Genomic DNA, 144179 nt, shown 5'->3' with positions numbered 1-144179 from the left:
TTATGCTTACTGTGAACTGTGGTGAATGATTCCACTGCTGCTAAGCTGTGATTACTCACATCACAATTTTTCATGAGTGCCTTGTGTCTGCTCGCCCTGCTTTAATGCCTCAAGTAAACATGACAGTCCACAACTGCACAGCCTGCCTAAGATAAAAATAAATGTGTGAGTAGCCTTAAAACAATGATGTCCAGTCGTGTCTCTTGTGCTGAAGACAGCGTGTTCAAATTTTGCCATCAGGAGGAAAGGAGGGCCTGGGTGAGAATTCCTTTTACTAACACCTAGTTCTAATTTATTTGCATTCTATTGTAACAGAAAAAAGTTTCCTGACATTACCTGAAAGGTATGATACAGATTTATGTGAAGTCTGACTTCCCATGACAGTTCAGAAGCCAAAGATGGCTGAAACACTAAATACAATTTTACTTTTTCGCTTATTATTTGGTGTGTAAATTCAAGGGCTGTCCTCTGTGTTGATGCCATGTTTGCTTTTTTCCTTTTCTCTTTCTCTTTTTTTTTTTTTTTTTTTTTTTTTTTTTTTTTTTTTTTTTTTTTTTAATGTGTAAAAAAATGTGGCTTTTGATTTTCTTGAACGTTCAGGAATATATTTGGGTACTGAAGCCGTGGAGATGTTTTTTAATGATGATCACCTCATTCCTAATGTCACTATTCTCAATGAGAAGATAAAAGGATTTGCTTTCAGTTATGTGCCAGTAAATCTAAAGATGTTTAATGATACAGCAGTAAAAATAGGCAAAGAGGTTCACATGGTTTTCATTTTTTAAATATGATTCAAACTCAGCCACAAAAAGCCCTATGAGCTTTTACAGTTGAAAGGCAAAAGTTCTCAGAAAATGCGGGACAGTATTTTTAAGGCTCTGAAGGCCAGAGAACTCCTTTGACATCCAGCTTCAATCCAAGTGAGCTCGTTTCCTTGTTACCATCACAGGCAATCGTGTGCTCTGCAGTGAGTCCGTGTGGTGAACAGAACAGTATTTATTTCTCGTGCCTTGAAAGTAAAACAACTTGAAAGTAAAAACAACCTGAAAGCAAAACAAAGGAGACCTTGGTCTCCGTTGCTTAAGTTGTGGTTACTTGGGAGGGAGAGCACAGTTTGGGTAACAGCAGATTATAAAAGTTCAGAGTCCAATCTGAACAATCAGGAGCTAGAAGAGAAGCCCTGATCTGTATGTCCTTAGCAGAATTCTGTCTGACTGCTGCCAGCAGTGTGCACACAACTCAGCCACACTTTCTAAACATTGACTTAAACTTTTTTTCATCTGCTTTGGAATAATTTGTTGAAGGCAAGAAATTACTTAATTTGAGCTGGTACAATAAAGATAGGTATGGAGATAGGTATTAATATGCTTTTAAATTGCCATTAAAGCGAGGGAAGCACGTTTAGATCTGCAGAAAGATTCAGTTTTGGATTGGATTCTGTTCTCACAGTGATGTAAATAAAAAGCATTTAATGGAAAAAGAAAACCACACCAAACAATTTATGGATATGCCAACATTTCATGCTCCAGTGTGCTGTGGAGTGATACCTTATCTAACTTCAAATAATGGAGCAGGAGTATCAGGAACAGTGTCTGTGCCATACAAAGCCTTGCAAGGCAGGCAGGCCTGTTGTAATGGAATCCAAGAGATGGCCTTGCAGGAAATTGGCTCATAATGAATGTACATGGTTCAAATGAACATGAAAGAAATAAGAATACTGTAAAATTGACCACTTTGGTTCTATGTTTTAGCTGAATTAAAATGATCAAGCCTGTACGTAATCACACATCTAAGCCTTATCATACAAATGATACACAATCATATTACTTAGGAGTAGATTTAATAGTTGCAAGAGAGATAAGATTTGCTTGCAAGTCCTTTTCATGTAATCCAATACAGACCTCTTGTTAGGCTGTGTTATGTGGGGGAGGAATTAGCTCAAATGGCAGAAGAAACCCACCTGTCTTTGATTATTTCTTTTCTATGAATATGAAATAGCAGTGAAATGTTGGCCTGGAGGGAAAGAACAAGCAGAAACAGGGATTATAAACCAGTGGCAGGCAGGCTTGCTGAGCAGATATATGTGTTGTGTTTTGAGATCAGGCAGGAAACAGGACACTGTGGGATAGGTCAGCACAACTGAGTGAGGGTTCAGAGCATCTGAGGCAGATCTCAAAATGGGCTGGTGGGTCACAGTCACAGTCATTCCAGGTGGTGTCATGAGCAGCTGCCTGGACCAAGTTCAGGCAATGCCATCTCAGTCCTGAAGAAACTCCGTGGCCCAAGTGTGACATTTATAATCACCCACTCCATCCCTTTCCTGCTCCTTGCGTGGCAGGGGACGGTGAGTGAGCTGGGTCCTTTTGTCTGACAAGGAATTCTGTGTCCCTGAATCCTCACAGAGGATATTCATTGTCCATGTCCATGTTTGCAAGGAGGTGGCAGCCTTGTCTGTGGGCCCAGCTGTGAGACCCCGTGAGAACTCCAAGCACGACCAGTTGCACTTGCTGAAGTTTGAAACGCTGACCTCTTGCTTGAAAAAGTCCTGTTGGATGGCCTTCTGAGGGGAGTCTTTTTGGGAAAAATTCAACTGCAGCAGTTCAGCTGCCTGTGGAGATGGGGCTGGGGAATGATATGTTATTTGGCTCACAGCCGGTGGGAAAAAAAGCCAAGGGCTGTTTCGTGGTGCACATGGACATGCAGGGTAAAATTTGGCTGCACAGGCTGCCTAAATTATTAGGAATTTTCTAACTTCTGAGTGCTTCATTTTAAAACCTTCCTGTGTATATAAAATACATCAATATAAAAGTCACCCTGGTACTTTTATTGCTGCAGAGGGAAGAACAAAGCATTTCTGTCCTCTGTAAAAAGGGTTCTCATTTGCATCATTTTAGCCTGACATGTTATTATCCTCATCTGAAATACTTTTATTACTTATGTTGTAAGTTCATCTTGGAAGGTTGTTTTGACTCTGCGATGGTTTCAATTTACCTAATAAATCATTTAATTGTGTGCAAGATTGACCATCTTTCTACTCATTTATAACTGGGAAATGACTTGGAAAAATGTGATACTTTACAGTTATAAAGTAACACACTAAATTGATTGCCTATAGTGGTGCAAGGCAGTACCATGTTCTAAGTCAGCTTAAAACAGAGGAAAAAATGATAATATATTTCTTCTTTCCTGCAATCTGATCTCTATTATTTTTTTTTATTGTTGTTTCTAAATAAAGTTGTTTGTTTTCAGTTTCAGTCAGAAAAAAAACGAAGAACACTGAAATGCTGCAGCTGAAAACCCCAAACCTTTGCCTTATTGGAATTTTGGTTCATTTTGATTTGTTGTGTGTAATTCTCTAATTCCTTCAGGTAAATGTTGGTTTACAGGTAAGCCCATGTGCAAATAACTTTCACTGAGGAGCAGCAAGTTTGAATGTATGTTGCCTCTTCTTGAGACAAAAGCAATCATGATTTCAGCTGCTTTTTTTTTCCCCCCTGAAAAATATTTTATTAAAATTATTGGCTTTTTTTCTTCTTTCTGAATCAGCATTTTCTGATGTGATAAATTTCCCTGCACCTCTAACCAGGGAAAAAACTAGTTTGCCTTTTAAATTTGTGAGAGGTGGCCTCAGACATTAGGACCAGCTAACAGGGTACTGGTGTGTCCAGCTCTCCATTGTGGTGTCCCAAAGGACCTTGATGGGACTGCACTTGCCACGGTCAGAGCTTGTACTCAGACCATTCCTCCATTAAGGACAGGTGCTTTCCACAGAAAAGGGATTTTTTTTCTTCTGCCAGGCCACTCTTTAGAAAATCAATGCTCCCATCTTTATCCAGACTTCTGAGCAGAATTACTGTTCTAAAATACAGCAGGAGAAAAGATGGAGCTGCCTTCAAGCTAGGCAGTGTTTAGTATTTTAGGTTGTAATTGTTAAATTTTTGAGAGCTTTCTTTCAGAAAAAGGACTTTGAATTCATTCTGTGCCTTTTTTTTGAGAGGCTTCTAACTTCATTCCTCCGCCTTCCCAAAGAGCTCCCATTTATTTCACCAGGAGAAATGTTTGGGTCTGCTGAGGCAGGAGGGAGTGAAGATGGGTTTCCCTCACCTGAGGTGGAAGCTGCACTGGGGGTGTGTTTGGGGGATGGAGTGTGGGCTAGTGAAGAACCAGCTTATGTTTATATGGTGGCATATATAAGTTTTAATAGTGTTGCACAGCAAAATGTGTTACCAAGTATATTCCCGTGCTTCATGTTCTGACTGAAATGGCTTTGTGCTCATAAGGGTGTAGAATTATTAATGATTTTCAGTAGTACTTTTTTTAGAGTTTCTAAAATTATAAGAGTTGGTCAGTTATTTAAGGGATTTAGTCAAATTTATTAACGTATTTTAAAGTTCTTCTCGCTGAGTGAGGAAGTGGAATTCCTGTGAGTTATACATTAACTGAACTGTCTTAGTAATGGACTTGTCCAACTAGTAATTTCTTTTTTTTTATCAATGTCAAAACTTTGTTTGTGAAATCTAAAGGATTTTGTCTAAAGACACGAGGTAGCACAGAAAAAAGCTATTAGTGCATAGGTTTATGAGAGATGATATCTTTTGGTTGATCCATTTTACTTACTATATATTTGTTATAGCTTTCATCTACTAATGGCCCACACTATTTTCTCTTTCAGATTCTACATCACAAGGCTATTATAAGTGGATTATCTGCTTAGATTTGTTTTGACCCCCATGGCAATAATTTTACTATGTCTGTTTGCTTCAGATTTTGTTTGTTTGTTTGTTTCATTTGTTCTTGGCTTGTGTATCAGCTTTCAGGAGATTGTACAGATAAAAAAACCCATCCCAAACCCAAAACAATGAAGTGTGATTTTCTTTCCCATCTGCATTTACAATCCCAGCAGGATGAAGTTCATAGCTGAACAGATGGAGTCACTACAAATTATCACTATATCTGTTAGCTTTTGAAATGATGACAGGGTGCTTAAAGCCCAGACAAGACACAAGCACTTATGAAGCCAGAGCCCGATGGGTGACTGTAGAGAGGCAGTGAAAACTTGTTACCCGTGAAGGAAGATGGAATCACAAATTGCTGCTCTTGTGGGGCCATCAGTTCATCTTGTTTGTTTTGCTTCAGTGAGAAAATTCCTCTGGTGGAGAGGAGCAGCCGAAGTGATGCCACGAGCAGCTGGAGATGTGCTCTGTGCCTCACATACTGGAAAAGAGAAAATCAGCTTCTTTTTCCAAAGTCCTGAAAAGGTCTAGGAGAGAACAAGAAAACAAACTGTTGGTCATACTTTCCATCTGACCCACAGGTTTAATGCGTAAAACAGGAAAATCCCCTTTTTCATGAAATTATTCTCAAGTATGCCTTGAGCATATTATATCACTTTTAGGATGACTGAGAAATTCTGCATTAAGTGAAACCAACCAACCAACCAACCAACCAACCACATGTTTATGTAAAACAAAACAGAAAAAAAAATATTTAGGCCTGGTTAGTGATCCAAAATATTTTACTGGACGCTGTGTCAACAAATGAAATAAAGGAAGGTTTGGAAATTTGACATGATATGTAAACAGAGCTGTACCAGGGCAGCTGTAAGGAAATACTTTCTTCATCCTCTTCGAAAGAGAACGGGAAAATCCAGTATGAAATTGCTGATTTTATTTTGGGATTCTTTTGCGTTGTCTGGAAACTATGGATGCGATATAATGCTGTCTTTGTGTAGTGTCTGTATGATTATGTTCCTGGCAAATACTAACCAGGTAGGGTGTGGGTAGGCATGTAAGACCTAAAGCTTTACTGAGTGCATACCTCTTCAATTTTCACATTTTAGAGGATAATTCCGGTTACAAAAGGTTATTGAGTAAATCTGACTGGGAGATGTCACACGTCTTTTCTTATTTTTGCCTCTCTAATTTCTTGAATGTGCATGTCCTCTGTGGTAGGTGAAGTACAGGGGCATTGGTAGGCATTTGGAAATGCTCTGCAGCTGAACTTCAATGTAGTATCTATAATGATTTGTGAAATCATTTTTTTTTTAAATCATTTTTTTGAAGCATATGCAGGTATCCCCCAGTCGTTGACATGCAACAGCACATGGAACTGTTATCATCTGGGAGATACCTACTTGATTTTCCTGACAAACAGGATAGCTTAAACTTTTAAGGGTGAATTTAAAGATCAAGGAGTATATTAGTAGGTATATTAGAAAATATTGGGCCAACACAGTCCATTACATTGATCTATCAGTGTACCTGTAGTGCTGTGCAAATAGCTTTTGTTTTCCTAATTTGTTATGTGTCTATAAATGTGTAACTTTAATTGTTGGTGTTCTTAAAAGAAACAGTTTTATCATGGGTTTTTGACATAAGATTGTATGTGAGGAGTAGAGGGAGAAAAAGTTTGAATTTTTTACTAGCAAAGAAAACACAGCAAAAACTGTGATTAAAATTAATTTCTACTTAAACCCGATACATTTTAATGATGAAGTTTCACTTATAGTAGCTTTAATTTCCTAAAGGACTATAAAGAACAAGAATGAAAAGTAAATATGAAACAGAGCAAAGAATTATGATCACCATGGCTCCCTGTATAATTCATGTGGTTCAGGATATGACATTTCTGGATACTGGCAGTAAGAGTTTGGAAAGACCATGTGGTGTTACTGGCTTTCAATACCTTTTCATCTTTTAAGAATAACAAGGTCCATAAGTAGGTAAGATGTGTGATATGCTTGTAAAGCAAATAGTTTACCACAACCAAAGACATCATTTTTTCAAGTTTGAAGAATATGAAACATAAGCTGGAATATTTCACTTGGAACTCCTGCGTGTACTTTTACCCTCCTAAAACATTGTGAATTTAACGAAGATCCGTGGCATTCTAAGGAATAGTTTCAGACTTTTGTTTCTGTTTTCAAGTGGTACTTCTTTCCTTTGCAGATGTTACATGTAAAAAATGTTCTTGGGAGTGTTTTAAAAATGCAGCTTGTTCTTCTCTCTTGCACCTTTTCTAGTGAGTAATTCTGGTGGATGGGGTTCAGTAAATAACTCAGAAACAATATGGACTTGAACTCTGCTTTTTTGCAGGTTCTCCCACCATAGCCAGCCCCACAGCTTTCCACCAGCAGTCCTTTAAAGGACTTATTCCCACCTCTTTGTTTTCTAAGTACACATAATGCTAGCAATTAAAGGCACAATTTCAAATTTTTACAAGAACTTCATTACCTAAATTCCCAGTTAATGCACTCTTACTGTTGCCTTGCCTCAAAGGAGGAGCTGTGATGTTCCTAAAAGAGCCTCAGAGCTGTTAGGAGAAGGCAAAATCTTCTGCTCGGTGTTTAAAGACGCCTGTTCTCACTTTGAAATCACCACCTCTCAGTCTGCATCCATTCCCTCCTTTCATCTCAGTTCTGTCTGCCTTGGCAGAGCTTGGTGTTGTAGATTCACTCCAGTAGTATTAGCTTTAAGTATTAGCTTTAAGTGCAGACCCCCATTATGTGGATTTTATTTTTGCATTCCTTTTCCTCTGTATTTGCATTTTCTCACTAATGTGACTGCACATCTCAAACAGTGTATTTCTGTTTTAAGTTTTCAGTTAAATAAGACTTTAGTTACAGACATTGTTTGCTTTGGCACAGAGCTTTGCAGCTTTTGCAGTTTGTAAAACGTTAATAAAGATGGTTCCACTAATTCTGTCAGAGAGCTGGAGTAACACATCTCAAATGACACTGTGCTGAGAATGCCTTAAATTCATGCCACTCCATGACAGGGTGCTATCAGATCTGATCTGGCAAACACTTCTTTGTAGCTTCTCCCAGGTTTGAATCTGTTTTTAACTGAGGCTGTAAAGTGTTTTAAAAACCACCTGCTAAAATGCATTGGTGGACAACTTAATTGTTTATTTATTTTTTGTGCAGGAACAAACTAAAAATTCCAGATCATGAGAGGTTGTAGAAATCTGCAAAGATCAGTCATGATGTGGAAGCTTTTTGGAGCTTTGGAGTATTCCTTTGGATTGGGCATTTGAGTCTGCTTAATGTGAAGCCAAGAATGTAAGCCTTTAAATTTAAATGTTGTGCTGCCTTTCAGATATAGGTCATTTGTCTTCTGCTGTAATATTATTCATTAGTTACTGTAAAAAAATTCCTTGGAGTTACTGTTACTCTTGTTATCCTTTCTGTTTATGCTGTGAAAACTCTGTTGATATTCCCAAATACTTGCAAAGTGATAGAATCCTTTGAAGTTTTTGCATCTTTCCCCAAATACAGCGATTTGTTTAGAGATTTTTTTACCCTTCTGTTTTGTTTTGCAGTCTTGAAGATTGAAGTTCAAATTTCTCTCTTTATCTCCCACATTATTTTGAATTCTTTCTCATCCTTGGTGTCAAGATACCATTCAGCCTTCAAACTTGGCTAACCTTTGCTTGCCAACAAGTAATTCGTAAGATTTCTCGTCCTTCTGGATGTCCTATGGTAGACCCAAACTGTCTGAGTTTTTGCTTTTAAAATAGTCACAGTTTACTTCCATTTGACACTTTTTAAAAGATCTCTTGTAATTCTGAGTGTGGAAGATGCCATATGTCAGAGCACAGTATCATAGTGACTTGTCTAGCCCGACCAAGGCCTGTGGAAAACAGTTTCAGAACTAGCAATATTCAGAAATAAAACCACCTTCTGCTTGTCTTTTGTGCTCACTTCTATTGCTTGCTGATACAATCTCTGCTTCTGTGTTCCCCTATTTCATGGTACTTTAATGCTATTGGGACTTTTTTTTTAAAAAAAGAACTTATCTTGCTTTTGCCTACTGTTTTTCTGTAGTTTCACTCAGGTCTGATGGAGACTTACTTCTTTTAGTTTTGATATCACTTGAGCAACAAAGTCTTCTTCATAATCAGTCCCAGCTGCCTCATGACACTGGCTTTCATCAATCTTAAGTAAGTTCTCTGAACAGAAAAGATGAACATCTGGCTCATCACTTTAGCAGGATGAAATATGTCATTCTCACGTCTATGGTGTGATGCCTGATGTAGAGACAGTCTTTTGTTACTGCTAATTTGTCCATATTTATCTAAATAAGTGATAATGATCATTCTGCAGGAAAAGCTAGCTCTCAATTTCCCTTCTCACAGAAGCTTTATGTGGAAGGAATAAGTAAAATATTGGATTCTAGTTGCATCCTCTTATAACCAATGAATGGTAATTTGATCAGATGGACCATAGGCCGTCCTTTATTTTCAAGAATAAATAAGCAGAATAAACTACAAGGAACTGGGTAATGCTCTTTTGCCAGGTTTCATCAGCTCATGACAAAATGAGATGCAGTTGCCTGGTGGTGTAGCAGGGACAGGAGCTGGAGTTTAGCCCTATCTTAGTTTCCACATCACGGTGCCATCTCAGAAGTAAACTTAGAGCTTCCCTTTCACTTCCCTGAACTTCTGCTGCTCCACGAACAATGACCCTTTGTTATTCCTGTTTCACTCTTCCTCTGCTTTCTTCTGCTTTGTTTTCTGCCTGTGATTTTCTTTTTGCATGTCCAGGAGATGGGGTGGTGTGGGTTGGCAGATGGGGAGAGATCTTGGCCTTTAGGATACAAATTTACTCCAGCCTCAACATCCGAGAGTGCCCTGTGCAAAAAGGAGCAAACGTTCACCCCAGGCAAGGCATCCTCAGCACAAGGAATCCTCTGCTGAGAAGAGGCACGGAACAGAACTAGAGGAGGTCGTCAGACACATCTGTGAAAGTATTTACATGACAGAATAAATTAGAGAAAACATAACAAGGCAAACCCAGCAGGAAAACACTGAGTTTGTATTTCATTCTTGTCTCCGTCTCAGGTTAGAGGAGAAAGGTGGCCTCTGACAGCAAAGGCACGATACTCAAATTACAAATTTGTGCTGTTATGTTTTCTAATGCACGAATACAACACTTCACCACGTTTGGGTGTGGAGGTTTTACTGCTTAATCAAAGGCTGTCATGGAGATCATCAGGTTTCTAACCAACTGAAGAGGGTGTGATCAGTGAACTGATGAGCTGAACGCAGGTGTTTGGAACAATTGCCCTTTGCTTGCTTTGTTATGGTGACAGGATTTGTATTTTGTGCAAGAACTTTCATAGATCTCTCTTGAGAGCTTCTCTGTGCCAGTAGTTGCACTGTGTGCCTTTTCTCAATAGCACATGTTTGGTGTGGCTGGTTCAAGAAGCATATTTGCTCCTTTTTGTAAACTCAAACTGGCTCTTTCCAATCAGCTGTGAACATGCTGTCCTCAGCTGGCAGCTCTCTCATTTGTGCTAAGGAGCAGGATGAAATGAAATTGCAGTGATAAAAACATCAAGACAAACTATTTTTCCCTTCCATTTAACTTTCTCTCTTCTTTGTCTTTTCTCCTCTTCCATGATGTTCTCTCTCTCACCTCCTCCCTATTTCATTTTCGTTTCCTCTTAGGTGTTACAGTAGAAGATATGAAGGTGTTGTCCTTCAGAACCAAAGAACAGACACAGAAGAAGGAGGAAAAAGGTGCTATAACTCTTTTTGTTTACACACATAAATATACATATAAATTTTTAATTTTTTGCTTTTTCCATTTCCTCGGAGATCTGAGCAGAATAAAAAAAAGTTATATATATATATATATATATATATATATATAGCATAGATACATAAGGTATAGTGGGTTTTCAGTAGCTTGATACCATGTTTGTGTTTAATACCTACATTCACTGCTCAGATACCATCTTCCTCATGATAAAGGTGGGAGCTTGATGGCCAGTTCTCACTCTGCTCTGATTCAAATCCATGTTTCCCTGGGTGTTAGTGCACACTCTGGGTCTTGGCATTCATTTCTTCATGTTATTTGGGCATAATTTTTATGTATTACACGTTAGAATTAATAATATATTGACTATGATTAATTAGCTACTGATGTATTTGTTATTTCTAAGAGACATGATGGATAGTTACAGAGTTTAGGGTACTACTGTAATAGAAAATATGAAACAATATGGTGCTGTGCTGAAATAATGTCCTGAAACAATGCAAACACCTGGTTCCTTCTAATTGTGAAAAACCCATAAATTATTTTGGTTTTTTTTATCTTTGATCTCAATGCTCTGACCTGGCAGTGGTTAAATATGTTAGAGTAGATACTTCTGAAATGATTGAAAATTGCTTCAGAACGTCTCCAAGTAACCCCTTCTCTTTGCTTGAGACTGAAGAAGCAGTTTCTATTTCTCACACAAAAATCCCTGTACATATAATCTCAGTCTGAGGAGAAATTAATGATCCCTCTTGTTCCTCCAAGTCTCAGACAAACAGTATATCATAATACTGGGAGTCATATCTGATGTCCACTTAAAGATAGGGAATCATTTCAGAAAGGAAGTTCAGCTGGAGGATGCAATTTTTCATGTTTTATATTCCCTTTCTTAGGATCAGAGCAGTAGTTCTAAATAAGTAGTTTTTTTTGGAAGAAGTGCTATTAATTTATTAGTAAAATAACAGTCTGTGCACCTGACAGGTATTTCCTATTACACGTTGTGAAGGGAATCTTTGGATAACGTTGATTTAGGATCATTTACGCGGAAGGACAATTTTAAAACGGTAGAATTTCAAGAAAGATTCAAAGGACTCACAGTAAAAAACTGGGCTCATTTACTGAATTCTGTGCCTTATTACTGGCCTGAGAAGTGGAGCATAGGATTTGTCATGGCTGGAGAAACCTCCACTCTGTCAATGAATTGAGATAACAAGGTTCACACATCTCGTCTCTGAAAGAAGTAACTGGATGCAGATGGAATTAATCTTTCTGGTACTTCAGACTGCATTCACAGAGCCTGAGCTGTACAGCCTGACCCACCTGCTGTAAATGGCTGTGAGAAAACTGTTTGTGGATTATTCATTGCCTGGAAATTCATCTCATGGAAGTGGTCTATTCAATAAACCAATTAACACCTCAAAGCCTAACGAGCAACAAGACCAAACCAATTATTATGTCATTAATTAGTAAGGATTAGACTAAGAGGTGATAAAGTGCTTTTCACCTGCTTATCACGACGCCCTCTGTAAACTGGCATCGCTGTTCCTGAGGGAGACACTGCTGTGCTGAAGGTCGGTAGCATTAAATGGGAAATAAAACACGATTCTGCTGGGGCTCAGTCCTGTGCCCTGGGCAGAAATAGCCCAATTACACTGTGACCTTTTCTAGGAACATTACTGAAACTAATCTTATGGATTGCTGCTGCAAAAAACGTTTTGACTTAATAAAACTATTCCATTTTGAATTCTTTTTTTTTTTTTTTTTTCAATCAATAACGTTTTGTTTCCAATGACTGTAAAATTACTGTTCGGCCTTGGTCAGAATATTCAGCAGTGGAAAAATGATCTTTCATTTATTTCAGAATAGTTTCAAGATGTCACGAGTTGACATGGGAAACCCAGATGTTTTTAATTCTGAAAATTGAGAAATAGATTTTGAACAGGAAAGTTATCTTGTTTGATGTGCATCCTCTGGAAGGAGGATAACAGAACATTCCCCAGTTCTCTTCCAGGCTGTAATTTATATAAAAAGATGAGCAGTTTTTAGGCATCTGTGCAGAGCCTTAGGAAGATCTTGAAGAAACCAACTATTAAATCCCCTATCAAACCTCTCAGAGTAAATCAGATAATTTGCCTTCTTCGTATCCTCTCTTAAATACATATAAGGGGAACTGCAAAAACAGCTTAGCAAAATATGGTCTCAAAAATTAAGACAATAGTCAGGAAATGCTGACTTTAATTTCTGCAAAGATGTCTTTTTTTAGAATTTATTTATTTATTTATTTATTTATTTTTTTTTTTTTTACCCAACTCTGTGTGACACCCTTGCATGCCATGCTCAGCAAACAACAAGCTGGAATTTCCACACAGGTGTGGTGGAGGAGAGCACTAAACCTGCAGTTGTGGTGGTAGTTTTTGATGATCCACACAAGACCCAAAGCAGGAAACTTTGCAACCTCTCTCAGCTCTTGTGAAGTCAATGGGAGTCACTGTGGGACCTGGGACAGAGGGAGAGCTCTGCCCTCCTTGGATGGGAGTGTTCCTCTGGAAAAACCCTGTTTGCAAATGAAGTGCACGGGGATTTTTTTCCTGACTGCTTCATTCAAACAAGGTACGTGATATTTCTCTCATAAATTTGGGTGGGAACCTGCTGTTTATGAATATGTGCGATTTTAAAGCAAAGACTGTTAAAATAATCTCACTTATGAGTCACATGGTGTGGACAGACACAGATCACTTCTTTCCTGCTCTCTTGGTGACTTCCTTATGTCTGTGCAGAAGCTGGGCCAGTGGCTAACACAGGATTTTTCAATGAGTTGACTCTTTATTGTGCTTCCCAGGAAGCAGCAGTCTATAAATACAGATTCAGCTACAGGTCAGAGACTGTGCCTGTGGAGTCTCTCTCTCTCTCTCTCTGTGTAAAATCCCTCGGGTGTAAGGTGGAAAAAATAACCAGTGTGCTGCTAGGATTTCCTGCTGTCCTGCTGAAGGCTTTGGAATGCTCCCTGCAATGGAACCAGGGAATGCTGTAGTCCATATGTTGTGTTCAGGAGCAGATAGAGCAAGATGTGGCAACAGTTGTGAGGGACCAAGGGTAAACAAACATATTGCCATGAACTCTGCCTTTTAGGATCTTGATGGAATAGGTTTAATCTGAATTTTCTGTGAATTTTCTCCTTTGGGGTGATATTGCCAAGCTTGATCTTTAGAAACAGCATCCGTGATGTACCCTTTAGATGTTACCTTTTAGATGTTTGCTGTTTGATTCAAACAGAAGAAAAAAAGAAGTTAACCCAGTCAGCTAACCTGAGAGTTTTTTCTCCCATATGTGTGGAAAAGGGAAAAAGTAGAACATTCAAACATCTGTTTTAACATGCTGGAGAAGGAGAGGGATTTATGTATATAAAGCTTCTGCTATCATGTGCCTTGAAAGGCTCACTTGACCATTTTAAGTAACACTTGAGTAACATTTCAACAAAATATTTTCCAGCTGTTATTTCTGTCTCTTCACTTCAAAATGTTATTTCTAGCAATATTATTCTACAGTTCTGTTGTAGTCGCTGTGAATACCTCTCACATTCTGCTTCTGCAACTTTTCATTTTACCTACTGGTTTTTTTTTCCCTTGGGAATCACAGAATAATGTAGGTAGGAAGAGACCTCAGGAAGTTGCTTGATCCAAACTACGAGTCTAAGTAGGTCTAACTTTATATCAGGTTGCTTAGGGCCTTGCACAGTCCAATTCTGATCATCCTCAAGGATGGAAATTGTAAATAGTGTAAAATGCTCTTTGATTTCTGTGGTGTTGGGCTGAAGGTATTTTAGCCTGAACTCAGCATTCAGATGGTTACCAAAGTTGGGTTTTCTGTGGCAAATCTGTGGCTTGGAGTAGACCTCAAAAAGAAGTTGGATTTTCGTAGCTGTGTAGCCTCAAACAGCACTCAGGACTCAAACAAGGGATGTTTTCCTGTAAAGGAACAATCAGGATTGAATCAGTTCATCACTAATAAATAGTTCACCAGTATTGCTGTGTAATCCACTGATACCAGATTATTGTGACCAGCCAGTTTTGATGCAAATCTCAGTACAACAGTTCTATTTCGTGTTTGAACTTTGGTGACTTCAGTTTCAATGGGATATTGTTGTAACTTTGAAGAGCATCCTTGTGTCTCTGTCCTTTTACTGGCAGAAATTAACTTCAAAAATAAGGTGTATTGAATAGCAGGACTCTGCCATATAATACTGTAAAAGTAAAACCCTTTAGGATGTGCCCTTTTTATTTCTTTTTTACTTTTGGTAGAATGTATGCTTGTTGTGCATGTCTGTAAGGATTTCAGTGCAGTTATTTTACTTCCTGAAAAGAATATTTTAGCCCAGATGAATAGTTTATTAAGAGTTTATTTCTACTGGCTGAATTTACACATCTGAAATTGTTTTAACACACATTTTAGCTATATAAGTACTAATATATATGGAAGATGCATATAGGATATTTAGATTTAATAAGTCTTTTTCTACTAAGTTACCATAAATTTTCATTAATGCATACAGTTCCCCTAAACTAAGCTATGATAATATATCTTTTATAGAAGAACTAAGGTAAATGATAACACATTGGAAATGTTGCTATGCCAATTCTGTTACCATAAAAGAAGAGATGGCAGAATAACTTCAGACACAGAATCTAATTTTTAAAAAAGTTAATAATATATATATTTTTGTGAGATCTTTGTTCTTTCAAAATCACAGGACAGATAAAAGGTAAAACACAAAGGTAAAACACAAATTTTACTTTCTCATGTCTGTTTTGGAGTTCTTTGTTTTCAGTGCTCTTTTTAGCAGTGGACAGGGTTGTGTGGAAACAATCTTATTTCTCAACATTTTCCCTCCTGGGAGAGTTTTACATCATCAGGGTGCAGTGAGGAGTGGGGCTGAGCGTCCAACATCAGGAAACCCATTCAATTTTACTGTGACCTGTATTGTGGGAAATGTGTAGTCATCTTGCTTTCCTAATTTCTCTTTCCTGCTGGCTTCCTCCCAAACCTGATTTAGGAAGAGCAGATTCATCTGGAAATGTACTTTTTTTTTTGTCATTCTTGTTTTTGCCAAATTTTCAATTAAAAGTGTTCAGCAAGCCAAGAAACCTGCTTCCCCTCTCCGCTCCCCCTTCTTTTTTTTAATTTAATATTTATAACATTTTTGCTGTTTGCAATATTTTTGTACTTGTATAGCCTCACTTTATGCATACACACATAAATATTTGAGAATTTTTTCCGTGTAAAGGCTTGATAGGAATAGTTCCTAGTTCATATTTTTTAGAGAGCAGAGGGAGATGCCAAAGTTCCTCTAATGGGACAGCTATGGAGTTTATGCAAGAACAAGATTCCAGTCCTAAAGAGCAGAGCAGGGCCTTAAATGTGGATCTCTTCCACTCCAGATGAACAAATTACTACGTGGAATATATAAATCTGCCTTATCAGGAATCTCTCTCTTTTAGGAGAAGGGATTTGACGTAAATAAAGACCAAAACCTTAAAATCCATAGTGAATGATGCTCTTGTCCCTCACCAGCTGTACTTATTTTTCCCTCCTTCTCCCCCATAATTTGTTTGGCCCTTCCTAGGAAAACAGAAAAGCTTTTTTGAGGTAGTTCAGCTTCACAGTGTTGTTAAGAGCACTGCTTTAAACCCAAAGCATGTAATAAGTGCCTCAGGAACAGCCTGGAACTGGTGACTTTCACCGTTAAATGAGCAAAGGAAAATGGGATTTTTCACACACAAAAGAAAGCTGCATAAGTTAGACCCTGTCTGGTCTTGATTTGATCACTGAAAAGCTATTCAGGTATTCTCTGATCATTACTTGTTAGTTTTTAAGGTAGAATTAAGTCATATGAGCCACTGTGCTTCCTGTAGGAACCGAAGCATTTCCAGAGAAAAAAGCCCTTAATGCGAATCTGACCTATCGCCCTTCTTAAAATGTTTAAATGAGAAAAAAGGAACCATGTACTCCTGTCATCTTGAAAATGTTTAGGGCTGAGATGTGCTCATGAAGCACTTTCTCTCTGCACCTCGAGGAGAAAGGGTGAATGGGCTCTTTGTGTCACCTCTGGGTGAGAACCCAGTGGTATTTATTGTAGTGGAAAAATGTCCACTGAGCAGGGAGGAGGGACGAATTTCCCCCTCACGTGTGATGTGAGACACATTGGTTGACATCAAGGAACTTGCCACAAAAAAAGTACAACTAGGAAAAGGAAGGTAAAGAGGGGAAAAAAAGGAGCTTGCTGGGACTGGAATTGTAACGCTCACTGGTCAGGGCACAAAGGAAAAGGATTGCCTAAAACACCTGAGGCAAGTGAGGAGTTGCTGCTCTGCTTGAACACTCTTCCAAAAGATAGCTCATGTGAGGAGTTCGGGCAAAGTAAGTGACACTGTAAAAATTTCAACTTGTTGTTTTATGCAGAAATAATTAAAAAGGACTAAAGCTAAAAGTGTACACCCAGAATTAGACAGAGTTTCATTTGAAACCCCGAGATTTTATGCCATAGATGAAACCATTGAATTGCCCATGTAGCCAGATGGAAGATGCATACAGAATATTTGGATTTAATAAGTCTATGTCTACTAAGTTACTGTAAATTTCCATTAATGTATACAATGCTATGAGAACATATCTTTTATAGAAGAACTAAGGCAAATGATAACACGTTAGAAATGTTGCTGTGCCACTTCTGTGTTGCCATAAAGGAAGAGACAGTGTCTGCAGAGCATTTTCACCTCTTGCACAGTTCCAGGGCCAGGTGGTAAAAGCAGTGTTGACACTGAAAGCAGGATGCCAACTGGATTGCTCTGGTATCCAGCACTGCCTTGGGCAAAGCTGCAGGTCACACAATTTAGTGTAAAGGCTTAAGAGCTCTGTGTTTAAATCGGGATATACAGTTGTCTGCTGTTCTAGGTAATGGATAATTGGATGAGTCTCTTGTCCAAAGTTCCTGGGAGCCCTCAGTAGGGAAATGCCCTAAAAATTCTACTTCTGTTCTGGAGACCTCTGTTTTCTTCCACTAGAAAATCCACGAATCCTTGAGGAGGTGAGGAGGAACTGGGTCCAAGGCTGCAGTCTGCCTAGGCTAGCCTTTATAAAAAAGGTTTGCTCTTGGGTAGTTTGGGGAGCTAAGGAAGGAATCTGTGGAATTAGCATTTAGTGATATAAATGGAAGGACTGAGAAGAGACTTTGAAAACTTAGCAATGTTCTGAAATTCCTCATTCCATAAGATATCTGGAAAGTGCATGTTTTTGAAAGCAATTATTAAATTGATGTAATGATGATCCTTCTTGGGCAGCTGTTTAGCTCTGAGGAATGGTACAGAACACACTTGAAAAATGAGCCAGGAGCAGAGGCATGTGCTTCTCCAAATATTGACCCCAAAATATTTCTCTTTAAAACTCTGGTCTCTGGCTATAAGGAAGCTAGAACTGGAAACAGCAACTGTGTGTTTCAAGCTACTGGATTTTCAAAGTGCTTTTTGTTTTTCTGGCACAATTAAGTCACATTTCTAAACAGGTGAGAAGCTTCCTTTCTAAAGAGGAATCACACAGTGAAGTGCTGTACATTTTACTGTGAATACTGGATCCCAGAAAAGGAAATCACGGCAGTACTGGGGTTTCCACTAAGCTTTGCTAACACAACTCATAGAATCAGATCCTTTCTTATTAGTGGCATTAGTATGCTGGGATTCTCTGATGTCTTTTTGAAGTTCAGTTTCTTTCAGTCTTCCTGACTATGGATTTATTGGACAGAACAAAAAGCAGTCTGAGGCTGAACCTCATGTTTGGCAAGGGAAATAATTTTTCTATTAATCTTTCCCTCCTTCCTGTCAATTAATCTTCACCTCCAGTCTCCAGAGATGAGCAAATAGTGCTGTTTTATACAGATAGATCCAGGCACTTCACACAGCCACATCAAACAGATCTGGCACTAGAAATGAATTTCAAGCATCGTGGCTCAGCCACACCAGTTGAGAGTCTCCAAGAAGACACCATGAGCCCACTTTTGACGTGTTTTCTTTATTTCTGAAACTGGGCTGGTTCATCTTCTTACTTCTCAGCTCTGGCACTCAAAATTGCATAGTGATCTACAGTGATACTTTGGTTCCCTCAGCTGCAGTGAAGAAATGCTTAGCACCCCCTAGGAGGACCTGCTGTGAGGAGCAGTGTGTTGTCCTTGCACCCGGAGCTCTGCAGGGTTTTACTCTCACCTTTCTTAAAGTGCTTGTCAAAGGAGATGGCAAGATGTCTGTTGAATCAAACATTCACCAAAAATGATGCCTTTTATCTAATCACGGTCAGACAGGCAGCTAAATAGGTTAATGTGAGAACACTGAGAAAAGAGAGTCTGGGAAGAGGGTAAGGACATTTATTGCAATTTAGGAAGGACATCTTTGAAATATTGAAGCCAGAGGGTTCCCTGCCTCCCATATTCTATCAACATGAAAGGCCTATTTTAATCTCAGATGTGTTTCAGGGGTCTATTAAAATTGTGTGCCAGGAACTTAAGACAAAAATCTTCAGTACATAAAAGGAAAGACTTTTTTTTTCCTGTAACTGCCAGCCTAGCAAATTAATTTTTGGCCCTGAAAGTCAAATCATGCTCTTTATTTCTTTTTCATTACCAATAATAAGTGGTCAGCCGGTCATATTATGCTCCCACAAAAGTGCATAATCTGTTCTGATGGTCTGGTAGCATCAAAGCAGGAGCAAAACTGGGCTATCACCAGGCACCATCTCTGGTAGCACTGCAGGGTAAGAGATTCCCTGGAGGAGCAAAAGGCTGATACTCAGTGAAATGGGAAATGGTCTCAGGGCTACAGTGAACTTGTATGGCTATGTTTTTTAAGGCAAAGGTTAGGGAAATAACTGATGAGTATGGATGCTGCAGGAATATTGAAAAATAAGCTATTTTTCATACAGAGATGCGTATATCTCCAAGGTTTTATTTTTGACTCTTCACATGCCATAAGCTAACAGCTTGTGCAAGGGCTCCTGGCTGGCAGCTCCAAGGGATGAGTGCCTCAAAGGGACATTTCTGTTTAGTTCAAAACCCTCAAATCTAAGTAGCCCAGCAGTTGCTAAACTCTGCTTGCTTGCACTGCAGGTTCTGAGGAGGCTTTCATGGCCCCTGTCCAGAGTGTGTAAATCACATAAATGCTACTGTCAGCTGCTTCCCACAGCTGTGCCAGGTGCAGGGGCAGAGGAACCGGGAGCTGCTCCTGGTTTATTTGTTCCCAGCATCAAGAAGGATTTCTATGATGGATGTTGCTGGAATGAATGCAACTGTTCATTTCTGTGGACACAAGCCACAAAAGACCATCATACAAAGCCAGAGCATGAGGATGTTTATATAAATATATATGTACATGCATATGAGTGTATATATATATATATATACACACACATATATATACTCATATATATGTATATATGTAACATTTATTCAGAGAAGTGAATGTGGGAATAACAGTGCAAATAATTTTCAAGGAGAATCCCCTTGTCATTTTACAAGACCTGACCTTACAGGTGTTCACAAAGACATATTGTTTTAAGCTGGCTGATTGAACAAGTAAAACTTTGAAGATGTGGCTTTTTAGATGGCAGACTGTAGTTTTAACATGTTTCAGTGTTTCTGAAAAGCTGTGATATTTTTCTCAGTGTCATGGTTTGAGATAGTCCCCAAATCCAATTCCCTAGCTCCATTCCCCCTCCCACATCTCAACTTAATGTGAGATGGGTTTTTCCAGACAAAACACACCAGACTCAAAGTGGGGGAAAAGGGAATATATTACAATGACTGTACAAATTAATACCATATCACATTATACACATGATCACAAACTATCTCTACCATGACATATGTATTTACAGTGGATCAGATCTCTTCTCCCCTCCAAATAAAAGTCCAGGAGGGAAAGAAGGGCAGATCCCTTTCAGTCTTTGAACAGCAGTATCTTCTGAGGCAGCAGTCTGTCTGTCTTCTCCACATGCAGCAGCTGATAGCTGGCTTTCTGCCAGCACTCACGAGGGAGGTATTCAAGCCTCTCTCGGCCCCATCGCCTCCAACCGAGGGGTCTTCCGTGGGCTTCGTAACCCCAGACAAGGTCGTTTCACCACGTGATATCACGAAGACACAGGGGGGTCTTCGTGACAGTCTGGTATCTCCAGGAGACTCAGCTCCTTGCAGGGCCTCTGTGCCCTGTCTCTCAGGCTGCCACCGTGGCAGCAGTGCAAGGGGGGGGAGCCAAGGTCAACTCTCCCCGCATTCCATCTGGCCGTCCCGGTCCAGCTCCAGGACACTCTGAGCTTCTCAGCTCCTCTCTCACTCCGGTGCTGCATGTCCAAAACTGCTCTCCAAAATAGGAGTCCATGTCCCTCTTCTCCAAGAGGGGTCTCAAGGGAGTTTTAGGGGATCTGGTACAGTCTTACCCCCAGAACTCTGTCTCTCAGGCTGCTGGCTCTCTTTCTCCTCAGCTCTCTTTCCAGGAGTCTTCTCTGCGGTGCTGCATGTTGTTTCTGTTGCTCCTTCAGTTCAGGTGTTATCTATCCTGGCTCTCTGCCACCGTTTCTCTGGTCAGTGCCTGCTGCTGCTCTGCGCCCATGGAGAAAACATCTCCCGGCATAACTACAGGCACCTAGCCCAGCTTTATGCTGTTCCAGGTCCCTGCAGCCCCCCCCAGCCAGGGGCTGGGAGGGCCCAGAGGGCCCAAGGGGCTCAGAGCCCCTTCCTCGTGGCTCTACAACATGGCCACCTCTCCTCCAACCAAAACTACAACTCTTCTTTTCCGGTGAGCTTGTGGGATGTTGACATTTTTGCAAGAGCGCCCATTGGACAGAACTCCAAAACTTCCAGGGGTTTCCACCCCTTGGGGTCTACCACTTTTCTAGCCTCTGGGGGAAAACAAGATTCAAACCATGACAACACTCCACCCCTCGCTCCTGCGACAATGTCAACATATCACAACAACAAAAAAAAACCTCTAATCAACATGCAATCTTCAATAAACTAAAATATTACCAAAATCTCTCTACTACACATCAATATAGCATCATCACAAGTTTAACTCTACGCTTAATACTTAACTTACATTACTATAACCTTACTTTTTCTACAATGGTACAGTCTATGTTTTGTCTGGAAAACTCTTTCTGCTACCACAAACATCATGGCTCTTATCTCTTTCCCCTCGATGGTTCGCAACCATCCTCTGGATTTTGGGACTATCTCAAACCATGACACTCAGGAAAGCACAATAATCACAGCACACCAAAGCAATAGTAATAGATTTTATATAATATTTTGACAGGCTGAACTTCACTGAAGATTCAATCAAGCCACTTAATTTTCACTCTGATTTTCACTAACTTATGCTAATTTCTTGGTTATGTGCTTATGTTAATTTTAGTGGCATTACTCTTGATTTGTACTATCATAAGGAGAGATAGTGTGTTAAAAATAATGGTTCAGTGAAAAAGTGTCTTCATTTAATGCTGATCAAGGATGAGAGTGTCCTACACTATGCCATGGTAGTCTCGTGCAAGGTGTGCATCCAGAGCACATTCCAACCTCCTTTCTCCCAGATTCTCCCTTGTGCTTTTGTTCTCTGTCAGTGTGGACAGAGATTGTGTGTTGAGAGACTCTTCTCTGACTGGAAGACCCGTGACAAAAACATCATCATTAAAAGAAATAATCTGCAAAATATTGATGTGTGGAATATGATACAGTGTCTTGTATCATTCAAGACATCATGAAAAGCAATTAGTTTCAGTAGGTTCAATGAAATGTTAGCTCTGGTTGCCAGTATTAGACAATCATTTTGGATTATGGTCTTATTTCAGCAGTAGAAGAAAACTGCAGGAGCTGGGATGCTGAAAGCTGCTAGGAGTGGTAGAGGCTGTCTTAGAGATTTCTGGGTTTTATTTTTAAAATCAAAATTCCTGAGAATGGAATTTAATTTATGATTGAAACTCATCTCTTAAAACAGGTCGAAAATAATGTCATAGGTTCTCTGAACAAGTTCTTTCAGGTCAACCCACTTTTCCGTTGAAAATTAAAACTCAGAATCAACTGAAATTTGAAACTATTTGTTTCTTTCAAAGAACAAATAATGGATTTTAAAGAACAGAGGTATATTTCCTATTACTGGGACTTTTATGGATACTATTATCAAAAAAAAGCTTGAATTAATTTAATTGCATCTTTACTTTCTTAAGTAATGTAAAAATGACATGGCACCATTTCAATTTTTATTTTACGCTTTTCTGTAGCTACCTTTGGTTTATTGTCCACTTTGACCACCACAGCTCACAGAGACAGCCAGACTCATGCATACTTTAAACTTGGTCAAATACTTGTATATAAAATTATCCTTCCCATCCCTATTGCTTAATTTTGCATGCAGAGACCAGGCCCATTTATTTTGCCTCTTAACAGATGGCTGGGAACTACTGAAGAGCACATAAAGCCAAAGTTCTGTCTGTGCCACACCTGCCTCTGCAGCCAAGCAGCAGAGTGACATAAATTGGTCAGGATATATTTCAGTGACTTGTTGGGCATGAGAGCACCAGGGAAGTGAGCAGCAGGCAGATGGTTTTGCAGGGGCATCTAAGCTTCTGCTGTATGGACACTGCAATGTTGGTCCCTTGACATCAAAATTAAAAAAACACCTTGATTTCTGCATCCAACCTGTGAGTGGTTTGAAGAGTGGAAATCTTTTCCTGTGAAGATTTTCCCGATTTTCAGTCTCATTTCTTTGGTCCCATTCTGGGCAGAAGATACACAGTCCCATGTAAGGTTCTTTTTTTCTCCCGTTGAAGAGCTGTCAACCAGTTTTTTTCAGTGTGATGAATGGTTTCCAGGAAAAGCTTCTACATATTCATTTCTCTCAGGAAAAATAAAAAAAAATAATGATTCTTAAAGCTGCTGGACAGCCTTTCCCTCCTTTCTCCTCCTGTCCCACCTGGGTTACCAGAAGCAGTATGGCCCTGTCTGCCCTGCTGCTTCACAGCCTGTTGGCTCCTTGAAATGTCACTGTGCAAGGGCTCTTCTTGCTGTTTATATCTAAACCTTTTTTCCTCTGTAACACCTGCTTTCAAGGTTGCATGAAGTCTATCACCAAAGAGTTTGCTTAGCAGTTAGTTCTAAAGAAATCAGATGGAGAGCAATGCTGGAAGTATATTTTAAGGAAATCAGATGGAGAGCAATGCTAAAAGTATTATTTTTAAGAAATCACATGGAGATCAATGCTAAAAGCATTATTTTACATATCTATATCTGCAAATTAAAACCTGGAGAACTTGCAGGATAGAAAACTTCAACCTGCTCAAGGGCACTACTGTTGAGAGGGTGAAGGAAGAATAAGTGGGGAGACTATTTTAGAGAAAAAGTAATTTAGAGAGGAGAAGCAGAGTGGTGCATGGGGTATAGAAAAAGGAGGATTTCAGGAGGCAGTGAGGAAGTGTCACCAGTAAATTTTCTTTGCTGCAGTGAATAAGCCCAGTTCAGATCTAGAGCCAGACATGTTGTGCTGACATATGAAGGAACCATTGCTTCATTGAAGCACAGCTTCTGTGGGGAATTGCTGATTTGTTTTTTGCTTTGAATTTTCCCCCCCTCTGTGGTTTGCATTCAGAGTGATCCAAAAGCTCCAACTCAGACTCTGACAAACCAGAGGAGCCAGGGAGCCAGGTTATTGATTGTAAGCATATGGGGGTGCTGAGTGTACTCTGAGTTCATGCAAACACACAGCTTGACTCATTGTGACTTACAAATCCATGGAAGAGCTTCAAGAACCCTTTTTTAAAAAAAAAAAAAAAGAAAAAAAAGGAGAAAGAAAAACAATGAAAAAACCCGAGGCTAATTTTCAGATTTGCCGTGAAATCCAGGAAAATGTCTTTTAGACAGAGACTTGGGAATGAGATGCTGGAGAGCAGTGCTGGGAAAGGGCCCTGGGGGTGTCCTGGTGGGTGCCAGTTGTCCCTGAGTCAGCAGTGCCCTGGCAGCCAGGGGGGACAACCCTGTCCTGGGGCATCAGGGAGGGGATTGTCCCGCTCTGCTCTGCCCTGGGGCGGCCTCACCTCAACACTGGGGCAGTTTGGGGGGTCACAATGGAAGGAAGATCTGAAGCCATCAGAGAGAGTGTCCAAAGGAGGCAATGAGGATGGGGAAGGGCCTTGATTTGAAGCCGTGTGAGGACACTGAGGGCACTTGGTGTGTTCAGCTGGAGCAGAGGAGACTGAGGGGAGACCTCACTGCAGTTCCAGCTGCCTGGGCAGGGGCAGAGGAGGGGCAGGGACTGAGCTCTGCTCTGGGGGGACCAGGGACAGCACCCAGGGAATGGCTGGAGCTGTGTCAGGGCAGGCTCAGGTTGGATCTCAGCAAAAGGTTCTTCCCCCAGAGGGTGGTTGGGCACTGCCCAGGCTCCCCAGGGCAGTGGGCACAGCCCCAAGGCTGCCAGAGCTCCAGGAGGGTTTGGATGATCCTCTGGGGCACAGGGGGTGACTCTTGGGGATGGGCCTGTGCAGGGCTGAGGGTTGGACTGGATGATCCTTGTGGGTCCCCTCCAACTCAGCATGTTCTGGGATTTCCTAGGAGACTTGCACTTTATCAATCAAAGGCCATCCTCTGCTGAGGGCTGGAGAAGCATGCTGCTGGTGTGTGTGTGAACTAAAATGCTAAGGAAAATGTGCAGCCTTTGGGTTTGAATTCAGTACTGGCAGAGCTCAGTAGGTCCAGTAGCTGCAGTAACAGTGCCAGGAGAGAACTGCAGGAGAGGATGCTTCCTCCATTCTACCCTTTGCTGGATAGTCACTAAGTCAAGGAAGAATACAGAGCTAAATCGACTTTGGTCTGATATATGGACATTGTTTAATGCTTGTGCTTCTTTTGGTATTCCAAACTCTTTTATAGGTCAGAAATTTAAGAGCTGTTGTGCCATGACAATATCATGTTTTGGTTCCTAGGAGTTGTACAATTTTTTTTTTCTTAGAGAAGGAGGGAATTAGATTTCATTCCTCATAGAAAACTCTTAATTTGCATTATTGGCATCAGTCAACATCTCCAGCAGTTTAAAGGGGATGAAAAACTACACTGATTGCATTAAATGATAACTGCTGTTTAGCTATAACTGGTTTTGGCAGTCTACAAAGAATTATTTCTGGTTTTACAGATCTAAAATTCATTGCTCTTTAATGTGATACAGTGCTTTCCTTTTGCATTCAAATTATGTGTTGGAGTGATAATCAAGATATAATTGTTTCAGTGTGTCTTCAATACTTCTGCTGAGTTCTCTGGAGCTGCTCAAGGATGCATCTTTCATCCTTTAAAGAACTGCTGTATTATTGGGCCTTTTCTCATACCTCACATAAGCTTTTCATTGTACTGAATGATTTATGATCAGTAATCAGCCACACAGATGTTGCTAACAAATATATTGCTAAAGATTAGCATTGCTGGTTGAATTATCTGCATTTTAGCTGCAGGCTAAAATGATCAGAGATGAGTTACAGACTGGAGTTGGAGAGGGTGGAACTAGCAGGTTTGGCATCCCCAAAACTTCAGCGCTCAGGTCCATTTCCCCTGTTAAGCTCTACATGTCTAAAAAGGATGAAAAGACCTGCACTTTCTTTTCTTGCCATGGAAAACAGAGAAGACCTGAAGTTTGCCCCCCACAGTGTGGAATTAGAAACAACCAAACATTCTCAACTGAAATTTGTAATGATTTCTCTTTTTTTCTTTTTCTTTCTCCCCCAACTGTGCTTGTTGTCACCATTTTGGAGCACTGGAAGCCCTCAGGAAATAGGCATAACTGACTAATACGTGGACCACAAATTGTTGCTGCTCTTTTATTTAAGAGACACATTTGAAGTGTGATTGGTACCCTGTCCTGTTCTAGGGTAGTTCTGTGTTGCAGCAAATCAGCATCACATTGCCATGAAATGATTCCATCTCAGCTGGGCTGAGACAGGACTGTCCTTCCTCCTGCTGGTACTCCTTGTTGTGGCCTTTTAAAACTTTGAACATGTTTGGTCAGGAAACTAGGAGGTTTCTAGGCAGAAGACTATGTAGATCTTTAATTCTTTGGCGTGCTTTGAATAATCTTGAGCTAACCTTTCAGGAAGGGCTCTTACAGAAAGTCCCCAATTCTAGAACAGCAGAAGCCCTAAAAAGAGAGACACCCGAGCCCTGTCATTAGAGCTGAAGGCTGCAGAGGGTCCTGTGGAAGCCAGAGGCTGAAAGAAACAATTCAGTTTCCTTGCTTGACATCCCTGTGCCCGATCATGCAGCTTTTGGGGAGAAAACACAGGAAATGAAACACTGCCAGGTCAAATATGCCTGCAGAAGCAATACCAAGAATCCTTGAGAAAACAAAGACAAGAAGAGATGCAAAACATCCTGATGGGAGAGCGAGGAGCTCTGCTCTCCTGGCATCTGACCTGGTGGCAGCCAGCCCTTGTGATGGGGAAAAGACTTTTCTCCTGATACAACTGACTTTTTTACAGTGCCACAGGTGTGCTGGGTCCTGTGCCACAGACTGAGCCTGAAGCAATGAGGCCCCCCCAGAGCCTGTGAATTAATTTGACAGATTCAGGATTTTTACTTTATCTTTTGCTAACAGAGGACAAATAGGCTATTTATATATATGTATATAAAAATATATAAAATAAAGTGAAACCAGAATATTGCAAGCTGTGCATCATAAATAAGTCAGGGATATTGTGTACCATAGCACAGACAATATACCATGAGGGCCATCTTGTGGTCAGAGAAAGTTTATACTCTGTGAGCACAGGAAAAAAAATCTCAGAAATTTATCCTATACCTGAAGATACTGTCAGCTACATCATAGTTCTTAGAACCACAGAATGGTTTGGGTAGGAAGGGACCTTAAAGGTCACCTGGCTTTGACTCCCCTGCCATGGTCAGGGACACCTCCCACTAGACCAGGTTGCTCCAAGCCCCATCCAGCCTGGCCTTGGACACTTCCAGGGATCCAGGGGCAACCACAGCTTCTCTGGACAACCTGTGCCAGGGCCTCCCTACCCTCACAGCCAAGAATTTCTTTCTAATCTCTAAACCTACTCTTTCAGTTTAAAGCCATTCCCCCTTATTCTATCACTCCATGCCCTTGTGAGAAGTCCCTCTCCAGCTCTCTTGGAGCCTCATTTATCTACTGGAAACTGATGTTAAGGTCTCCTTGGAGCCTTCTCTTCTCCAGGCTGAACGATCCCAGCTCTCTCAGCCTGTCCTCCTGGGAGAGGAGCTCCAGCCCTCTGAGCATCTTGGTGGCCTCCTCAGGACTCTCCAGCAGGTCCGTGTTGCCCTTGTGCTGGGAGCCCCAGAGCTGGATGCAACGCTCCAGGTGGGGTTTCCTGAGAACAGGAGTAGAGGGGCAGAACCTTCCCTGACCTGCTGGTCACATGCTTTTGTGCAGTCCAGGAGACAATTGGCTTTCTGGGCTGCAAGAGCACAGTGCTGGGTCATGTTGAGCTTCTCATCCACCAAGAATCCCAAGTCCTTCTCCCCAGGGCTGCACTCGATCCATTGTCTGCCCCATCTGTATTTTGGTTTGGGATCACCCTGTCCCAGATCTAGCACCTTACTCTTGGCCTTGTTGAACTTGAGTTTTGCACAGGCCCACCTCTCAAGCATGCCAAGCTCCCCCTGGATGGCATCCCTTCCCTCCAGCGTGTCGAAATTAGAAATTGGTGCTGATGGGTTTTAATGAATGGAGCTGCTCTGCTGCTTGTCATTAATCAGGTCATTAATCCTCAAGTGGCTGACAGCAGGGTTAGCTGTGATCCTGTGCCAATAAACAAAATACTGTGTTCCAGGGGTTGGAAGGCTGCTGTAGACTAATAACTGGAGTCAGAGTTTTCCCTTGATGAATTTTTTATGCCTGTTTGCTTTGGAAATTTCTTTCATCCTCTACATTGTATGAAAGCTTTTTGAAATCCATAGATTAAATACCACCACAGCGCTAGAGTTAAGAATGCTATTAGTTATTGTCAAGTAACAGTTCAAACCAAGAATCAACATCCTTTTCATGGTTATCATACAACACTCTGTGTGAGACAGATTCCTCAGCTGTGCAGCTCTTTAGTTCTACATCCCTGTGTTCTATGTGAAAGACTAAAAATACTGAATTAAAATGAAGCCTGTCCATTCAAATTAAATGTGTTATCCAACACAGACATGGAAAGTTGAATGTGACCTTTCCTGTGTCACCTGATCCACAGTCAGAATTACTCCATGTCCCTTTTACTTTTTTTTTGTGTTTCCCAGTGAATCCAGATGCCTCCCAAAGAACCTAGGAACTTTCTTTTACTGCTTCTCTAATGGGAACTGTCTGCCAGCAGTGCTGGGCAGGCATAGCTTTGCTTAGTTTATGGGACCATGATCCATGGTCTATTAACCAGGCTTTTTTGGTTCTAAAAGAGGTGTGTTTATGAAAAACCAGTCCCACCATCTGGTACCATTGGCTGTAGGTCTGCTGTAGATCACTCACAGTGAAGAAATATTTTTCTCATTTGTCAGCCAGCCTTTGTCCACACACAACTGACTTTCCTAATAACATTAAGTGTTCCTTATTGTACCGTTTTACTACTACTTATGGATTATTTAATTCTTTTAATGGCTCTGCAATGGTTCATTTGCTGTCTAAAATTATTCTTTAAAGTACTTGTGCAGATGGGGAAATGCAGGGTTGATTCCTCCTGCAAGGAGCTGTTGATAGATTCAGAGATGCTGGCTGCTGAGCACTGCTGTAAATATTCACTATCTCAGCTCTGCAGCCTTTTCCTCTTTGTGGGGTGTTTGGGAATATCTGATAGTGCAGGATGTAAAAGCAGAACTGGGCAGAGCTGCCTTCAGCTTCCAAATGAAAATGACTGATCATAAACCCCGTATTTTAATGGCATTGTCTCTCCCAGGAATATTTGACAGTTAACCCAGCAAAGTCCCAGGCAGATTTGATGGCCCAGGCATACCCACAGGTCGTACAGGTTGTCATTCCCTGGCAGTGTGTGTGCTGGTTCCCAGAGTCCCGGTTTTACAGCTTCCCGTCCATCTCCTCAGCAGCGCTCCCAGTGCCTGCTCTGGAGACACGGGCTGTCCAACTCGGCTGGGAGCCAGCCCAGGAGACACCTCACTGGGAAAGAGGTGTCAGCAGCAGCAGCAGCTCCTCAGTGATGCCTAAAGAAAACGCAGGGGGAAAAAAAACCTCCGAGGCAAGTTAGTTTTGGAGGTGAGATAAGGAAAGGATTTAGTTTGTGTCTAGGCATAAAGATCACAAGATGCGCGCACCTTCTGTGCCTGAGATGTTACAATTTATGATACTGCCCGACCAATCCAAGTTTTGTCCATCCTGTAGCTTTTGCCCTGGTCCACCCCCTGGCCCACCCCCTGGGAGTTGGGTCTGGGGGCTTTTCTTCATCATCTTCATCTTCTTCAGAGCACAAAGGGTACACGGTCACCTGGTTTCTGACAGTGTTCTGTGGTTCAGGCCAAGATATGAGTGTTCTCTAGACAGCATAGGCCTTGCCTTGACAAGAGATTAAACATTTTCTCCTGGAATTCAGGGGTGGAATTGATATGGGGAACATAGAAAGGGGTGATGGGGTAGGGAATGTGTAAACTACTGTGCTAAAGGGTGAGGAATAAGGGCTGCTGCTTCTAAAATCTACTTCTACTTATACAACTACTTATAAAGCTTATAAAATTAGAAAAATAAGAAAAAAACAGATGGACCTTATGGCGTCATCAGTAACAACTCAGCTGGCTGCGTTGTTGGGAGCGTGGTGGGATAAACCAGCCTGGCTCCTGGATGTCTGCTCCCAGGGGGAAGCACCGTCACCTTTCCAGGAGAGGAAATGAGAGAGCAGCATCAGTGAGGGTGGCACACGTGTCTCCTGGGCGTGTGTGTGTACGTGTGTGACACTTTCTAGCTCTTTCTGTGCAGGGCTGCAGCCGTGGTGCTTTCACAGTGCCCTCTGCTGCGTGCTCGTGGTTTGAATCACGGTAGAGCCCTTTGGCTGCTCTGCATCAGTTGGGAAAGTAGGTGCTGCTCAGTGGGCCAGACCTCAGCACTGAAGTGTGTCCCTGACACAGTAGAAGGATTGTGAGCTGAGTTGTGGCGTTTAAATGTATTTAAGAATTTGTAATTTTTAAAAAACGAAAGGCTTTCTTGCGTCTATCTGGCAGATCACGCAAATATTTGAACGTAATTAGAGATATTGGTGAGCTTTCTTGTGGTGCTGAGTCACTGAGGCTCTCTGTTAGAGGTGGAGTACACAGCCATGTAGAAAGCACACTGGATATAGGTATATTATTAGTGTACACAGCACATTTTCTTATGTTCTTGAATTGCCTGGTAAGGAATAAAAGTAATAAAAAGAAACCCTTAAGAAACTGAGATTAGAATTAGTTCAAATAAATATTTTTCTCTAGATGAAAGCACACATATCAAGATAGATAGATAGATATGCATATGTGCAAAGTTAATTGACTTCTTCCCCCTGCAACAATCAACATTCTTCAACTGCAGAACACCTGGGTCCAAACTTGCTCGGGACTCTGTCAGCATAGGTGTATGTGAGACCTTGAGGGGGCATTTTGTCGTACTTCTGCAGCTTTTGGAGGGGTAAAGATCCTTGAGTGTGAGTTCAATTTGCAGGACTTGGCTTCATGGTGACTTCTGTCTGTCTAGTTGGACTTTTCCCCTGCAGATGGAGGAACCTGGTTGCAGTTCTCTCAGGACACCTGTGCTGAGGAATGAGGACTCAGTGGCCCTGGGTAGGGCAGCAGCCACCTCTGAAATCCTTTGGGTATGAGGGGAGCTTGATGTGACTGGACTGTGCTGCTGAGTTTTGTGTCTTGGCTGGGAGAGAGGCAAGGTAAGAGGCTGAGTCCCCTTTCTTTCTAATCCCCTGGGATTATCTACTCCCTTCTGCTTTTTCATTTGACTGGGAGGGTGGCAGAATGTAAGTATTTTTCCCACTTGATCATTTCCATTTCTGACAGCATTCGTAGTAAGTGGTGAGCACATAAAATTGCAGCTCTAGTGGGTGAGAAAGCTGCTTGCTGCAATTGAAGTGAGACAATTAGACACTTGACTACAGACTTTGGTGCTTGCACAGGAGAACAGAATAAATGAGACATGTCAGGAATGATTCTGACTCCACACCCAAAGCTTTGGGTGAATCTCAGGCCAGATGTTTAACCCTCCCATCTTCTTATGACATTGCCACTTGTTAATAAAATGTCCCCACTTAAAGAAAATACAAGATTTTTCAGCCCGTGACTGTGCTAAATGCTGTGTCCTGTGCTGAAATATTTCAGAGGGTTTGGTCTGTTCTTTGGAGGGATTGTAGCTGCACTACCTTCCTCCTTGTAGGGAATAATTTCTCCTTTGCAAAACAATACAGTTAAACATCCATCTAATACTATCTACTACACTCTCTAACAAAAGCCTCAGCATATTTTCATATTAATAGCAAAAACCATTGAGCATTGTTCCTTAGTATTAAAATGTTAGCAAAGGTAAGAAAAATTAACGCTGTCCAATGCACGAATGAGACCTCATCAAATTAATTGCTGAAATCTGGTTAATACTCACTGACATTTTTGATTGTGCCACAGCTGGCTTATATTTTACGTAAGGATGTAGTTCAGAAATGGTTATTGGAATTGATTAATTATTAATAGTTGCTTTTACAAAAGCAGACTGTAGTGTTATTTATTACAAATAACATACAGACAAGCAAATCAGTATCAACAATCTATGTCTGTACCTAGTGGTTTATATTGATTTACTTTTAGCTCTCAGGAACTGAGAAGTATCTATGTATAAAGCATGCTTTTAACATTTTAATTAATTAGTTTATCTAAACCACTAATATAAAGTGAGACCCCATGGCATTGGTGCTGTCTGGTTTATTATCATCCTGCCACCTTTTTGGCAAACAATGCACAGATTTCATGCTGTAATAACTCCCCTTGGATTAGCTAAGGAGCAAGAGGAAGGGAAAAGAGGAAGGATATAGAATGAGTGCTATGTTTGCAACTTGTGCTCACTTTTTTGTCCCCTGTGACAGTATGGGTTTGATGTAATATTTAAATACAAGCAAAGTCATTGATACAATTTCTTTCTTGTGCCATGATCTATTTAGGCTGAATTCTGTTGACAGCTGAGTAACACTGTTACCTGCCAGTATGATTACAGGCAGTGTCCGCCTTCATTTTCAAATCCAATTTGCATTTAATAAAATGAAAGATGAAAGCAACCTGGCTGAAAGTGCATCATCAGCACCTGCTTGCTGAATAATGGATTTGAAAGACTGGAAAGAAGTCACCAAACTAGTTACAACGTTGGAGTGAATCTAGGTCAGAGAAACTTCAGCATGACTTATTGCAAGCTGGTGGCATAAATCATCCAGGAGAGTCCAGAGAAGACCAGCTACGAGGCTTATTTATTGTACAGGAGATTGGCATTAATGAGCTGGAGTAGCAGGAGGCATCCACCTGGGATCAGGTAACGGCATATCCTTCAAAGTGATGGTGACTGTCCGGAAAACGCCGTGGCCAACATGTCCAGAAAGACCCCTTGCTCCAAAGCATGGGGGTGTTCCTTGCTGGCTGCAATGTCATCCCAAAATAGAATCATAGAATCACAGAATCAGCTGGGTTGGAAGGGACCTCTGAGATCATCAAGTCCAACCCTTGATCCAACCCCACTGTGGTTCCCAGCCCATGGCACTGATGCCACATCCAGTTTCACCTTCAACACCTCCAGGGACAGAGAATCCACCACTTCCCTGGGTAGCCCATTCCAATGGCTGAGCACTCTCTCTGGAAAGAAATTCTTTCTAATCTCCAACCTAAACCTCCCCTGGCACAGCTGAAGACCCAGCCCTCTTGTCTTGCTGATGGTTGCCTGGGAAAAGAGACCAACCCCCCCTGGCTCCCCCCTCCTGTCAGGGAGTTGCAGAGAGTGAGGAGGTCTCCCCTGAGCCTCCTCTTCTCCAGGCTGAACAGCCCCAGCTCCCTCAGCCTCTCCTCACAGCACTTGTGCTCCAGTCCCTTCCCCAGCCTCGTTGCTGCTCCCTCTCTGCAGCACCAGGACCACGGGAGCTGGAGGTGGTCGAGGTGTGACCGTGTGGGCTCAGCGCCCACGCTGGCGAGGTCAGTGGGCCTGGCTGGGGGGTTTAGTGCTGCAGCTGCTGCTGCTTTTGCAGCTTGGCTTTTCTGGCTTCAGCTGGTTTTGTCCTGGCCCTGCCTGCTGTGGTGGGGGGAAGCCTGGGGCACTGTAACTTATGGATCACAGCGAGCCAAAAATCAACCCTCTGTGGAAAGCGCCGGGTATCTCTTACCGTGATTCTTCTTTCTGGGCACAGGCAGAGAAAATATTTCAGCTTTGGGTAATGTGGGTTGAGTTATTGCTGTTTGCTGCCTTTGAGCAGAGAGAGTTGAAAGTTTGTGGTTTTGGGACTAGCCTTGATTGAGGCCTTTTTTCTCCTCTAGGGGATAGATATTCAGTACTCAGTTGGACTGGGACGATTTCCAATGCAGTTCTGTTTTCAGCATGATTTCCGTTTTAGCTTCCATGTCTAAATGAAACAATTTTTCAATAACGATTCTGGATGCAAAAGAATGGAAGTGGTTGGATTGTGGGGGATTGGATATCTGACACCTTCCCTGACAATGTACATATGTTATTTTCTTTCCTTTATCTGCCTTATTTGTATGGCCTGTTACCTAACTGTCATTTTCCTGGCTGGATTTCCTGTTTTGTGTCCTTGTCCCAAAGCATTTATTTCTCTTCTGTCTGCACTCGGCACTCGTAAGCGTCTTAATTTTGTTTTTTCTTGACATGCTCCTGTGATGCTTTATTTCATAAAAGAGTACACCTGGCAGGGAAGCTGTGTTTAGCCCATCAGTTCTCAAGAGTGTTCATTGAATAAAAAAAAAACTTCCTGATGTTTCTGAAGGCGTAAATGAGCTCAGCTACATCTAACACTCAGAATTGTAAGTTATTTCGGTGGTGGGGTTTTTTTTGCAGGAAATGGTAATTATACAACGGTAATTTCTTTCAAGTTTTAGTATCATGTGGATTGCAAGGTGTGAGGGAAAGTCTGTGGTTTAAAAAAAAATCTATGTATCTTAAAAGGGCTATGACTTTGTTTGGGTATTACTGGTGGCACCATCCTTATAATCCTTGTCATTTTACCACACTCTTAAAAGTCAAGCTTTTTTTTTTTTGTTTCTGAAGTAAGGAAGGAGGGCTTGAATAGACCTAACCAGTGAAGATGAGCAGAAACCCTGCATAAATCTTACTGTGGGAGCTGATGTAACTGGAACCAGGATGTCAAAACTTTCAAGGACCTGACAGCTATCAGCAGGACTTTAAGTGAGGGGAAGCTTTTGTTCAGTAGAGCTGAAGTGCAGCTCGCTGATGTTAATAGGATACTTTTCATGTACTTCAAATTTTTGGACTTTGAATCAGGTCTAGCATTCTCATTGAAAGTGTGATATTGCAATCCTTCTGTTGTCATAAGAATGACACCTCCTTCAGAAGGGATTATTTTCTTTTGGAAAGGGAGGGATCCACGAGGGAAATAATTGATAGTCTTAAATCCCGTACTTTGGAAATTCAAGTTCTCTTTATAAACCTCACAGAATGGGAAAAAATGACTAGCAACTTCACAATACTTAAAGCAGACCTGATAATGGAGTAATTATTTTACAGAAGAGCACATTCTTTATTGCAAAGATGAGCAGTTAATTCCATCTATACACAGCTTTGCAATAAAGGTAATAATTTCCAGCAGAACATGTATGATTAACTGAGCATCTCGGTATAGAGTTGTCAATCCTGAATGTTCTGGTAGCAAGGAAAGAACAAGGACACCTTGTCTCTGATTATTGTTATTGGGGTGGGGGTGGACAGAAAGATCTTATGAATAGTGTCTCAACTCACCTTAGGTGTATCCTTTAAATCCACAGAAGAGAATGGGGGATAATGGGAATAAAGAAGCTAAAATGACTGCCTGCTTGCTGCTGAACAAACCTGTCCCTAGGAAAAATCAAACTTGAAGTAGAAGCAAAAGATGGGGGAAATGCATGATCTGTAGCTGAGGAGAAAAATATGGAAGTAGAGAGAAAAAACTTAGCACGACTTAAAGTTTAGGAGAATAACATTATCTAAAAATTACAGTGCCTTGAAGACAATAAAGATATTTTAATATCTTTATTTTCCCCATTTTTAATGTAGGGGTTTTTTTAATTAATAAGAATCAAAAAAGTGAAGCTCTAAGTATTATGCTGTTGTCCATGTGCTGTCCCCTCTGGTGGGGAGAGATGGGGTCTGAATGGATGGGGCTTCTCTCTCCGTCCTCCTGAGGGTCTCTTGACTTTTGAGGTGTTAGTACTTTGCTACCTGTGCTTACACAGCTACTTACTTGTGAGTGAGGTGTTAATGAATGTGTAAAGAACTGTGTTCTATATATATTTAGTAGTGTTGATGAGAAGAAACCAGGTGTTACTTAGCACCACGTGTTCTTAAGTAATGTAATTTAATATTTTCTTATACAACCTGAGAAGATTTGCCATGTTGCATAGTTTATTATAAAATGACTGTACAAATAATATTGATCTCTATTCAGAAGAGCCCCAGCTATGCAATAGCATCGTGCCAGAAAAAGTCAGTGCAAACATTCAGTCACCCTCTCGTGCTTCTGAAGCCTAAACATACTGTGAAGGTGGATTTTCACTAGGTTTGAGCTACTGAAACAAGGTGTAACCCTCTAGAACATTTATCATGTTACCTGTCTAGACTGGGCTGGATGTAAACACACTGTCACCCAGCTACCAAGCTGATGAAGCAGGATAATGTATCTTCTTCCTGTGCAACCAGTAACAGTGAAAGCCATCTCATTTTGGGAATCTCTTTTTCATTCTGTGATTTTCTGCCTCTTCAAGCTGCTGGTGTTTTCATTTCCCTATTGAAACTTAGTGACCATAGGGAATGTCTGACATTTTCAGCCATCTCAGGGAGGGTTTTTCTACATCCCATTCTCTGATCAGCTAAAATCTTAGTGAAAATCCCATTCTTTCTCCAGTAGTAGTGTTAAGAAGGGATGGGACATAATGAACCTGATATATCCCAGTTTGTGCAGAGTGGAAAAAGACCCTCCTTTAGAAGCAAATATTGTGTGAAGAAACCTAATTTTCCAAAGAAGTAGCCCTTATACACAATATTTTCAAGAAACACACAATGATATCTATCACTGAACAGCTGAACCCAACTCTTGGTATTTAAGAAGTCATCTGTGAGACCCCCAGTGATGAGTTTGAGATAGAGTTCAGGCACATAACTCCATGGGGAACGTAACCCTAGCCCTGTCTCTCCATCTGCAGCCTGGGGGACACACTTTCAAGTGACAGTAACACAAGAAATTAAAACATTCCCCCGACATCAGAGACAATAATTCAGTCTTTGTTTCCAGGTGAGAGCACAGACACTTGCTCGCCCCCGCGACAGAAGTAATTTCAAAACAACCAGTGTTAGGGAGCACTTCATGGCCTACCATGAATTACAGGCTTATTGCCTTTTATATCTTTTGTATCATATTTATTCTGCCCGGATTTAGATTGCTCAGGAAATCTTTTAAATTGTCTGGGACTGAGAGGAGGTGATGTCGTACATATTTGAGGCAAAGTGTATGCATCCTGCCACACGAAGATTTATTTTTTAGCATCATTATAAAAATTTTGGCTTATTTACAGGTAGATGACCTAATGATTCAGAGATACCTTTTGGAATACAGAATAAGAGATGTGAAAACAGCCTGACACACCAGTCAGGACTTTGCAGTCTGGGCTACACATACCTAGCCAAAAAAGGACAATAACCTTGTTTGTGGCTTGTTTTTGCATCTGGCTGAACAGCAAAGATTTATTCTGGCAAAGCTGTCAGTATGGAGAAGGGCAAAGGGCAAAAGCAGTGTGTGATAGAAAAATAATTCAAACAAGAAAACCAACAGCTGGTTTGATTTGGGTCAACCCAAATACCCGTTTTTGACACCCATGCACAATGAGGAAAAGGCAAGTTGGCCAGGAAAATGCACAGATAAAATTAATGTGCTCTCTAAGGGCTGCAGTTTGCTGAAATTCCAGAACTTGAGATGTTTTTGTAGACCATAAAAATGTCAACACAAGAGTCTGCTCTGTGATCAGTTTTTATAGAAACTGTTATTTAAAATACGACTATAAAAAGTTTATAAGTAATGCAAAAGATTAGTGAGGACATGGATATGATTTTACTTGTGCAGGACTGACTAGTCCAGTACTTTTTGAAGCCTTTGTTATGCTTAATGGATACAGAAGAAGTATTTTCAGAGGTGACAAAGTCCATGAGACTAGTTAAAGATCTGTCTTCTTGTGCTTCTTTCCCTTTATCTTAAAAATGGAAATAAACCCAATTTTCTTCTACTCGTTTGTCTTGTTTGTTCCAGCTCTTGAGCGACAAGGACCATCCTTTCTGTCTGACTTCAGTAACCCTGACCTTAGGCTGGTGTTTCCAAACACCACATTTAAAACTATAACAATATTAATGTTATTAATAATAGGCAAGGTATCTGACATGGGAATATATCTGTAAATGGTTTTTTTTCCACTTTCCCTTTGAAGAGAAAAGAAGTATTTCTAAATTACTGAAATGCAATTTTTTATCTCTTCTTAATAAGAGCAGTGTCCATGGTTACCTTGCTGCTGCCAGTCATGCCAAGTGTTGTTATCAAGGTCTGACTGTTGCAGTCATAGATAATAAAAGTGACGGTGTTTATGGAGGTTTTATTAGCCAAAATTATATTCCAGCTGAAAGGTTTACTAAAGATGAAATGGAATTTCACTTTGCATTAAACAGGAGAAGGTGTGAAGGAAAAAATCCTATTAGAGACAATGCACTGTGTGCAGGTTTATAAATTTGACCCTCATTCTGGAAACGAGTCTCTCATCTTGCTGTGCAAGCAGCACATGCTGCACAATAATAGCCCAGCCTTAACATCAAGTTTTAAAAACTGCACATTCAGTGTGGCAGACTTCCTTGGAAATGATCTAAATCTTGTGGGCTGTGAGTCAAAGGCAGGGTAATGTCAAAAAACTCTGGTGACCCACTTTTAGTGTTGCACTGCTGTAACTCCTGGCTCTTTGCAAGTGTCTGACACTGAGATAACTTGTGTGGCTGTCAGACCCTGCAACAACCACTTGTGACTGTGGTTGGGCAAGTGGCTTGTCTTGAGAACTGACTAAAGTGGACTCATGTTCTCCTAGGAGGTTATCTAGGTGTCTTTGATACTTGAATTTTAGGTACTTGTGCATGCCTGTGAAATCCAAGTGCCTTGCAGGTCTGAGTGCACCTATGCCCAAAGTGCTTCAGTTAGATGGGATATTGCACAGAGAGGAGCTGAGGGCTCGTTCTCTGAGGGGATGGAAGATGTTTTATGCCTGCAGTAAAGGTATTTAAGTCTTGGGTGTCCTGATACCCCATAGGATCAGTAGAGTCAGGGGTGGGATTCTTGAAAGCTGGTGTGGGATTCTTGAAAGCTCAGAGCCACTTCAGGCCAGGGGAAATGTCCTTTCCATCACACAGGCACTTTGGGCACGAGGCAGAAAGCTTTGTACAGCAAAAGCTCCATCCATGGAGGAGGAATGAAGCAGTGCCTCTTGCATGCTCCCTGATCTTGGGCTGCTGTCCAGAAAATCTCATCCCCATTGTAGGGAGGGTAAGATGTGTTAACAAAGACAAGGGCAGATGAATTATAGCATACTATTCCTTGTCAAATCATCTTTACTCTAAAATCTTGAGGATATTTATTCTAAAATACTCTATGTTATTTTTCCTGGATAGGAGATTCTCGATTTTGCTCTTCTTTAGGTGCAACCTATTTAAATATTATTTGAAACAGGGGATGATGCCCCATTTGAATGGTTGACTCTTGTAATCATGGAACATCTTTGGAATTAAATGGGGAAGATTCCTATTCCAGGTGCAGGCAATGCCATGGATACAAGGATATGTACAGTCCCAATTTAGAAATGCATAATAATAGTGAAGCAGTAGTAGTTACATTAATGTTACGATTACAGATAACTTGTCTCTGACCCAGGGAATGGAAAGGTAGCTTGTACCAAACTAATTCAGGAAAAGAGAAGAAAGTGTGTCTGCACTGTGCCATGGAGGGGCAGTGCAGAGACATTCAAGCTGCTGCAGAACTGAAGCAATATAATTGCACTAGCACGTTGCAAATAAGATCTGCCAAGAGGACTGGCATCATTATCTAACCTAGTGATTATGGAGCTTGGCCAAGACTGATGTATTCCTGGTCCCAGCCTCTGTGTCCTTGATTATTTCTGGCTTATATTTGTTTTTTAATCCAGATGCCATCTAATGTTAGGTGTTCGAACATCCCAGGGAGCAGAATCCGGGTCCCAGGTCTCTTCTATCGGATCCAGGTTTGTGCTTCTTTGTGGGCTCTGCATTTTCCTGCAGGAGGTGGAAGCCGGGCTTTCAACCCTCCTCTGCAGGGAAAAGCCTGGAATTCAGGTCTACCACTTCCTGAGCAAATACTCTACTCGGGTATTATGCAAAAGGCCATGTCTGTGAATAAAGACTTGGCATACATTAAGACTGCTCAAAGCATACCAAATAAATCAGACTCTTCAGGAGGGACAGCTAGTTTGTAAATCCCAAGCAGCCTTTGTTGACAGAGAAGTGCTTAGATTGTCAGCTCAGCTTGGATTTTTCAGAAATCTAGTGCAAAATCCCTTTGTGTCTTCAGTTTTCATTACCCCCCGAGCTGTGAGGCAGAGTATTCGTGTTCAGCATTCAGGATGAGGTGCACTTCAGCTCTTTGCCTGTCCTGTGCACCTATGGCAGCTGCACCCAGAGCCCCTTTCCTCTAACAGGATTTGTGCCCAGAGAGCAGGAGCACAGCGAGAGCAGGAGCAGTGCTTGGCACCGTTTAGGGGCACAAGCCTGGCAGTGGGGGCAGCACCCAGTGAATCAGGATTCAGCACAGGAGGCTGGTGAATATGTCAGCAGGGAAAACATGATCAGATCCCTAGTCTGCTTACATGTTCAAAAAATGCTTCTTAAAAAAAAAAAGAAGGAGAAAAAAGGTTATAGATAAAACAAATGAGTTAATTTTGAAAGAACTGCGTGAGCCCAAATTTGAATTCAGCTCTGAAAGGAAACAGCCTTTTAATACATACTTGAGCAGTCTCACTCTTACTAGTTTCCCCGAAAAATGATGCTTATTGCTTGCAAACTGAGCGCTCAGAGCAACTGTCCAGAGGCTGTGGTCCATACCTAAGCAGCCAGATAACTTAATAACAAGTGACAACAAGTTCTTTTGTGCAGCTATGCTGCACTTGGCTAACTGCTCAGGATGTCCTGCAAAATGATGTCTAATGTCAACAACATTTGTGTCTTGGTTCTTGTTTCAGCCATGTGAAATTAGAAAGCCTGATATGACTGTCCTGGGCACTGAGAAACTTCCTACTCCTCTGGCATATCTGTTCCTGGATGGTATTAATTCTCCAGTTGAGCTGCACAATGGTTTGCACATGCTAAATCTATTTATGTGTTCCTAGTATAAGGATTGCCAGGCCTTATTTGCATTTGTGGTTTATAAAACCTGAACATGATTTCCTGAATGCACAGCGGTGCCATATATCCTCTCCTGATATGCTCTGAAAATCAACCTCCTAATAACTTTTAGCCTGCTCCTAAGGCTGCTTACATTATTGTAATGTGGTGGAGTTACCTCTAACAGAGCCAGCAGCTCACTACAGAGATTTCATTCCCTGGTGAGATGGCAAAGCAACTCTTTTTCTCAGCTGCATTAGTTGTGTCACTGCAGATAACTCGGCCCAGATTTGCATAGGTGTTGGATGTCACAGCTGCACGTCCCAGTGGCTGCAAAAGGCACCCGGGAGTGCTCAGAGCTTTCTGAAAAATGAGACTATTCGGATTTCAAATTTACCACTGCAAATTAGAGGAGTGGAAAGTATGAGGCAATGAAGAATGGGATTTATTTGCATTCTCCTGATTCCAGTATACTGGTGTGACTACTAAATATATTTTGAGATCTCCTGAGTCTTTGAGAGAATGTAGTGTTTTTGTCTTAACAAGGAGAGGAAGAGAATGATGGATGAAATTGGATCGCACAAATTTTATTTAAACATACTGTCATTGATTTGCGTTTTATTTCTTGGTCCAACTGGAGTAGGAAAATCCTGCTTTTTCAGCTCTGCAAGTTCTATGATTACAAGAGAACCCCCTAAAGAGCTGATAAAACAAGTGTGACAACCCAAGATAAATAATTGCTTCTGGCTAATTGTTTCCAAACTACAGATGCAGTCGTATAGTCAAAAATCATCATGGCCAGTTCATGGAACAGCTGTTTCATATAGAAATGCTGTGATTCATTTTGTATTCCTGTCCATTATGTGCTCTTGGTGAATTTAGTGCAATTACATGTAGAAAAAGGTTATTGCTTTTTTCGAGGAAGGCACTGTAAGCTGCCATTTTTCAAAGCTGTGTTTCTGTGCTGCATTATTCCACCCTACAAAAAGCAGCCAGAAAGGTGTGTCAGAAAGACAGATCACCTTTAAAAGCATATGAAAGGTGTCAGTCTGGTTTCCACACAGTTCTGTGCAATTTATAATTGTTCTCTGTCACGTTAACTGTTGACTGTCCTGTTTGGTAAAGGTGCATGTTGAGAGGAAAAAAATCCAAATGAGAAATGATGGGATATTCTGAGGAAAATTGCTTGTGTGAAATTTTGCTGGGCTGTTCCTTCTATTGCAACAAATAAACAAACTGCCATTCCAACAGAAGAGATTCTGCCCGCATTTGGCTCTCCATCCGTGGGAATGGATGTGGAACTGAAGCTGCAGCGATCCGCTCTGTTAATTTTCCTGGGTGTTTGCTCTGTTATCTCACTTTCCTCCCCATAAAATGGGATATTAATCCTTCCTTCGTTCAGAGAATTCGTTAGGTTTTGTACAGTCCTTTGGCACTATTAATGAAGGATTTCCTCTGCAGTTTAACTCACCTCTCCCTCTTTCCACAGACACTCCTGACTACACCAGAACCTTTCTTTGCAGGGTCGGGTTCGCTGTTTTTCATTAGGAGCTGATGAATGTAAAGCTGAGATTTTCCCTGAGAATCTGGAAGCGAAGCTGAAATCACTTCAGTAAAAAGTGAGCCAGTGTGGTGAGTTTTATATCCCTAAATTAACACTGAAGAGAAGGGGAAAACTTGAGAAGTAATTTCACAGTAAAGCCTCAGCATGCTGGTGAGTAGGAAAATAAAGTATTCTTCATCCATGAATCATGTTCGCTCCCAGGGAGGAGAGATAGATACTTATTGCTCTTGCCATTTACCCTCTAGCCAGCTGTCTGAAGAAGAGTCATGCACCTATAGCCACATGTTGAAAATATCTTCTCTGCTCTCCTGAGTTGTTATAATGGTTAGAACAGAGAGGAATTGTGAAGGACTTCATTATTCTCCCCATTTAATTTTGCAGGATGCCCTTTGGTGCTCCTGCTCTGCGGTACAGCAGAGTCATTCTGATTGATGGGTACATCTGGTGGACACCAAAACAAGGCTACCATTACTGAGAAATACTGACTTTCGTGTCGTGAATTACAAAAAGAAAAAAAAGATACCGGTAAGACCATTCTGGAAACGTGAAGTAGCAATGCTTATTAATTTAGAAGATATAGCACAGAAGGAGAACACCAAAAAGCAAATAAAGCCCCCCTAAAGTATGGGACTCTAGTGCTGGCAAGCACCAGTTCAGTCTTATCTCCTATGGATACAGCTGGACGCAGCAGCAGGAGTGTTATTTTCTCCCTGCATGATACGAGTCACTTCCACAGGAGACAATATGCAATCCTAAGAGCTAAGCACTAGGTGTTTCATATTTGCTGAATCTCTTGCTTTGAGTCATTGATTTCTTCACATCGAATCTCATCTCTGGCCCAGTTAGTGAGCCATTAAGTGAGGAGTCTACTGTGTTGATGAAATAATAATTCTGTTTACAGAGCGCCTTCTCACCAAGGCACTGTAGGTGCAGCACAGTGTCTGCTTAATTCACACTCTTTTAATAATTAAAGCTTTTCTACCTAATGCCTTTGTGAAAAACTGAATCCTTGTGCAGTCTTCAACCAGAAGCAATTGCAGGGAGGCTGCTTGGGGAGCAGTTCCTAGAAGGTTGCCCATTTGTTTGGCACCAGATTATCCCTTCCTGTAGAACGAGGAAAACATTCCCTTTTCTTGAGGAAGGTGCTCAGGCCATGTACCCAAGCACATCAACTGAGAAGCAGAATGCAGTTGTACTCCATTTCTGCCATCCTTTTGTCCCACCATACTCTGAAGCCATAAGGCATGTGACACTTCAAAGTCTTTTTTCCCTTCTAAAAAATCAAGATATGCTGAAATTGTAAATATTCCTTAAAGAATAAATTGTCTGATGATAGCAGAGAAGGATAAAAGAAGCTTAGGAAAAGTAAGGGCCAACATGATTTGCTCCATCCAGCCCAGTCCAGAAGGGCAGGAGTTTACCCACCCAGCTGAGGATTCCCCTAGAAGGAAGAAAATCTTGTTCATACGTTTTCAGACAATCACCTTCTACAAAACTCCCTCTGTTATTTTTTTTATTTTTAATTTTCATGTCTAATTAGGGAAAGAAGGAGAAAAGAAGTGAGCTGTGCTGGCTAAGCACAACGCTAAGTCTTGTTTCCTAACACTTTCACTCTGCTGGCTTTACTGGGAGCAGTTCCTCAGTGTTCCATGTAAGATTCCACAAGGAGTACCTGTGAAACCAGTCCAGAATTTTACTTCCCTGGGCCACCAAAGCACATTTTTGAATGTTTGGTGAATCTAACCCAGCAGAGAATAGTTGCAAAGCCAAAAAAATTGGCTTGAATCATAAAGGCTTGGGTCTCCTTTTTTTTTTTTTCCCTCCTCTTTGGACATTCATGAAATTTTTGTAAAAGGGCACACCAGGGCTCTGTACATACCTTGTGTAGGTGTAAAGATGACACACACACACAAAAAGGATGATACTGCTGTACTTCACATTGCATTATCCCAAACACTTTCTCTGAAGGTGATAGGCTGTAGTAGCAGATGAGAGTAGCCTGTCCTGAGAGCTGCTGTGTGTCGTGGTGTCTGAGTGCTGACAGAGGGCTGGACCTCATGTGAGAACCCCTAGGAAAGGTTGAGAGCAAATGTCATTGTCCAAACTGCACCCAAGTGGCACTATCACTGGTGTGAAGGCGTGGAAGCAACTAACACTTACAGTCTCCTCAAACAATGCCTCTGGAAATATTTTCCCAAGATTTTTACTTTGCTTCTGTCACAAAAAGCAAGGCTGGAAAACAGTTTGAGAGCTCTTTAAGATAAATCCTTTTGTGCCTTTCCTACAGATGTAGGTAATTGCAGAGAGATTTGGGATCTGTCTAAGTCAGATCCTGCCCATTAAAAAATATATCTCAGTGTTGGATTTGACATGCAGTGTTGACATCCTTCTTTCTATAGTGAGTCAGATGATATGTTTAGCAGACAGCTACTTTGACAACTTTCCTTCTGAGGAGCTGAAGGAAAATGCTGAAAATTTCCTGTAGCTTTTGACATTTTATGTGCTTGCTGGGCTAATCTTTGTAAAATCCTGATGCTGGGGCGTCACACTTCCTGATACCAGAGGCAAATGCAGCTCCAGAGACTGCATCTCATTGCAGTTAGGAAGCTGGACCTCCCTTTATAGAAAAATATTGCCTTGCTTACATTAAAGGGAGAACAAACTCACCAGCTTCTGAACTTTGATACCAATTCTGCAGGCTTGTACGACTGCAGGATCTTTCTAAACCCATAATTTCTTTCCATTAGGAAAATCACCTGCACAAATCTCTCCAGAAATTATCAAACAAATACTGTTTCGTCCTCACAATTTAAATTACATCTTCAGTTACAACACTCTTTACTTTCTTCCTTTCACTTTGTTACACTGGAAACTACCCTCTGTATCTCGAATAGTTGAATAGCTAAATGCCCATATTATGTGATAATGACTAACTCCTCATACAGACCCTGAAGCCATTATGAAGAGTTATTGAGTGAGACTTGAGCTGCCTATGTGCTCATTCAGAAGGAGATGAAAGCCAGGCAAGTGCCTTTTAGAGGGAGTCAGTCTAGATGTCTCATTGTATCACCTCCTCCCTTAATAGCAGACACCTAGAGCAGGATCTCAACAGTTTTCTGGAAACCTTCTGACTGGTTCCTGTGAATGTATTTTTTTCGAAATAATTCTTTTCCACAAGGTGAAAAACGTCTAATTTGTTTTCATCGGTATTGGTTTGAATAACATCAATACAGATACCATGTTTTTACTTGAATTTTTGAGAAGAGCGTTTGACATGCTCAGTTATAAAGTTTTTAGGGACATGTGTAATGAAGTGGCAATGTGCTTTGGCAGAGCTCCAACTGTGAATATTTTTAGTGCGTCTGACATCGACGTCTCTGGTAGAAGATGCCATTACTCTATCTTTTCTGAAGTTGCAGTTAGACAAAGAGGCTTCCTCTCACAAAATTAGCCATAATTAAACCTGATTATGTATTAATGCAGAGGGATTAATTTTGTTAAATGGCTTGGTCACGTTTGCCCTCTAGTGGCAGCGAGTTTGCAGCTGATGGGCCCCCAGGAGTCAGCCAAGAGGGGCCTCTGCAGAAAACACCACTAATGGATTTTATTTAATTCTGTTGTTTGATTTATGGTTTGGTTTATTTATCAGCCTCTACTGCGAGCATATAACTGCACAGGGAAGGCTTCCTCTCCCCTAGAAGTCAGGGTGAAGTGTGAGTAAACCTGCTTTCCTGCTGCTCCATTCCCTCAAGAGCAAGGCCATAGAAGAGATCATCAAGTCTCTTATCTGGAAGACAAGCACAGCAGCAGCTGGTAAGAGCAGAGGGGGCTGCAGTTGGGTTTCCTGGGGGTTTGCTGTGGGAATCTGTTCAGCTTGTTGAGACACACTTGATTATGTAGTGCTTTCATGACAACCCTGCTTACTGCCTAACGAGGGAAAAATAAGCCCTACAAATAGCATAATGAAGAATTCAGGCAAAGAGAAGAACTTAAAGTAGGAAAGGTCTTTTCATATGAAGGAAATCTTTTGGGGAGGGAAGGGGGTAATGGAACCCAGTAGCTGTGAAATTGCTGTGTGATCACCAGGCAAGAAAACCTCTCAGTCTGTCATTCAGAAAAATTATTGCAGCTTTCAGACTTGAGTCATTAGAAAAGTAAGGCAGACTATGCCATGTATTTTATTTCTCATATGATGTTTTAAAAGATCTATCAGCATTTTTGTGGCGGAAGAAACTTGTTTTTCTTTTTTTTCCAGAGTTCATGTTGATGTGGAGGAAAACAGCAAGGTTCAATATTTTCCGTGCTGTTTGTGCAACTGTCGAGGAAAAGGATGAAATTCAAGAATGATGTAATGCGGAAATTACCAGGTATCTTCCTGAGGGGGCTGACTTTGGGTGATCCCACTTCATCTGTATTCCAAACACCCATGACTTGGGGCTGTTGGTTTTTAAAAGGTACTATTTATTACCATCTTGATTGCCTTAGGATGAAGTGCTCGTGGAACAGGGAAGTACAGTGGATGAAGGACTTCCCAAGCTAAAATATGAGTTTTGGCAGCTTGGCTAAGCAAATACATTCCCAACTAGCAGTTGTGAAAAATCTCACACTGTCTGCAGCACAGAGGTTATGCAAATGTAAGCTGTTGTGGCACTGCTTGTCTCTTCTGCTCCATATGGAGCTGCAGTTAAAAGGGGACTTGATGACTGGAACAATGGTGAAGGGGTGGACACAATTACAGAAAATATTTATATTGCTATTGTGGGGCCATTCAGGCATAGAGTTCTGATCATCTAAGCTCAAAACAAATCAGTTGCATATGTAAATAATTTTAAAAAAACACCTTTATAATGAGACTTTTAAGGGAGGAACAAGTTCAGGAGGAGCAAAACCTTACACATTTCAAACACTGTTCAGCACCACGTTGAAAATGTGCAGCAGGTGAGTGAAGGTGACATTCAAATGTTCGTACTAGAAAGGATTTGCCCTTAGAGTTGGTGGTAGAAGCTTTGAACAAAATGAGAAATCCTTCTTAATTATATTTATATTGACATGATATAAAGCACTACTACAGTCTGAGCTATGACTCTGCTTGGTCAGGCCAGGGTTCTCTCTCTAGGTGTTTGTTGATGTAAAGCTGCAGATTTGGTCGAGCACAAAGCACAGAGCTTTGCCTGTGCCTATAACCTAAACTGTGACCTTTAATTCAGCTGGTCTGTGCCTACTCACTGAGGGAAAGCTGGAATGGAATACCAAATGATGCACAAAAAGTTAATGCTTTGAGCTTCAGGTCCTTTCAGCAATATAAATGAAGTAACTTGGTCACAGTGCCCCTGAAAAGCTCCTGTGTGTGTCCCCTGGCCGAGCGAAGAAGGTGAGGCAGAGAGCAGCCCGCAGGTGCTGCAGGAAGAATCCACATCCCAGGGAAGTTTGGGGCTGTCCCAGGGAAGTTTGGGGCTGTCACATGGTGCCTGGCTCCATGCAGGAGGGGGTGTTGGCATCCCAGCGTTTCTCATGAGTGGAGCAATCCATTTTGTCGATCCACCAGCTGGCCGAAGGGTGGGGGCAGTGCCAGGTTCCCTGTCTGCCTGGTGCTAACCAGCTGGCCCTGGGCACGCTCAGGAGCCTGCAGAGCCAAGCTGAAGGCAGGAGGCAGCGCTGGGGAGTTGGCTGGTTGCTGGACTTGGAGCTGGCAACCTTACCCGGCCCAGGGAGCGGTGTTATCCGTATGGCTGCAGCTGGGGAGCTGAGCACTTGGCAAAGGGGGGGACCTGCCTGCCAGATTTATTTTGATTTGTCAGGCAAGGTCACCAATTAATTCCTCTGGAGCATTTCAGTTTGGTTGCATCAGGATTTTCCAATGTGAAGCTGCAGTGTTGCAGAGACTGATGCCCAGCTTCACAGAGGAAAGGAAAGAAAAAGACTTAGGTACAATGCAGGTGCTTATAGTCAAGACTAAAATCCTTAATACTCCCTTCTATACCTTTAAATAGCAAAGTCTATCATCTGTAAAGCTCTCCAGCATCCTAAAAGGCAGCCTTGCCTCTGCTCAAAAATGCTGGAAAATCTGCAGGGCTCAGCCCCTTCTCACATGTAAGACATGAAAAATGTCACACAAGTTGCTCTTCCCTCTACACCCCTTAATCTGTGTCAGTGAACCCCACAAAAGCACAGCATCTGTGATTATGTTCATTCAGTTCTCTGCCTATATTCTGACAATGATTTAATGGGTTGAGCAATCACCTGAGATGTAAGACTCTGTCCCCAGCCCACTGTACCCCCAGCTGTGTTTCAGAATGGTCATAACCTAGAAGGTGGTTTCAGGTATGGAAACCTGTTCCCAGGGAACCCAGGGCCCTGTGAAATGGGGTGTGTATGATGACCTCTGCAGCATTTCCTATTGAATAGTCTAGATAGCTGTTGGGCTGGAGGGGGAAAATACCTTATATCACACCTTAAGTGCTTAGCTCTCCTTAATAGATGGAATTCAGTGCATCACTCCGGGGGGAACGTTGTACTCTGACTTCAGAGACATGGAAGTCAGGTCTTGTAATACAGCAAGTGGTCATACCAGAGACAATGGGGGCACTGTGGCTCACGGTGTAGATCAAAAGGAAATGGTGTTATTTCACAAAGGTGAAACAACATTCAGAGATCCTGAGGTATCTGCACTGAGCCTGCAATAATGTAGACAGGTTAATGTCATGGTGAGACAAACATTTGTCTGCCAATTCCAGCCCCAGCCTGAACCTGTGTTAATCTCTTATGCCCATAGTGAATCTAATCTGTATATCATCCCCCAAATCATGAACAGATCTTGAATATTAATAGTTTTGTTTTGACAACAGAAGCAGGAAATTTAAGTAGAATTCTACCGTGTTAGCTTGTTCAGCCCAAATTCTTGGCTCTGTTTCTTTTGCTATAATCACCTTTTTCTCAGCTGGTAAAAAACAAAGCATCAAAGCAGCTCTAGCTAGAGTAAATTCTCAACCATGTAAGAGACAGATATGACCACTTTTACACAAGGCATTTAAATATTGTTTCATATAATGTCAATAAGGGATGTTGAGTTACTTCTACTTACGAAAGTTAAGATGCTATATGGAAGAAAAAATGTAAAAAAATAATGGAAATAGGTTTGAGGGGAGCTAGTCACATTTCATGGCTTGTCACCATTTACTCTGTTTTGAAATTAATATCATTACCAAGAAGAAGATTTTAAGAGTCATGTGAATGCCCTGAAGCTTCAGTATGAAAAGAAACTGTCATCTGTTTTCCAAGTGAGACAAAACAAAGACATGGCAAAAGCCTGAGGGTTATTATTTCAGCACCCTAGTTTAGCACTGTATTTGTTATAGTGACCTTGCAGAGTTTATGCAGGACTTGGGGTTTGATGGTACAAATCTCCAACTAGTATTTTGCTCCAAAGGACTCACAATTTAGCTAAAGATAAAATGCATCAAAGGTGGTGGAGAATGTGGCTCTTCAGTAAGAGGACCCAAGTATTTGTGGATAATCAGATGCACAGTTAGCTGCTATTGTAAAGGTTTTAACTTTGCCTACAGTATGCAGGTGGCAATTGGAGTCATCCAAAATAATCCACAGAGGTCTTGGATGTTCACACTTCTTCTGGGGCCTGAACTCCAACCTTGCCTGTCATCAACAACATCACCTGTACCTCTACTAATGAAGGGAAACCCTGTGATCAGATCTATCTGTATAGATAATTCTGCTTCCCAAATCCCATCTGAAAGCATATTTAAAAATATTTGGACATAGAAGTGTTCCCTGGGAATTACAGCTAAATGAACTGCAAGGGAAAAAAGAGGGATAACCAGATTTTTTTTTTTGTACATTAAGTATTTTCAGGTACCAAAATGACAACCTTCTCACATTGATTGAGGATGAACTGTAAGTACTATTTTTAAACAGCTTTGGATTTTCTTAGTAAACTGTTCCTCCAGTCCTGCTTGCAGTGTAATTACTGCCTATCCAGCAACAAAGAAATAAGAATGTCTTAGGCAATGTCTTTTTCCTCTGGGGACAATGTGAAATGGTATTCAGAAAGGTACCGAACTGTAATATACTTACAGAAAAAAAACCACCCCACATAGTAATCAAGTGTGGAGGTTAGAGGGAAAAAAACCACCCCCCAAACCTTGATTAGAATTTATCTAAAACTACCTGGAATTTATCAGACCTATAAATAAACCTAGAGGAAAAAGGTTGAAACCATTGTAAGTAAACAAAAAAGCCAGTAGATGGCACGAGAGACCTTGAGATTTGACATAAAGCTCAAATGACCACTAATAGCTACTCTCTTCTGCAACCTTCTGTGCTGTCTCTGGTTTTAGCCCTAACTACTGTATTTGCTAGATTCCTGAGGTTTCTTATTCATCAGCTGCACTTAGATCCACACAGTACATTTATTTTTAGGGACAACTAAAGTTCATTTAATAACTCATTCAAACATGCTGAGTAAAAGCCTAGCTCTGTTAAGTTTAACCATTGGCTTCAGTGGGGTTAGAACTGTAGATGTTATTTTTTTTTAATGCTCATGCTGTGGAGCAAGCATTTCATTTCCAGGAGGGGTTTGATAGTAGTGGTTTTTGTCCTTTCCTATCACACTGCAGCTCCTTCCTCTGGAGCAGAATGACCATGTTTTCCTGAGAGTCACTGTGTCATTTAAAATTAGTGAATCAAAAGAACCAGTTCTGATGGACAAAAGGTTTGTTGTCTTTGTCTAGGATACAAAAGGCTGTGTCTCCAATAGCCTTTTTCTTATCCCTCTGTAATAGCAGCATCCAATTCTAGGCTTTTATGAATAATCCACTAAGGTTTAACCAAAGCTGACCGTGAACAAATTAAGTATATTGTTTTGATTTTTTCCAAATGTATGGTTATTTTACAGTTGGATGAATCTGGAAATGAAAACCTTCAACTTAGCAATAAAATATACTCATGTGGTTTGGAGATCTAGTGGAAAAATTTACTTTTCAACTCCAGGATCATTGAAGAACTTGCAAAAGACATATGGGACTATAAATTCATAAGCATTTCTGACTCCATCAAGTAGGTAAGTAGTCATATCTTTCTGATGCAGAAAATGAGATGCAGAAGTCCCCAGCCTCATGCAAAACCACATTACAGAGCTGCAAGGGCAGGATTAGGACTCAAGCCTGGCTTATGCTTAGGCCTGCGTTTTTTTCTGACACTCCTTTTTTTTTTAACAGTACTAGAGTACCATAATGGCAAGATTATATTACTTGGTTACTGCAATAAAGTCCAGAATTCATTAATTCATGTCATTGAGAAGCAGTGGGAATGAAAATTAGAATGCATAAAAGCTCAGCCTATGTAGCACATATTTTAATAGTGGGTTGGGTGTATAGCTTTGGTTTGCTTTATAAGAAAGGACAGGCATGATTTCCAAATGAAGTCTAAATATGGACTGCAGATATCCTCCCAGATGGGTTGGAAACGTCTGTGTGGTGCATTAGAAATTCCAGAAGGGCTTTTTCACACTTGTACTGCTAATGTCCTTAATTCCTTTGGCAAAACGAGCCTGTTCTAAGTCTTTTGCTTTGCCATGCACACTGCCAACCTCGGGCTTTCCTGACGCTCGTTACACTGTGGTTTTACAGCTGCAGTGTCACTGAAGCCTTTCAGTCAGTCCAAGACATTCAGCTGTCTCAGCAAGAGGGCACTAAGGAACAGGAGCTGGGCACAAAGGAACAGGAGCTGGGCACAAAGGAACAGGAGCTGGGCACAAAGGAGAGCTGCCCCTTGGAAATGGAGCTCATAGGAGCTGTGTCTGCGCGGGCAGTGACAGGCGTGTGCCTGGGTTTTGCCAGTGCTGCTTTCCCCTCTGGCTCAGCCCAGCCCAGCCCAGCCTGTGTCACTGGAGGGGTCATGGTGAGTGAATTCCCTGCCCGTGGGCTGGCACTGTGGGGCATTTTCACCTTTCTTTCCTCCTGTGTGGGACAGGGCACGAGCCAGGAGTTTCGTTAGGTCTTTTGGGCTCAAGTGCAGCATCTTGGCTTTACTGCCCAAGAACACCACAGTCAGTGGGAAGTGTTAAGAGAGAAGCTCCTGCTAAGGAGAAGACTTACGTGTGTTTTGGCATGGGCAGGATACCTCTGGCCAGGCATGATGATTTAGCAGTAACAGTTCTGGTGGCTCCTTTCAGCTGGGGTGCTGGAGGTACCTTCTCGTTGGTGCAAGATCCAAAGTGGGCCTTCAGTGGGGACAGGCCTGGCCTGGCACACTTATTCCTTTTTTAATGCTGTACAGTATCTACTATTATTATATATCATCACTGTAGAATAAACTGATTTGGGACTGCTGATCAGTCTCTGCCTTCTAAGTTTTTTTTCCAATGCCTTTAAAAGTCTGTAAATGGTTTCTGGGAGAAGGTGTTTGCCTTTCTAAGCTGCTTGTATCTTTTGTGCTGCACATCCCAGCTTGATCGTTGTTAATTAGTGTCGTGCTTCTGTGTAGAGGACTGTGTTTTACTGAGAACAGAATTGCTTCTCTTTGCTGTTACTAAATTCCTGTTCTGGTAGTTGAGCATGAAACTTCATTTTTCTTCCCTCCTACATCTCTTCACTACCTTTGTCTTATCTGGAGTGGTTGACTGGCAAAAGTTTCTCTTTTGTAAACAAGAGGATTAAGGAGAAAGGTGTTGGATTAAAGATGACAGTCTGATCCTATGAATGTCAATGTCAAATCTCCCATAAGCCACAGTGAAAACAATACCAGGAAGAAAAGGGCTCTCCAGGCGTAATATTAGTGTGATTTTAAAGGAAAGTGGAATGCAATATTCTAATATTCTTTGTCTCCCTTCTTGTTTGGGGCTACCTGTTTTGCACTGTAGCACTTCTGATGAGTTAGTAAACACAGCTTTTGTATGGGGTATTTGTGAATGCTTTGTTACAAATAAACACACAGGGCAAGAATTCATGTTGCTGGTCTGGAAGAGATATGCATGAAAAAAAAAGCTGTTGAATAGAGCACTGTCTATTTGCATATAGACCAGGCACTACACATGAAGGTTCTCAGATGCAACAACTTGTAGACCAAAATAAGGCTGGGAGAAGGAAAAGAGCCAGGTAACCACCTTTTGCCCTTTGTAATATCCTCAGGAGAGATTCTTCGGGACAGAGGCAAATGTGCTTGCCCCAAGTATGCACTAGGCATCTGGTTTGAACAAACTCATAATGGCTTACTTCTGGAGGTAATGAAGTGAGCACTGCACATGGAGAACAACCAGGCCTTTTCTAACTAACTCCAAGTTGGTGGCAAGCTGCAACCCGAGAGAGAGTAAAAGGAGTACTGTACATTACTCATGTTTCTGCTCTTGAGGGAAAAGCACGGTGAAACCTTATTCTGTAATTGTTCAACTATTTAGTCTTCAATCATCTTTCTGATAGATCAGTTTTTAGGTAGAAGGAAAAGTATTGTCTTTGATGACAGTTTCCTGACAGCGTTTGGGTTCAGCAGTACCTTGCCCACGCTAAGGCTTCTCTTGGAAGAGCATGTTGGCTGCTGTGGAAAACATACCATGGTTCACTGCACGGCTGATTTGTGACACGGGGTGAAGAGAGGTTGTGCCACTGCTTAGAGTTTGAAGGTGTCACCTATTCCTGGTGCCCTGGGGTGGGAAGGAATTACCTTTTCTGCACAATGAAAGCCAGCAGATTGACTCTTCACTGGTTAAACACAGTCTAACTATCCTGCTTGTACTTTATTTTAGCTTTATGATGCTATTATCTTACCTACTTTTCTATATGTTACTTTTTGGTGTATTTGGAATGCTACTTGATGTATTATTGTTCCCTGAAGTTTTTGAAGCCACCATTTTCATAAATATACAATAGGAGATGGTAAAGCAAAAAAAAAGAAAAGTTCCTATTCACACTTTTAGCTCATGAAGCAACAGAACATCCATTGAAATTTAAATGAAAATGGAGACTGTGTCACACACTATAGCTCTCTGGAAAGCTACAGTGGGAGTCTAGCAGTCCAATTCATTCCTTTGTAGAATGTACTAAGGCTAATGGTCTTGCTGGGAGTAAAATGTATTTTTTTGCAGAACGGTTCCAAGAACAGACTCTGCTCTTTACCAGAAAACATAAAAGAAAACAAATGCTTACTGTGTCTTTAGTATGCTAAATATGAAATTCTTTGCACAATGGAATGTTAGTAGTAGCCGTAATCATGTTTTCCTTTCATCACCTAGTGAATATAATTTTAAGAGAGGACTGCTGTAATTATATCGCAGATAAAAGCCAGCAGAATTTCTGTATAATATTATCGTTGGCCTGATTGTTTTGTTGATAGGGAAAAATAAAGAGAGACCACATGAATACTTATTTAATGAACAACATATTTATTAAGCAGTGCAGACTGTACCTAATGCATTTGACTTTGCAGTAGGGTTATTTCCTTCAAGCACCTCTCTTAATATTTTACTACAGCTATTACGTTCCCTTCTTATCTGTCCAGCTATTCAATTATTTGTGTGGTATGTCTATAGCACAACGGTAAAGTGTTTAGCTTAACTACAGTCGCCAGTGCAGGTACAATCGATGTCAGCATCCACAGACTCCACAACATCCTCAGATGCAGATTTCTTATCGCTGCTCCTCTGCCATTCCAGCAGGCTTACAGCAGTTTCTGTCAGAAGAGTGAAGCCATTGTTAACTAACATCAGGCAAATTAACACATTTCAGTGAAATGCTGTTTTGATGGCTGTCAACTCCCTCATCAAGTGAAGAATGAAGTCCTGCCCTCACGGCTGACATCTAACTGACTCATTGACTTGGAGCAGGATTTTCATCCATGATATAATTACTCTAATACTCCCCTAAAACCAAAATGAATTACATTTCATGAAACACAAAGACAACAGGCAGCAGGCTGTAAAAGTGCTGGAGGTAGCCGCTGTCGGTGTAAGACCACCACGTACCAATCCACATCAGCAATCTCTTTTTGTGTTAGTGCTGCATATCACTGGGTATTTCAGCTCACTGTTTGTCAAAGTTCATCCCGAAGGATAAGCCCTTTGGAGAATTTTCAGAGGTTCATAAACTTCTAATTAAAGTTTCCCATATCTTGTGAAATCTGGCAGAGCATTGTCAGTAGCAGTATTAACCTTACCACACTGCTTCCTCAACAGCATCTTGAATAAGCCATATCCCTTAATGCTGAAATAATCTAAATGCAATAATGATATTCATCCTCCCAATAAATATTCTTAGCTAGTTGGAGGTTTATCATTGCATCTGGAAGAATATTAGGACATCCATTTAGATTAAGTTTGTATAATGAGAATGGGTAGAGCTTTCATAATTTTACTTCTATTTGTTCTATCCCTCAGCTGGACAGTACATTTATAAAATGCCATCTCTCGTCACAGGGAAATCTGGAGACTGCTCTATGGGTTCAGGTTGTATCAGACACTTATCTTCTGCAAGGCTAACACTCTCCTTGGCTAAATTACTGTCCAATGTGAAGTGCAGGTTTTACATAATAAACTGGGTAATAAATATTTCCCACAAAGGTGCTGGAGATGCTTTTAAATATGTATAGATATAGATATAGATATAATGTTTTCAGGCTGTGAAATGAGAAATACTATAAAATTTCTGAATTCTGTTTTTTATATACATTACGTCTCTTGCTCTTGGGCATATTGTGGGTCTGATCACATTCATATCCATGTAGGAAATAGTTCCCTTGGCAAACTGGATCATGGCTGAGTAACTATTATCCCTATGGGTTGGCCTTGTGGCATGTTTGAAATGTTAACTGATATGTGGATTTAAACTTGGAGTGATGCCTGCCTCAGTCAAGGTCCTAAGGCTACAGTCTTGCTGATTTGAGGACAACAGGGGAAATTCTGCGTTCCTGTACTTCATTTTAGCCTTGCTCCACTGGTGACAGTGATGGGATCTTTCTCTTTTGAAAGAGCAGACTATCATGTCTGAGTTCCCCTACAAAGAGCTGAGAAAAGATCTTTGTCCAGTGTATGCAAATATGTATTCCTGGGTTGAGAAAGATGAGGATTTTGTTTCTACTGATTCTCCAAGTCATTGAACAAAGGAAGAAAAAGAACAGTTTTAAGGGCTGGCCTCGTATTCCTATTGATCTTCAGCCTAAGGAAAGCATTTGTCTTGCTAGAGAATGACATGGAATCTTTTTTCTTCCTCCTCCTCCTCAGGATAACTAACTAACTAACTAACTTACTAACTAGCTAAAGCCTTGATTAGGACTGCTGCTAGTAGACTTCCCAGTCCCTGCCTCAGTAAATGAACCAGAGAATACTGCAGTTGCTGTAAAAGCAGCAGTGGCTGCAACAACTACAGTAGCTTTTTTTCTGATTTTCCTCTTTTCTCAAACAGTTTTGTGAGAGAATGAGACAGCTTTATTATAGCCTAATATTCTGAGGCAGTGAGTGGCCTGGGGTTATGACACTTCAGAGATACAGACTTGGATACACAAAAGAAATCTGTGAAACACGGATATAACAAGATTTTGGAAGGGTTTTTTTTGTTGCGGGTGGGTTTTTCTATTCATGAAAGAATGCATCTATTCTCGTCTCAGGGAGCCAACTATTAACACTCTCTCTGTGCTACTTGTTGAATAGGCTGTTGCAGATAGTTGACTGTCACAGAGAGATACTCTCTGCTTTTATGGGCTGATTCAGCACATTGCAGATATTAATAACACGAACAAAGTTCTACACAGCTGTTGTTTAAATTCAAACATAAAATACTCTGTCCCTCTCCAGTACTGCTCAACACAGGGGTCCATTGGCTTCAGTGAAACCACACTGGATTATCCCAGCTAACAATGGATTTGGCCAACAATGGCTAACACAGCGAACAGACCATTCCAGTAGATGCTCCCTAATGGTAGGTTTCCCTCTAAGGTATATATGTTTAATTGATTAAAAGATTGAGGAAGGAATACACCAGAAATATCTGTATGTTCCAGGTTGTATTCTTGTCTCATGCTTATATAATTTCAGTGTGAACCTGTCTTAGACAGTGCATCACATCCATGACAAATTGGTATAAATCAAAGGAAAAAAAGGCCCACTTTTTTTGTTTGCCTTCCCCCCCCCACCCCCTGAGCCTGGGGCATGAGTGTGTGTGTATAAACTACCTTCAAAAACAAACCACTATTTGGAACAATCTAGAGAACCTTCCAGCAATGTGTTTTTGCTGATGTATTGCACCGTGGCATAGCATGGCAGTCTAATCACAGCAGTCATGTCACACTACTTGAGCGACTTTCAATTGCCTTGCTTGCCCTGCTCTACACAAAATTGCAGGCTGCAACGTGCATAAAAGGACTCAGTGTTTCTTACCTCGGGTTTACGGAGATCCTGAAGACACGACAAATTTTATTTTTGTGATTTTATTGATCGTCGCTGCCCCTTTCACCACCTCAGATGTTTTTCTCAGATGATGCTACCTGCCATTGTCTAAACCAGCTTTTAGCTGGCCAGCACTGTCAGCAGTTCTAGCAAATACTAATGGGATTAAAACCTGCAGCTCGGAGAGGAGCTGGAGCAACACAGGTCTGTGCGTGGCTGTGCTGTGTTTTGTTCTTTCCAGTGCTCTGACAGCTCCTGCAGTACATGACACACAGAGGGAGAAAAATACCGTACCTTTTGGGAAGCAGTGGAAGCCAACCTTTACTGAAGTTTTTTCGATTGGAGTACAGTCTTTCATACATTTCAGTACGGGGTCGACAGAGTAGCACGTAGATTCCTCGCCATCAATAGTGGGATTTCGATTCAGCTTCACGTAACTGCGCTGCAGCTTGCACCCTAAGAGGAAAAGGAAAGGTGGTTAAAATTGTAGAAATAAATCCCAATCGATCCTTGCAATAATAAAGGTCCATATTTTCTCTTCAGCTTTTATTAAAACACAGGTATCTGGCAAACCGTTTTCACGGCAGCGAGGTTATCGAGATAGGACAATAATAAGTTGAGGAAAGAGTCTGAAAGGGGAGCTATTTTTAAAATCTAATTGCACAATATAACCCAAATGGAATCATGTATACTCAGTTTTTTAGAACTACATAATACACAGAAAATAACCTCTCATGTCTGAAAGCTATTAAGAATAGATACTGCAAGGTACAATGGCTACTTCATTGCATTAGGAAAAATGTCAACTGTAGTGAATGGATTAGAAAAAAGGCAGCATTTATATAATAACATCAAGGATAATTTTTGTATTGGATGATTTTTATAATGCTGCAATTATCTCACTAGAAAGGTATAATGTAACTTAACAGGATCCCAGCTATGACTCCGTTTCCTGACACACAGATAGGTACAATTCCACTGCCACTGAAGTCAAGGAGAAAACAACCATTAACTTCAATAAAGTTGTCTCAGGTCCAAGGCAAATGGAGATCTACCAAACAAAACTGTATTGATGTTATGGGAGATGATCATTATTTGTCCAGCTACATGTGAGATGAAGCTCTTTACTGCGGAATTATTTCTAAATATTTTACTGAGACTGCACTCTCAGATGGTGCAGAACAAAAATGATTTTTTTTGCACTTTGGAAATTTACACTAACGTGGGATCTGACACTGCATTCGTAGTCTGCAACTTGTTTGGTTAAATTAAGTCTGCAGACAACAGCTGAAACTGTCTCGATACAATGGTGAAAATGACACTTTTTTTTCAGTGGGAGCAAGATTAGGCCTGATTTTGCCTCTCAGTAAAAAAGCTACTCAGTGTAAGAAATCAGAATCAATTATTTAACATTGAAATGCACACGAGACGAAGACTGTTGCTGGACTATATATTCTCTATATTCACAAGCAATGTTTTAAACAGTCAGTGGTTAATAAAGTTAAAATGGATATATATTGCTATTGCAATTTCTAAGTAAAAGATATCTGCTGCTTTTTTTTTTTTTAAAAAATTATTTTCTAGCTGTCAGCAGAGGAGAAGTGAAATCGTATTCTCCCCAAGCATAAAGTGTTTCCAGACCTACTCACCCCCCGAGCAGGTTTCTTCTAGCAATACCCATGAGTGAACAAATGCAGAGCAGCTGTGTGCCAGCCTATGGTTTGGCATGAGGAGTTCATTGTGCTTTTCTCTGTCATTATTACTGCAAACTCCACAGGTCCTTCCTCTCATCCACGAAGCAACGGTGACCTGTAAAGCAGCACATCTTTGTAGGGAATACCAAAGTGATGGTCTGTTACATTGGCAAGGCAGGAGGCAGAAAGCAAACAGTGACTGTGAAAGTGAGCCCAGTACCTTAAGATTCCCACCGTCAAAAGTCACCCTCGTCAGTCCAAGTGTTGGAACTTCCACGATAACTGCTGTCCCGCTTTTATAAATTTTAACATCACCTGTAAAAAGATGGTGAGTCATAAGATGGTGATCTTCTTAATTTGGAATGAACGGAGAAACTGTGTGGCACAAAATACGCCATGATGCATTTTCCTTCACAATGATAGTTTTGCCGCTCCAGTTATATATATTTACATATGTATATTTATGTGGAGAGGGAAAGAAAAGCGAGAAGAAATAATTCCTTTATTTTCAAAAATATTGTCATGCTGTTACCTGTAGTTGAACCTGACTTTTGTATCCAGTATTTTGTATCTGCTGAGTCTTGAGATGATAATGACATTGGTGGTGCTCCAGCTAAATGTCTGAGTCAAGGCATCTATCTGTGACTGTAATAAGAATTTTTTTCCTGAATTTTTTTTCCAGTCACCAACCTGGCTATATGATATCTATAGGAAAGGGCTTTATTCATCTGTCAGTTATGTTGGAGAAAAGTAAGAGTGTATATACAATAGGAAACATGAACGTAAGTCAATACAAATCTTAAGAAAGTAGCCTCTAGTTTTATTTTGTATTAATCTCACTCATGTTTTCTTTACACTAAGATTTTTCTATGGGATTTATAAAAAGTTCCTGATATTTAGTTCCTAGGTCAGTCCTGGAAAGCTAGGTATCACAGCTTACCTTTTTCATACTCAGAAACTCCACTGTGTGATAGAACTCGTTCTTCATTGCATGCCACGAGGAGAGATGAATTTGCGGCAGGACAGATTGTGATGTTCCTTCAGGAGAAGCAAAAATCAAAGAGAAGAAACTCGTGGTTAATTTAAGACGTGAAAAGTACAGATATTTGTGACCAAAGCCAGCAGAGAACCAATTTGAATATCTGAACTTTGAATGAATGAACGAGCAGTTTTACTTTCCAAAGTGCAAAATTCATTGGCACTTCGGGCTTTGAGATTCAACCTTTAAAGAAAAGACAGCATGGGGACTTAATGAGCATGGTATCAGATATCTGTGGCTGTAAAATTCAAGACGAGAAACTACACCAGAAAGTTGCAGATGAGGATTCCTTCTGGAAATTCTGTCTTTCCCCAAATATCTCATTTGGGGGAAATTCACCATTTTCACCTGGGAACTGGACAACTCCCTGAAACTTTATAGCTCGTTACTGAGCCTGCAGTATAAACCACACTTACGCCAGTGTTGTGTTTATGTGAACCTCTCTGGAGAAAGACTGAGGATCAACCTTTCTGGTGGTAACGATGAATTTCGGGTGTTCAGTACAGTCCTGAGCCACCACCAGGTTGCAGCTTTTATTGAAAGAGTAGGAATGGCTCACGCCATCAAATGTTTTGAAATCTCGCTCCCTGACTTCACACGTGGCTGCAAAACAAAAGCAGAAAAGAAATGGCAGATGTGACCATGGTCATTTGCTGCAAAGCACTGAAAGACACCTCTGTGAGACTGAACTACCCAGCAAACAGGAAAGAAAACTTCCTCATGTCCTTGAGAGTAAGGAGTCTGTAAGGACAGGAGAGTACCACAGAATAACTACTCAGTATAGACTATACTAGTATTGGTTTTCATTACATGCCAAACACAAAACTCAAGCTAACGGGGGATAAAATGTACAGAATTGTGTAACAAACTTGGGTAAAACCTCCACATTTTCCCCAGAAGTGCTAGGCACCAACCCATTAGATTCACATGGCTCCTTTTTGAGTCCAATACACAGGGCAGAAAATACATGGAGTGTCTTTTACCCATCATCTGTTGCCTCTCAGGGCAGAGTTGGCACCTTCTCAGGAGGGGTAAAAGACAACCTCTAGTCCTTGCAGACAGGAGTGATTCCCAAACTCTGAATGTTTACAGCAGATTGAAGTCTCTTCATTCACCTCCCAGCAAACATCCTTCTCTGTGAGGGAATGAGCTGTTGAGAAAGCAGGGCTAGAAATGCTCTGCTTCCCTACAAGACCTCTACAAGGAAAGGCAAAGCCCAGCCGTGGCAGGGGATGGATCTACGCACATTGCTTATTCACGAGACAAACATATAAGTAACATTTACATTGATCTTCTTGTGCTATTTGTGAAGCTATTTGAGGCAATAAGTTCCAGGCAGTGATATCTCGAGTCTCGTAAGCTGGAGACGGGCCTAAGGGCAGAGTGAATGGCAGTCGGAGTGCCTGGCAGTAAAGTGTTACCTGAAAAAGCAGAAATGAAAAATACATTAAGATGAATTGAACCATATGCTCTTATCTTGAAAAAAAAAAATCTCGAGGATGCTTTTGTACGATTGCAGTTGTGTTGGTCTCTCCAGGATGCACCCAAACCTTCGGCTTTTGTGAGGAATCATTGTCGTCTCTCTTCGAGTCATATACTTGGCTTTTTGAAAAATTGTTAAGGACGTTGGAAAGTAGCTGACACAGATGAAGTTTAAGCATTAATTAAGTGACTTCTTAAAAACTTCTTAAAAAATAAGGTAACAAGTAACTTGTTACTTAACTTACATCAGTTAACTGATGGATGTGTCTGGAAAAACTGGCATGAGTAGCACTGGGGAAAGATCCTTCACTGTAACTAAAAATTATATTTACCAAGAGAACCAAATTAACGCCTAGTGCGCCTATTTCTTCATTATCAAGTATTAAAGAGCCTGCACTACTGAAGCACCATGGAAAGTTAAAGACACACTGATTTCTCTGTGCATGGATAGCTAGCTGTTATTAATTTGCTGGAGATCCATAGGGGGAATTTATCAAAGCGGTGCATGGGGATTTGGTGGACAAGGACCAATTAATCAGTGGGATTCTGCAGACCATGCCTGTGCAAGCTGCTCTGAGAGGGTGACTAACTGCTCCAGTTTGGTTAGGGCAGAGTTGTGTTTGTGGCTGTTGTGACTTGCTCAGACCAGTCACATCAAGCAGGGTTACTGCAGGGACTTGAGTGCCAGCACAGACAGATGCTGTTCATGGCTGCAGCAGAGTGCAAAATGTTCTCAAGGCCCCCACTATCTGCTCTGAGACCCCCATTCAAGAACTTGTCACACTGGGTAAAATGAATAAAGAATTGAGTGAAGAGAGGTCATAACTGAAACAATTTGGGTCTCACTGCAGTTCTCAGCATGTAAATAAGGTATTTGACTACAGAGCCTGATTTTCAACTTACCACTGCACTGGACCAAAGCAGCACAAAATCAAGAGAAATGCTGTATTTCAACACCCATCTGATGTATATGGCAGCTTCTCTCAAGAGGAATGTTTTGCTTTTGTTTCTTTACATTAAGCATCAAAATGTTATAAGTTGAAAGTCTTGCAAGGTAAGGAAGAGGAAAATAAAAACTTAACGTACCTCAGGAACTTTAATTACTGTATCAATTGTTCGTGGAGAGGTTGCAGCTGCCCTTACTATGAGTTCATGAGATGGATTTCTCTGATGTGCTTCTGAGAAACCCAACATAAGTGCTGCACCAGGAACGTATCGCATGAATCTGGAGATAAACAAGATGTGACAAACTCAGGTACAGGAGCAAAAGCACACATAGGAGGGTGAGGACTACTGGCAGACCTGAAAAATCTGGAAAAAATGAAAGGACTGAAAAACCAAGGGAGTAATACTTTGGGTCAAGCTAAATGGTTGATTTTATCCAGAAGAAACACGCTGGGTTTATTTTGCCCATTTAAACTGGGTGTTTTTTGAGACTCAATAGAAGAACATTTCCAAACAAAAATGCATTTTGAACTGAAATATCAAATAATTTAATATGGAAAGTCAAATCAACCATGCTAAACTTTTAAATATTTGGGGGTTATCTTTTAATATGAAACACGTGGAGAAAGTAGAACACCTTCTGTGCCACTGAACTGGTGGTTTCCATCACTGCCCACCCAAACCCGTTTGCGTAGAAAAATTTCATTCAATTCCTTCAGCGTTTTTCAAAAGCCAATTGGGGTAAAAAAAAAAAAAAAAGGGAAAATAACAACTTAGGAAAGAGTGAATTACATACGCCATGGTTGTCTTTTTTATCCAGGATGGAAGCTTTCCCCATTGCACCTTCAGCTGTGCTGCTGGTTTCCTTGCCAGCCGCCCTGTGGTTGCGACGGCTGCTATCCTGTAGTCTTGGCACTCCGTGCCCCATCTCAGTCTGGCCTTTAAAAACAGGGAAACAAGTCACCCAAAATTCAGAAAGGAAGGACAAAACTAACCTTGACCGTTTCAAAAGGCAAGATTTTCTTTCACAAAATTTTGCATCGATCCTTACATTTCCAATGTTTCTTTCAGCTCTAAACGGGCTCATGGAGAAATTTTGACTACCTCTGGCAAAATCTGGGGCACAGTAGGAAAAAGGTTTGCTGGTCTGTGCAGAGCTAAATATACATGTTTCCTGTCTCAAAGCAGCCACTGAAACATCCTGAGATTTCCTTAGACTTTGTGAGTTCATAATCAATATGTATTTTTTTCTAAAAGATGACTGCATTATAATTTCTATTAGCCTTCCCCAGGACCTTCTGATATGAACCCACCCCACTTTTTTCAGTACTGGATATCATGCTGAATTTTTCAATTGCAGCTGCCGAAAGCAGAGGTTTGTAAATTGTTATGCAAAGAGCTCTTGCTTTAAAAGGTGTATGGGAAGCATGGCACAGGGAGACTGAAAAAAAAGGAAGACCTGTTTTATGATGCTCTCTCAGGCATCAGCCCATTAACCAACTTTGCTTGTTCCGTCTTTTCATATAAATCCTAAGAAATACAACGTTGCAAATGCATTTGGGTTATGAGTCTTCTGAAATGAATTATGTATAGAAAAGCAAGTAGATTCCCAGAGAAGAAAACTCATAATAGAGCAGATGATAAATAGATAGTAATGAAGCAGTCAATTTTTCAAACATTTTTTGTGCTTCTACTGGTCATACTTTGATGTCTCTTGAAAATCAATATTTTTTTTTTGCCAGATTTTGAAGTGTCTGAGTCTATTGCTATTATTATTAATTTTTTAGTCGAAAAGAATGGTGAAAGATAGGAACGTTTTCTGAAACTTCACTAACGTTGTGAAACATTTCAAAATAAGTATGCCTTTCCTGCTTAATTCTCCTGATCAGCAGTTCTCTTGTGCTTACTCTGGGCTTTGTAGATGCCTCTCTGGGCGAGGCTGCCTGTGTGCTTACCTGGGCTTTCAGAGGCAGTATCACAGCATCAGCACACGCTTTCCAATTGGTTTCAGCCAGCTGAACCACAACTAGTTGCACATCAACTTTGGCAGCATCAGAACGAACATATGCTGTAGCTTGATAACCTTGATTTCTGTTGTCACTCCTTACTGCCTGTGCCACAATGGTAATGCCAGGTGGAATCACGTCTCCCAGGAAGTTGCGCTGAAAAACAACCCCCAACCATCTGTGCTTAAGTATTTCTGTGTGTTTACTGGAGAACCTACGGTCCAGTTTATGTGTGCTGATAGCAGGAAGCCCCCCTTGTCCTTCATCACTTTAGTTTGCAGCACGTATTTCTATATCCCCAACAGGCAAGGATAAATTTTGTGGGAAACTTGATTATTCATAAATTTTCAAAGGCGTGATTGTTTTGATGAGGGATCCAAGACTCTTCCAAATTATCTTTATGCATATAATAAGATTTTGTTCATTATTGTAATATTTCGAATAGCTGCCTACAACACATCCCAAAGATGTTGAGAGCATTATACACATTCACAACTTATTGCACTATACTACAGTTTCTTCAAGCCACTCAAATATTTTCAAATCCTTCCCAGTAGCAGAACTCCCCTAGACATTGCCTGCATTTGCAGAGATATTTGTTCTATTATTATGTAGATACCTTTATGTAGTACAATTATAGAATACTAAGTGCATAATAAAGATGATCTGTGCTTAATGGGTCTTCACATTTACCAGTCAGTAATGCCCATGGAAAGTCTGATTTTAGTTATACAATGCATGAACTCATGACCTCCGGTCTACATCTAAAAAATAATTAGGCAGAGTTATTTATTTCCTCCTCATTTTTACCTGAATGCAGCTGATTTTGCATTCTGGGCTTTCATAGGGAAAATAAAATTCTCTTCCCTTTAACTTACAACTCCCTTCCCTTCAACTTTTATAATTTCCAAATCCACGCTTCCCCATACTGCAAACGCCCTCAGAAATGAAGCGTCATAAACCAAAGAAACCAGGAAACAAAAGCCTGAATGCAAGAGAATTTGGGAAAAAAATATTTTTTGGGGGGGGGGAAGAATATCTCAGTGGACTTTGATTTTCAGTTTATAGACTTGACTTTTAGTGTCCCAGCCCTGAGCTGGTCAGTGCCACCCCATCTCCAGCTGCTGCTCAGCAGCCGCACACGCGGCCGTACCTCCCGCCCCAGGCTGGAGCTGTGGCTGTGCTGGTGGCTGCTGACTCTTCTGCTTCTCCTTGAGCTGTGGGCAGAATTTTCTCCATGGTGGTGGCTGCTGCTGCTGCTGCTGCTCAGATGACTGCTCCTGCTCCTGCTGCTGCTGCTACTGCTGCTGCTGTTTCTGTGGGTGCTTCCCGACTCAGAGGAAGATGATGATGAGCTGCTTGATCCCTTATGGTCTGGATGCTGTGAAATAAAAATAGGTTAAAAATCTGTGATATGGCCTCTAGTTTTATAGTGTAAGTATCAAAACCAGAGATCTCAGATTCCCTTTATAGGTAACAGACATATCTAGAGCGTTATTTTTATTATCATACACAGACATGAAGTACGTTGGGTAGGAATGTGCCTTGGATCCACCTGGGCCTCTCTGCTGAAAGGAAGGCTGCATAGACAGTGATTGCAAATGGCAATGTCACACTGTTCAGGTCTAATGCTAGGGAAAATGAAAAGTGACACTTAGTAAGTGGTCAAATGTATCCATATGCAGAAAAAAAAGATATTACAATTTAATGAAAAACACTGTAAATCATCTTCCTCTTTCACAAGCAGGATACATAATAACTGTACAGGTAACACCTACAAAACTACTACATTATCACCCTTCTAATATATACTAAAAATACCTTTGTGTCATAATGCATACTGAATCTGGTTTCTGAAAAAATCCACATACCTAATGATTTTGCCCATGATTGCCTAAAAACTGTGAACCTAACTATTCCCATAGGAAGATCCTGCTGGTTTATAATTCCCCCATGGTCTTTGTTAATCCAGCTTTGGCTACATTATACATCATCTACTGCAAAGGTGTCTTAACCCAAATTTGAGGACTGCAAGTGCTGCAATAACAAAAAGATGTAGTATAACAGCATTTTTGTAATAAATCTGCTGATTTTGGCCATTGTCAGTATTGTTATTGGACAGTATGGAATGGTCAAGTGAAATGGCCCAAACAAAGCCCTTCAGTAAAGTGCTTGATCATATCAACTGTGGCTACCATAGCAATGTGCAGTGAATTAAGGACCTACCCAATGGATGTGAGCAGACCTGAAGCGGAGACGGTATACTTTTGGAAGGTGCAATTCCTGCAAAATTCCAAAAGAAGTTATTACCTACAGCTCAGTCAAGATCACCTCCTAGCAGAAGTCAAAGTATTAGAAATTTTACCCGTTCTGTAGACATGTCATAACTGTTAATTTGGGACTGGACACGTTCCCTCTCAGCTCGTTTGTCAGATGTGCCGTGACCACGGGAAGCACCGGAGCTTTCGCTGCTGCTGCTGCTGCCGATGCCACTGCTGCTGCTTCTGCTGCTACTCCCTGGCTTGGGCTTCTGCTCACGGACACTTCCCTCTCCTTCAGCAGCGCTGGCACGTGCAAATGGTGTGCTCTTGGACTGCTTCTTAGCCTTATGCTTTATACCAGATGCTTTGCTACTGCTGCTGCTGCTGCTGCTGCCTCTGGTGCTGCCTTTGCTGCTGCTACTACTGCTTCTGCTGCTACGGCCCTTGCTGCTGCTACTACTGCTGCTGTCCTTGCTGCTGCTACTACTGCTGCTGTCCTTGCTGCTGCTACTACTGCTGCTGTCCTTGCTGCTGCTACTGCTACTACTGCTACTACTTTTGCTACTGCTACTACTGCTCTTGCTATTACTACTGCTCTTGCTACTACTACTGTTTTTGCTACTGCTACTACTACTGCTCTTGCTACTACTACTACTGTTTTTGCTGCTACTACTGCTGCTTTTGCTACTACTGCTGCTGCTACTGCTTTTGCTGCTACTACTACTGCTTTTGCTGCTACTACTACTGCTTTTGCTGCTACTACTATCACTACTACTGCCACTGCTGCTGCTACTACTGCTGCTGCTACTGCTACCACTGCTGCTGCTGCTACTGCTGCTGTCCCCAAATGGGTAGAATTTCTTTTCTTTGGTTTTGGACTGCCTTGTTTTCAGATTCATCTGGGTGCCTCCCTGTGGTGCTCTCCCGTCAGAGTCACTGCTGGAGGGGCTGCTCGTTGTGCTCTCGGCGCTCCCGCTGGTGCTGCTGGCACTGGACGATGAGCTTCTGTCTTTTCTTGTCCCCTGGTCAGTGGTAGCATTGGCAAAACAAAATTACTTTGCTGTGTTCTTGCAAAACACCGTGAGTCAAATCAGATGCAGAGATTTCGGAATCTCTGCTTAGAAGACAATGTGTACTCCTGGTAGCATCTCTGCAGCACGTCACAACAATTCAAAGGCAAATTCATAATAATGTGTTAAAACCACATGTAGGCAGAACAATACCCAAAACACTCTTGTGATAACCAACATGTGCAGGAGTTGTTGGCCACACAATTACATGTAACTGTCCTACTATCTCGTGGCAGGTTGTGAGGGTGGGTGTCAGACTCTTTTGGTGCAGTTGCAGTAGCAGGAAAGAGCAGACTACCCCTCGGGCACACAACAGCTATTTTATGTCTTACAAGAGGTGTTCAGAAAAGCCTACAAAACCAACCTGCTCTTTCTAATGTTCTTCACCTGCAGAAGAGATGAGTGCAAACAAAAGACCTGCAGAAAGACTTGTGTACCCAAAAGCCTGTCTTTATATTTTTCAATTTCTGAATATTGTCTAAACAAAGGAAGATATTTAGTAAAAGAAATATAAATAACTAAACTTTGTGTAGTGTCTCCCACAAATTTAGAATTTTACATCAGTACCTGGTCATCGGTGTCACCAAGGATTTTTTTCAATCTTTTAATTGCTTCTTTTCTGGAAGATGCTTGTGCCTCTGGATCTTCAAATTTTACCAGACGTACCATTTTTGTAGGAGCTTGGTCTCCTGCTTGAATTGTGACTTGTATTTTTTCAATAGGTGCCTCTGTGTAAACTGAAATTACATGACAATTAGTATTACTGTTAGTATTAGGAACCAAATGAGAGAATAACCCAATTTTCCCATAATTTAGTTAGCCTTTTTTTGTCTTAAATATGAATGCCTAATGATTATTACCAGTATTCAGCAATTTTGTTAAAAATTTTCTCTAACAGCTAAAGCACATACTGGCAGCAAAATTTTAAAATATTCTTATGATACTGGATTCTTTTCAAGTCAATAAACAGAGTAATCAACAGATTTAAGTCAAATGAATTGGGTTGCTTAACAAGATAACACTATGGGTTAGGGAATTAGGCATCAGAGAGGAGTTGAGGCTCAATTCTTGAATCATAAAGAATGGTCCAATGGCTAGGCCATTCGTTTGATACTTAGGAGACCTAGATTCAGTGGCCTGCTGTGCTTTTATTTCTTATGATTGTGGATTAAGACATTAAGGACTAGATCCTGGCAGGGTTAATCCATAATTCCCTTTAAGAGTCTGGGTTTTTAGAATGTAGCTACAGGACACTGCATCAGATCTGTTGCCCATGTCCAATTGCTTCGTGCTTGCATCCCAAATCCAATGATTCAGGATGCATCAGACACACTCTGCAGGCACAGATCAGCCCTGCTTGAGGCTGGCCATGCTGAGTGGTACTGCTGGGAGAGCCGGGAAATCGCTGCTCGGGCGATCGGGGAGAAATGGATTCCTGCTGCCAGCAGAGCCCGCTGCCAACACTGGCAGACCTGCTACTTCTAATGGTAGTTTTAGTGGTACTAAGGAGGAAAAAACCATGTATGTGTGTATACACACACCCACTCACCCACTGTTTTCTGTTCTGTGCGCAGTCGTACTTACCTGGCTTGAGGCTCATTCTCAGGGCGTGCTCTCCAACGAGGTAATAAAGAGGCACGTTTTTGATAAATGCTGCATGCACACTTTTCCTCTCAAGGCACATTTGAACCCCAAATGTACTTGCATTGGAACACATGGACTGAACAAACGGATTTTTTCGGGAAGAAGAGCGTCCAAAAGAGAAGGGATTTCCTGATGAAACATCCTCTGCAGACTGTCTGTCCTATTAGGTAGCACACAAGTCAAGTTAAACTGGACAACAGTAAGAGGAATACTTGCATGTTATGCATCCTGTTTTGGTAATAGTTACATGTACTGTGCATGAGGAATGAAGCAGTTTATTCAAGACAGCAAGGCCGTGACATGGGACAACTTGGTTTTAAATTGGAGAAGATTATCATCTCAATCGGTTGATTAGACCATCTCCTGTAAAAAGAGCTTCAGGTTGTAGGAATGGAAAATTATATTACAAATTAATTCTAAATATTTAATTTTGTTTTCCTGGTGTATTAGATAGTGTTAACAGGTTCTTGATAAAACCGAGTGAGCTCTAGGCTGACTGGAGTTTTTTCCTTTGATTTTTGATTGGGTGAGACAAGAATTTTCAACTATGTCCACGAAAATTCTGTCAGTTGAGGTCTGACATAATACTATATCAATTAGATGGTCAAAACATATCATATATTAGATATTTCCACTAAAAACTATGTAATTTACATGTACTAAGCAATGCTTGCTGAAGAACAAATTAAAATTAATTAAAATTGGAATCAAATCCATGAAATGAAAGCTATGACTTCCTGAAGCAATGAAACAAATACGCAAAGACACATAATCATAAGCTTTGACTTCTCATGTAATTCAAGTTGGCAATTAATTTTTTTACTCAGTTTATCATGTCTCACAAGATTCCAAACTTGCATGAACCCCACCAAAAAAATGAAATTTCTAATGATGCTGGGAAATGCTCTGGTTAGTGCCATTGTTCAGTTGCTGTTCATTTAAGAATGAGCTCAGCGGAACACTGAGTTTTCAGGAAGGGCAGCACAGAGGCACAAAGCACAAGAATGTAGCTTGTTCCAGGATATTGGAAACTACTCTCGCTGATGGCACGTTTGTCTATTGACTTCTCCATGGGAAAGTGCTGTACTTGTCCTCTGTTCATCTCTTATTTTATCTGAAAACCCTTCAGAGTCGCACGACATCAATGAAACCAGAACAGGACAGTGCATTCCTCGCCTCTGTCAGTCTTCCATGGAATGAATTGTCACAGCAATGCCATCACAGTGCTGCCTATCTCAGAAAGCCTGTACTGGCTTTTATGGAAACAAGGCTCAGGAAGTCATCAGACTTGACACACAAGCTTCCATCCCTCCTCGAATCAGGATGCTTGTAAAGCATTAAATTTATCTCTACAGGTTGAGTAGTGGAGCATCTTGAGGAACATTTGTGACTACCCCAGGAATGTGATGTTTGCATAATGGTTGCAAAGTATTTTAAAGATTGTGGGCCTATCCTGTAGATGGCAGTGTAAAATTAATTACCAAAGGAAGTGCTTTTGCTTTAGAAAAAGTGTTGCAAGCCTGATGTATTACACTCCAGATTTTAAAATAATGTTACTACAGGGCTATTTGTGTTATTAGATTGAACCTGACTTAGTTTGAGTGAAGCAGCACTGCTTCACGGAGATGAATTGTGCCTTTTCCTATGGAGAAAAGAAATGGTCCCCTACTGATTAAAAGCCAAAAAAAGAATAGTCAGACGCTACATCATTTACCCTGATGTTATCGGTCTCGCCTGACGCAGAGTCTGAATCGAAGGACATCTTCATTATGTCAGGCACTGCTTCAGGTAGAAGAACTGGAGTCATCTTACTAGCAGCCAAATCCCCAATATTTCGTGTGACAGCAAATGTCTTAGACCTGCAGAATAAACATTAGAGGAAACCTGTATTGATAAAGCACTGCTGAGGAAAAGGCCTGAATAATGCCTTGTAGCACGTACTCAGCAGCAAGTATCATACCTTGCAAATTGCTTTACAGATATTTACAGCATCCTTCCTGTTAGTTGTGTTTTCAAGGACTGCTAAGAGTAAATAAAGACACAGACCAATCTCAGGAGCAGATAGCTCAGTCAGGCTTTTAGAATCACTAGTCCAGGTTAAAAGCATTGCAGCTGGTCAGATCTCCATAGCCTGACTCCTGGAACAACAGTGCACCTACTTAGGAGCCTGGTTGTGGATTACTACTTTTTTGAGTCTCCTGTTTTGATCTGGACTTCTAAATTTTTAAACTAATTTTCTTTGACTTCACTACACTAGGCTTAGTTCTAATTTCTTTTGACATTATATTAGGGAAAATACTTCCATAACTTCAAAAAACAACCTGGGGACTGGTGGCTACTAAATGCTGTTTCCTGTGCAATTTTTATTAAAGTAGAATTGAAGAAAGGAGCCTGAAATCATCAAAGTGTCTCCATCTGGATTTAAATTCACTGGTACTCAGATCTTGGCCATGGTTTGGCAAGACATCACAGAGAGATGTGTAGGAAGGTTAAGAGCTTATTCATGTAAATGTGTTCAGTACTTTGTTTCCAGTGTTGTGAACTCTAAGCATCTTAGCCAGGATCCAGGAGAAGTGATATAAGGTGCAGCACGAGGCTGAGGCTCCCATGGCTGAATATCCTGACCCCCTGGCTCCATAGCCCACTTCTTTACGGACTTTGTAACAGCGCCGTGATAATTATGAGTTTTGTTTTCAGTCAGAGAAACATCTGGAATGCTGAACACTTTTGAGAGAGCTATTAGCACTGGGCTAACTCTACCTTATTAGCCATTTATCAGCGCTAACATCCGGCTCAAAAGTCCCCACGTGCTGTTTGTCAAGGATGGAGCTGGTCTCTTTGCCCTTGGGCTTTTGTGGTCTGCCCATGGAGGAGGCTGCTGTGACAGTGAATGGAAAGATGGTCTCAGAATGGTCTCTATTTTAATACGGTCCACACTGTACTAGCCTGAGCAATTCCAATCTAACCCATTTGAAAGATGAATTTGTATTCATTTGATAGCCCTCTCTTCCTCTTGAAGGCTCCTACCGTGCTGTGTGCAGTGTAAAGCACACAATTGCTCTTCATGTGGAACACCTCAATAAAACGTGTGTCACCTGTGGGCTTTGTTTTCTTTTCCATCTCTCTCCTTTTTTAGATAAGGACATGACAGCAACGCTCCACGCTGGGTGATAGGAGAACCTTGAAGAATGGAATCTGAAATAAAATATTCTCCCTAACAAGCTGAGGGGATAAAAGAAAATACAAATCAACTTGCATTTCAGATGGCTCATCTGGGTAAAGAGACAAAAAGGGGACACGGTTTTATTTTAATCCCATTCAATAATTCAAATGACCACTGAACTGCAGGCTGGATCTCCAAGCAGAAAGCCCTGGGGTTTCTTTTCCAATTTTTTTTTTTTTTTTAGTATTTTTATGCCAATAGTCTACTCCTGCCACCTAATGAAAGCGAAGGATCGATTCCTCCCTGTTGAGCACAGAGAGCCGACAAATGTAGCTGCATCACAGGTGACACATGTCAATGTCTGCAGAATCACACGGCACGGTAAAAATAGGCTACAAGAGCCAGCTCCGGTGCTTTAACAAGAAAAAACAGTCACAAAGAAGGCCTAAAGCTATGGTATGAAAGAATCTGTTCTCTCTGATCCCACACAAGGGAGAAAAAATAAAAAGGAGATTTTCCAATATGTATTAGCGCATTTTTTGGATGAGAGAAGAAGCTGTGCTGTAATATAAGCCAAACTCGCTGCAGGGGTAAGGGACAAGCAATTCAGCTATGTTGGGCCCACTGATGTTTCAGAGAGTGTGGCCTTGCATACATCCCTAACACGGGGACAGAAGAACTTAATGTCTGCTTAAAACAAAAAAAACCCAATCAACAAACCAAAAATTTTCTCAGGTTTTAAAGCTCAGCGTGACATCACATCTGAATAAATGAGAAGCGGGAGGCAATCACCCAGCCAGGCCTTTATCTCTCTTTCTGCTGTGGTGAAACAAAAATTTCTGCCTTTCCTACGCATCTTCCTCCTGACCTTGGTACAAAAGTGATACAAAAACAGAGAGTTGGAGTTGTTTCCCTCTCCTGTCCCCAAACACACGGCGCTGCCTCGCGAGCTCACAGCGCGCTCTGGCTCCTCTGCATTTTCTGCTACTCATGGTGTGGTACGTTGGGCAAAGTGTTGTGATTTCCTAATTCATCTTATAAAAAAGATGCCCGTGTGAAGGAATTTCTGCTTATCCTACAGTTAAAACAAGCAAAAAAGCCATATGATGCAAGCTCTATTCAAGATTGTGTACATACTTCAGTAGCCTGTTATTATGAATATGTGATATATTAGCAAAGTGCATTTTCTGGCAGCTCTCCATATTTATACTTTAATCACAGGGCTCTAATTTCCCCTGAAATTTATTTGATTTTTACTTTTTCTTGTAAATTTTGTTTAAAAGTATGTTGAAGTAGCCATCTGTAGTATACTAAACAATTATGTTAAAAGAGCCTTAAAAATAACCATTATTTTTAATTAAATTTAACTTTGATAAGATTGAATTGAAACACATGTTATATATTCGCCCCATAGCATGATTAATTATTTTGCTCTGATTTCTGCTATAGAGAGAGTCGAGTCCGTAATGTGCTGATTTGTCTTGGGAATGCAATCTCTCTATGACCAAAGTTTTCATTACTTTTTTTTTCTTTAGAGTCTGTGATTGCTTGCCTGAATTTCTCTTAGGCTCCTGAAAATTTATATAAATCCCACTGCTGTGACACCTGTATGGTGTGTAGGATATAAATGAACTTAATGCTATTGAAGACTGTTTTTTTCCTGTGTCTGGATGTGAGATGGAGGGGAAAATACTCTCACATCCTGCCTAGCTTTAATGACATGGTACTGTAGAAGGTAACCTGCTGACCATTGAGACAGTGCCCAACACTGCAATATTTGGAACAGAGCTCACAAACAAATGAAAGATCAATAGTTTTCTAGAACTATTTCTTTAGATGGGGGACTGAAAGCTAACAAAGGAAGGTGTCACAATATCCCTAAAATATTGACTTCAGTTGGTTCTTTACTCTTTAATGATTTAATGGATCCATGTAAAAGGAAGAGAAAGACTATATTGAACTAAAATTTTTGACTCATTCTATGTAGACTATATCTCTCTCTATATATCCTTTTTCTCTCTACCATGCTGCTTGTTTCTCTTCACACCTTTAAGATTTTACTTTGCTTGGTCTTTGACCCCCTCAGTGATGTGGTTCAGTGTTATATTCTCTAGTTATTGCTTCACCTTTACTTGCACTCACTGCTGTTTCATTGCTCTGTGTGGTTTGTACTGACCATTTGTTTTGTAACAATGAACAGGAATGCTTTTTGGAGAGGAATCGATGGTGCTAAAAGTTAGCTAGTGAGTATTAGGTTTCTCATATACTTGGCATTATAGAGCTATTTCCAGGTGACTACTTCACTTTATAAATAGCAATGCTGCAGGGTCTGGAGCAGGGCTTGGGCTGGAACTCATGGGCTCCTCTGCTGCAATCCCATGTTTCTGATACTGACTTGCTTTCTGCTTTCTGGGAAGGCATTTAACCCTACCTTGTGCCTTCTTTGATTTCCCCTTAAGTCAAAGGAGAAAAATATTTTTTGTTTTGCTTTGCAGGGGGGTTTCTGCTAATATTTGTAGCTCTGCTTGAGGCTCTAAACTCTGTATCGGTGTTCAATATTCTCATTTCAGTTCAGCATCCTTACTGAGTTCATTAATATCCTCCTCACCCTCTTTAACAGTGAGAGTTAGTAAGAGTGGGTGCCTGCTTCCCTGATGACCTTGGGAGCAGACTGTCCTGGCCTCCTCAAGAAACTGAACCAAACAAAACCTGCAGCTAACTCTTGTTGCATGAAATGCTGAGACCCTCCCTGCTTTGCCCAGAGAGCCTTATTACAGTCACACCTGATGGAGTGCAGGACTTGTCTTAGGGAGGAAGATGTGATGTCAAATACCCGTCGAATGGTCTGTGACTGTTGGAGGGCAAGGGAGAACAATGATCAGCCCAAGTGGTGGCTAAACTGAGGAGACCTGTAGAGCGTCTCTGGGCCAGCAGCCACGGATGCTAATTGCAGATGCTAATTGCAGCTGGATCAAGCCACTGAGCTCTTTTGTTATGGCTGCCTTCCTAGAGCAGAAACTTGTTAACATTTCAATGGATTGTATAATAGCCGACTTCTCTTGTCAGTGATGCTTTTTCCTTTGTGATGACTTTTCAGCTTGTCTGTCTCAGTTGTTTTTCATGTATGTGTGTGAAGGTTTTCTAAGTTTGGTCTACTGCTTTGATTCCTTGGACATACTCTTTCTGTTTCCTCTCTCTCTTTGTGCTTGTATTTCCATCTGTTTTCATTTGTTTGGGCATCTGGCTACAACAGTTTTCCAGAGTGTATTGTAATTGCATGCACTGATAATAAATCAAGTAGACCTAACAGGTAAGAAAACCAAATGGCAGCCACAGGAAAACAAGGTAAAAACACAAGAAACATCAAATCCTCTATGCTTCAAGGCATAAAATGCAAATATAGATGGGTTATCTGTTCTAACTGATAGGATTCAGCTGGCTTATATCTTACCTACTGTCCCCAGTTCAAACATTTGTAACGAGATAGAAATTTTATGTCATTTAAGTTTCAAGTAGCTTATGGATCTCAACAATTGAGATACAGTTGTAAGGAGGATTTCCAGGTGAAGACCACAGGCAGCAACACGTATTTGCAAGCAAAGCTTTGGGGCATGCCACTTCATTTAAAATAACCATAAACCACACCAATCATCACATAGCATCAGTTATCCAAGCTGTAAGTCAAACCCAAGATCCCCAAGCAAATATTCTGGTTTATTTCGAAGACTGTGCTTTGCTACATAGAAAGGTGCCAAGTGCCGTGTCTTACCTTACGCTAATTATGTCAGTCTCATCTTTACATGGTGGAATTTCAATTTTGATGTATTTTTCCTTCATATTGACAGTGGCAACGACATTCACAGGTACATGAGCATCCACTTTGGCATGTGCTTCCAGCCCTGCCTGGATCGTGCGTGTGTTGATTCCCATCACAAAGGTCATCTCCTTGGCCATGCTGAAAAGGTAGAGTGAGGGTATAATTATGTTCAGGCAGCAAGCAGCTGGTGCATTTTTATGGCCTCTGTCACTCGAAAATATTATTCTTTTACTTTATACTAAATATTTACCTTAGACTCATTTTGGATCTCAGCCTGATGTTGGCATTTAGCAACTCAGTCAGTCTGAAATCAGACTTTGGAGAAGGTGTAATCTGCGCTTGAACTATTACAGAGAAAGCAAAGAAAGTGTTAAAAATGCCCTCCAATCCTGGCAAGCACGTTTGGATTGCTCAAGTAATGAGATATATTACCATTTCCTGCTGCTTTTGTGATGGAAGAGTAATAGAAGCTGGTCTCAGTTGGGAACCCCGTGCAGGTGGGCACGATGCGACGGATCTCAGAGGACAGGAGAGCCTTGGTCCACTGCCTCCCTACACCACTCTGAAGGCTACTGATTATTCTCCTTAGTGAAGGGGTTTTTTCATCAGATCCGTACCATGCCTGAAATTACAGAGTTCAACACACCTGAATAAGCAGAACTTGAATATCATGATCTGTGTCATTAACTGTGCCTCAGGGGAAATTCTGCCAGCAATGATTGTAACTAATCCTGATCAGAGCTTGACCTTAATTACCTTGATTAATATTGAAGACAAAAAAAAACCCCACCAACCTTGAATTAAAAAGTTAGAAAAAGGGAGAGAATGTGTGAGAGAAGCAGAATTTTAGAGCTTTTGATTCTTGGCTGGTGGTATTTTCAAAACAATACCTGCAGTGCATTTTGGATGGCGTTTTTATCAAGTCCACCAAAGAACAACTCCTGGCCAAACATCTTCAAGTAGCCTGATGCAAAAGGTTTGTCACTGGAGAATGCCTTCCAGTCAGAGAGCTGCACAAGAAGATGAAAAAAGTCTAATTCTTCATAACATTTGAGGAAGTGATATCTCAGAGATCCTCTTTCCCCCCAGAATTTACCGTTTTCAGGATTTTCTTGAAGTCGTAGTCATTCTCCCAGTCCCTGTCAGGAGAGTAACCTTTAGCAAACATTTCCTGCAGTCCTTCAACTGTTATTCCCACCTGTGGGAAGAAGTGGAGTGTAAATGTCAATTGGATGGTGGTTGTAAGAAGGGATTAGAAGGTGAACTGTGGGCAGACCAAATTACCTCCAAGGGATCAGCCACTCTTCCAAGGAAATGTGTCCGCAGCTGGGACATTACCATCGTTGGAATTGAGCTGCCTGCATTATTCAATACCAAATATTTAGCTGCCAGCCCACTCATAAGGAACTCTGAAGAGAAACAGAGAGTAAGACACAGCACAGTTAGTTTTTAAGTCACAGTGTGCAGATTGTATGTATTTACTAATTTTGTAATTCAACCACTACAGCATGATATGAGCAAGGTCAGAAAACCCAGCTATAAAACTGATGTAATAAAACAGTTATAAACAGAATATTTTGCATTTTTTCAGCTAATAATGGGCAAAGTTATAAGCCTCCTGATCACTGCATGGTGGTTATGCTTTTTTTCCCAGTTGTTTCTGTATCCTAGAATCACAGAATGGGAGCTCAGTGTTGAAAGGGAACTCAAGGATTCCAACCCTCCTGCTGTGGGCAGGGACACCTTCCACTAGACCAGTTTGCTCAAAGCCCCATCCAACCTGGCCTTGGACACTTCCAGGGATGAGACATCCACAGCTTCTCTGGGCAACCTGTTCCAGTGTCTTGTCACCCTCACAGTAAAGAATTTCTTCCTAATATCTGATATAAACCTATTCTCTGTCAGTTTGAAGCCATTCCCCTTTGTCCTATCACTCCCCTTTACACCCTTGTGTAAAGTCCCTCTCCAGCTCTCTTGTAGTCTCCCTTCAGGTACCGAAAGGCCACAATGAGGTTGCCCCAAAGCCTTCTCTTCTCCAGGCTGAACAATCCCAATTCTCTGAGCCTTCCCTCATAGGAGAGGAGCTCCATCCACCTCATCATCTTGGTGGTCCTCCTTTGTACTCACTCCAGCAGGTTGATGTTGTTCCTCTGCTGGAAACCCCAGAGCTGGATGCAACACTCAAGGTGGGGTCTCACAAGAGCAGAGTAGAGGAGCAGAATCACCTCCCTTGACCTGCTGGTCACGCTGTTTTGATGCAGTCCAAGCTACAATTGGTTTTCTGGGCTGCAAGCACAGGTTGCCAGCTCATGTCCAGGCTCTCATCAACCAGCACCCCCAGTCCTTCCTGGCAGAGCTGCTCTTGATCTGTTTGTCCCTCAGACTGTGTTGATACAAGGGGTTGCCCCAACCCAGGTGCAGCACCTGGAATTTGGTCTTGTTGAACCCCAGGGGATTCCTATGGGCCCAACTTGTCCGAGTGTGGAAAATCCACCTGCTCCTATCCTTTCCATCCAGTCAGATTCTGTAGTGTCAGCTTATGAAATGCTTTTATGAGACATCATTTAGGGCACCCTGACAAAGGGGATCAGAAATGAAAACAGATTTGCCATCCTTTGTTAATAGTTTAGGGAAAGTGATACAGATGTCCTGTAAGGACAGATGGTGAGCTATAGATTTGTCTCTCAAATGACTCAGAGGCAATTTAATACATCTAGTTCCAAATGCTGTAATCCTTACATGGAATGCAACAATTGTTAAGTTATAGTTAACTACTGAGTGAACTTTGAGCAAACATAATTTGTTTCTATTTATTTCCTCTATTTAGATTTATCATCTACTATGTTTTTAGAGACAGATAATCAGTGCAGAACACAGTCATATATTCTTCATGACAGTTATACCCTGTCCTGTTTTATGAGTTAAAGTAATCCTGAGGCTTTTTCAAGTTTCCCTAAGTTTCAAAAGGAGTAAGGCTGACAGGATACATAGGCATCCTTGTTGTGCTTCCTTTCTTCCAACCCTCTTCTCTCTTCTCTTTCTACACCACTTGGAGGACAGGCAATTATGTATGAACTAGAATTTTACTACCCTGCCTTCACTGTTTTGCTGTATGAAGCTTCTATGCTATTTAAAGTGCTGGACACTATTTACCTACAACGTGTGAAGTTCAGTAACAGCTCCTGCAGTCAAAACACAGTTTTTATGTCACCCCACTGTGGTCAGAAAAATAAGAGGAGAACCTTCAGCAGATAGTAAGGAGACAAAAGCTCACATTTGAATGCTGATCCTCTAGAGAATGAAAAGCAAAGTGATGCCATACTGGGACATTACTGATGAGTTGACATGAGACTTGGAAATATGAAGGCTATTTTTTCTCTGAATGAGCTTAGCCAGAGCAATCCTAGGTGTTACATAGACTGGACATTAGAAATAAGGCACAGTATTTTACTGAATTTGTTAAAGCTCTTTTTCATGTTCTAACCCATGAAAACTATTAGTTAAAAACTCTGCAGTACTTCCCAATACTTAATAAGAAGTGTTGCTTATAAATGATTGAATGATTATATAGAATTCATTAACTTGAAGAGAGCAGGAATATTTTCCATTCCTCAGGTTTTACATAGTGCTAATGCTCTAAGAAAATATTTGCCACTTTACTGTGACAGTGTGATGACACCTGCATAGATCTAACTGAATGCCTTGCCCCAAAGATGAGGGAAAGAAAAATTAGTGATCAGAGAAAGGAATCTTTGGTACCTATTAACATTAGTACACATATTAATTATATGAATCTGAGAGTCAGGTTCTCTCAGTCCTCACATTGAGCAGAACCTGTGTCACCCCTATGATTTCAGTAGCAGTGTGTGGAGCATGAAGCACCATCTGTGGTGGCCATGTGTGACAGATTCCAGATTAGAGATAGATTCAGCTGACACTATTGCCTGTCATTAAAAATTCAGCATCGAGCACCACAAAGATCTGCGGTGCTGAGGGCAGAGTTTTGTTTTTATCAAGGAAACAGGTAGTGCATTAGAGCTGTCACTATGGTAACTCCTCCAGGATGGACTCACTGAGACACAGTGCACCTGTGCCTGGTGGTGACAAATCAAATCAGAAAGCTGGAGGATGGATCCTCTTCCCATGCCGGTGTAGGAAGAGATTGACTTAATTTAGCTGAGTTATCCAACTCTCAGACTAGCATGTGTGAGAAAAGGAGCTTGCTCTTTGTTCTTCAAGGATGAGAGGCTTAGATTGTAACCAAATTTCTGACAGTGTTCTTCACCGGGAAGTAACGGCAATTCCCTGATGTGCTGCATTTCCAGGCTACAGCCAGAATAAAAGATTCCATTTCACATAGCCCCTTGCCAGCATCCCTCATGCATACTGCACCCTTCTTTCTCACTGTGTGAAAATTCAAATAGCTTAACTTTAAAAGCAAAGATAGGAAGGCAAAACGAGTGCCTGAAACAGGAAACACATCTGCAAATTAATAGAAAAATGTATCTATCCCTAAATGCATTTTAAATAGTAAAAAATTCACATTCATTCACATGTATTAGTGACTGTATTTCTTTGGGCACTCTCTGTCTCCATCACTGAGGATGGGGATGGATATACTATACACAGCAAGCAGTGTATGGTATATTACTGTGATTGTTGCTGTATGTATTACATTTATTTCTGCTATGGAGCAGATTAAATGGTCATGTAAAACCCACAAAACTGGGACAGGACACTAATAAGATCTACAAAAGTCCTTCAAACCACATCCTTGCCGCAAAAAAGAAGGCAGAAGTACTCATGCACTCAGACAGTGGATTTCAGATATTTCAGAGTCTGACACTGATTACTTTCAAAAAAATGTTATCATGTACTAGTGAATAACAAAAGTGCTAAAACCATCCAACTCCTGATAGATAAAAAGCATGTATAAGGAGGCTGTGTTTGGAGATATAATCTCCCTACTCTGCCGGCTACATATGCCCAATCATGAGGTTGCCATGGCCATTTACATAGGGCAGTTGCTTAAAAAACCTACTGAGAAAAATAACATATATGGAAAATAACAACAGCTACGCTTTGGCCCATCAGGACCTGTCTTCTAATCTGGTCCTCCCTGCTTTGACTGCATTTTTATGTGCTACTCCCTTTGATGTGACTGGTCAGTCTCCAGATCCTGTGCATGGATCTGCTCATTCCAGCAAAGAATCCTGGTAGCAAGATGCAAGAAAGATCTTTAGATGAAAAGCCTGAGGTAGCTGCTCCTGGGTGCAATGAATTGTCACATGTAAGTGTTTTCAGAGTTTTCTGTTTTGCTGGGCACAACTGTTGGGGTGAAGAATACTTAGCATCACATTTGAATTCAGCAGGAGTTGTAGGTGTTCAACACCAGTGGAAATTAATCCACTTCAGCAGTAATTTAGGTCCCTTCTGTTTGTTTGGTGCTGAACAATGGTATGAAATTGTTAAGCACCACTGAGACTACAGCATTTGCTACAGGAGCATGTGCCTCCCAGACTAATGAAAACAGAGGGTTAGAGCCCCACAAGCCCCGTGGTAATTTCATGCTGGCAGTGTACAATGCAAACCACACAGGGACCTAAATACTCTCCAAATGGAGAGCCTGACACTCTTATTTTGTTGTTGTTGTTGTTTTTTTTTTTTTTTTTTTTTTTCCCCCACTAAACATAGGAGAATACAGAGGAACAATGTGCAGCTAACAGCTGGCTAGGAAAATTGGGTTTTCATGCTGTACAATTTTTTTTTTTCACACATTCCCCTGTATACATTTCTCTACAAAATCTTCTGAATCTTACCTTTAAAGATACTGAAGCGGAAAACCTTGCTGAACTGATATCCAGACCTGTCAAATTTGGGACTTAAGGCTCTGATGGCCATTCTGCAGGCAGAAGCCCTGGAAAAGTTGGGTGAGCATGTTAACACATCGATTAGTTTGCAATAAGTTTTTCTGCCAGGAAAGGGATGCAGATTTTCCTTACATCACTTGGAGATCTGGGGATGTGCTTCTGCCCAGGGCCCTCAAGTGTGAGTAGATGAAACTTGCCACTTGCATGCTGGGTTCCTTCAACACAGCATCAGCTAATGTCATCACTATTGGGAGACCTGGCTTGGTTTCAAGCAGAACCACCACAGCCAGCATTCGGACCCGAGGGTGAATTCTGTGATTCAGGAAAAGCTCAAGGGTAATAGCCTGGACCTGAAAAAAATAGGTATATTCAATTTCACTGTGTGTTTGAATGTTCTGCTAATAACCATTCAACAGCAGTGAATGATCTGTTCACCACTGGCACAGTAAAAAATTTATATTGTTTAATAATTATGGCAACACTGTTCCTGGTTTCACAGTCCGAGGGTTGGAAGGGGCATTATGGTAATCTAGTCTGACTTCCTAGACAATCAAAGCCAAGGAACTTCACTGGGTAATTTCTGCATCAGGTCTATCATCCCTTTTTTGAACTATCCCACCCTATGTAAAGGAGATTTCAGTAACCTATTACACACCTGAGAAGTGATTTCAGTGATCACTTATCTCTACTCACAAAGCTATGACTTACTTTGAATAATTTGATCTTAATCTGGGTCCTTTCTGCTAAATAACAGAATAGAAATGAAACAAATAAACCCAAATTTATTACCAGAAATCTCTATGCTGTGTAGGCAGCTTAAACCAAAATTTTATGCAACAGATGTAATTTCCACAGTAGTACCTGTGACCAACGTGTTTGACCTCAGCAATATTCAGCACCAAGACTAATTTTGTACTGGAACCTTTGCAGTTTCCATGAGTGGCACCAAAGCCATAAATTTGAAATGGCTGTGGGTGGTGTGCCACTGTTCTGGCAACCCCTCTGCACAGCCCCGTCCTGCCTGGGAAAGTGCACATCTATGCACTGGAGGGAAAAGTGATCCAGGAAACTTAAAATTTGGAAAGACCCTGACTGGCTTTATTAATTTGAATATGTTGAATATCAAAGACCAACATAAAAGAGGTGACAACATAAAAGAGGCAGTAGCCTCTTCCTAAATGCAGCTGCCTTTTCAAATTAAACAATAAAAAAGACAGGCCATGAATTAAGTCTGTTTAATGCAAATATAGGTGAGTATCTAGCTGCAAACCAGGCATTAAACTGTTTTTTGAACAATGAAAAAAGTGGTCACAATCATTAACTCACTCCAGATCATATTTCTCCAAAGAAAATGCATAGAAAATGGAACTAAAGAGTGGTCTGGGTCACATGTGGAAAGCCAGGCCAAAGAGCAATCAGAGACACAGTGTTGTTTTCAAGCAAAATTGGTTTTTTTTTCTTCCCCAACAAATACCCTAACTCCTACCCTTGCTATTCTCTCCTCCCCCCCCTGCTTTTCCCCATCCAGCTCCTGCACTCCAGTAAATTGTTTCTTTATTCTTTTGCTTAAAAGCATACCCTGGCACACTATTGTCCATGAATCAATACGTGCACTCAAACTGGGAGTCACATGCAAAAAAAGGAGTATAATGGAAAAACTGATACAGATTAGTAGGTGAATCGTTAATGAAAGCTTTTATTTTACTTCTTATATTAAGAATTGATGTATATAAAACAAAAAATTCCGACATCAGGGGAAAAAAAAGATCTTGAAAACCTTGAAAAGGTTTCCTTTTATAGGCAAATTGCTCTAAGGTGAAAATGATTGTAAAGTGATATCTGTGGTGGAGCAGAGCATGCTGGTGTAGCCATTGTATGTGAGATTATCTCAGTCAGGGACAAAAGTCACATTTGGTAAATGCTCTGTTTATGAATTAAGCCCACACAATGTCTGTAAATTTGTAATTAGGATGCAAACCCCCAGTATCTATTTACAATAAGACCTGGTCTTGAATTACGATCAGATGTGACACTCGGCATTAAATGTTGATTCTCTGAAAACCTTGTTCTGTGGTTCTCTCACACACCAAAGGTGAAGTAGTACTAAACACATTTGGGTCAATAATTTAGTTTTCTGTTTAATGTCCTTGGAAATCAAATGTTTGCAATGGAAATACTGATTTGTCTTCAACAACGAATGTATCCTTTTAATGGGATTTTTGTTGCTGTCTGAAATAATGGAGGTTAATGTCAAAAGGAATAAGACATGCCAGCTAAGGAATGGCTAAGTACTTAAAAGAAATAAATTGTGCCGTTTTTGAGAAAACGATCTGTTTTCCCCTCATCACCCATGATCTGTTAACAGCCTTGCAAGTGCAAAGGAGGCAGCTTTGTTTCCTTACCATTTTTGGGTCTTTCAGGCCTATGTTTTTCAGGGCCATCACAGCAGTTGCATGGACCTTGAGTGGCAAATCTGAGGCACCAGCTGCATATCCTGGCAAAAACTTCTTGATGTGCTTGATGCTGGCTGGGTGTCCTACATTCCCAAGGGCTTTCAGAGCCAGGGAAATTTCTTCCGTGCTGGACTTGCTCAATGCCTCTCCTGCAAAACCATGAAGAAGCTGAAAAAAGAAAACAAATTCTGTTGAGTTCAATTCCAGCTCTTATCTCTATTCCGTCCCCCAGCCTATTCTGTGGTTTGACTCTCATAATTTCAGTCTGTCCAATTCATTTATTTTAAATATTTTCAAATTCTTTTCTGTCCTCATGAATAGAACATTTTATTCATAGAACAAGTATAGCCAAGAAAGCTGCAATGAACAGCTTCTTCATCACTATGCCTTAAAGTTACCAAGTAAGATTTTTAAAGGCAAAAATAATGGTTAGGAGCTAGTTCCCACTGCTTTCAGGGCAAGCTGGGAACCTTGAAATAGTTCTGCTTGAACATCTCTGTCTCATGGTTGAAGACAGGTGCAAAAATACAGGTACAGTTAAACCTTTAGACCCTTAGATAAGATTCCTGAAGATATGGCTGGTGGTCTTGCCCTTAACCAGCTATGACAGCCTCTTTTTAGAGGTGGATTAGCAGGTGGCAAATGAGATCATTGGCAAAAAATCAGGTCATTTTACAGTCTTTGTTATAAGCAACTGGATCACACTTGCATTAGTGTGTCAAGATTAGAGGTAGTTGTCTGAAGGCTGAATAAGAGAAAAGAACTAAATCCTATTAGATATCTGTTTTTAACACTAACAAGTGGCTCTAAAAAAGAAACAGAGATGTCAGAGAATAATTTCAATACAGTTTCTGTAGTTTAAAATAACACATTTGAAATCCCTCTAATGGTGCAGAAACAGCCTACTGATATCACTAATTAAATGCATAGACATTTGAAATGCATTGAATAACCCTGTACAGTCATTTGCTTTGGGGAAGAATTTTCACTCTCTGACACAGGGCTTCTCAGATTTAATTAGCTCAAGAGCATTGGTGGCAATTGTAACACATGAGACCTGTGTAGGAATGTTGGCCATGCCTGTGTGCTACAGGAAAAACAATCCTGTCAAGCACACAGCGTATTTGGAACTCCCTGCTCGTACTGGGGATGGTGAACTGACCAGCACCAAAGGCTGAAAACACCTATTTCTCTTTGCTTCTCTGTTTCTGGATGAGGGATTGGCCTCTGTAAACCACAACATGCATTTTCAGAACTGGGAAATGGTACTTAGTGACTACTGAAATTGTTTTGAGGCCTGCTGATTAAAAGCAGTACAAAACAGGGAGGGTGTTACTCTCATGAAGAGCTTACAGCCTGTGTGGATGACTGGGCTCTGCTTCTGGCTCAGGAATGGAAGGGACACATGACTTCAGGAAAAACATAGGCTTTTGTGTCACTTAGTTGATTTATAAGTATAGATAAGTACCTATATTTAAAGTGTTTTTGAGCAACGCCATGGGACTTCATTAATAATTGGCAATAAAGCACTTGGAGATGCTCGGATAGAAAGTGTTATGAATTATGTGCTTCTTCCTCTCCCTCCCTTTCGTGTGCTAATCTAAAGATAAAAACGCTGCATTTAACCAACTGGGGTTCCTTTCCCCAAAGGAAACTCTGTAGTGAAGTGAAATACAGCTTTCTGAATAACGAAGGAAGAACTCAGGGCTTAATTTTTCTTTTGAGCGATAAATAACGACGCGATTACCTGGAGACACTCGGAGCAGGAGTCTGCTGAAGAGCACTGTTTGTGGCACAGCGACGCGTAGCTGAGGTGGCAAACCTTCCCCAGCACAGTGCTGGAGCGTGGGCAATGCTTTCTGACAATCAGCTGGGGAGAAAGCAGTGGCTCGTTACCAACCATTAACGAAAAGAAACAATATTAAAAAAATAACTTCCTGCCCAACGCAAGACAAAACCAAGCTTTTGATATTTTTGTAGGGGTGGATTTTCAGGTAATCAGTGGATAGCACTGTACTGGACAACACAATTGTAAAGTAATTCTGAGTAATATCTGGAAGGCAGATCTATTGCTTTTATGGTGTTTCAGATTTAAATTTGGCATGGGCTATAATCCAAAGGGAGGAAATCACCCAGTTATGGAATGGAAAAACACACATTATCCTAGCAACATCCGTCAGGTTTTGTGATCGCCTCAGCCATAGGTACAACAAACTGGAGATTCCTTGGGAAGGGACCTCAGTATTTTGGGCAGGCAGGAATATTTTCTATAAATGTAAGAGCTGTCAGGAGGCATCAGCCACTGCTTTCTTGTGTGAGAAGCAGAGCATCTCTGCACAGGCTTTCATTGAGAACAAACCTCTAGTCTGAGGTTTGTTGTCTCTGCCTGTCTCTAGGTTCTTGCATCTGAGGCTGGAATTAAACCCTGCAGATAAAGAAAAAATTGTAAAAATAATTGGACTTTCTCCTGCGTGGCCTTCACATTGGCATAATTGCCTTGATCTGGATAGATCTCAAATTTATACCCATCCTTCTAGGTCAATCAGGACAAATACATGGATATAACAAATATGTATTTCTTGCTCCTTTGTCTTTGTAGACAGTCAGTTAGAGATCTAATCTGATGTAACTACGAAGTACATTTGGAAAAAGGAAGACTAGAAACCACTGTTTGCAGCAATAACCTTTGTCCCTGGGGGGTATTTTACTCTTTCTTTCCTGTTTCATTGTGGACTCATTTTTGCCCTTTTGATTTGCATTCTCCTCCCCTTAAGATAGTCAGGAAACAAAGTCCTTTCAGTCTCACCAGAGGACATAAAACCTTCATATTTTCAAAGCCTTTAACATCTCGTCAAAGGAATAAATACAACAGATGCTGGAATCAGCCAAGAGTGATTTGAGAGTGTTTAGAGAACCCTACTGTTGCTTCCTCCATCACGTCCTGGGTTGGTGTGCTGGAGTGCAGAGCCACCAGCAGCGTCTGAGTTGCTTCCCAGCTGGAGAGCTCCTGCCTTTCCATCCTGCGCCGCAGGAACCGGAGCGCGCGGTGACTGGACACCGCGGGGATTATGTCCAGAATGTAGCGCCTGCAATGGGAAGGGCAAGGAGCATTTTCCAGGTCTGCCTCTGAGCATAGGGGTCTCCAGCAGAGTTTCTCAGCAGAAGCAGCACCACCTCTGTTGCTCGTACCTGTACGCTGGCCGACCGGAGAACTGCTTCCACACCGACTCGTAATCCTCCTCGTTTGCTGCACGAAAGAGGTGCATGAGCTTGAGGGCTTTTGCTGGTGCATCGCTGGGAAGCTGGTCAGAGGTGGCCTCTACTAGGTCCTGCAGGCTTTCCTCTATCTGCAGGAAGATGAAAATGCAGGAAGCTCACATGCATTGTGTCCCGCATGCACAGGTTCCAGTGTCCAACAAAGAGTCTGCCCAGTGTCTGAACTTTACCTGGCTTTCCACATCTTTTATTTTGAATAAGTGGACAGGAAGCTGAAGCAATTCACTGCCAAACTCGTACCGAAGTGACCCACGATTCTGATATTCCTTTGGTGGGACCTCTGTCCTCTGCTTCTGCACATCAGTCAGAGTAAGTTTCTGCCTGGAATGGAGAACCCCAGGAAGAAAACATCACAAGATGCAGGGTACAAACTAAAAAAAACCTCAGTAATTCTGCCTCCCTGCGTTACAGTGCAGCTACAATTGTTTTGGAAGGGTTTTGTTATCAAGGGGAAAAGATATTTACAAACAGATGCATTTGGACATGATGCTCAGAACTGCACTCTGAGAAGCTGTGCACTTGCACAGCAGGGTTCAGATCAGAGCCAGTCTTTGCCTGCCATTGGGAATAACCTGGCTTGAGAATTTAAGGAAGAAGAAGGAGGTGAGAAGCTGCAGCCTGATGATCACAGGAACTGTGCGTTGTGTTGTGTCTTGAGGAGTAAATTAAGGATTATAGGAAAACACAGATGGGAAACTTGTTCATTAGTTATCATTTAATTTAAACCTTTTAAGAAGTTCATAAAAGCTGTTACATGCCTGTGTCTCCTGGAAGCTTCAAAAGGAATTGAAATGTTTTTACTTGCCCTCCCCATTTTGTCTGGTAAGCTGAATATCCTGGGAACTGCAAAAAAAGGTTCTTATGAAGTCTCAAATTGGATTTACCAAACAAAAACGGCCAGATAAATTCAGAATTAGTCTTTGGAACAGTGCTGAAGCTTTTGGAAACTTTTCAAGAAGCAACCAACCTTCATCCTTTGTTATTAAGAATAATTCCAATGAGAGACTGTCTTTGTAAACATTTGCTATCTTTGCTACATTTTCAGCTAGACGTGAGCTATCCTACCAATTATGCTTAAAATGGGCCATTTAGGACACCATAATAAAGTTAGGCATTTGTAGTGAACAATTGAAAACATTTCAAAAGCAATATTCCTGTGCTACTCAGTACCTCAAAATCTCCGTAGAAAATTGGCGTGTTTATTTTGAAATCTCTATGATCTTCTGCAGCATTTCTATTCACTCCTTCCATATGGATTGCAGAGAACTGCTGCAGAAATAGTGCATAACTGCTTTGCAGACAAGCTTCTGGAATGTGAATAGAAACCACTACAGAATCAGCAGAGATTTGTTCGCTCTTGAAATTTTATACAATATTATTGAAAGGGCGTTTGGGTCAGAAATCAGAAAATCAGGTACACTTGGACAGAGTTAATTCTCCCTTCCAGATCATGATGAATCTATTATATCTTCATCTTCCTTGTTTTGGAAAGAGATATATCTGCCTGGAATAGAGGGGAAAATAGAAGAGAAGAGCAAATGAATACTAAAGATAGGATTAAAAAGCTGGAAAACCAGTAAAACCTCTCTTGGTTTTGAGAGATGCTGCAAGAATCTTATGCTGAACAGGTCAGAAAACTGAGCTCTGGGTGTTTTAAGTCCTTGATAGTTTTTTGTTTTGTTTTTTTTTTTTTTTAAACAGATAGTGTATTGTAGAAAAAACTTCTGAAGACTCGAGTGAGATATCCACATCTTCCCAGCTATCTTATATTTGTCCCCTTCTGCTGGGCAATGCTAAAAATTCAGAGAAAATGGGGAAGGTAGAGGCACTACCCTTCTGAGGGCTGAGGAAGAACATCTTCTTTGCAGAAGACAATCTCTGCAGAATGAGAGTGTAAAGCACTGTAAGTCCATTGTCTCCAGACTGATGCTGACTCACAACAATCTATAATTTGATAAAAGCACTGCAGTTGTGCCTATCTACACTTTGATTGCATAGGGATAGTAAAGCCATTTTCACCTTTACTGTTCTGGTTTTTTTTTTTGATTAGCCAAGTTGAGCATGTTCATTACAGAAATGAAGTAAATTGGTGAATTATTGATGTGAATTTTCTGATGCTGCAGTTTCCAAAACTGTGTATTATACCAATAGATTCTTGCAGGAGCTAAGGCAGCAATGCAAGATTACAGCAGTTGAGGAGTGGGATTGAGGTATAATTTCTGCACAGCTACCTTCATGCAAAAAGCCTCTCCCTTCAGTAGGGCACTCCTGTATACAGAGCCCATAATCAACTAGGTAGCTAAAAAGTTTTTCAATAGATGATTTTGACAGATGAAATCACTTTCAAACACTGAGAGTTTGTGAGCTAGAGCTAATGGTGAGCAGGGGTGTAATTTCTTACACAGCCACATCTTCGTTTTGCCCCAATATTGTTAAAGAAATATGCAAAACTTGTTGTGGAAAAGCAAATGCATTTTACATGCCTTGTGCCAAATTGTTCTGCAATAAAACCCAATTTCCTATTTAGAAACAGTTTTGATGGGAGATTTGTAAGCAGCCCAGTGTATTTAGGAATCCAAAGTCCTATCTAGGTTTCTTGTGAACTAGTCTCAAAGGGTCTCTTACTGCATTATTATTTTCCAGGGAACTCTCTTTCTGTGAATAACTGTCTTTCAAAGTATTTTACTTCAAATATATTAGTTCACAATTTTTCAGATGGAATTACATTTGTTTTGGCTTTTATGACATAAATCAAATATCCCCGAGAAATAAAATAGTCAGACCCTGCCAAGTTTAGCTAACGAAATTTGGATAGTGATGTGCACGCTTCAGATTTACAACTAGCAGTGAAGGTTGTTTTTATGAACTGTTTGGGATTTTATGTAATTAAATACTGGCAAACAATGGGCTGTGGAAGTAAAGGATTTATTTCACTTACGGAATTTGACCGGATTATGGAGTCGCTGAGTTAGTTGCTGAATTAAAGGCATATGTACAGTACCTGGCTTGTACTATAGCATTTCCTCCTGTTATCTCATTGAAGGGTGCAAACTGGTGGATTTCCTCGACATCAGCTTGTGTAATTACAGCTTCACTGCGCGTATATTTAATTTTGTAATTGTAAGTAGCGGTCGCCTGGGAATTCTTGTTTCTCTTTAAAATACGAAAAAAAAAGCAAAGAAACAAAGAAAATAAAAAGTCATTGAACTTCTGAATTCCGTGACTAGGAGCTATTACATCACCCCCTTCAACCCACTCGTTTTCCGGGGCTGTTTTGTTCATTGGCCATAAGAGCAGTTGATGTGAATTCTGTGCACTCACTTCCACGGGAGAGGTCAGACACACTGCCTGGCTCCATTACTTTTACTGCTAAGAAGTGTTAGTTGTTTTTTCTTTTTCCCAAATAGAGGTAATTGGTCATTCCCTCGAGAAGGAGACACATTTTCTGAGGAGAGCAGCTGCCTAAACCACACAATTTCTTATTTCAAAGAGAGGATTGCAATAAAATGCAGCAGTACCTGTCTTGAGCAGTAGAAAGTGGACATCGTGGCTATTTTTTTACTCACCAGAATAGGTGAATTAACTCATGCTGATAATTAATGGTTTCCAAGCCAGCTGGTTTGAGCTGGTTGAAGTGTGCCTGCATGACAGCCTGCAGCACAGACCTCTGCTTCTCTGTGGGCTGATTTTCAGACAGAAAGAAAATACTGACAACTGCATACAGCAGACCTGACCCTTCCCTCATTTCGAGTGTTTCAAAGCAACAGATACCAAATGGTGCTCAGCATAAGAATATGAAGCACATATACATAACACCTCTCTAATTTACCTTCTGGCAGGCCTGGCATGGCTGAGTGTTTGCTGAACCTGTGACAAGCTGAACTTTCTCCTCACAGCTGTTCAGGTCCTTGGATTTGGTCACATGGAGTAGGTTTGCCCTCTTGTTTTCCTGAATTGCATACGTTGTGTTGCAAATACCTCCAATCCCAGCCTGGCAAAAATGAGAAGAGGATCAGAGAAGTTCACTTTTATGCAAAGCTTCAACTCACCACATGGAATTTCCTGTTTAATTCTGTGTTTTCAAAATTACTCTTCTTTTTTTCATTATACACTCCAGAAGCAAAATTGGGGTGATGATTACTTTCATCTCTTTTTTACATGTACAGGTTTCCAGTGAGCCAAATCAGAGTTGCACTGAGAGAACTAAAATTCCCAAAGTTTCACTTGGAGCCTCAGGAAAAGGGAGTAGCGATTTTCAGTTAGAGCTGCTGATTATGAAATAAGGTTTGAGGAATATTAACAAAAAGTGTCAAAATAATTTGATCAGTCAGAATGATATTTCAACAGCAAAGTCTTTCAAGGTTGGAGATGACATTCTGCCCTTAAAACTTGCTTTTATAGACAGCTTATAAATGCCTATGGAACGAGCCTTGCAATATCAGATGATCTGTCACAGCATGAACAGCAATAATTAAAAAGAATTTCAGGATAACAGAGTTTTGATTGTGGCTTTTCTTGAGTTTACAGTTTTAGCTGAGCTCTTCAATAATATTTTGAGCATATACATTTATAAGAGCTCTTAAATTTCCTCAGTCAGTGAGATTTTTTTTGAGAGGAAAAATATTTGATTGCATTTTAGGAGGAAGAGTTATTTTCATGATTTTGTTTTTCACTGTTATTTATAGCATAGCCAGTGCAGAGAGCAGCTCTGGGCTATGTCAGAACAGCAAAATAGTCATGTGGTGGTTGGGAGGCAAGACATACCCACTTCATCTTTAGCTTAACAGAATTCCTGGTGACACTGTGGCTTTGAAAAGGGCTAGAAGTAAGAATTGCCCAAGCTTTCTGAAAGACTTGTGCCCTGCAGATACAGGTGTGGGGCTCCTCTGCAGACTGCAGGGTAAGGTAGAGACATCCAGACTTTAAATGGGAACGTCCTGCTCGGAGAGTTCAGTGGGAGGAATTAGACTCCTGTCCATCTGGACTTTCTGGCTGTGTGCAGCTCATGGCCAGCTCAGACACCCTCACCCTGCACCCCCAGGATGGGATGTAGACTTTCCCAGATTAGTCCTTTAAACCTCTCTGCAGCTCAGATTTTGGAACTAACAACTCTTATCTTCCTTTACAGGGTGACTCGAGATTGTCAAGCAAGGATGCCAAAGCTCATTAATCATTTGTTCTCTGAGAAAAGCAAAGGAAACTTGGAAATGATTCTAGGAGGTGAAGTCACATCTGTTGCCTAGCAGAGAGAATTGGACATAGTGCTAACTGAATTAGAAAGAATTAAGATGTGAAATTAGATTTGAGGAAAATGGTGATGCAGAATATGCAACTCCACCACACGGATTTTTATGTAAAACAAACAGTGTGAAACTATTAAATCACGTAGTTCCTTTCCCAGAAACAACTCTACTTACATAAAAATAAATTTTAAGAAAATTAAAGTTACTCTGGTCTACATTTTCAATAAAAAATAACATGAAAGTATAATAATTTCAAGGTTTTTGCTGATCTCTGAATCGAATGTATTCTAATCAATGTAAATATGGTTTCACAAAAACTAAACACATTGCAATTTCTGTGGTGAACAGCAATATCAGATGATTTACCTGGACTAAAATATTAAAACCTGAAAAACAGTGGAAATTCCAACAGAGCATCAACTGCAACTGTCAAAGCTATTACAGTAATGTCATGACATATATACTGTTTTTCTCCTAAAAGAGGAGCTAGAAGAGATTAAAGTGTATAAGATTGGTGAAAAAAGTCAAATTACTGTTATTTTCGCTTTACTATTAAGCTGTATGTTTAAGCTTGCTTTAATACAGTATTCACATTTTATGTAGGCTTCAGCTTTCACAGGAGTTTACTTTCTCTAAATAATAACCCTGATTTTCTAAAGATTTAATACTGCAAGTGCAATTTCTGAAATACTTTCATCAACCAGATTAAAAATCTGCTCTTCTGTTGTCCTGTTTGAATACATCTCCATCAAAAGTCATCCCATAAGAGCAACTTAATCATGATTTCCCAGGCTTTGGTGTTTCTTATTAGTGAGGTTTATGCCAAGGATGAATTCAGAAAACGCGGGAGAAGACTCTGAAGAGAAGGTTTATTTATTTACAAAGCCACCACAACGGCCAAACCAAAAATCTCACCTCCTGTAAGCTGTAGGAGTGCTGCATCTTCTTTATGCTCAGCTCCAGCACGTTCATGACCCCTCTGTAGATGTTCAGCCCATCGTCCGAGATGGAATCGGGAGCCATGACATTCCCAACGTGGCCACTGCTGTACTCAAACTTGACGGGGTTACTGAGCTGCCCAGTCAGCACCTGGGTCAGTTTGAGTGACCGAGAGAATGAGCTCGTGGGCCAGACCCCATTGTACTCTCCTGCCTCGATGGAGTGAATCTGGAACAAAGAGGGAATGGAATTACTCTTTAATATTTTTTTTTCCAGTCAACTCTTTTCTTAATACACATAAGCATCTAGAGCTTTACTCACATCGAAAATACACTTTTAAGTGATGCAAAGCCTCTTCAAAGGGAAACCTGAGAAGCTGTAATTTAGCATAGCTACTGGATACACGTATTTCCATACAGAAAAGAGAGCAATGCAAATGATTGTGATACTTCTGCAGCCACTGCACTCTGTTCTATTACATAGAGAATCCATATTGCCAAAGTTTGGCTTGTACGAAGAAATGAGCCAGAGAAGAGCCACATGAAGCAGGTTGCTACCCAAAAGCAGTATGGAAGGTCTGCAGGAAATTGCAGGAGGAAGTTAATGTTGCATAAAGCATCATTAACTCCTGTTGTGAACTCTGTCATTTCCCTCGCTGGGGTCACAGAGCGCAGGCAGCAGTCTGAAACTAATAACAGCATGGCTGCTGGGCCAGCCAGATAGTCAGAATTAGTCTGAGCAGTGGACAGCAGATTACAGAAATTGTCATTCCCTACATGTTTTGCTGTAGAACTCAGGCACTGGCTCCGACCGTGCTCTGCACTTCACGCTCCAGCCTCAACCTGGGGCACATCCAAGCAAGTAGAAAGTTGTGCTAAACTATGCTTAACTGGAATAATTCCTACCCCATGGGAACGGCCATGTTTAGCTTAGTTTCTCAGAGGACCCTTCCCTTCTATATATTTTGACAATTTGAAGAGACTTTTCTCTGACACCTCAGGCGGGCGATGTGACGCAAGACTGGGATTAATTTCTCCAAAAGCCACACAAAACTAAACCCTCACACAGCAAACCGCTGGAGACTGAGCTTTCATATTTATTTTTGTTATTGTTGGTGGAGATCACTGCCAACCCCAGTAACTGAAGCTTACAGGGGAGGCTGTTACGGAGCAAATCCCTCGTGCTGCCTCTCGGACATGCTCCTGGCATTCTGCGTACGGGCAGGTTTGGGACTGCTCTGCAGGGTCAGGGTGAGGTAGTTTTCCCCAGCCCTCAGGGCCCAGTCAGGACTTACACTGTCTGCTCAGGTTTGAACACAGCTGGCAATTCTTACTTGCAGGTTTGTGATGAAAAAATTGTCAGCTGGAAATTGCCCGGGGAACGCGGCTTTTTGTTTGGGCTGAATGTGAACTAGGAGGCTGCAGATGAAAGTTTAATTCCCTGAACCATCCCTCCAAACTGCCTAATTTAAATATAACAGCAGCAAAATAAACTTTTCCTGTAGCAGAAGGGAATAAATGCACCATTATCTTTAGCGTAAAACTTGCCCCCTAAATATCTTTTTTTTTTTCTCTTTTTCTTACCTGAAATTATTTCTGTATTTATTTCTGACACAAATACACCAGGGCCAGTGAAATTGTGCTGGGAGGCTTTCAGGAACAGGAGTCAATTTTCGGTTAAGACTCACCCTGGCACACCAGGGGCTTTCTCAGCAGGAAGGAGGGAGGATGTGGGGTGAGGACATGACTGCTTCTGCCTCCTTTCTGCCAGGGAAGCCTTCCACTCACCATTGCACATGTGTGGCTCTTATTTCCTCGTTTGTTTGTTTTTTTCAAAAAAAATCTGTCCCCTTGCAGAGGTCATGGAAAAGCAATGTTTCCCATCTAGATCTATTGTAATCTGGATTTATAAAAGTACTTAGTAACAGAAGGGTAATTCAAGCTGGAAGGCTACAGCATTTACAAGCATTTATCAGACACTCACCAGTCTTTTTGAACCTGCAGTTTTGAATTTGCCAAATTAAATCTCTTAAAAAGATAATTTTTCTTCCCCATGTACAGGAGACTAAGTGGAGTTGGTGTAAAGAAGTTGAAGTGTGCATTTCTAACACTCATTATAGGTATGTATAGGCTTCTGTTAAAGGCAAAAGTGTTTGTCACATAATCAAAAGTCTTGGTAATTACTCAACATGCAGTAAAAATATACGGTTGAGGATGACAAAGAATGTCACTTGGGACCCTTCAGTAAAAGAAGCTACCAGATGACATTAATTATGCTAAATATTGAATCACATCCAACTACTGTCACATGTTTTATAGCCTTTTGTCTGCTGGTTATGAAATCAGCTGATTAAATAATCCTAGGCTGTACAGTTTGGAACAATTGGATTGATACGGTAATAAATTATTGTGCATTTCAAATTACATTCCATTGTCTCCCTGACCACAAAGTAGAAGAAATCCTTCAAGCCCAAGGTTGGCTTGAGCTGAGAATTACCTGGCAAAGTGCAAATAGAATTTAGGGCATAAAAAAAATAACAGTATCAGTTACATTCTCCCTGAGTAAGCACAACACACGAGGAAACTTAATTACTTCCCAAAAGTTTAAAAAAAAGAAGTCAAGTATGACGAGAATTTTACCTTCCAAATTGAACACGTTTTCTTACCCTAATAAGACAAAGTTTTGGCCCAATACCACTAATTTCCACTTTACTTTTTATTCTTATTCCAGCTCTTGCAAGTCCTTTCTCTGGAAGTCCACTGAGAAGCGTGCTTTCATAATCAAATGTATAAACCTTGTTTTCACTGAAATCGGGTTCTGTAAAGAAATGGTTCCCATGAAATATTATAGAGACTGTACAGAACATGTTAAAACACCTCTATTAGAATGTATGGAACAAAAAAAAATATGAATTTGTTCATTTTTGCAATGCACCTGAACAAAATTAGCTGTTGTAAAACTATATTAAACATTGATATACTTTTCAGATTCTATTTTTAATTTCACTCATTATAATTATATTAGCTGATAGGAAAATTACTTACGGTAATTAAGATGCTGGCTCCCTGAAAGAAAAAAAATAAAAGAGTAATGAAGTGACAAAGCAAAAGAAAACCCACCACAAAATGTTAATGTATTTTAGTATAAAGGGCTATATCTCATCTTGTACATATAGCATAACCCTTTCTAATTAACTTCTGTTTCAGAACCATCCAAAAGCCTTATTTTTTCCCTAAACAACAAAAAAATCATAAAATATTTTTTTCTATAACAAAGTTTTTGTTTGCTAGTGAACTGCATTTAGATTCTGAAACCTTTTCCTTAAAATATTATTTTTAAATTCATCCAAGTAAATAAGTTATTTACTTACCCACCAGGGTTAAAACCAGGGCTAATATCAAGCCCCTCATGATGGGGACAAAGTAAAGGTGAATGTGATGGGTTTCTCTTTTATAAAGGCATGTGATATCACATGTTTCTTTTGGCATGTTAGTTTGACAAATAAGTGTATTTTAGAATGCATATTGATCAATCAAAAAACAAACATTTCTGAGGTCATGAATGCTGACAACTTCAAATCACCTCTTGATTTCAACTACCTTACTTTCTATGTGAAAAAGAGATTAAATTTTCAATGTATCTTGCTTGCCATTTTCCCCTCATTTCTCTACATTGTAGTTACACAGTAAAATAACAAATTTTAAGTTAAGTAAACACAGTTCCTTCATCATAACTGAAATAATTTAGCTTTTCTCCAGCCGTGTCTTCAATCTCCTGGTAATTTACTCTTGATTAGGGTCACAGCTTTGGAGACACATCTTGCTCTGCCACATTGAAACTCTACTTTTAGAGGAGAATTTGTGGTTGGTTGCACAGATTTAGGCTCGAGACACCTTACAGCTCATAGGCACGGGATGAGAAATTGTCTTTCCACGGTATTTACCACATCTGTCTTTGCAAACACATCGTTACTCATGAAGACAAATCTTCTGAGTACAACCACCACACCAGCTTCTGGCTAGTAGTGAAAATTTATGCTATGAAAACAAGAGAGAAATTAATTTCTTTGTTTCGAAGAAGAACCTGATAAAAAGTGAGTTACATTCTAGGCAGACCCCAGTGAGTTGGGAGCATTGGGAGCTTCTCAGTGGGTTCTCATGAGGCTTTTGCTGCCACTCTTGGGAGGATATATCCAGAATTTCCCACTTGTAGCAATAACATTTAGATCAATCCTTAGCAAAACTACATCAGTAGGGAGTTTGCTCCCTGACTTCGGTTATACATATTTTTTGCAAGTGTTTAATATTTACTTTGAATTTAAGCTTGTCTTTTGGTCAAACGGTAAATTAAATATCACGTAAAAACCCACCTGGGTACAAGGGTTACTTGGGGGGGCAGGAAGGAGAGCTCAGGAATGCATAGCTGGTATTTCCTTGAGGCTATGAAAGGTACAACACACTTGCATATAGGCAGGCAGCCAGAGTTTGTCCTCCAGGAAGAGAACAAGGCTTTCTCTGCTGCTACTATTCATCAGGGAGGAGAAAGGTGAAACCTGAGAATGAGTCCTGAGGTCTTCACCACCAGGCCTGAAGATATATTTGCTACAGGCCCCATCAAACAGTCCCTTTACATGATTACTTCATTTTTTTGGAGTGATGCCACCTGAGTGAGGAATAATGAAGTTCATTATTGTGGTGCCAGGGCACCTGAGCTGGAGCCAGGGATGCAGCTGCCTGGTCCCTCTGCTCCAGCAGAAGGCAAGTGAGGGCTGTCTCCTTTGGGCTCCTTCACTGCTGAAACCTTGAGGATTTTAATATCTCAGCTTGCCTTCAAAAAGGGAAGGATACAGAATTGGATGGCTAGTCAGACCTTCCCTGAAATGAAATCTGTCTGGTAAAATATTTAAATATACCACAGACATATGAACCATTACAAGGGATTAATAATTGTGTTGTTGGTTCATTGTGGGCTCAGATAGTGAAAAATTAGGTGCACATGGGTTTTCCTCAATGTTTTCTTCCAGGGTGCTAAGTGCTGTGAGGTGTGACAAGAGACAGCATGTTTGTGAGCCTTGTGGAATTCAGCTGCACACCTTGGCAGGTGTGTGCTGTCAAATGGAGTTAGAAATTCCTTACAAACAGTCACATTTTTTTTTGCAGCCAGGATGGAAGTAAATGCATGGAAGCAATGTAATCCTGTAACTGGTGACATGCAAAACTCTCCTGCTTTGGTCACTGTTCATCAGTGCCACGGCTTGACCTCTGCAGTAATATTGTGCTGTCGTGCTCAACAAGCTCAGTTCCACAGGACAGAATGTATAAGAAAAAATTTGTGGTATATATAGAACTATATAGGGGAGAATATTTATCTATGCATTGTTATTAATGGAATATTGAAATACCACGTGAGGAACACACACGCATTAAAATGGAGCTATAACATTTTTCAAGTTTAATGAAAGGTTTCATAATTAAGGTGTAATATGAATAGATTTGTTCTAGATGGGTAGTGAAAATACTGCATTTCTTTTTTTTAATGAAGCACACTGAGTCTAAGCTCACAATCAGAATCTAGATACCTGACTGCTAAAATAACAGCTGTAACAATTAAGATGGTGCAGGCTGCAATGTTCTCTTAATTTGCAGCATGTTCTCTCTCTTTTTAATAGATTCTCCCTGCCCAGGTTTGTTTTCTTGGGGGAGAAGAGCAAGTGATCTCAGAATTTTTGTACCTATTATCACTGTAAAGGAACAATCTAATAGATGCAGTAAGTGGAGAGGAGACACAGCCAGAGTTTGAGGGTCAGAGCACTGGGCTCTAATCCTATCTTCAAAGTAGACACATCGTTCCAGGGAGTTCTGAGGGAATAAAGAGGAGATCTATCACTTTAAGGAAATGAATAAAAGGAAGAAAGGTGAGAGCCATACTTTTTAAAGTCAATACAATTTTTCTTAAACATTCAACAGGTCATGTTATTGAGCAAGAAAATACATGAAAAATAAATAAAACACAAACACAAAAAAACTTCCAAGTGCCTAATTTGGCTGCAGAGGAAGGAAATTTCATGTGGGCATAGGTTTTATACACAACCTGTATCTTTTCCTTTTTTTCTTCTTTTAGCCATAAACAGTGAAGAAAAGGAATTGTTGAAAAGCAATGGGAAATATCTTGGGAATTTTTTTCTTTTAAAGGAAGAGAATATACAGTGTCGAGTGTTACAGAGAACGTGATGGCTCTATAAGGAGTGCAGTAAGATGAGGTAGAGTGCTTTGAATTTACAGGGCACTTGCACCATAAATGAAACATGAACACAGCCTAATTAACCTGATTAGAGCTATTGCTTCTACACTGCAATTGTCTTTACATAACACATTCTGCTTGAGTAACAGAGTCTTATTATCTGCTGTTGTACTGCCAGTGATAGCTCTGCACTCTCCTTGTTCTGTATTCACATTGCTGAATTATGGTGCAGTGGTGCCATTTCCACCCTGCTAATATATGGCCTAAAGACAAAGCAGGGATTAGCAGAACAGCTCCCAAACAACCACAGCAGGTTAAAATAGATATAATCAGTTGGCTAAGCAAAGTGATTTTTAGCCTTCAGCTTTCCTGATTTCTAAAGATTTCTGAAAGAAAATTTCACACCTATTTCATGTTTAACATTCATGCTTTGATTTTTTTTTCTCTCAAAACATTCAGCATTTGTTTGTGTAGCATAACCCTCCGAGATAATGTTTGATATTCTCTCCAGAGACATTGTCTAATGAATAAGAATGTGTTCTAGGTTGGGCTAAATTGCCGTATGCTGATTCTAGGACATTCACAAAGGGATTTTGTTACATCAGATTGCTTTAAAAGGTGCTTTTTGTTTTTTTTTGACTTCCATTCCCTTTACTAGAAAGAAACCAACAGGCCCCAATTCCCAGTTTGATGCTGGTGCACCACCAGTGGAATGATAACTGTGGGAATTGGATACAAGCTTTGAAACCACACATATACCAAAAGCTAGACAGTACGCAAATAGCATTTCTACCTCTTTTATTTTTCAAAGATGCTGTTGGTCTAGATTTATAGAATAGTTGTAGAGTTTTATTTTGATAGATTTCCTTTTTGCTAACACATGCAGTTAAAATAGAGCCCCATCTTCGTGCTTTTCCTGGGCTAGCCAGTGGGACTGTTCCTGATGCCTGGCATGGACTTGCCTGTCGCTTCCAGACAAAAGAATGAAATTAAGAAGAGGAGCATGGAACCTAACTTTGACATCCTCAACCTGAAAACAGATTGTTTTGGTACAACTCAGCTTTACTAAGAAGCTCAAAGGGTTTTATTTTTATTCAAATATGACAAAGACATTCTGAAGCCTGACATCATTGGCTCATCAGCCAGCACACTGATTAAGTGGCTTCAGGATTTCCCCTCCCTTCTCAGTATATACTGTTTCCCAAGTCATTCAGTGGGGTTAAATGTTAGACAACTTGCCATCTGAGGTTTGAGTCACGTCATATTTGAGGACTGGTGTTTGCTGTGTAATTCCATTGCACTGGAAGATAACTTCTCCAAGTTTATCTTAACCCTGACTTCGACTTCATGGTCACAGAGTGATTAGCTGCTGTGGCATTGGTGCTGACAGGAGATCAGGTAGCCCTGAAATTTAGCAGTGTCATGACTCCAGCTCAGTCACTTTGGGGATGAAACATATACAGGACATGGAGAACTGTGCAGTGCATCAATAGGCTGTAGGCCTTGGTTTAGAGGCTGAGGCACTGCTTGGAATTGCATGCTTGGTTAGAGCTATCATGGCTGGGAACTTACCTGAGAGGGAAAAATCCTCCTGTAATGTCTGTGGTGAGGAAAATTCGGGCGCTGCTGCGAGGAAGGTGAGAAGATCCCAGAGCATCCCATGTGCCTCAGGAGGGATGGCAGGAAGTGAGCACACCTGGTTGAGCAGACTCAGCATCACAACCCTTTTTCAGGAGGCACTGTGAACACATAAAACAGTCACCACTTCAGAAAATGACCCATGATCCCCTGTCATCCTTTATGAGGATACCTTTCTGTCCTTGGAGCAATAATGCCCGAGTCATTGGTGGAAGAATTTTAGAAAGAAGAAAATTCTCAAGTCTTTTGTCTTTACATCAGCCCAAGCGTACTAGGGCTGCAAAACTTCAGACTCTCCTAAGAAGGGAATTGGACTTATTGTTTCTTTTTTTTTTTTTTTTGTTTTTCAAACTGTGGAGTTGCACAGATGTATAATGAATTCTCAAAACTCTACTTATGTTGTGGTTCCACCCAAAATGTGCAAAGTTCTTTAAGAACGAAGGGGAAAGGACTGAGTTTTTTTTTCTTAGAAGCCAATATTCTCAGGTATAATGATGATTATTTTTTGGTTTCATGGACCTTCATCCTAGTAACTTATTCCTTCATATCACAGAACCACTACAAGAACAGGATGGATCTGGATCATCCCACTCTGGTGTCAGAGTATCAGGTAGGTTTGTGGTGTCAGGAGGAAGCTCAGTATGAACTCACTCTCAGTACAGGATATATGAGGTGTGTGATACCTTAGTTTCACAGCACTGGGTCACTGTGACATCAGGTCATGGGTCAGATAAGATAAGCAGTGTATTATTCCTAAGGATGGAGCAGATAATACCCTGCCAGTTCAAACAACAGGCATTGACTTTACCCTCACAAAAAAAGAAAAGAAGGTAAAATCACCTATCAGTATTTAATGAATGACTATGACTTCCAAAGTGTAAAAGGCCTAACCACATAAAAATAAAAGCACACTTCTGTTTTTAATTTAGTGTGAAAGTCAGTTCAGTAATTAATTGGGCACCCTGTTTCATTACTTTGAAAAACATTTGCTACATGATTATTCCCACTACAATATGTATTAATCATAGTATTTTCTGTACAAGGCAGTTACAGTTTAAAATATTAAATGGAGCACTGATGTTCATATCTGCTTATCAAGTACTGCAGCACTAGGATTTGACATTGCCCAGAAACTTCAGAGGGCAAACTAACTCTTGAACATACCTTTGGCTAAGACTATAAAGATTTAATTTTATCCCCCTAGTGTGAAGAATGAAGGCTGAACAGATTTGCACATCCAGGAGAAGTGGCATCTAGATGCAGATCCAGGCCTGCAGTTTTCAGCTGACTGATATCTCACACTCTTACACAACCACATTTTCTCCCATCTTGCAGAAAATCTCTTCACCATTTGACTGGGAACCATTCTAACACTTATATAAAGACTGTCTTTTCCTGCAAGAAGAATTTAACATGGCCAGAACACTACAAATGCTGTTCTCTAGTGTGGTATGTGCAGCCTTAACGTGTAACTGTTCAAATTCTATTTTCAAGGCTTTTTAGTATGAAAATAGGTGAAAGTTAAAGGCAGGCCCTTGCTCTCTACTCTCTATATCCTGCACTGAAGTTAATGGTATCTGTTCATGGAGTTTAACTGGAGCTCTATCTATTGTCTGCTGACACTAATTTGCTCTTTGAGATTTCGCTATAACTTCAGTGCAAACACTCAAGGTATAAAATAGTTCTTAATATGAAAAGGGTTTAAAAATCTCTTCCAACAGAGGTACTGCTCAGAACATTAAAAAAAATCTATAATACTTTATGTCAGAAACCATCCAATTTTATAACAATTATTTTTTAATAATAACATCTACATTAATTTCCTCCTGTTAATCTCTGCAGTCTACAACTTCCTTGTGAGGGGAAGAAGAGGGACAGACACTGATCTTTTCTCTGTGGGGACCAGGGACAGGACCCCAGGGAATGGCCTGGAGTTGTATCAGGGGAGGTTTAGGTTGGATATTAGAAAAAGGTCCTTCCCCCAGAGGCTGGTTGGGCACTGACCAGGCTCCCCAGGGCAGTGGGCACAGCCCCAAGGCTGCTAGAGCTCAAGGAATATTTGGATTATCCTCTTAGGCACATGGTGTGCCTCTTGGGGTGCAGGGCTGAGGGTTGGACTGGATGATCCTTGTGGGTCTCTTCCAACTCAGCATATTCTGTGATTCTGTGTAAACATTAGGAAGATTGTTATTTTCTTGGTTTTTGAAAGCAAATGACTGGGAAAGTGAATTCTGAATTTAATTTTCAAGGAATGCTTGCGCTGATCAACAAACAGTGTTGACATAGTTATCCATTTTTTAATTCTTCAGAGAAGGCAATGGAATGAAGCCAGCGAGATTCCATCAACATTTTCTGCAGTCTTGTCTTGTTGGCTTTCCTTTCCCCTCTGACAATTTAGTTGTAATTAATTCACTGGCTGAATTTCTTCTGGAATAATCTCCTCTAGCTCAGTCAAATTACATAGAATTGGGTCAGTTTACTCCAGCTGTGTATTTGGTATTTTACACTTTTTAACATAGGAAGATGTTGCTTGATGCCAACTTCTTCTTTTCCTAGAGACTTTCTAACAACAAAGTTCCTTTGAATTGATTGTTAGTGCATAAACCCTCTCTGAGAACTTATACTGCAAAACTCAAAGAACCATAAGTTCTACTACATGATCCAGGCATTCCTATTCATCTGCCCAGAATTTCTAGAGACTGTGACAATTAAAATGAAGACTGGAAGTAAAAGTAAATCGAAATTTGTCTTCCCCTTGATTTAAAGATTGATTTAAGGTCTTTCCTACAGCAAATAAATCTATTTTGATCCATACATGTGTGAGTTTTCTGAAATGAATGTCAACTTTACCACTCTGGTCTGCACTTGTGCACTTCTAAATATATGCAGCATATACCACTATGAGGTGTAATAAATGCATGCATTTAAACACATATATTCATTTTACCTCCTAACTAGTTATACAAACATTTTGCACCTCTTGTGTTCTTGGTCCAGCCACCACAGGCCTCTACTCTTCAGTGCAGGTGCTGGTGGCTGCCACCTCACCCAGAGTCACAGCAGAGCTGCCTGTTAACACAGCCAAGACCCTTTACACAGCATTTTTGTGTTTATAAAGCTCAAATGTCTTTCTCAGGGTAACTATTGTTTATAAGCACTAAAGATTTTTTTGAAATGTGCCCATGTTAAGGCTCTCCAGGCAACTCCTGGGCTTTCTGTAGCAGCATTGTGCTCCAGCAGATGATGGCAGTGCCACTGTTGAACTTGGAGTCAAGAGATGCTATTGTTTTAGGCAGAAGTGTTGATGCTAAATAATTCAGTGTCTTTCTGGAAGGTAGCAGCCCTATAACCTTTCAGTTCTCCTCACCAACCAATCTACAAAGAAATGTTGCTAGGAGAAACCATGGAGGAGTGTGGGAATGGCTTATCTTCCAGTCATAAAAGTAACTGCTGGTATCGACAAAGGAAAATTAAAATAAGAGACATACAGCTGTAAAAGAAAATATATGCTCTACATGAAAGCACATCAACAGCTCCATCTGTAAATTTTCACTCACTCAACACGTTGGAACATGTACAGAAAAAGATAAAAGGGAGTGACAACAGTGCAAGTAACAAGACTTAGGTAACATCTGACAAGGTGGTAACAAATGCTCTGTTTTAGTGAAGCATGGAAAGGAAACCAATCTCACAGTACAGCTTGAAAAGCCAGGCCAGTCACCTGGGAAACAAGAAAAAAGGCAAACCAAGAAAATAGGCTATCAGCCTAAGCCTCTAAAACTACCACAGACCAGTAAGTTAGTGGTTAATAGGCTCTAAAATGATAGAATTGTCTATACCACATGTGGAACAACAGGTGTGTGAACCAACCTTAGCACTGAAGAAGATTACTGGAGCAGGAGGTTCAAAGTATATTGAAATGAAGACCTTCATAGTCATTTCTAGAGGCATTTTTCTGACTCCAATGAGCAGCTCAGTAATGGGTTTGAAACAGTCTGTCTTTCCATCCTGAAGTTAGGGCAAACAAGAGTTTATTGCCATTTAATGGGCAAATTTCCTCTTTCTCCCGAGCACAGTCAGACCTGTGGACAGGCCTTCACAATGGACCTGGGCTGAACCCATGAACCTCCAGCTGTGAGAAATAAGGTGCCAAGGACCACAACCAAAGGCAAAGTGAGGCAGTGTCCTTCAGAAACAGTGGGAAGAATAATCCCTGAAGCAGGCTTGAACTGCCTGCCGTGGAAGGCGGTGCAAGGGGTGAAGAGAAGGCTTTTGACAGCTGTATAAAAGTGCAGGTTTGGAGAAGCAGCCAGGATTTTCCAGAGAGTATTCCCCAGCCCTGTGAGATAAGGGGAGTGTACCTTGCTAAAAAGCACAAGACACAGCAAGATGCTGCCAACAGCTTCAGATTGATCGGGAGAGCGGGAAAAGCCGATGGACTTCCCAGGGAAGGAGCTGTTCGATTTCTCGTCAGAGCACTTTGCCCTCCCTGTCACTCATTTTGCTCTGGAGCCTCAGAAGATCTTTAACCCAAAACAGGTGGTTTTGTCCCACTAATGACACTTAATTGGAAACCTTTTGTTTTTACAGAGAGACTCTTAGTTCTCCTCAATAGGCGGATCGAAATAACGTGAGGGAAAAAGGGATTTAAACTGAAAGACACGGATGACATTTTGTCCATGTTATTACCTCAGCATTAAGTAGTTTATTTTTGTCTCTCTGTCTTGGGGAAAAATGATTTGGATTTGTCCTTTTAAGTAAAAGAAGATAGAGAAATTTTAAATGGTTTAAATAAATACACAGTAAAAATTACTCTGGAAACAAATGAGAATGATTTGAAGCTACATAATAAAAAAATAGAGATATAGAAAAAATTCTACTTTTTCATTTTGAAGTCCATTTAGAAGGCTGGGAAAAGGTGTCTACTTCAGTCTCTTATCTGAAACCAGGAGCAAATGTACAATGCAGAAAAAAAAGGAACCAAAAAAAACCCTTTATTTTTCTCTTTGATCCGTTCACGGATCCTTCAGGACAATATAAGAGAGCTTCAGACATTTTCTTTCTCTTAGTCTTGCACTTCTGGAAGACCTTTGAATTTCACATATTCTGTTTTTCCCAGTTGGCTTTTCTTTCTTATCTAGAAAATTTATTCTAACATCTCTCACCATTTTTAGTCTGTCCCTTGTTTTGTGGCATTATAGACACAGTGACTGTCTCAAACTCGCAGTTGAAAGAGAGCAACAATATCCCTGAGATGGCTTTTTGATCTCTTAAACAGCCCGAAATGCAGTTCTCTAAACCTCTCACTAAATTTACATTGTTTCACAGGGCCTTCAAGGAAGACTGAGTAAAACTGGAGAGAGATGAGTATTCCTGTTACCTTTCCAGAATGGAAGGGGAATTCCATTTAAGCCACCCTTAGGTGCTCCTACCTCCTCCTGTGGTGCTCTGACTATGCCACTGTGACACAGTTGGTCACTGACCTCACTTTGGGACCCACACAAGATGTGGGAGCCCCTGACTTTCCAGACTGCTCACAAAACTGGTCTTGTGTTCCCCACAGGCATTGCTGATAAACAAATAAGCAAAAAAATCCTAACAAACCCCCTCAAAACCAAACCCAAAAAACCCAGCCAAAGAACCCCCAAAAAGACCCCAAAAAGCAGAGCTACCTTCCTTGTGTGCATGCTGTGTTGATTAGCACAGATGTTAATGGCTGCCACAGGGATGCTAAAAGGTAAAAAAACCCCAACTTCACCTCAGCATTACAGCACAAGGCATAAAGGGAAAGGGAGAAACAACAAATATGTAAGAAGACAGTCCAAGGACCTGATTCACTTGCAGCAACTGAGTTTGCTGGCAGCAGTTCCCGTGCTGTGGTGGGACAGCAAATCCCACAAATACATGATACTGCTTGCTTGTAAAGTACAAGAGACAACAACACCTTAGGTGTATCTGCTTGAAGGAGGTTAACAGGAATGCCATCTCTCTTCACAGTTCTGTTTCTGACTCTATTTCACCAGGTAAAAACTGTCCAGCAACAATTTATCACAACCTCATTAGCAATCTCTGACAATTGCTTTTTCTCCAGCTTTGCTTTCCCTCAGTTCTCACAGTCAAGAAAGAGGCAGTTCACAGTTTTCTCTTCCCTGATTTTCTTCTGTTTGTTGGTGTGGTTTTTTTTTTTTTTATGAAAGCCCGCAGTATGTAATGAAGGATTGCTGCCAGGAGCACACTGCAAAATGTCTGTGTGACGATTATGTGAGAGGTTCACACAGTCTTTCACGTTCCACAGTATAGAAGGGAGCCTTTGGGGCACCTCAAAAAGTTTTAAAACACTTGATTTCATTCAGGGAAGAATCAAAGAGTTTCACTAGAAGAAATTGTCTTTGCACATATAAAAAAAATGAAGGTTTCTAAAGGGATCTTTTAGTTAGATGACAGAAAACCTGCATTTTGAAATACCGCAGGGGTTCTTTTAATAAGTCACTGAAAAGTTCCATTTGACAAGTCAAACCTTGAATTTTTTTTTCCTACTTATTATAGCCAAGGAGGTGCTAACCTAATACAATGGGCAAAGGAGTGTCATCACAATACAATAGACCAGACAGAGTTAGTACAATGCTGGGCAATAAGGGATCTCACTATAATGAGTGAGAGAAGCAGTGTCTGCAGCATAAGAAGGATGCTTCAGAAAAGAGAAAAGAAATGTGTTTGGTTTGTTACTGGTCATTTCATAGCTGCAATTGTAACCCAGTGCAATGACCTCTAGATGCTTAAGAGTCTTCTTTAAAAAGCAGGATGATGATTTCAAAGGTTCACAGGCCAAAAGAAATCATTATGGTACCTAAACTGGAGGCCTCAATAACACAGGCTATAGATTTTTGCACAGTTTTGCCTCTATCTACCCTGATAATTCAGAGTTACATCAATGGGGTAAGGCTGAGGCTCTACATTGCTCACATATATATATAAGCTCTATATTGGTCACATTGATGCTTTGAGAGCTACAGAAGTGTTTAGAGGATGAGTTTTCTCTTGACTTCCATTTAATTACATTTGTTAAAAATTTGCATAAATTAAGTCTGAAATCCCTGCTTTTTTTGGTATATATTTCCATAATTATTTATTTAATTCCATTTATTATATTATTGGCCCTCAAATTACTTTATTCCATTTATACTTACTCTCAAATGTCAGGGCTCACTAGTTCCACCTCAGGATAATCCTATAGAAAGTATGAAGGGTGTTTGGCTAGAAGAACATTCCCACCCACCACATCATTCTAAAGCACAACATGGGCAAAGGATGCTCACAGGAAATCCATACAATATGCTCTATGTAAATCTCCCCAGGTTTTCAGCAAACTACACTCTGCAAATTTATGTGACCTACTTTTGCAGATTGCTCAACACATAATAGTACCCTTGCTGTCAGTCAAATGGCAACTGCAAATATAATATATGCCCTTGATATGGGAAAAAGAGAACGATGGATAACTTGAATAAAACCTGGGCAAGGTGTGGAAGAGAATGGCACAGGTATGAGTTCAAATTTACAGCACAGCTATAGGAATGCTTGGCTGGGGAAAAAGTGCTGCTCATTCACTTCAGAGCAGAACGAAATATGTGGGGTAGAATGGTGACATTAAGCATAATTGTAGTATACAGAGGTGCAATTTGGATCGCTTAGATATACATATGACAGGCATCTGAAAGTCCAAGTAGCACCTTTCCTGATCACCCAGAAGCTCCACTAAAAAGCTTCGTACAAAACAGGGACATGCTTGAAAATACCTGTCAGCAATCATAATGTACAATATACTAACTTTTCTGATGTAGATTTGAAGAGGTGACAAAGTATGTTGGAGTTACTTGGTGCAGTACACTTTAAGGAGTGCACTTCTGGATCTGATTTTTTAAACATTTTTAATAGCTTAGTACTGATGAAAAATGGCTCTCTTTTTTACAGCACAGAAAAGCTGTAGTGGTATATAAATTTTAATTCAAACATGGTAAAACACTGCAAAGTTACAAAATGAATGAATACACTAGAATGAAACCACCTTGGCTTCAGGAAGGCCCAATTTACAGCTACTAAGAAAAAGAAACTGTGAAATATTTCTGAGTTCCGAGTACTAAATGACCTGCAGGAGTCTTAAAACTTAGTTTTGTGGTTGAGACAGTGGGTTAAGCCTGAGAAGAACTGGTTTCAATTTATGGATCCATGCTGGTCTTGGAGCAAATCACACTTAATACAAATTGTGGATAGTATGTCATGCCTGTTGGACTATAAATGTTTCAAGGAAGGGAAAACCTCTCACTAGGTGAAGCCTCAGCATCTGCCTCAAAGAAATATCTGTCTTGACTGAAAGGCTGAGGTATTTCTGTATTAGAAATACTGATCAATAACAAAAACAAATATTGCTGTCTTTTCCCAGCCTCCCCTGGCTGCTGGAGCTTATCTCGGATGTGAGATTGGGTACACAGATTTTCTCCTGCACTTAGCTTTGTTGTGATGCTGGAGGCAGACAGCTCCTGATTGCTGATCAAGATCAAGAAGGCTGGCAAAGAAGAAAATGAACCAGAGATGTGAGGGAAAACAGAAAGAAGGAGGAGCTGATGGAAGAAAATGAGCTGGGGAAGATATTCTGGTCTGCAGATGGTGAAGGGCTTATCCCAAGCGATTTCCACTTCACCATCTAGCACTAGTTAGAAGAGAAAGTTCTCAGGGAACTAGAATGTGTTGTTTTCACCTCCAAAATAACCCAAATATAGGGCTAATGATTAAGGGGAAAAAACCTGATTATGTAGTCAAGTATCCAGAGTTCAGAAAGCAAGTAGAAAGCATAAGAAACAGCAAGGATGAGAGCTCTAAGTCTCTTTTTTCTAGCCAGTACTCAGTGAAAAAATTAACCCTTGCTCTGAATTCCTTTCACCTTGTTCCTGTGTTTGATTCTTCATGCAGTCCTCACCATCCTACTTCTCACATCCTTTCCTTTCAATAGTGCTGTGCCTTGCTTCTGGGCCATAAGCTGGCACGTGGGATGAGGGCTAATGGCTTCAGTGGACATATCTGCTTTTTGTTCTGAAGGGAGGTGGCCTAGGTTAGAAAAGGAACTGCCCCCTCTCTGTCAGTGTTCTACTCTCACTTCTCTGAGGGACATTTGGGGTATAATGTGGTGGGAAGACGTGTTACAGATGGATAAAACATGGTGAGAAGTTGGTTTTATCTGCCTCAAATTAGACATGGAGACAGAAAGGACAGCAGTTTCTGGACATTAGGAGTAAGGTTTACTTGGCAGGGGGTTTGAAACTCGGTCACATATTTTTTGTTTAACAGCTTACAAGATAGTGTATTGTAAGATTGAGTGAGTGTTTATGATCTGTGTTGGAAAAGGACTACGGGATGAAAGTTGCTGCTGAATGTTTTCAACTTATGCCTGAAAAGCTGGCAAGGATGAAGGAGGCACTATTTAGTTTGGCCCTTAACCCTGGAGAACCGGACACTGACCACTTTACATCTGCTCTGTGGCTCCTCCTGGGGCGGAAGAGAAGTCGCTGCCATTTCACAGCAGGAATTTAACACACAGTAATTATTTCACTCTGATGTTTTTGGAGGAGGACAGCAACTTCCTTAGGTTTATACAGGCACATGCATTTATTGCTAAGGGAGTGGAGCTTTCCATTAAGTGCCTCTCAACTCAAATAGCTCTGATTGTTCTGTCTTAAAGATGTGGTGTGTGCTTTCTTTTGTGAAAGCCTGTAGGAAAAGACCCACACTACCAAAGACAACTTTTCTTGCTTCTTATCCTTTAAAGGTTTGCAAAATGTTCTTATTTAAAAACAGTTATCTTTATGTAGTAGCTGGATCTTTTCATAAGCTAATAGTTGTAAAGCACTGTCTACTTTGCTTAATGATACTACTTTCCCAATATAAAACAGGGCTAATGGGTGTCAAATGTGAAAGTAATATTCCTGCAATTTATCACTTAAGCCTTCTTTCACGCTTTTGGGGTGAATAGTTGTATTTTTAAGGGGAAGTTGATTGCCTTGAGTGAATTCTTTTATTCTTCTACATTAACAATTCATGAATGAAGCCAATAGCTGCAACACAATCTTCGGTTGCTTGTCCCACCAATAACCTCAGCTGTATCCTGGAGGGTAAACTCACACTGCATCCATCAACTGTCTCGGTGATCTGTAGCACAACCATGTGAACTGTGGCTTACACTGTGTTCTTGTTTGCTCCCTTGACTTCTGGCAGTGGGGAACTCCACAAAAATGAATGAACTGTTACAAAGTTTTCTGCTGTGCTGTACTTTACCCGATCGGAAAGTTACGTTGTTAGAAAGAATATAGACACTTACTCTGAGGTTCAGAACCAAATGCCAAAGGTCAAATGATCCTTGAGCACCTTTCTTCTCTTCTCTGCTCCTCTCTCAGTCACTGTTAAGCATTGGGCCAGTCCAGTTAAAGAGATTCTGGGACATGAAAGAGATCTCAGTGAGGGGACATTTTGGACCACTTAATTTTTAAAATAACCCACCCCCAACCCAGCACTATAAAACTGAACTGAGAAAGGCAAAGAGGCCAGCACTTTAAGGATACACTAAGATTGCACCTGCAAATGAGTTCATTCACTTCTTTCCATGAGCAAACCCAGTGCTTCCATTCCCAGATGAGAAATAAACGCACAACATTGAGCAGGCAGACATCCAAATGCCCAAAATAGCACTTCATACAGCAAAAAAAAAAAATATTAATACTGCTGGTTTACACACCCCCCCCCCAAAAAAAAAAAAAAAAAAAACAAAACAGTTTCATTGTTTTGATGGCAAATAAGTAGATCCCCCTTTGCCATTGAAACTGTATTTAAGAGTAGCTGCTGTGGCTTCAGTTCTTTTGACCTCAATGGCACAGAGGAGATACAATCTGCAAACAAATAATCTTTCGTAAGATAACAAGCAGAATATCTGAAAATACAAATCTGAAATGACTTCTTACAAATGATCTTAGAAGAAGAGGAACAGGTACCAGTAAAGAAAAAAAATAAAAAATGAAAGAGGTAGAGAAAGGAATGAAAGATGTGCAGGTTGTATGAATAAAATGCTAAGAAAAGTCCTGTGGAAAATAATTGATTTTTCTGATTCACCACTGACATTTCTTAGAAGTTCCTGAGGAATTTCATGTCCATCTGAACCTAATTCTCTTTTCCTGGACTTATACACAATTTAAACAAATATTAAACAAATAAAAGTGTTGAATTTTATCTGAATTATTTTTTTAACTTTGATTTGAGGTATTTCCTCAAAGAAAAGACATTAAAAATTAAAATAAGAAGCACTTGAAAATAAAAGGATTGACTAATAGGGACTTAAGCATCACAACTAAAATTGAAGAAAGAGGAGAACAAGTAATGATGGCACCTTTCACAAAACAGAGCAGGAACAAGGTCTGAGATGTGGAAAATTTAGGCTTAGATTTCACCTCTCCCAAAGCTGCAGTGCAGACATTAATCTATTTCTCCTTTCCTATCCTCACATAATTTATTCAGACAAACATTCAATAAGGGTTTGTTCACATGTTCCCTTTTCAACACGTTACAAAACAATGTCTGTAGACCCCAGCTGAGATCAGGGTCCCACGTACACCAGAGAGCATCAGTGAGATGACCTCACTGCACACGGTGGAGAGAGAAGATCTGCATCCTGTGGCCATACACAGAAAGACTAAAGGTTTCTTGTTTGTCCAAAGCAATCCCTGGAAAGCGGGGTCAGAAATCCCAAGCCTTGGTTCAGTGGCTTTTCTGAAAACCATTCCATAAGAAACACCACAAAGACTCTCTGTGATGTCCCTCCGCCCCTCTGCTCCTGCAGCCGGTTGTGCTGAGACCCTGGGAAAGCTCTGACCAGATAACCTTGATTGACAAAACATTTTACATGGACAAGGGCAAGGTAAACTTCCCTGGACTAGTCTGCAGTGTCATAAATGTTTGCAGAATTGACTGTTCCCTCCAGAGGCAGCCCCGTGGCTCGCTGTCCTTGCTGCATACAAATGAAGTCACTGCTCAGCACAGCCCAGTGCCTGTGCTGGGGGGTGACCTCCTGCTTGGTGACATCCATCAGTGAAATGCTCCGTGGTAGGGGCTGTCTGAAAATCATCTGGGATGTGAATTTTTACTCTGATTTCACTAAACCCCAATCGATAAGGGCACGTAGCTTTGGTGTTCTCATATACCTGCTCCCTGAATAAAGCAAATGAAATATTTGTGCAGACTTCGGGGATTTTTTTTTTTTTTAAAGGCCTGACCAGGAATTGGAACGTGCCAGGAGCTCTAAGGAGGGGGCTGCTGACAAGCATCATTGCCTGCACAGGAACTGCAAAGTCCTCCCTTCTGGGCAGAGGAAAAGGAAAATCAACTGAAATATGAATAAGCACTTAGAAAAAAAATCTTGAAAGATTAATTTGGCATAAGTCAGTGTTGCACTCTGATGCTGGACCCTAATGAGCGTGTAATTCTGATTAAAATAAAGAAACATTATAGACAGCTGTTCAAATATAAGCATATATCCCAGCTATATCTATATTTGCATAGGAATTTGTGAAAAAAAGTTCTCTGGGTACGATAATTATAAGTATTTTATGGAGGAATTTTGGTTTTTCCTTTAAAAAGCAAAACCATAAACCAGTCTGATTATGTTTTAATTATGGAAAGATTAGGTATGGAGTAGAAACAATGGCTCACTTTGTAATCTAATAAGAAAACTGGGACAAATCAAAGGAAAGTGCAAGTAGCAGTTTCAAAGCAAAAGGAGATTCCCCTGTATTCAATGTGTCATTAAGCACAATGTGCCCTGGCTACTGAAAAATTTCTGTGACTAATTGAAAAACTACTGAAAGAAATTGCCACTGAGGCTGATACAGAGCTATCCCACTTGGATCTAAAAAAGATCAAGTGCCCCTGGTGGCAACACTGAGAAAATACAATAAATGCTTATTATTGTCTGAAGTTCATTCTTAGGTATTGTCTTTCAGTTACAGACAGGATGTGTGGCTTTGTAAGAATAGCAGTGCCAGAGTGAGACAGGGGGGTTATTATTCCTAAATGTTACATTATTGTTCTTAAAACATTCTTCTGCTAAAAAACGCAGCAAGATAAAAACAATGGTAGTATACTCAGGAGAAAAAACAATGGCTTTAGAAAGAAAACAACTCTGGGAAATGGAGAGGAGGTTTTGTAAAAGAGCTCTTGTTTTGCTTTGCAAGGGATTACGTGGAACTGAAGACATGAAATGTCCAAGAGCAGAGACAAGAGCACTTAATGAGCTATTCAGATGTTTGGTAAATAGATACATGTCTTATGTCAGGGAGAAATGATAGTAACTTTCCTTGCTCCGAGTTTTTGATTCTATTAAGGGTTTGGGTAAAAAATAAACATATCTGCTCATATTTATTATTGTTCTATTGAGAGAAAGACATTTGACTTAGACAGTCAGACTTTCCAGCTACAGAAGTTACATGCTAGTCTTTGGTGTTCAATAAGTTTGTTAACCTGTCTCAAGCATTAAAATTGGTTGGTTCCCTGTCTAAACATCCTTCATCTTCTCTCCAGTTCTCTTACCTTTTGCTCCTGTTTTACTCCCTAACTCCTTTTCCAGCTGTCCACAATTATAAAAGTAAATGATTTCAATATGATGCAAAAGAGTAAACAAACCCTTACCCTGCAATTGTTCTAGGCACTGTGAAAGAACAAATAATCATTTTGACAGGTAGACAGGAGACAGGTCAAAGTGATCTGCTGAAAATCTACCTTCAAGGAAGGTTGGCAATGCAAAGCTTCTTTCTCTTTTCTTCTACCTTTGTTTTCTTTCCTTCCCTCTCCCCCTCTGAAATTTCAGGGTGACCCCACAGCCTTTACAGATATTGAGCTAAAAGAGTCAGTGACTTTGTTCACAGCAAATCACTTCTAAGGTAGATACTGCAGAAATATGTGATCTTTTCTGTATTTTTTCAAGTAGTAGTATGAGATCCCTTTGCTTTTGCATAATGATATAAAGAGCCATTGCCATTTAATTAAAATATTACAATAAAATACACTCTGAACAGTAACTACTTAGAGATATGACAGTTAGAAACTTTATTCCAATAGGAAAAGTCTGGACAGTGGAATGAGAGTAGTTCAGTTCACCAACTTTTGCTTTCTACCTCTCAATATTACAAGGAGAGATCCCATCCAGTTAAGACAAGGTACACGTTTGAAATTATAATTCAGAGCCCTAAAGTATTGAGCTTGAAAAAACATGCAAGTACTGCAAAGTATTTATAGAGAAATCTAAATATATTACATATATATCTATCTCTATATGAATAATATATTTTAAACTTCTTTTTAAGGACCTCCTCTCTCTTTTTCTGGAAATTCATTAACGTTCTCAAGCTTTGGCCCTCCCCCATGATATGAAGATTAGGCTTTTCTCCCCTCTAATGGTAGCTGGCACCAATCATCACTTTCCAGCTCCTGCCCTCTTTTAGCTGGTATGTGGACAGGCGGGACAAAGGGCACTTGGGACACCTGTCCTGGCACTCAGGGCCTCGTGTGATTCCTGGGGATTGCAGTGGGAGCTGGGGCAGGGAGAAGGCAGGGCCTGGGAGCAGGGTAGTGGCTGGAAGTCCTGGTGCCCCTCTGAGCAGGGCTGCCACGTGGGGAGTGGAGGTGTCAGGGTGCACTGATGGCCCAGCACTGGTCACAGGCTTGGACTGTGTCTGTGTGTGCAGGGAGGTGGATTCCAGGAGGCACCACCAACCCACATCACAGACCTTTGTATTCTGGTAGCTCTCAACTACACATTTGCTCTTGTTATTACTTCTCATGCTGGCAGGCTTAAACTACCAAGGGTAATTCTGGGACAAGCTACAATTACAATTTCTTTATGTTGTGGAGACATGACCTTTGACTATTTGATTGCAACTGGCTCTGGATCAGGGCCTGTAGCCAAAGCTTTGTCGCTGGCATAACATGTAACACTCTCTGCAGAGCCTCCAAGTATAAGCCATCACTTCTCTGATCTAAAATACACATAAGTGCAATGAGCTGTGAGATCCTCCAGTGTTTCACAGCATATAGAAGAGATTTATTATCAAAGATTTTCTGTTTGCAGATAGAGGATTATATAGAAGGCCAAATTTTTAGCTTCCATGAAGTGGTGAAGTGTAGTGTGGAAGAAGGGGTGAACTCTGCATGGACATGGGGACATACCTTTTCCATGTGCTCCCTGGTAGTTCTAAGAGGATAGATCTCTGAAGGAGCTGGAAAAACCTGACACAATGGCTGTGGGTTTACAGTCCAGTTTTGGTTAAAACATGACTGCTAGAAGAGGTGATATGGCCATTCCACATTCTGTTGCTAGAAAAATTTGGGTCATGCCTTTTACATACAGAGTGAGGACAAATTCTTATTTGTAATCCATACATACAACAGTGTTGCAGTTCTGAGTTCATGGAAGAATTGTGGTTAAGAGTAGTTCAGCAATCAGAGTGCTTCAGGGGGTATGTCAGCATCTCAGCTCCAGGCACAAGATGGGGCTGTCTGGATCACTGAGACTCTGCCCTGAGCTCTTCTGTGCTGTGTAAGCCAGGGACCAGCCTGCTGCAGTGGGCCTGTGAGAGGAGCACTGCAGCCACCAGTGCACTGAATAACATCGAAGCTATCAGCATCAAAAAACAACCCCAAAAACCTCTCTCAAAAGCAGGTTGCCTTGTCAACCTCCACACAATCCAGTTTGTCTGTCACACGTGCTTTGTGAAAACATCAACCTATTAAACTCAACAGAGTCAACTTCCCACTTACTAAAAAGGGAACAGAACACAGTGAATATATTTTGGTCATGCACGGTACAGTATTTCTTCCCCACTACAGTTATGCTACAAATGCACTTTATGTGAGTAGATCTCGTTAGACAAGCAGGCGTTTGCAAAACATTACAAATGCAGCAGAGTATAATGAGTACACTTCCAGAGAGGATATTCTAGTACCCTCCAGGCCTTGATTGGGCAGCTTGTTTAAACATCAGGTTAAATCCTTTTTAAATGGAGTGCCTTATAGAAGTTTTGCAGTAGTGCACTTAATGACTGCAAAAAAACCTGTCAGGAAAGAGAGCGAAGTCAGTTCTCATTTTCTTCCCCTTTTTCAGCTAACCACTCTAACAAACCTAATTCCCGATTTTTTTTTTCACACACATGAGTTCTGTGTGGACTTAAGAGGCAAATACGTGTTTCCTTCTCCCTCTCACACAGCAAGCATCCCCGCGGTGCTACCCCACCTCCACCGCCTTGGGCAGCCTCTTGTGCCTCCAGACCCAAATCTTATGCCCCCTCCGCCTGGGGATGGGTTTCCCCCAGGCCGCTCAGTGCCCAGCGTTTTCCAGCTGTGCCCAGCGGTTTCCAGCTGCGGCATTCCCGGCAGGTGGCACTCGGGCTCCGCGCCTCCCGGCAGGTGGCACTCGGGCTCCGCGCCTCGGGGCCTCTGCGATCGCGCCCTGCAGCGCCGGGACGGGGCAGAGAGGCTGAAATCCTGGGCTTAAATCGCCCTCAGCAGCATCAGCATCTCTGCCTCGAGAGCTCGGCGGGGGGAGGTCCCAGCCCCAGGGCCGGCAGCACCCTTCCTACAGCCAGGGGAGGCTCGTGGCTCAGCACACATCGCTGCAAACCCTCGTGGAAGCAGAATTTAAAGCACGCTTATATCCTCAGGGGATTCTCTACATCCGAGGAGGATATATATATATATTTATCTATATATATATATATGCAATCTGTAACTCCTACTAGTGCTAACGGGAGTTATGTGTGTAAATCCCCAAATTCCAGCGTACAAAGATGAGAGTGTCCCCATAAGGGTCTGAATTATGCATTTGAATTAAACCCGACTGCTGGGAAACTCATAATGCTGCGGCACTTGTTATAGATTTATACTTACTAGGACTAAGTTTCACCTGAAACAACAGAGCCTGAAGTGTTATTTGTTCCAGCACATTATTTTGTTAGATGTGATAATCAGTTCACAGCAGGGCTGTGAGAGGCTACTCAGCTTGTTGACAATTCTGGGTTCCATCCAGCTTCAAGCAGCTACTGAAACATCTCCAAAGGTCACAGAGGGGACTCCAAAACCCAGCTCTGCAGTAAGACGTGGCCAGGGCATGTCTGACTGTCCCAGTCAACAGGACAACCCTTTCCCAGGGGCAGAGTTGCCTGTTCTGCCAAGTGCTCTCCCAGGCCAAAGCAAAGAATACAGGTGAGACTCAGCAGAGGTGCTGATGTTTCCAACTCTATGTATTTTGCCAGGTGGATGAGATTTTTTTCTTATGAGCTAAATGCCTAAAAACCAGTCTGAGATGGAGGACAAGCTGCAAATCAGTTCTCCTTGACTTACTGGGCTCCTCTGTAGTTTATTTCAGGAATTATGTGACCTAAGGGTATAACTTCCATTAGCATCACCTTTGAATGGGGAAGATGCCTTTCACAGGAGCTTTTGTCCCACATTTATTGTCTCAACCTCAGATCAGATTTAATCCCAGGGTATCTCTTCTCTCAAGGCTGCATGTTTTCCCTCGTGTCTGGAAGGAAGGAAACGCTGTCCTGACCCTCATGTGCCAGCAGCTGGATTTGGTGAGCAGCCACAGTGCTGCAGGAGAGATGCCATGGGGCTGGGGGGTTCCTAATGGGGAAACACATCCAAAGAAGCCACATCTATGGCTTCAGCCTGCCCTAGGTTACCTTCATCACCCTATTATATGGCCCAGCAGCCAAGGGGATGAAAGCATAGAGGACAGCTGTGGAGGACCTGAGGCAGCAGTGCACTCATGGCAGGGAGAGGTCCCCTTTCGAGCTTACATGCCATAGGGATGCAATGCTGCTGGGTCCCAGTAGGAGCTTCAGGACCACTGTGTACAGAGACTGCCACAACCATGGTTGGAAACAACTGCCAAACAGCCCCTTGCCCCCTCCAGTTCTGTCATATTTCCTCCTCCTTCCTGTCTCTTTTTGTATCAGTGCTCAGGCTCTTCATTCCTCTGAGCTACCCCACAGGAGAGCAGCCTTGTGTGCCCTTTAATCCTGCACAGTCCCAAGGTCAGGCTGAAGCAGAGCAGCACGTAATGCCACCCTAGATTTAAATACCAATCACAGAAACCAGGAGTTGCTTTATTCTGAACGAACCCTTAATCTATTAAGTCATTTGGAACAGTGAAGTTAATTATTTTTAAACTCCACTCTCCTACCTTAAGCCTGGGTGTGACTCCAACAAATTCACTTTCAAATCCCATAATGGAATAGAAGTATTGCCTGTCCTCATTAAAAACACCACAAAAGCCACAGCAGCAGCTCTGTGTTCCTTGTGATGATTTGTTTTACTGATAGATCAAACGGCCTGTTGACAATGGTTGACTGCATCCAACAGCCTCTTCTAATAAGATAAAGTTGTACATCTTATTGACTACAAGGCAAATTGGGTTTTTGTCCCTTTAAATTTTTTATTGGCTAAAAAAATGGAGGACTTAGGCCTTTGAAATTCCAGCTTGCCATGACATTACGATGAATTATAATCCTAACCCACTTGTGCTTCCTCAAAGGCTTGACCCATTTGACTGCCTTGCAAGCATGTTATAAAATGCCCTGCACTTACATACATATTTTCAGGAGCTTTTTATTCAAGAACTGTAGCAGACTGAGGAAAGAGGCTGAATGGGCAAGGGATCTTGAGATCCTGGAATTTTGAGGGTCTTGCAATATTTTTTCTCAAGCTCCAAGCTCAGAGCAGACATTTTCAGATAAGGTTCTTAGTTTTTCATTACACAGGAGGTGAAATTTTTAATCCTTTCTGGCTCTGAAGATCTATGTTCCTGAACATCCTGGGGATGGAGCTCACATTGCTGAAACAAAACTAATCCTTTCTACATTAATATTTAGGGTCAGATCTTACAGAAGCTCAAGGCAAATCAAGGAGGTTTTTAAAGGCCAACCACCAAAATCAGGACCCCCAAATCTGCTGTCAGCATCTTTCTTGCAAACCCAAATGTCTCCCTGACTGAACCCAGGCTGTGCAGGCATCTCCAGCTCTGCCTGTGCCTTTGCACATGGGGATCTGTGGCGAGGCAGTGCCTGAGGAGCTCTCAAGTCCTTTGCCTGGCACTGTTTGAAGGGGGAGGCCAGGGAACACCTACAAAAGAGAAAGGGAGAGAGAAGAATTTCTTGTCCCTTCCCTGACACATCTTTGTGGGTAAGAAAGCTGGAGCACCTGACTCTGTCAGTAAAGCTGAACAGTTGAGACAGCAGCAAGAAGGAGCCCTGACTTCTGGTCTCTGGTCTCAGGGCTATTTTTGTCCTGTCACTCTTCCTGCTCTTTTCCTGCTCACCCATAGCTGTGACAAATGGGGGTGGGGGGAAGTTTTGGAAGGAGCTGCCAGAGCACAGGCTTCCACCTACTGCCTCAGTGCATTTCCAAAGGGAGAGACATTTGGGCCCCTCTTGGCCCCACAATTTTTTGCTTCATCAGCTGAGATTTGTCAGGAAAACATATCCCAACTGTGCTGAGTACCAGCTCGTGGGCTGGTGTCTGGCAATCACTCCCAGGAAGTAAGAAGTGTAGCTTTGAACCCTTACAGCAGCTGGAGCATGTCCAGCTCCCTGGACCCACTGCTCCTGGCTACAAGGCACTTCAGAATGAGTGGATCAGTGTCACCATTGCTGTTGGCTATGAATTAGAAGTGTAAAAAACAACCCTTGCTCTGTTATGAAGCAACTGGATGTAGGTTATATCTCCCAGAAATGCTGGATCCAGCACATGTGATCTTCCTAGCATTCACATCTGCATGGAGAGCTCAGAGTGTCCCTGTGCTCCTCCATTTCCTATGTAGGTTGTGTAAATGAGAAAATAATACAAAATATCAGATAGCACGCCACCCTGAAGACATTGCTCTGGACTGAGCATTTTATCCATGTGACCCCTTGCACATTCTCCTCCTCAATCTCTTTGAGTAAGGAGGAACACACACACACACACACACACACACACAGTCCAAAGAGGTGACACGGGAAGCCCTGGATTGGAAACTCAGTTTCCAGTTGCTTTAGGGTGGGCAATTAATGAGCTGCTGCCCAGAAAGGGATGAGGCACCACAACCCAGGGCTGTTTGCCCAGGACAACTGTGGGACTTCGACCTCAGATGAGCCTCTGGCCCCACATGAGGACCAGCCCCCAGCTCTGCACATCTGCTCTGTCAGTGTGGAAACTGGACCTGAAACCCAGCTCTTCAAAGTGGCAATATTTCCATGAATGGTGACCAACTGATGACACCCACAGCTTGGCACTCCTACACCTTATTTTATTTTAAGGTTAGCATCTGAAGCAGTTCAGTAACTCCACCATAGATTTGAGTGGGAGTGTTTGAGCTTAGGAGACTGGTTTGAAAATGTTGACTCAAGTGCATGGGTTATTCCCAGGTAACATCCACTGAGTCACACAGAGGATCAGTTAAAAGCAGCTTGCAGTGCAACAGCTCATGCTATCTTAGTCCTACAGGGATTGAAAGTCCTTTGGTTTCCTGTTTGTTGATCGGGTGCTTTCTCCAGTGCTCAAGTCAGTCAAAGGAAGAAAAAAATTAACAGAGCTTCATAGAAATATTGCATTCTTTCCTAGAGTGGAGGCAAAACAAACAGAAGTTTAAAGTAAGCAATCTCTACCAGCGGATCTTTTCCCCTTTTATTGCATGAATTACAATGCCCTTCAGCCAGCAGAAGGCAGAGAAAGTTCTGCCAGGAAAAAGAGTTATTTGAAAAAGTTTACTTTAAACTTTTGTTTGCTTTGCTGCATGCACACACACACACACACACAAAGAAAAAATAAAAAAGAATAGAGACTCTTTCTTCTTCCACTTCAGTGCTAGGCAGAAAGAAAATGGATTTCTCTTTATCGACTGGTATGTGGTTGGCAGAAGTAAAGGCAAGTTTCCTCATGGTCATGCCTCTGTGCTCAACCATGGCCTGGAAGAACACTGTGAGAAGTAAAGCAGGACTGTCCTGTTCACCAAGGACATGCAGAGCAGTGTAAAAGAACAGCTACGAATATCTCTTATCATTCCACTGAGATAAACAAGCATAAAGCTACCAGAGTCAAACAGCAGAATTTTATTCTAATATAATTCTTCAATGAAACTTTTCCTTCTAAATCTCTGTCCCTTTTGTAATGATGACAAAAATTACACAGTCTCTTTTCATTCTCACACTTGCAAATCTGGAATAACAGGAAAAGAGCTAAAAAAGCTCTTTGTTGGCCAGGACAAAATTCTGACTAAAAAGTTATATATTCTCAAGACAAAACTCATCACCTATTGTGAAAAATGTTCCCATTTCTGACTGGTTCTAATGTTTTCACTTGAAACAGGCTCCTTGATCAGAAGTTAATAAAAGTGTGTTGTGAAATATGCAGAGCATTTTATAAAATGTATAAGAAAAACAGGGTGGTTTCCTGAAGACTTTATAATAGACAGAATAAGAAAAAGAGACAAAGGAAGATAAAAAGAGATTTGTAGTAATGTATAAGCAGGGGGGATAAAGCTGAATAGCAGTTGGATTAGTGCAGCATGAGTTTGTTTTTAAAGTACATCCCTTTTCTGCACTTCCACCCTCTCCTGTTTGCCCCACAACCCTGACCTTGCTCCTCCCCGTTTCAAAAGAGCCGCCCCTTCTTATTTCCCTCCTGACCTGCATTCCTCACTGATGGCTGGAACGGGGCGATAAAGGCACCAGCAAACCCGGCTTGCCCGAGATCAGAAGATACGGAGGGTGATGTTAGCAAATTAACTGATTGGTATAAAACAAAAGGGGGGGGAAAAAAAAGTTGTCAGGAAGCCGAGAACTTTTGAACCCGTTTAAACAAATAAGTGGCAGAGGAGCAGCCTTATCTGTGACAGGAACAGCGCCTGCAAGAGCCAAGCCAGAGCTTGGAAGCTACGATCAGATGCAGCCTCTGAGAACAGCCCCTGGTAGGGGAACAGAGCTGCTTAAGAAAGAGGAGTTCCTGCCTTGCAAAAGGCAGGACACGATGGGATGCTCCCTGCTGCTGTTTCTGCCCCTCACAGACATGATCTCCACACCCTCCAGCCTGCAACACCTGTAAGGAGACAACAAAGTCTCTCTGTGCACTCTCTTTGTGATTACATGTCCAAGGGCCCTGTGCTGGTAAAGAAAGGATGCTGTACTGCAAATAATTGCAGTAAGGCTTTGAGACACACACAGGCTCATTTATTTAGTACTACTAACTGGCTTTCCTGCTTCTCCACCAACACTAAGAGGGTTAATGCCTTCCTCCTGGGCTGGCCTCCAGAGATACTGCCCTCTGTGGCTCCAGATGGCTTTCAGAAATCTCCAAAGTTTTGCTGCCCTCATCGGTGACAGATGTGGGAGTTACAGTTGAAATTTGGGGTCCCTAAAGTAAAGCATAAAGAAGTCCCAGGAACGCCCAGAAGCACTCCCAACTGTGCCAGTGGTACAGATCACGGGAAACACGCTCTCACATAGAGCTGAACATGAGGCTTTATTACCAACCACGTCACTTCCCTTCTCCCCCACCACTTTATCTCAGAATTCCAGTGCAGCCTTCCCTTGGAGCCCCCTGCTTGGCTTTTGCTGCTCCCCCAGAGCCCCTCAGCCTGGCACCTCACTGCAGTGGGCACACTGCTTACAGGCCTGGCAGCACCGTCTCCTGAGCTGCATCCCACATGGCACCACCATCCCGAGGGCATAGCCTGCCTCAGCCAGAGCCACAGGCTAATTCTGCCCTGGAATCAGCCCTGTTATTCCAGCACATTTATTTCAGCTGACACCTAAAGTAACCTGAACCAGAACACATCTCAATCACTGCTTTTGTCATGACAGTTGGACACAATTTTTCATCACCTCCGTGCTTGAGAGCTACCTCCAGAGCATGCCTTTGTTCCAAGTTCTGTTCCTCTTTTCCTGATGTAGAAAGAGGAGATCTGTGAGGTGGCTGCAGCCCTGGAGAGGACATTTGCTTTGTTAGGCAGGCTGGAAAACTCACAAGCAGAACCTGACAAGCAAAGCCTCTGAGGTCAGCTGGCACTGGCACCACACAGGGCTTGGAGAACAGATTATTGCTTCATTGTCATTACATACAGCCCTTGACCAGCAGCTCTTGTGCACAGAACTGACATTTGTACCATCCTCCATTAGTATTGCTTCAATTTTGATCTGGGGAGGAGGCCTAAAGTAGCCATGAAACATGGGATCATTTCTGAATGGGCTTGGAGTAGATGGCACATAGTAGGGAGAATCTAACTTTTTGCTCATTCAGTTTGTTAAATAACACTGACTCCTTGAAAGGATGGCTTACTTTAAAGCATGGGTTTATGTAGCTGTTGTACACTACCTATGACCACAGAGCACATTTCTGCTCATCCTTCTCTGCACAGACACACAACACGCACAGAGAAAATATCTCAGAAATGGATGCAGGCTGAGGTTGTCAGATCCAGAAGGATGCTATTCATTTGTAGCTCACAGCCCATGTATTCCATGCACACAATCTTTCTGAAGAAAACAATAATTTTAAAGGAGGAAAAAACCCCAACCAAACAAGGACAAAACCTGACTAAACAAGACCATTCAAGCCATGCAACAGTAAAAGCAGATCTCACAGGCTCACGTGGTTTCATGAAAGCTGTGCCCAGCCACAGGGTCTTTCCCTTTTTCTCTCTTTATCCTGCTATTCCTGCAAGATTATACTGATTCACTAATCTGTTATGCTTTTAGTCTAGAAATGTTGCATACAAATCATTCATTAAAAAGATAACTTACAGGATATAAATGGGAGTTGCTTTAAGATTCAGTTGATTTTTTTTTCCCACTTTTGTTTACCTGCAGGGGAGACATCCTTGCAAATTTACCATTTGATGCTTCTCTCGTTTTCCCAATAATCCATAATCTATTTGTGTTTCCTCCAGACCCCAACCCTCCTCTTCTCCAGCAGCATTTCCCTTTTCTTTTGACAAATTCAGTTATTCAGGTAGGGAAACGTGTGGTTCTCTAGACAACATCACTCAACTATCTTTTTTGCCCCAGAATTTATTTTTTTTCTGTTTTTCCCTCTTTTTGAAAACTCTACATATTAGAATTAGGACACATTCATGCCTTTGTTTTTACCTTTGTATCCTTGTTGCAGCACTGATGTCCCTTACTCCAAATCCAAATGTTGTGCTCCAGTTTTCTCAGCTGTGCTGGGGGTTGGGTGGGGACTGGAAGGCAACTGCAGACAGGGTGTGGATGCACCACAGAGGGAGGGGTTTTGGGTATTTATGTCCTCATCAGGACCTGCCAGAGGACACATATTCCTGCCTCATCTATTTCCAGAGGGAGTGCAGGCACCAGGGAGTGCTTCTGAGAACAAGGAGTCAACCCCCAAAGTCTTTAAGAGTTGTGTTATAGGCACCAAAGCAGAGCTAAGCATCAGAGGGAAGATTATCCTTCACTAAGACATGAACTGTAATTTCAATGAGGATATATTTGGCTTTTATCTGCTTCAATGAGACCCACCTGCCAAGGAGGGGTACAAGCTGCCTCTCCCTTAGCTGGCATCTGCATTGCATGGGTTACAGCTGCTACTATTTTCATTTAGGGCCTAACCCCTTGACAACAGAGCACATGACTTGTGCACAGGATTTGGATGAGTCCTAGCTGGGCATTTGCAATTGGTATTCTGCAGCACTCTCACACAGGGAGGAGCACATTTTCAGTTTGAGGAGTGTGACCTGATCTTTCTAACATAAATGAGCTGCTACCCACATGGTTAAGGTGGGCATTTGTAAGTGGGGTGGAAACCCCCATATGTTAAGTGACAGAGACAAAATCAGCAATGGCTGAGGAGTGGCAAGAAAAACAATTTGAAGTTCACTTTAAAAAGAAGAAAAGGCTCATAAACACGACTGAATGAAAAACAGCCGAACGAATTCCACCACTGATAATGAGTAGGAAGCCCAGTGCTTGGGATCATGTTTATGCAAATCTGTTATTACTGCAAATTGGCATCCTAAGACCCTGATCATACAACACTTGCACATATGCTTAACTTTATGCACATGAGCAGCCTCATTAACGCCAGAGACTTAGTCGTGCATAAAACTGAGCAAATACATGAGTGTTTGTAAGACTGGGATTTAAACACAAGGGAAAGAAAACAAATTTACTGTATCATCAACAATTATTTCTGAAACCCATCAGAAGCCAAGGTGGTGCCAGAAGTCTGCATAGTGCAGAAACATTCAAAGAGAGAGAGGAGTGGGACTTTGAAAATTGCTGCCTTTAACTCAATCCATTAGACAAAATAATGGTGGGCCAGGAAAATATCCCTGCTTAGATTCAAATATAACTGATTTTACAAAATAAACTGCATTGTCTCTTAAAAACATAGTTTTAAAACTTAGTTATTGTAAAGAAGAGCTGTTTATAATCAACTTGGATTTGACTAAATTATTCAGCAGTGTCTCACAAAAGTCTTACAAAATTAATTTAAATGGTGTTAGGTTTATGTGGATTCAGAGCTGACTGCAGCATTTATATAAATAGTTACAATAAATACAAAGGCTTACATTGGAGGGAGGTGCCTATTGCACTGCAGTGAAGACTGATGGTCAGTCCTGGAGTTAATTTTAATTAGAATATTTGGCAATGCTTCAGAAAACAGAAGAGCTCCCTTATGTTAGGAAATTTGATGAAAAGATGCTTTTTCCTTGGTAATCTAACGGAGGAAACACAATAAAATTTGAGTACTTACCAGCAAGACAAGAAAAAACAAAGAGCTGTAAAACAACATCTGTAGAAGTAAAGCTTCTGCCAAATTTAAAGGGATAGTTCGGGAAAAGGAATTCTGGGAAAAGTGCAACCCCGCACTGGGGAGATGTAAAACAAGGCCTCTACAAAACATAGTTGTTATCACAAACAGAATCAGTCAAAACTGATGTTTATGTTTCATGATAATTTCTATGTGCTTTTTAAGCACTTTTTGGTTATACTTCGAAAAAAATGAGTACATTCTCAGCGGTCACTTTTACTGCTACTTTTTGGTGTGTAGGGATCTTTTTCTCATACTTTCTGTCCTTCTCACCCAGCAGCATCGCTGCTGTCAATTTAGCTGTGCAGCCGCAAAGCTGATGTAATTACTGTGCTTTGTGTTAGTCACACCTTGCAGCTCGTTTCGAAGCGGCAGCTCCGGGGCCCCTCGGGTTCTGTGCGTGGCCATGGACCCGACTCCTGGCAAAGCCTGGGTGTGCCAAGGGCTCTTGGTTCTCCACGAGGTTTGTTCGGGAGGGTTGTCATGGAGATGGAGAGCCTGGGAGCGGGGTGTGTGTGGACAGGCTGCCCACAGCCAGGGCGGCGAGGGCTGGGCTGGCAGGGAGCCAGGCAGCTCGTGAAAATGCTTCAGCACGCTGGCACTCGGAGTTTGGGTCGGGTTTAACTGGAGCACGGGTGTTTTGGTGATCAGCTGTTTGCCAGTCTGCATCCATCTTAAAGGCTAGATTTTATATAAAGATAGCACGGGGGTGGGGTGTGACTGGTGAGGGAGCATCTTCACTTCTGTAATCTCACAGCACTGAATGTACGAGCACAAAGTGAAAAGAGTAACACAAGCTGGACCAGGGTCTTGTCCAGGAGCCCTCTTCCCACCACCTCTTATCCCAAAGGAAAGAAGGTTTAAACTTTCTTCATGGGTTAAGTTTTGACTTTTTTGTCTCACCTGTATGGATTTCCAAGAAGAAGGTAGGACTGAGACCGGATGTGGCATCAGTGCCATGGTCTGGGAACCACGGCGGGGTTGGATCAAGAGTTGGACTTGATGGTCTCAGAGGGCTTTTCCAACCTGACTGATTCTATGATTCTATGATTCTGTGATTAACTGAGTGCGATTATGAACTGGCCTTTAATGAACTATCATGATAAAGACATAAAAAATGGTATTATTGGTGAGAAGAGCGATGCTGGAGGTGTAGCAGCTGGAGGAATCAGACCTGAAAATATTTTTTCATTCTGCTTAATGGCAAAATGTGCAACATTGTTTCATGTGGTTGGTCAATAAGATGCACAAGTCTGCAAATTCCTGGCTTCAGAGTACCACCATGACCTGAGTTGAAGGTCTGTGACACCTGGAGAGTGACAAAAAGCCTGAAATAAATTTGCACAGTATTTATCTTGTTTTAAATGCCTACTTGCTTCATTCCAACAGGTAAAGAGCACAGAAGATCTGTTTATCAGCACAGCTCTAGCAGCTTAAACCTCCCAAAGGATGTGATGATAATATTACAGTTTCTTCTAAATACTTCTAAAACTTCTAAACGTTTTAATTCTTTGAGGGAATACTTATTTCAGAATAAACAAGTCCTTACCTTATTTATTATATACTGAAGCCCACCTTGACATGCAACACTGAACACAAATTTCTGTTTGACTGCTTTCATGGAAACAGTTCTTCATCAAGCATTTACTTTCAGAGTGAAACCTTAACATTTTTCTTTTTATCTGTCTGATCTATCACTGATTTGTTTTTTTTTTTTTTTTAATTTTTCCTGTTGGCCCTACTGGACGTGTCACGTGCCTCTTAATACATATAATTACATTAAAAAAATGTTGAACCAGATTTTTATTTTTCAAACCAGTCAACTAGTTATTAGTTGATCTGATAAATAGATTAGATGAATTTGCTTTTGTAAAAACAGTTTGTTCAGCTGATCCTTAGCACTTGGGGTGCAAGTTTGTGTAACAAAATCATAACTCATGCCCGATTATTATTTTTCTGATTTGACATTTCACACCATAGGCTCATAGAACAATTCAGGCTGGAAGGGATCTCAGGGGGTCACCTCACCCACCTTCCTGCTCAAAGCAGGGTCAGGTGTGAGATCAGGTTGCTGAGGGCTTTGTCCAGTCTTAAAAACCTGCAAAGATTTTAACACGACCGCACAAGCTCTCTCTGGGAGATCCTTTCCAACACTTTACTGTCCTCATGGTGAAAAGGTTTCTCCTCATGTCTTGCTGAAACCTCTCTTTTTTCAGTTTATGCCCATTGTCTCTCCTCTCTCTCTTGGCTTTGGGCTCATGTAACCGAGGGGTTGTCACAAATAAACCCTTTAATTTCTTGTCAGTATGTCTGCATGCATTAGGAAGGACAATTGCAATATCCTTCAGGGTCTAAGGCAGTGAATCTAAACAAAATTCTTCTGCTCTTTATGTGCTGTATTAAAAGATGAAAACTCATCCTGTATGTAAGGAAAACAGTGTTTCAGTGACGATCTGACCCAGAGACAGGAGACCAGTTTCCCTATGAAAGATGTTCTTTCATTACAAAGACTATTGTAGCCTAAACATTTTATGATGTATTTTCTTTCCAAGGAACTTTTTTCAATCTCACTGAGCATGCTGAAGTCATTATATGGTTACTAGAGATGCTTTGTCCAGACAGTCTTACTGTAGGTTACAGTTCTGCAGGAGATTAAAAATGATGTATTAGTAGATATCCTTCTAAAAATACTCTTTTAAGTAATATGTATCTTCATCTTCCCAAACCTAGAAGAACATATACAACAGCAAAGGAAATATAGCAAATAATTGAGGGCAAATGATATATAACAATGAGAACTTTTACTGCTGTATTTATTTAAATGAATGGAAATGTCAAAATGTGAAAGCAAAGCACTTTGGTTTATTCACATATTTTACATTCAAAGGACCGGCAGATTTTTAGTTTTTCAGAAAAATAGACTCCTGTTGTGGTTTCAAAAAATTTGACAGAGACATGGAATATACTTAATGAAGCCTGTCACTGCAATGCATACAATGAAAACCTTGTGTATACGGAAAAAAAAAAAGAAAACCAAACAAAATTGACCGTTACTAAAAAAAGAGTTCCTTTTAATATAAATAAAATTCAGCGTGGTGCTTTATTTTAACAGACAACACAGCAGTGGGATTTATTAACAACTACATATTTACAGTGCCTCACTGGTAAAAACATTGGGCTTCGCCTGAGATCCCAGACACTTCCTGAGAAGGCAATGTGGGCAGGAGATTGCTGAGCACTTCACATGAACTGGGTGCTAGGAGGGTGAAATTAAAGCCTGCTTTTAAAATAAATAAGATGCCATAGGTGGAACTGTTGATGCATCATGTTCATGCTCTGATCTGCCAAAGAGCACTTCAAGTGCTCCCTCTGCTTTCAGCAGATCTGTGGATACTCCTAAGGTTGAGTGCAGGATTGTTCCAAACCCAGGAGCCTCAGAGGAAGACAACTGCTTGACTCAAAGGAGCTCTGAGTAGAGAAAGCTGTTGTAACTGCAATTTTACAGGGGCACATTACCTTGAATTTAAATCTGTATTCTTTTGCATGGCTGATTTCTACCACTTTATTTTTAATTTGATCCTACAAAGTCTGGATTTCAAGTATCTCTTTGAAGTGACAAACCTGTGAAAGGATCTTCTTCCCACAGCCTCCAAAATCATAGTGCCAGTTTAGCAGATCTCAGCCTTTTTGGCAATTAAATAAAACAGGAACCAGATCTTTTTCAAAGTATTCACAAAATAATCTTTCACTTATAAAATGGCTGTCCCACCATTCTTGTATCAGATCTGACCTCAGCTCTTTAGATCTAAACAGTTCTTTAGAAGTTATAAAAATAAAGCATTGATTAATATACAAATATATATTTCAGAGTGATAAGAGAATAATATTAAACAAATTCCTTTTTTAATCTACTTTAAATTAAAAGAAATGTTTTCAAAAGTCTAGGCTGAAGCAGATCTTTATCTATTGACTCTTTAATGGAACACATTCCCTGCAGATGGTCACATGCAACTTAATGTAAGAAGCTCATTACTACAAAAGGACAGTGAAACATATTTCCACTAGCAAAGCAATTCCTAAAATCTGCCTTGCCAGTTGGTTTTTGATATTTTGCTTTCAAGAATTGCAGATATTTTTAATATTGTTGAATTGTTGAGCTCCTTTAGAAATTAGCTTCTTTCCCTGGTCTTTATTAATACTTGTTTTGCAATAATCCATTTTTTTTTGTATACTGTTTGTATACAGAATAATATAAATGTTCTGCAGGAATGCACACATATGTACAAAACCAGTCAGTAATTCAGTTAAGAGATATGCCTGCTCACTGGGTCATTTCATGCTTTCACAATACCATATTTTGCCGTAATATCCATAACAACAACATGTGGGTTGCTCCCTTCTTCCACTGAGATGCTTATGGGTGTTTTCCTCCCGTTTATCTCAAGCAGCCGAAGCAGCAAGGAACATTTTTGAACAACCTGTAATACTCTTCCTGAATCTGAAATAAAAATATTGAATTCAAATATGAAATAGGTTTATTGCTAGGTCTAGATGTCTTTAAACTCATTTTGTACTGCTCCTGCCTCCAGATGTTTTAAGGTGGGGCTGGTTTTGACCTTAGGACAGAACAATGAACCCCATCGTCCCGGGGTAAGTGTGGGGACACATTGGAATATCTCATCAGGTTAATGGCACTATAACCAGTTTTACAATTAAAAAACCCCATTTTCCCATGTTTAACACATTAGTTTTAAAGCTGGGAGGAAATATGTGAGCAGGTAAAAACTAGACAGAGGTTCTGTCTCTGCTGGAGACAAAAGCTCAATTTCTGGGCTGGCACCTGACTGTGTAGGTACATGAGACTGCCTGAGTCACTTCCCACAGGGACTGGAACACTCACCTTCCTGGACAGTACACAAAGGAAAATGAAGATGAACATCCCCTGGAATGCATTGAAGATTGTAAAAAGGTAGGCAGTAACCACGGATCCCTGGACCACGTGGAGCACCCCGAAGATCCAGGTGGCCCCGAGGAGGAACAGGAGGGCGAGGGCACCTCGGGCACAGGACCTGGGCAGGAGAGAAACATCGTGAGCAACGGGCAGGGGCAAACCACTTCCCTTCTTCCTCCACTTCGGGTCAGCAATTCGCTGGCAGCTGCAAAGGCCTGAGAAGTGCAAGTGCACGGGCTGCTCTTCAGGGTGTGCTGCAGCACCGTGGCACGGATGGGCTCACGGGATCCCTTCGCAACAGCAAAGGAGTAAAACTGGAGGGCCTTAAAACACTGGCTGCTTTAATCTTCAGATGTGTTCTCTCTGGTGTACTGCAGCACCATATGATTTGATTTAAATCTACTGTTAGTGTAATTCCCCAAGGAAAAACATATGCCTGTTATGAAGCGTTCCCCCCACTTTTCCTCCTCCCCCTTATCTTCCTCAAAAAAATAACCCAGAAAAAATGTACAGTATGCTCTGAGGTCAGTGCATGTGCATGACATCAAAGGATTCCCTGGCTGCCTCTCAGGTTCACTGCAGAGGTGCCAGTTGTAAAACCAGACTTTCTTTCTTTCATTCTTTCTCTTTAAAAAAAAAAAAAAAGAAAAAAATTATTTTTGTTTTTAGAACACAAATACTCTCAAATAGCTCCTGGGTCAGCATATTGATGCTTTAAAATTGTAGGAACTGATTGGCTATGTCTTTTTTTTTTTTGTTCCAAGATGCTGTAGAGCACTGTTCACAGACTTGAGCAAATTACAGCATGTTGTCTTGGAAATGAAGCCACTGATTACTTTCTTATTCATTCTCAGCTCAGTCATTGCAGGACTTCCTTTGAACAGCAGACATTTTTAGCACTGTTCCCCTGAAAATGAATAATTTTCAACTTCATTAGAACCAGGTCACCACACGAAGCTATGAAGGGTGAGGAATAAGAGAAAGTAATCAATCAAACAATTGCTAAATCCTAACTATAAATCTAGTGCAATGCATTGAAACTGCAGGAGTGTTCCTAAGCAACACAAACAGTGAGTTGTTTTCAATGTTCCCTGTAGTACACTTCAGCTTTTCCTCCACAAACGGTTTTCAAGGTCCCTATAAATCAGTTTTAAGGAGAGTGAGTTGATGGAAAAATCATAGCAGCATGCAAAGTAAAATCCTGGAGAGGATCTGCCCCATCCCCCCAACACCACAGGAGCACAGTGTCTCACTGCAGACTTTTCCAAGGAACATGAATGTCTCCAGCCTCTTATCTCTGAATTACTTGTTACTTCCAGGCAAATATTTTGGTCCCATTTCAGGCATAAGTTTTGAGATCTGTTTTGGCTTGTATAGAAGCTATGGAAAGAAAAAAAAAGGACAATTCCTTCTTTAACCTTGCCATCAGCCTTTACCCTCTGGTTGATGTGGGCTGCTGGCATTCCTCATGCACCTCTGACACCCCCCAGTGTTACTGTACAAGGTATAGCTGGATGGGAATCATGATTGCAAAAGGTACTTCCAACTGTATATAAGGGGATAACAGGAAAAAAAAAGATCCTTCTTTTTCTACAAATCTTTCAGGAGATTAAACTGTTATTTTTGAATACTCACTATCACCTCTGCCTGCATTCAAACTTACAGAAGGTAGAATTTGTGTTAAATGGCAAACTTACCTTATATTTTCGTAGCAACTAACTTCTGGCTTTAACATTGCAGTGTGTCGAAACACTTTATAAATAATCACTCCAAAAGCCAACAAATTAACCTGTGGGGAATGAAGAAAGGAACTTTTAGTTCAAACCAGGACGCTTTTGAATGTCAATAACTGTTAAACATTTTAATGAAACAAGTCAGATAAAGTTTCTGTGTCTCTGAAACCTCCAGAATCCAGGGCCAGGAGGGGAAAAAAAGTGTTCTGATCCACTTCCATTAAAAAATATGGGCCCTGCAATAAACATTGATCACGCAGGGATGGAATTCCACCTTATCTCAACTTTATCACTACTAACAGTCTGCAAATGTCCATTGATTTTATTGGTAAATCTCTTTGATTTCCTGCTGAGATTATTTTCCCTAAGCATAGATGTAGGGAAAAGGGAAAGATAGAGAGAAAGGAAGGAAACGGAAGCAAGGTAAAGAAAGGAAAGGAGAGGAAAAGGAAAGAAAAAGGAAAGAAAAAGGGAAGGGAAGGAAAGAAAAAGGAAAGAAAAAGGGAAGGGAAGGTTTAGGAAGGGAAGGTTTGGGAAGGGAAGGTTTGGGAACGTTTGGGAAGGGAAGGGAAAGGGAAAGGGAAAGGGAAGGGAAAGGGAAAGGGAAGGGAAAGGGAAAGGGAAAGGGAAGGAAAGGGAAAGGGAAAGGGAGAAAAATCACCAAACCCTGTCCATCCCATGGGTTTTCTCTATCACGTTGATCTTGACAAATATATGTCTTTTGTTGCTGAATAACATTAATAACATCATACATTCTGGGGTCTTTAGGGTGTGAAAACTTTCAAGTGGCACAAAAAAACTTTGAGGTTTACACAAAGAATTTTTAAAAAACTCTAACTAATTGAGAGGCTTCTTGCTGTGTATTCTCTCTTATTTTTCATGTTTGTTTCATAGATGAATAATTTTGATATTTTTTTTCCCCTGCTGCCTGTATAATGGCATCGCTTTATTTGAGTTTGAAACAGAGAAAAGCAACTAAAAGAAGCAGTTTTGCAAATGATGCTCAATTATAGTTCTGATCCTCTCTTTGCTTGGCTAGGCTTCACTGATCTTTCATTTAAATTTATGCTGCATTCCTTTAAAAATGTGGATGGTTGCTTTCTTGCTTTTTAAAAAAGTATTGTATTTTGCTTTTCAGCATTTAACATCAGAATCTATTTAAAATGTTAGGAAATGAACCAAAACTTCACCGGATGTCATTCAGATAGTATTTGTAAATCCTTGGTTATAATCTCTTGGTTGATTCCTGTGGGCTTCTAGCTGTAGGCTAAATAGAATTAATGCCCTTCCCAACTTGTTTCTCCGGAAAAACTGTATGATTTTTCCCCCTTCTTTTTCTTTAAATAAAAAACAAAACAACAAAACCCCTCACCTCTGAAAAGAAAACAAAAAACTGCTGTATGGACACAGCATCATTGTAAAAGGTATCACTTTCATTTGTTAACACTCGTTAGCTATGTCCTTAGAACATTTTTCTTGTGTCAAGGGGGGAGCATCTGATATTAAAGCAGGCTCTGCTTTAATTAGCTGCATGCTCATACTTTAATACAGCATAATATATTTACAATTTGATAAGACAGGAGATAGAGCTGATTAGCAGTTTAGGGAATTAATCCTTCACTGAATACCTTGTACTAGCGCTGATCATGAGAGCTATTCTGAAGCTCCTTATATTTAAAATTGTAATCTATGATATCTCCTAAACCAGCAATTTTTCAAAGTTAATTATAAGTCAGTCAGCAGTTGTGGGTAATTATATGCAGACTTACTTTTTATCTTATATTTGTTGGTGAATAATATATCAAATAACTCAGTGCACACACTGTAATCTGCATAACCCACCTAATGTACTTATTAAGCTGAAAAAGGTAGCTGGGAATCAAAGTACTACGAGCAAGGAGAACACACACTGCTACTTCTTCAGGAGCTGAGATGGAGCTCACAGCACAAACCAGCGTGGCCCACCTTCCCCTCTGCCAGCCCCTCACCACGACCACTGATGTCAAACTATTGCCAGGAATAGGTTCTGGGAGAAGCTCCTGGGCCAACCCCCCTTATTTTTCAGCCACATGAGCAGCTGCAGAACCAGGCAGGTTTTGCTGAGCAAGGCTGGGGCAGCACTTGGGCTCCATTTCTCTCTGTCCCAGCGGGGCTCCTTTACACAAACACTGTTTGCACTGTCCACTGCACAGGATAATAGGATTTGGCCCTCTGCATTAAAGTAATACCCATTAACCACGATCTTTTCATTCATCAATCCCTTCTAATGGGAATAATCTGTCCATCTCAGGGGAACAGGAGAGGTTAACACGGGCTCCTGGAGCCAGCTGCCAGAGCACAACTGCTGCACCACACGTCTCAGGTAGCCTTGCAGGAGGCAGTGTTACAGGGTAATGAGGGTGAGCTTAACTTCTGAAGCACCAGGTCATTTCCAAGATTTATTAAAGCCTCAAGTCGGTCTTTGCCCCTTTTTGAAGCACTCCATTAATAAAAAAAATACCTATAGCGAAGCGAAAGTGCCTAGACTGCCTTTACGCAATGTTTGGTTTTTTTGGAGTTTTTAGGCAACACAGTATTTTTTCCTCTTTTTCCACTTCCCCCCACCCCTTTTCAACCTTAGCTAGAGGTCTGTGCAACTGCACTTTGTTCTTTGAGGGGGGGACAAAACGTGATGCAAAAAAGTAGTTACAACTGTCCCATCACACAGAGATGCAGCAAAACTTGAGGGAAAACAACAACATGAACTCATGGGTAAATCATCCAGGAGAAAAAAACTAGCTAATGAAAATAATGTGTCAATTTGTTGCCTTTAGAGAAAACTAGTAATCCAAAAGGTACTCTAAACTTAATGTATTCTGCTTCAACCCGATACTCTGCGTGTTCTTTGCCATGAACATACCAGTAGCCTCAACTATTTCTGGGAAATGTAAAGTAAAAAGTTCATATTGTGTGGCTGGGCTGAGTAGGAACACTGAGAAGTTGGACTTGGAAGGACTAAAGGGGAAATATAACTGATATCCCCAAAGAGTCATATGTATTCCAACAAATGTAATGGCAAGTCAAATCACCTAAAATGCCTGGCCAAAGGTACAAGCGCTCGAGACATTTGAATTTGTACTCAAAACTGAGTTTCAAGTGAGCAGAAATTGAAGTAGCAGGCTGTAAAAGTCATCCAAAATACAGAAAAAGACACAAGGAATCCTAGATCCCCAAACCTTCCATCTGGAACAAGCTGAGTGACTTCTGGATGAGAGACACTGAAACATCTAAAAAGGTTTCAGCTGCCACTTGCCGCCAAATATTGTTTTATACTTACTTCGGTTGTAATCGTGTGTTTTCATTTTTATAATTAAAGCACAATCTTCAGATCTCGTTGAATAAACCTTCAATGACATTATAATTAAGGCTGCCTTGAGGTGACAGGCAAGGTGAATGAGAATGAAATGGCAAACATAAGGCGTGCTGTCTCCGGAGAGGGAGCGAGCTGGAGCGGAGCGGGATGTGCAGGGAAGTGTGGAAGGAAGCGAGCTCAGGACAGGCAGGGCCCGGGGCTGGAGAGGGGCCAGCCTGGGGACAGCTGCGGGGACCAGGTAGCTGTGTAATGAGCAGAGTTGCTCTGCAGCTCTGGGCAAACCCCGAGGTGGCCGCAGTTTGATGGAGTGAATAACGATGTTACAGTGCGACGCCGCCAGCCCTCGTGTCTTTGTTTGCGGTGTTATTACACGGCTGAGCAGTCACAGAAACTGCTGCGTGTCCTGAGAGGGCTCCTCGGCAAGCCTAATAGACTAAAGGGGAATTGCATTGATTCCAAGCCCAGAACTGAATTTTTTTTAAATTTTATTTCTTTAATAAACCACTCCAAACTGCTAGTGGGCAATCAGTGCCCTCAGTCCTTACTATTTCACAAAGGAAACCTCTGGCTTTCTCCCTGCCAGCCCAATTCTGTGAAGTGCTGAGCATCCTCAGCTCTACCTCCCTGTAATTCAGTGGGAATCATGTTTCACTCTTCATGCTCAGGTGCACTACAGGACTAATTTTAATAATTAATCTATTCTTTTTTTTTTTTTTTTTTAAGTGGTTAATCAAAGACAAGAGCTGATACAGAAACAGCCTCCACTCACAGCATCTTCAGGGGAATCAAGTCTCCTTAAAGATATTTGTAAAAGTATTTTTAGCTTTCTTAAATTCTAGAAATGTTGTGGTATATTTATGAACAAATGGAAAACTTAAAATGTATTTATGTGAAATAGGCATTGAATAAGGGCAATTATTAGGATCCCATGGAATCAGGATTCTGTAGAATCCTGGGAAACTGCATTTATGTATTGTATAACCCCAGATAGTCTCTAAGGAGACACAAATCTCTATGAACTGGATTTTATTGTACCCCCATGACTGAGTTTAAAGGGAGGACTGCAAGTGTTTGGTACATCTCTCTCAGGGACGTCACCTATGTGAAGGGTCAGAAAGATTTAGGACTTTGGAGTGACTTCTGGCCCCATTAAGCCCATGGTAGAACTCCAGTTAAATAGTAAAACTTCCACTGCCACCAGCATTGTCAAAGCTTTACCAGTACACACCACAGAAAATGACAGTCTCAAGGGATTCACTGTCAACTGGACACTGCTGCAGTTCACTCTGCAGGTTAGCAATGGCATGTGCCATGGGTGCACACTGGGGCACAGAACAGGACAGGGAAATTTTCCCACAGCTGTTTTGGGGACCCCCATGGCACAGTTCCCATGTTCAGAACTGTGACGTTGCTGAGGAAGATCCAGCAGGCACAGAAGGAAGAGCTCAGAGCTACCTGGAGTGGTACAAGCCCCAGGGTCAGATCTGACCCACAGCATCGCTCTGCATAATTTCCTCTTGTAGGAGAGAAAAAGCAACTGAAAATTCAAAGAGATTTCCTAATCACCTTGTCAATAACAAGGAGGCGTTGCCAAAAGAATTAGCTCTGTTCAGTCAATCATACGTATTTTAGGATAGGATGGGAAAAGCTCTGTGTGGAGTTAACCTGCCTCCACCTACAGCTAGGATGGCTCTGGGAATCTGTTTGCAGGTTTGCATCCCTCCCTCTGATCTCCTACTGCCACGGCTACCTGAACAGAGTGATCCTGCACAGGCTCCTGCAGGGAAGGAGAACTGTTGTGGTATATTTATGAACAAATGGAAAACTTAGAATATATTTATGTGAAATAGGCATTGAATAAAGGCAAGTATTAGGATCCCATGGAATCAGGATTCTGTAGAATCCTGCATTTATGTATTGTATAACCCCAGATAGTCTCTAAGGAGACACAAATCTCTATGAGCTGGATTTTATTGTACCCCAACAGTGGGCATGGGTGGACCAGGATGCTGCTGCTCTGGCTTCTGCTCCTGGCAGGCTTGGGGCTGCCACAGCAGAGAGCACTGAGGAACAATCTCATCTGTCATCTAAGAGAATTACAAACTTCTCTGTTGATTGCTAACTGTGTTCTGGAAACCAAGTAATAATATAAAAACGAGCATGTAGCTCCTAAATGTTCCAAGCCGCTGGAGTTCTGCTAATAGCCCATTGCTTAGCAACTGCTATATTTAAAATAGGTCCTTAATTCCAGTGTTAAATGTACGTATTTTACATACTGGAAGGGTAACATAATGTTCTGTCCTCAAGTAAATATGATGTTAGTGCTTCACACTGCATGAAGCTCTCTCTGTGTAGGTACAAAATGATAGTTATTTTTAGTTGAGCACTGAATAGTATGAACTACACAAGATTTAATAAAACATGCAAAACATCTGCCTGCAAATAAAAATATTTGCACTCATGTTGAAGAGCTGTAGTTTCTTTCATAATTAATTACAATTAAATTGTAAGCTACTGAGTGAAGTGATATATCATCATTTTGCCCCTTCAAGATAGCTGACAGCTGTCAAATTTGACAACAAGACATCTTTTTTCCTTCTTTTCCCCTTTCCTATTTCCAAGCAAGACAAAAGAGCACTTGAAAGCTCAGAGGGGAATGGTCCATCTTTCATGGTGGTAGCTCAGTTAGCACCTGGGCACCTGGTGAAAGGAAAGGGATCAGGATGGGGCATTCAAAAAAGATTTGTCCAACACTTTTTTTTTTTTTTTGTTGAAAAATGTCAGTTCATTAGCACTGAAAGACATTTACTGTTTTAGACTGTGCTTTCACCAAGAAAGGCTCCCCGACTAGGACAGCTTTTCTGAATAAAACCAGAAAGGACTCTCCTGAACAATGAAAATCCCTGTGGACAGGGCATTTATAAGGGATGTTGGAGACATGGGCACAATTTTCTGTTCTACTTAATATTCAGACTGGGCTATGACCCTTGGTTTCTCCAGGCTCTCTACAGGTTATTCACTGCTACTGCTGGATCTATTCCATGCCATATAAATAATTAAATATTCACTGGAGCAGGGAGACCTGGATTTCCCTCATCCCCCAGTTTCTCATCCAGGATTATCTAAAGACAGGTTTGTTTTTTTCACACCGGTGTAATTGTTTAATATGAGACTGAGTTTTTTGAGGGTACTTCCAAGACACATTATTTATAGAATGAAAAAGGAATAGGTAATTTCATATATGGTATCCCTGTGTAAAAGATACACCCCAGCCTTTCAAAAGTTATTAAAACATTTCAAATACCAGCCTTTAAAGGCTCTCTAGTGTTACAAAGAAGAGAAGGTATAAGAAAAAGGCAGCTAATTCTAAAGACTCAGACATACTAGTTCTGATTCAGTCTGAGCACTTTACATTCAAACTTCAAAAACGAAACCCCCAAATCATTCCCTTTCCCTTTCTTGGTCTCCATCTCAATAATTGATGAAACCATCTATATGCTGATGTCAGATCTCACAAAAAAGAATGAGAAAATTTCCCCTGCTGCTCTCTTAGGCATATACTTGAATTTTTTACATATATCATATTGAATTTGGCTCTTTCAAAAAATGTCTGAAGTTCAGAGCAGCTGTATCTGTATCAGTCTGTACAATGACCCTCATTATGAGTGTTTGAATTAATGAGCTTGTGATGGTCTGAGTTCTGCCACGGAGAGCAATACATTTCTGTCTTCCTGGCTCTGTGGCTAATGGCTGGGTAAAATGACAACATCCAGTGGGTCATCGTTATTTCAGTCAGGGGAGGATGGAATTAAGCTATTTAACAATACAACAGTTTAAGCTTCAAAATGGAAATGTATGCTATATTAATTGCATAAAATTGGACACAAGCTGGCAGTCAAACAGTCTGGGTTTGTCTCCTGACTGATTTATCTCATTACCATGTCCCCAGTGAATATATCTCCTCAAATGCTTTAAGTATACAACAGCAGTCTTCTCTGGGAGTAGAAAATGTAACAAAAACATTGATGAACCCCCTTTAGGCTATATTATGGGGAAATAGTTTCAATTATGCAGGGTTAGAATGTTATGGTTCTAAGATTTTAATGATTTTGCTTGTTTTAAAAGTTAAAATATAACTAAACGAGTTTATTTCAAACCCTGCCAGGAAATATAAGATTTTCACATAGGATTGCATATGAATACTTCAAAGTTTTCTTTTACATACCTCGAGCTATAGATTTAGACCCAATTAAGTAGTTCCTTTATATTTTTAGAACACTTATAACAAGCTGTAAATAAATAAATAAATAAAAAACTTCCTATGCTTTTCATCAGTGTAAACAGCTTCTCAGACTCATAGATTCCATGTTGTTTCTTATTGGATTGCAAAGCTAAACACGTACTGACCTAAATATTTTTATTTACCCTCAGTTCTGCAGCCAAGGGAAGAAGGGATGAACGAACAGAGTTGTAGCTGAGCTTAGCTATAAACATCAGCCCAGTTAGATCTGGTGGTAGGACTGGGGTCTATCTTGCTCACAGTGTAATTAATTACTAGATTTACTCTTTTCCTTTTCCAAGAAACTTTTGAGAAGGTGCATTTTCTTGTGAGTTGGTAGTGACATAAATCAGGCTGTTTAATGAACTGATTCAAGGTGCATCAAAGACCTCAGACTACACATTCCTCCCTCCTATGGTTTCTTTGCATACACAGAAACCTTTGTTATGCTGCATTTGGAGCCTTATGCAGGATTTTTACCTGGCAAAGAGGAGTGAAATAGTTGTATATTATATTTTAGCACAACTTTCTTCAGTGAATGGAGGAGCTACTGGGAGGGAGGCAGCATCAGGAGCATGACTGAGATGTCAGGTCTGAAAACAAGCTATATTTGCCATTTTGGAGGTGTCAGTAGTTGGCAGAAAGCTGTCCATGCCTTCCACAGTTTGCCAAATCCTCCAGAGGATTTGGCCTTTTGCTTTTTCAGAAATATCCATGATTCTGCTGTGAATGTGGTCCCAAAATCCCATGCTGTGCCTTATTCAAAGACACAAAAACTTCTTTCAGTGACCAAGTGAGATTTCCAAGCAGAGTATTCACGTGCAATTCCTACTGTGAATTTAAATTCACTTCTCTAAGTACCTGTCAGTGATAAATCAAAGGGGCAGTAGAATAGTGGAAGAAAATCTGATTTGAGTGAGAAAATGTCATGTGGATGCAGTCATTACTTAATTACTAAGAAAGTCCTAAAGACATCATCAGTCTATACTAACTATCTAAAGCAAACCTACAGTGTC

General features: G+C 41.0%; 2 protein-coding genes across 2 annotated transcripts in view; both read right to left on the bottom strand.

Moving 5' to 3' along the window:
* Window positions 1–55157: 55157 nt before the first annotated feature.
* Window positions 55158–98484, bottom strand: LOC103759554 (vitellogenin-1-like). The gene is made up of 36 exons (XM_018083735.3): window positions 98445–98484; window positions 98119–98139; window positions 97740–97891; window positions 95051–95302; window positions 92722–92883; window positions 91894–92045; window positions 89063–89213; window positions 88806–88963; window positions 88537–88702; window positions 87364–87486; window positions 85566–85784; window positions 83296–83513; window positions 83113–83210; window positions 78578–78702; window positions 78390–78491; window positions 78184–78303; window positions 77726–77915; window positions 77544–77637; window positions 77246–77431; window positions 72028–72172; window positions 70254–70473; window positions 69237–69406; window positions 68183–68621; window positions 67704–67993; window positions 67565–67621; window positions 66492–66719; window positions 65288–65494; window positions 64129–64271; window positions 63474–63612; window positions 62191–62326; window positions 61322–61508; window positions 60807–60904; window positions 60087–60181; window positions 59822–59981; window positions 58467–58628; window positions 55158–55465 (listed from the first exon to the last, which is right to left on the bottom strand). The coding sequence occupies exons 1-36, from the start codon at window positions 98482–98484 to the stop codon at window positions 55347–55349; spliced, it is 5724 nt and encodes a 1907-aa protein (XP_017939224.3). The 3' UTR covers window positions 55158–55346.
* Window positions 98485–131688: 33204 nt separating this feature from the next.
* Window positions 131689–144179, bottom strand: part of ADGRL4 (adhesion G protein-coupled receptor L4) — a 76739-nt gene continuing 64248 nt past the window's right edge. The window contains exons 14-16 of the mRNA XM_008925958.4: window positions 135497–135588; window positions 133749–133917; window positions 131689–133346 (exon numbers count right to left, since the gene is read on the bottom strand). Coding sequence (XP_008924206.4) covers window positions 133284–133346; window positions 133749–133917; window positions 135497–135588 — 324 coding nt within the window. The 3' untranslated portion in view covers window positions 131689–133283. The remainder of the gene's footprint in view (window positions 133347–133748; window positions 133918–135496; window positions 135589–144179) is intronic.

The sequence above is a fragment of the Manacus vitellinus genome, unplaced genomic scaffold (genome assembly GCF_001715985.3).
Source record: "Manacus vitellinus isolate BGI_N305 unplaced genomic scaffold, ASM171598v3 scaffold_67_pilon, whole genome shotgun sequence".
Lineage (NCBI taxonomy): Eukaryota > Metazoa > Chordata > Aves > Passeriformes > Pipridae > Manacus > Manacus vitellinus.
Note: the sequence above shows the minus strand (reverse complement) of the source record. Positions and strands in the feature narration are given on the sequence as shown.

What these genes read in the sequence shown, in the direction of transcription:
- LOC103759554 (XM_018083735.3), bottom strand. Translation starts at nt 98,484, where the DNA reads ATGAGGGGCTTGATATTAGCCCTGGTTTTAACCCTGGTGG. An exon ending in TCCGGTCGGCCAGCGTACAG is followed by an intron (nt 88,703 to 88,805) that starts GTACGAGCAACA and finishes TTCCCATTGCAG; the next exon opens with GCGCTACATTCTGGACATAA. An exon ending in AGTTTCTGAGTATGAAAAAG is followed by an intron (nt 60,182 to 60,806) that starts GTAAGCTGTGAT and finishes ATCTTTTTACAG; the next exon opens with GTGATGTTAAAATTTATAAA.